The sequence below is a fragment of the Salmo salar genome, chromosome 03 (assembly GCF_965601325.2).
Source record: "Salmo salar chromosome 03, fSalSal1, whole genome shotgun sequence".
Classification (NCBI taxonomy): Eukaryota; Metazoa; Chordata; class Actinopteri; order Salmoniformes; family Salmonidae; genus Salmo; species Salmo salar.
In genome coordinates, this window is record NC_138293.1 from 73,830,055 (window position 1) to 73,960,395 (window position 130,341).

The 130,341-nt window shown below is 42.0% G+C and overlaps 5 protein-coding genes and 1 long non-coding RNA gene across 8 annotated transcripts; 4 read left to right on the forward strand and 2 right to left on the reverse strand.

The window, feature by feature from the left end:
• The first annotated feature begins 2,522 nt into the window (after positions 1-2,522).
• Positions 2,523-5,664, forward strand: LOC106601497 (uncharacterized). Its single transcript, XR_001328020.3, has 3 exons — positions 2,523-2,530; positions 2,628-2,787; positions 4,479-5,664. It is a non-coding gene; the product is annotated as an uncharacterized LOC106601497 (long non-coding RNA).
• Positions 5,665-10,984: 5,320 nt separating this feature from the next.
• LOC106601496 (ras-associating and dilute domain-containing protein) lies at positions 10,985-45,545 on the reverse strand. 2 transcript variants are annotated; one of them, XM_045715254.2, is made up of 15 exons: positions 44,762-45,545; positions 44,056-44,394; positions 43,556-43,791; positions 42,167-42,501; positions 37,108-37,803; positions 36,825-36,862; positions 35,835-36,132; positions 30,763-30,982; positions 30,230-30,402; positions 26,042-26,186; positions 24,467-24,630; positions 23,915-24,302; positions 18,450-18,601; positions 11,942-12,081; positions 10,985-11,767 (listed from the first exon to the last, which is right to left on the reverse strand). In XM_045715254.2, the coding sequence occupies exons 1-15, from the start codon at positions 44,887-44,889 to the stop codon at positions 11,668-11,670; spliced, it is 3,552 nt and encodes a 1,183-aa protein (XP_045571210.2). In that variant the 5' UTR covers positions 44,890-45,545; the 3' UTR covers positions 10,985-11,667. The 2 variants fall into 2 exon arrangements, with proteins under 2 accessions (XP_045571210.2, XP_014049197.3); XM_014193722.3 differs by having other exon boundaries at positions 18,450-18,604.
• A 4,143-nt stretch (positions 45,546-49,688) lies between these two features.
• On the forward strand, positions 49,689-63,974 carry grap2 (GRB2-related adaptor protein 2). Its single transcript, NM_001140435.1, is given in 9 exon segments — positions 49,689-49,909; positions 55,751-55,825; positions 57,668-57,803; positions 58,039-58,130; positions 58,255-58,374; positions 61,426-61,615; positions 62,000-62,095; positions 62,341-62,457; positions 62,787-63,974. Coding segments are annotated over 7 exon segments (870 nt in total). The 5' UTR covers positions 49,689-49,909; positions 55,751-55,825; positions 57,668-57,725; the 3' UTR covers positions 62,964-63,974.
• A 2,297-nt stretch (positions 63,975-66,271) lies between these two features.
• LOC106601507 (protein FAM83G) lies at positions 66,272-75,324 on the forward strand. Its single transcript, XM_014193739.3, has 5 exons — positions 66,272-67,137; positions 70,461-70,628; positions 71,658-71,779; positions 71,899-73,055; positions 73,174-75,324. The coding sequence occupies exons 1-5, from the start codon at positions 66,667-66,669 to the stop codon at positions 73,218-73,220; spliced, it is 1,965 nt and encodes a 654-aa protein (XP_014049214.3). The 5' UTR covers positions 66,272-66,666; the 3' UTR covers positions 73,221-75,324.
• Positions 75,325-78,624: 3,300 nt separating this feature from the next.
• Positions 78,625-96,255, reverse strand: LOC106601465 (cytohesin-3). Of its 2 annotated transcripts, XM_045715257.2 has the most exons (14): positions 96,037-96,255; positions 95,537-95,603; positions 85,573-85,655; positions 85,228-85,292; positions 84,574-84,640; positions 83,086-83,204; positions 82,874-82,954; positions 82,639-82,751; positions 82,280-82,428; positions 82,051-82,162; positions 81,794-81,870; positions 81,595-81,666; positions 81,137-81,285; positions 78,625-79,372 (listed from the first exon to the last, which is right to left on the reverse strand). In XM_045715257.2, the coding sequence occupies exons 1-14, from the start codon at positions 96,040-96,042 to the stop codon at positions 79,285-79,287; spliced, it is 1,248 nt and encodes a 415-aa protein (XP_045571213.2). In that variant the 5' UTR covers positions 96,043-96,255; the 3' UTR covers positions 78,625-79,284. The 2 variants fall into 2 exon arrangements, with proteins under 2 accessions (XP_045571213.2, XP_045571215.2); XM_045715259.2 differs by lacking the exon at positions 85,573-85,655 and having other exon boundaries at positions 96,037-96,212.
• A 2,009-nt stretch (positions 96,256-98,264) lies between these two features.
• On the forward strand, positions 98,265-120,774 carry LOC106601467 (ras-related C3 botulinum toxin substrate 2). Its single transcript, XM_014193687.3, has 6 exons — positions 98,265-98,701; positions 109,125-109,196; positions 109,924-110,041; positions 110,760-110,822; positions 117,481-117,640; positions 117,990-120,774. The coding sequence occupies exons 1-6, from the start codon at positions 98,667-98,669 to the stop codon at positions 118,118-118,120; spliced, it is 579 nt and encodes a 192-aa protein (XP_014049162.1). The 5' UTR covers positions 98,265-98,666; the 3' UTR covers positions 118,121-120,774.
• Positions 120,775-130,341: the final 9,567 nt, after the last annotated feature.

A 130,341-nucleotide genomic window follows, 5' to 3' on the forward strand; every position in this document is an offset into this window, starting at 1 on the left:
GAGTATCACAGTTTAGGATTATTATAATGTAACTAGGTGTTGGTATCAGAAGTGCAGTTGATGAAAATGCTGGCATCTAGTGGTAAAGAGATGAATAAACGATATGAACAAGATTGAATGTTCATTATTATTTGACTATTGTTAATAACACTGGCTTCAAATAAAATATGTTTCACTAACGTTCATAACAAGTCAACAAATTATAGCACAAGTATACTATAGGCAGCCATGAAAAATGTATGAACTATATACTCGTGAATCTACTATCAGCTACTATCACTTACACAGACTCCGACTCCTTTTTGGCTTTGTGCAGATAACCTTTTAATGGTCATGCTTGTCACCTCCCTTGTGTCAACATGGTGCCTAGCAAGATTTCCAGCAAACAAAAAGTAGGATAAGGCAAGAAGAAATTATGCCGAAAAAACATGAGGCCTCCAAACGTAAAAATAAGTAAGTAGCTTGTGACTTTTGTTATAAGAACAACTTCGAAAACACCTGTTATATATCTCTGGCAACGGCACAACCGCCAGCCTAAAATAATTAATGTAGCCGCATTGAAATTATGGTGGAATATTCGAAGTTCATCACTCAATGCTAAACCAATGTCAACAATGCTAAACCAATGGACACGTTTAATTTCACATGACAACATTGTAACAACACACCTTAACAGTAAAATCACAGTAGGCCTACTTTACTTCCAACAGGGGGCGTTGTAACACAATATGTTGCTATACACTGAGTATTCAAAACAGAACAGCTGATCTTTCAATGACATAGACTGACCAGGTGAAAGCTATGCTCCCTTATTGATGTGAGTTGTTAAATTCACTTCAATCAGTGTAGATGAAGGGGAGGAGACAGGTTAAAGAATAATGTTTAAGCCTTGACACAATTGAGACATGGATTGTGTATGTGTGCCATTCAGAGGGTGAATGGGCAAGACAAAAGATTTAAATGTCTTTGAACGGGTATGGTAGTAGGTGCCAGGTGCATCGGTTTTGGTTAAGAACTGCAACGTTGCTGTTTTTTTTTGCACTTAACAGTTTCCTGTGTGTATCAAGAATGGTCCACCACCCAAAGGACATCCAGCCAACTTGACACAATTGTGTGAAGTATTGGAGTCAAGATGGGCCAGCATCCCTGTGGAATGCTTTCGACACCTTGTAGAGCCCATGCCCCGACAAATTGAGGCTGTTCTGAGGGAGAAAGGGGTATTCGAGGGGCCGCTCTTATAATGGAAATGCATGTCCTCAACAATGGTAGGCAGGCGAGATCAGGTGGGAACATTCTAGCCAATGAGAGGGCAGATACGCGTTTGAAGAATTTTCCTATGATCGTGTGCTTGAGTTTCTATAGATTTTTTCCATCTTAAATTGAAACCAGATACACTTGAGGGTATACTGGTATATCAGTCTGGGTAGTAAAAGAAGATGTGTTATGTAGTTCACTACTGATGCTGTGTGTTTGTGCCCTGACATTTTTCCTTCATACCAGAATGACTGAGACAGGGCTTTTTCATGGTGGCCTAAGTGGTTTCATTTGTAGATTATCTTGTGTTGATGTTTCTCTTTTATCAGTAATCAGATCAGGTCATGTTTTTCTTCCTCTAAACCAGATTAAGTAAATGTAGGGGGGGTAGTCATCAATCCAGAGAGAAACTCCAGGGAGGGGTAATCCTTTGGCTGTGAAAATGAACACAAAGAATTTGTTTTCTCAGAGGACAGGTGTTTGTGAAAGGGGAAACATGTAAACAATTGGATACTTCTTTTTATCATTACATAATATTAGACAGTATGCATTATATATTATAGATTGTCATACATTTGGGTAAAAAGTTTCATAGGTAATAGGTTATGAGGCATTGTTTTTATGGAGGACTGGTAAAAATGTTAGGGCCTGACCATTCAGTATCTGTATAACAGGCAATCTTTTAGTCTATGAACATCTGTATTGCTGTTGGCATCTGCTGGTGCTTTACTCTTGATCTGTTTTCTGACTGGACACTGCATTGCAGGGCTGACTCATATAGTTCAAAGTTATTAGTCTTCTACCTGCTGTTGCTCACCACCCCCACCCCATGCACCCATCATACCCCCCTCACAGCCACAGTCTGTGGGGCTCATAGGTGCCCTCTGCCCCCCGGCCTGGTCTGGATATCTGCTGGGAGGGTTAGGTCTACAGTGAGCTGCACCCCAGACCCAGAGCTGACGTGTCCCCCTGAGGGGCTCTACACCGGGCCCCCAGTCTCCAGATGGAATTTCCTGTGTCTGGGGGGGGGGGGCTGCCTTCTCCAACCCCAGCAGAGCTCTCTCTCTCAGGGAAGGGACTGAAAGGAAACCTGGGAGAGCAGTAACCAGCACACTCTGGCGCTTGGTGTTTAACTAGTCACCACTATGTTGTTTCCTGCCCTCATTGTTATAGATAGGGAGGAAGGATGAGACATCGCAAACCCTGGTTTGCCCTTTGTCAGTCTTCATTTCCCATTCTATTTTGGTCAATGTCGAGTCTGTATCTAAATGAAAAGGTTTGTTGAATCACGACTCAAACAATGTTCTATTAAAAGGAAATGGAAAAAGAAACAAATTTTGGAACCACCGTAACTCATTTCTCTTTGTCTTCAGAGCCCAGAGTGAGACACTGAAGACCAGCACTGAGGCCACCTCAGATCCAAACACAGAGCCCAGTACTGCCTTATACCCTGGAACACCTATCAACCAGGACATAGTGAAGGAGAAGAAAAAGAAGAGGGCTATTATACTGACCAAAGATGAGAAGAACATGGTATGGTGCAACACATAATACTCAAATATACAGTACGGGTCAAAAGTTTTAGAACACCTACTCATTCAAGGGTTTTTCTTTATTTGTACTATTTTCTACATTGTAGAATAACAGTGAAGACATCAAAACTATGAAATAACACTAATGGAATCATGTAGTAACCAAAAAAGTGTTAAACAAATCAAAATATATTTTATATTTGAGATTCTTCAAATAGCCACCATTTGCCTTGATGACAGCTTTGCACACTCTTGGCATTCTCTCAACCAGCTTCATGAGGTAAAAGGGAAAGGGGGATACCAAGTCAGTTAGTCACCTGGAATGCATTTCAATTAACAGGTGTGCCTTCTTAAAAGTTAACTTATGCAATTTATTTCCTTCTTAATGTGTTTGAGCCAATCAGTTGTGTTGTGACAAGGTAGGGGTGGTATACAGAAGATTGTCCTATTTGGTAAAAGACCAAATCCATATTATGGCAAGAACAGCTCAAATAAGCAAAGAGAAACAACAGTCCATCATTACTTTAAGACATGAAGGTCAGTCAATACGGAACATTTCAAGAACTTTGAAAGTTTCTTCATGTGCAGTGGCAAAAACCATCAAGCGCTATGATGAAACTAGCTCTCATAAGGACCGCCACAGGAATGGAAGACCCAGAGTTACATCTGCTGCAGAGAATAAGTCCATTAGTTACCATCCTCAGAAATTACAGCCTAAATAAATGCTTCACAGAGTTCAAGTAACAGACACATCTCAACATCAAAGAGACTTGCTTGGGCCAAGAAACACGAGCAATGGACATTATACCGGTGGAAATCTGTCCTTTGGTCTGGAGTCCAAATTTGAGATTTTTGGTTCCAGCCGCCGTGTCTTTGTGAGATGCGGTGTGGGTAAACGGATTATCTCCGCATGTGTATTTCCCACCCTAAAGCATGGAGGAGAAGGTGTTATGGCGTGGGGGTGCTTTGCTGGTGACATTGTCAGTGATTTATTTAGAATTCAAGGCGCACTTAACATGTATGGCTACCACAGCATTCTGCAGCGATATGCCATCCCATCTGGTTTGGGCTTAGTTGGACTATCATTTGTTTTTCAACAGGACAATGACCCAACACACCTCCAGGCTGTGTAAGGGCTATTTGACCAAGATGGAGAGTGATGGAGTGCTGCATCAGATGACCTGGCCTCTACATTCCCCCGACCTCAACCAAATTGAGATGGTTTGGGATGAGTCGGACCGCAGAGTAAAGGAAAAGCAGCATATGTGCTCAGCATATTTGGGAACTTCTTCAAGACTGTTGGAAAAGCATCTCAGGTGAAGCTGGTTGAGAGAATGCCAAGAGTGTGCAAAGCTGTCATCAAGGCAAAGGGTGGCTACTTTGAAGAGTATCAAATATAAAATATATTTTGATTTGTTTAACACTTTTTTGGTTACTACATGATTCCATTAGTGTTATTTCATAGTTTTGATGTCTTCACTGTTATTCAACAATGTAGAAAATAGTAAAAATAAAGAAAAACCTTGAATGAGTAGGTGTTCTAAAACTTTTGACCGGTAGTGTACATCAGGATCCTTATGCGTAGTGCGTAGTAGCAATGTGAGGACTCTCAAATGCACCTTGTGAGAACCTAGCCTGAAAGTGTTATGCAACATAGCACTGTGATAATGGTTTTGTGTTTCATCCCGTAAGGCTGCCTTAGAGAATACCTGCCAGGCCTTTAGGTCCGACCAGACGGAGTATGAGCGGTTTCTGGATCACATGATTCTCTGGCTCCAGGAGCACCAGGAACAGGCAGTGGAGCTGTTCAGCCTGTGTGACACAGACAGCACTGGTACCATCGGCCCCGAGGACTTTGAGCTGAGTAATCCATCCCTCTTCTGCTCTGTTACACCCTCATTCCCAGCCAAATGACCCAATATCAGCTGGAAAATCTATCTCAAAGCTTTCATCTGGGGCTCATGGCTGCAATTAAAGTATGTCAAAGGATTACCTCATAATGAGTCCAAATACTCTTTTCAATGCTAGTAGTTCACTCTAGCATGTTTCAGTGAGTTCCATTTGGAAATGTTGCGATGAGTCTTTCCACTGTAGACCCCTTGAAAAGTAAGGTCAAATGTAACTGGCTGTTCTCAGCTCCTTTAAATGTAACATAAAGAAAACCACCGTGGCAAGCGATTACAAACCGTTTTATGAGACTCCTGAGTCAGTCCTATCTGAATGCCACTGACTGTGTGGGCTTTTATTGAAGATATATAAGTGCTTATGGTCAGTGTTCTGATTCAGACTGCTTAGAATGCAAGCACTTGTTCATTTCCTGGAGAGCTTGTAAGTGGCCCTCTCACCCCCCACAGATAACAGCTCGCCCTGAGAAACAAAAACAGAACAATGTTCCTTTTGTCCTTCAGGCCCCAGACATTGAGTATACTGTAAGTTTCTTCAGAAGAAAACATTAATCCTTCAGAAAGTTGGAGCCAAGGAGAACCAAGGAGCACAGTCAGCCTTAAATCCAACATTCAGGCCTCTTTTATTTATTTATTTACATTTTATTTAACCTTTATTTAACTCTTGGCTAATGCCTCTGTGGATAGAGCCATTCAATGGCTGATTCACTGGAGAGATAGCATCATCATTGATATAAGAATCACTATCTAGGGGATTAGCACTTTATAATGGACATCTAATAGCCACAATTTCTGTAGATTGTCTCTGGTATAAAAAGCAATAAGTTCAAATTGGAAATCCCTTACATCCTTAGGTATGACAGATTTGGGGATTCCATGTCTGCAATTTCAGCTGGATCTGCTGTCTCAGCTACTGAGGAGAGGCAACGATGGGGAGATTGATTACAGGGACATGAGCAACCAACTACAGCGAGTAAGGTAAAGCAAAATCAGCATTCAATTCAAATCAAATCAAATCAAATTGTATTTGTCACATGCGCCGAATACTACAGGTGTAGTCATTACAGTGAAATGCTAACTTACAAGCCCTAACCAACAATGCAGTTAAATAAAAGTAACAAATAATTAAAGAGCAGCAGTAAAATAACAATAGCGAGGCTATATACAGGAGTGCCGGTACAGAGTGAATGTGTGGGGGCACCGGTTAGTCAGGGTAATTGAGGTAATATGTACATGTAGGTAGAGTTATTAAAGTGACTATACATAGATACGTAATAACAGAGAATAGCAGCAGTGTAAAAGGGGGGAGGGCAATGCAAATAGTCTCGGTAGCCATTTGATTAGATGTTCAGGAGTCTTATGGCTTGGAGGTAGAAGCTGTTTAGAAGCCTCTTGGCCCTAGACTTGGCAGTCCAGCACCGCTAGCCATGCGGTAGCAGAGAGAACAGTCTATGACTAGGGTGGCTGGAGTCTTTGACAATTTTTAGGGCCTTCCTCTGACACCGCCTGGTATAGAGGTCCTGGATGGCAGGAAGCTTGGCTCCAGTGATGTACTGGGCCGTACACACTACCCTCTGTAATGCCTTGCGGTCAGAGTCCGAGCAGTTGCCATACCAGGCAGTGATGCAACCCGTCAGGGATGCTCTCGATGGTGCATCTGTAAAACCTTTTGAGGGTCTGAGGACCCATGCCAAATCTTTTCAGTCTCCTGAGGGGGAATAGGTTTTGTCGTGCCCTCTTCACGACTGTCTTGGTGTGCTTGGACCATGTTAGTTTGTTGGTGATGTGGACACCAAGGAACTTGAAGCTCTCAACCTGCTCCACTACAGCCCCGTTGATGAGAATGGGGGCGTGCTCGGTCCTCCTTTTCCTGTAGTCCACAATCATCTCCTTTGTTTTGATCACGTTGAGGGAGAGGTTGTTGTCCTTGCACCACACGGCCAGGTCTCTGACCTCCTCCCTATAGGCTGTCTCGTCGTTGTCGGTGAGCAGGCCTACCACTGTTGTGTCATCCGCAAACTTAATGATGGTGTTGGAGTCATGCCTGGCCGTGCAGTCATGAGTGAACAGGGAGTACAGGAGGGGACTGAGCACGCACCCCTGAGGGGTCCCCATGTTGAGGATCAGAGTGGCGGATGTGTTGTTACCTACCCTTACCACCTGTCAGGAAGTCCAGGATCCAGTTGCAGAGGGAGGTGTTTAGTCCCAGGGTCCTTAGCTTAGTGATGAGCTTTGAGGGCATTATGGTGTTGAACTCTGAGCTGTAGTCAATGAATAGCATTCTCACGTAGGTGTTCCTTTTGTCCAGGTGGGAAAGGGCAGTGTGGAGTGCCATAGAGATTGCATCATCTGTGGATCTGTTAGGGCGGTATGCAAATTGGAGTGGGTCTAAAGTTTCTGGGATAATGGTGTTGATGTGAGCCATGATCAGCCTTTCAAAGCACTTCATGGCTACAGACGTGAGTGCTACGGGTCGGTAGTCATTTAGGAAGGTTACCTTAGTGTTCTTTGGCACAGGGACTATGGTGGTCTGCTTAAAACATGTTGGTATTACAGACTCAGACAGGGAGAGGTTGAAAATATCAGTGAAGACACTTGCCAGTTGGTCAGCGCATGCTCGGAGTAAACGTCCTGGTAATACGTCTGGCCTTGTGAATGTTGACCTGCTTAAAGGTCTTACTCACATCGGCTGCGGAGAGCGTGATCACACAGTCATCCGGTACAGCTGATGCTCTCATGCGTGTTTCAGTGTTACTTGCCTTGAAGCGAGCATAGAAGTAATTTAGCTCGACTGGTAGGCTTGTGTTACTGGGCAGCTCTCAGAGTCCCGCTCTTTGAAAGTGGCAGCTCTACCCTTTAGCTCAGTGCGGATGTTGCCTGTAATCCATGGCTTCTGGTTGGGGCATGTATGTACAGTCACTGTGGGGACAACATCATCAATGCACTTATTGATGAAGCCGGTGACTGATGTGGTGCACTCCTCAATGTCATCGGAAGAATCCCAGAACATATTCCAGTCTGTGCTAGCAAACAAGTCCTGTAGCTTAGCATCTGCTTCATCTGACCACTTTTTTATTGACCGAGTCACTGGTGCTTCCTGCTTAAATTTTGGCTTGTAAGCAGGAATCAGGAGGATAGAATTATGGTCAGATTTGCCAAATGGAGGGCGAGGGAGAGCTTTGTACACATCTCTGTGTGTGGAGTACAGGTGGTCTATAGTTTTTTTCCTCTGGTTGCACATTTAACATGCTGGTGGAAATTTGGTAAAACGGATTTAAGTTTCCCTGCATTAAAGTCCCCGGCCACTAGGAGCGCCGCCTCTGGATGAGCATTTTCCTGTTTGCTTATGGCAGTATACAGCTCATTGCGTGTGGTCTTAGTGCCAGTATCAGTCTGTGGTGGTATGTAGACAGCTATGAAAAATACAGATGAAAACTCTCTCGGTAGATAGTTTGGTCTACAGCTTATCATGAGATACTCTACCTTAGGCAAGCAAAACCTTGAGACTTCCTTAGATATCGTGCACCAGCTGTTGTTTACAAATATACATAGACCGGCACCCCTTGTCTTACCAGAGGCTGCTGTTCTATTCTGCCGATAAAGTGTAAAACCTGCCAGCTGTATGATGTTCATGTCGTCGTTCAGGTACGACTCGGTGAAACATAAGATATTACAGTTTTTAATGTCCCGTTGGTAGTTTAACCTTGCTCGTAGGTCATCGATTTTATTTTCCAATGATTGCATGTTTGCCAATAGAACGGATGACAGTGGGGTTTTACTCACTCACCTACGAATTCTCTGAAGGGAGCCCGACCTCCGCCCACTTTTTCTCTGTCTTCTCTTCACATGAATGACGGGGATTTGGGCCTGTTCCCAGGAAAGCAGTATATCCTTCACGTCGGACGCTTTGGACTCGTTTAAGGAAAAAGCTTCTACCAGTTTGTGGTGAGTAATCGCTGTTCTGATGTCCGGAAGTTATTTTTGGTCATAAGAGACGGTAGCAGCAACATTATGTACAAAATAAGTAAAAAAATATGTTACAAACAACGCAAAAAAACAAACAAAATAACAGTTGGTTAGGAGCACGTAAAACGTCAGCCATCCTCTCCGTCTCCATTCTACACGCATACCATTCTCAAACATTCTAGTGTGGATGTTTGAGCATGTTTCTATTGGTTTCTATTGATGTTTTATCATTCTGTTTGAAAGAGTGGAGGGTAAGGATGAGAGAGAAGAGAATGCTGGTCCCTGCTGTTTGGAGATCACTAGAGAGAAGCTACAGCCCAGTCCCAACTGTCAGCTGGGATTGTGGAGCCCACCACCTCCTGAGACAAACAGGTAAGACATTCACATACAGTACATACTGCACAAACAAGCACTCAGACATACAGTATCTATACACACAGAAATACTCATGCTACAGTACATCACCCAGACAGGTCCACTTAAAATTAACTCCCATTGAAAATACATGTCAGCCTTTTATGTTTATGCTGAGGTTCGAAGTCGCCTGTGTAAAATGAGGCAAAGCTAAAAGCCAACAATTTGTACTCAAGACGAATTGTTTCACAAATTCTTGTGGTTCAATAGGAACAAACAAGCAGCACTGACAAACAGTAAATATGTAGGATCTGCCCACAAATTGCTGCTATACCAAAACAGCCAGTCTGTGAGGTTAACCATGACAACCAACCTTCTCAGGACAAAGCTATTTCTGACCTTGTAACTCTGTGATCAGCTCTAAATCACTTTGGGACACATCTCATTAAGACCTTGTATTGCACAGTAAGGAGTATAAAATAGCATAGCTGATCATAAGAGACAGTATATTTATCATCCACCTATTCTATTTCCAAACATGTTCCAGGTTCATTCTTCTGAGTATCAGACTTATACCATTTGACTACGGAGGAGCCCATCCAGGGAGCTTTTAGGTGGTTCTTCCTAGGAGCACCAGGGTGTCCAGCCTGTTCAGGGTGATCGAGGAGCGGGTTGGGATCCAGACCACCAGCCTGCAGGTGTTCAGAACCAGAGTTCCCTCCTAGGAGTCCTTCCTACCGCCAGACAGCTCTCTTGGGGAGTGTGGCTTCACTGGAGGCCCTGAGGACTCACCCAGACAGGCCACACTGTTCTATGACTACAGGCTGGAGTTCACTGACTGCCCCATCCTCAACTGTGACCACTACTTTGGTTCTAAGCGACCTCAGATTGGGGAGGACTACTTTGCATCAAGGCCTGTCTTGGTGACCTGTATAACTTATAGTATCAGCTGTGTAACTTACTATATCAGCACTTTTTTGATGTACAGATCTATCTTTGTGTGACTAGCACCATGAAGCAATTACAGTTGATAATTGGCTGTGTTTAGCTAATTATTAAATCTGATAATTAAAAGTGCATTAATGTCAGCGTTATACAAGACTTGGGCAGGACACTCCTTACAATCAGCAGCTTCTGACATAGTTTTGTGTAAAGTGTGTAAAGTGTGAGATTGCCTTTTTAATACCAAAACAACCATTTTCCTATGGGCCTCAGGGCACAGTGGAGATCCCTGGGGTGTGTCAAATTGAGTGGTGTAGTGGAAAGTGCTGCTCTAGTGGAAACCAAAGGGGACTATAAATGGCGGCTCTTGTGGTGGCCCACTAAAGCGTGCCTGCCCTGAGTGAGACACACCCTTTGTTCCCTGCTACCCCCCCCCCCCCCAACAGCTGGAGTCCTTATTCACCCCAAAGTGTGCCGTTGCTTTATTTGGCCTTGTTACGTCCCACGCCGTAGAGTGTTCAACCATCTGGGGATGCAGGTTGTACCGTCTGTGAGGCAACAACCTCTATGGGTAGAAGGCAATGTAGGGATTGGGGAATAACTCAGGAATTTTGGAGCTCTCATTTTGCTTTAAAATCGAAATAACATTTATTTAATATGTTAAAAAATACTGAACAATATAAGTATAAAAAAATGGAATACTCTTATTTGTCGTCAATAAAATTGAAGACTTAACACTGTTAAGAGAGATAATTGACTTAAAACTGTCATAAAGAGTAATTTGTTTATAAACATTTCATAAACAGTCATAAGTTATAGTGTCACTGTCACCACATGGGAAAAGTCAGAGATGTTAAGCAGTGAGGTTTTGATACCTGCATGAATCTATATTAGATTATCACTGAGATCCACTGAAATGCCTTATAGATAACCATAGAGTCATTGACAACCTTTCGTTATACTGTAGTGCTTCAGAAAGTATTTCACTAATAGCACGTCAGTAAATATCCAAAGTATACAGCCACTACGACATAAGAATGAGTCATTGTTTTACTCAAAAAATACATTATAATTTACAGTTCTATAAAAATTGTATATTTGCATAAGTTCTTATGGGTTTTGGCATTTGTAAAGCTGAGCAATCTTCAGACAGAATGCTGTGCACTAGCCATTTTCAGTCAGTAGATAGTGGCCTTGAAGACACTGAAATAGCTCCACCCTGCTCGCAACAACTGCCTTAACCGCTGTTCTTTTCTACTCTCCCAAACCCAGTGCTTTCTGGGTACGAAGGACAGCTCACCATGCAGATTTATTCACATGCTGACAAGAAAAGGGGGCAACAGAAAACACTTCTGCAAAGCTGTCTGGACCATTATATTGATACACATGTAGTGTTTGCTTTTGAATTCATTCAAAAGGGGTGCTTCAGAGAAGATTTGAGCAATAGTGGATTCAGTCTAGTGCTTTCATCCTCCTCTGTGTCCTCCTGTTCATTCTATGTACAGTAAAGCTTAATTTAAAATGCTCAGTGAGGAGTGATTATTCACCAAAACAAAATAAACAGTCAAGTGTCTTTTATCCTTTGGTTGAGGAACACGTCTTGTAAAGTACTGACAGACAACTAAGCTCCTTAGTTGGATAAAGAGAGAAGATTAAGCTCCCTTCTGAGGGTCAAAGGTCACTTGGGGAAGCCTCCAATGAAACCTTCCTTCCACTCAGCACGTGATCACTGAGCTCTTCCCCGTTGATTTGGACTCGTTTTTGGCCACCAGCAATCTGAGGGCATCTCCAGATGAACGAATGAGCTCTCTACCACTGTGACGGAGAGAACGAGAGAGAACATCAGAGGGTGTTAAACAGAGGGAGGGAACGACACTACTCTATGTTGTGTTTTATAACTCTTATTACCTTAATAATATCCAGTACTGTATTACAACTTCTTAATCAACACAGGGTAGTAAAGACCAGTCTCCATGTTACACTACTTACATGTGGTATTCCATGCCCACCAGACTGATGCCGTTCACAGCCAGGATACGATCTCCCATCCTCAGCTTCTGGCACTGGGCGGCTGGAGACTCTGGTACCACTGACTTGATATAGATCCCAGTCATCTTCAGAGGTGTTTTCTACACAGGACACAAGAGGATGCAGGAAGCGTTGAGGTTGGGTCTGAGGACATGCCGTACCTGCACTATAGAATCATTACAGTAACATCTCCGCTGTTTCATCTCTATCCTACAGGGGGCACCACATGTTATAGAATCCTCCACAGCAGTACACCTGCATGCATATACATGAGTAGAGGCTTTCACAGACCAGACACGTTTCTGTTATGAATTAAATGATGAAAACAGCACTTTAGTAGAATTTGAAGCCAAAGGCAGACATTGGAATGAGGGTAATAATAACCATTACAGCTGCCTATTGTGCAATAGAGGAGTCTACCAGTTCTTATACATTTGCTTAGTGTTCTCAATGTAGTTGTCACGACTTCCGCCGAAGTCGGCTCCTCTCCTTGTTCGGGCGGCGTTCGGCGGTCGACGTCACCGGCTGTCTAGCCATCGCCGCTCCATGTTTCATTTATCCATTTGTTTTGTCTTGTTCCCTGCACACCTGGTTTTCATTCCCCAATCACACTACATGTATTTATTCCTCTGTTCCCCCTCATGTCTTTGTGTGAGATTGTTTCGTGTTACGTGTCATGTTTGCCACGCTATTTCTGGTGTGCGTTTATTCCGTGTTTTATTATCACGAGGTATGTTTATTTGTTTGTACTTTATTATTGTGACTGTTTGCGTGTTTTTGCACTTTGGCATATTGGATGAAGGTTTTGACGCAGTGGCGTCCGTCTGTTGGTTTCTCCTGCCTAAATAAAGTGTGTGCCTGTTCACAACTCTCTGCTCTCCTGCACCTGACTCCACTGTCAGTGGTTCATGGCTGACTTCAAAAGGAGGTCAACACATTTACCACATGTTGTACACCTGTTAGTAAACCCAAGCTTAAGCCCACACCCACATACCACACACACACACACACACACACACACACACACACACACACCACACACACACACACACACACACACACACACACACACACACACACACACACACACACACAAACTAGAGCTACCCTTAAGAAAAATATAGTTTACTTAACTAGAGTTACTCTGAAAAAGTAGTTTACTACATTCAAACTACTTTGTGAAAAATTATCATATGTAAATCTGAAATGTCATAGACAACAAATTGCAAGAATGTTAACAGAATGTGTAATTGAGTTCATTGAACACAAAAATCGATGTTCCAAGTGAGAATTAGGCAGGTCTGATGCTGAAAAAGAAAGGAAATGATTGCCTACTTCACCCATATTTTATTTTAGCCCCCCAAAAAGTATATATGGAGGTAGTTTAGTGCCTAAAATAAGGGGTTAAATACATGTCAAAAAATAGATAAATCGTTCCTGATCTTTCTTATATCTCTCAGATATAGGACAGACACTTCTGAACAAATGTCCTTTTTATTTTTGGGGGGACTATCTGTTGTTCCATGTAGTGAATCTGTTATTCAATGTGTTTCTATGGGCTAATAGCAGCAATGCCAAATTCAAGGTTTCGTTTTAAAAAAAAAGTATAATTTTTCAGGACACTTTAAGGGGTCTTCAAATTCAAAATAAAATAGCTATATGATCCTTGGTATTGCCATCTTAAAACAATTCCATATGTTAGCTTAGTAGAACCCCCACTCCCCAGGCTTAGACAGGGCTATGACTCTACAGGATTAAATTACTAGTTGAACTACATGTAGTTCACTATTCCCCAACACCGCACGCACGCACACACGCACGCACGCACGCACACACACACACACACACAAAGTCCCACATAGGCTCAACAACTCTTCTTGCTATCTGTAGCTGAGATCTATGTCACAATTCAACTCATCATTCATTTAAAGCTAGATTTCCCTGACTTTGATGCATGATGATGTAACACAGTTAATCATGGGAAATATGTAACCTTTAACTAATTAACCTGTGACTATGAGGTTTGAACAGCCATGCAAGGCCTTATATTAGGATGTCATAAATCACATGAGCCACACGCCCCTCGCATCGACAAGGCTGTCACTTTGTACAACCAGGCACTGTCACGACTTCCACCGAAGGTGGCTCCTCTCCCTGTTCGGGCAGTGCTCGGCGGTCATCGTCGCCGGCCTACTAGCTGCCACCGATCCATTTTTCCTTTTCGTTTGTGTCTGTCTGTTTTGTCACACCTGTGTTTCATTTAGTTGATTTCGGTGGGTTTATTACCTCCGCTGCCTGCTAGTCTGTGTGCGGGATTGTTTGTATGTGTTACTTTGTTAGGGGTGTGTGTCTGCACCACAGGGTTTTCTTTTCACTCGGTAGTTGTACCGTTTAGATATATGTTTAGGAGTAGAGGTTTCTCCTCCGTGTGTTGCGTTACTTTCCCTGTGTGTGGCGACTTCGTTTGAGCGTGTTTCCCCCCATGTTGTTGTTGAGTTGGGACTCCTTTTATAAATGATTGTGCCACTGGGACTTCATTGCTCTCCTGCTCCTGATTCCTGCACCTCCCTCCTACTAGGAGGTACGTAACAGAATCCCGCACCCTTCATAATGGAGTCAGCAGGAGCTGACGCGCTCTCCACTTCCATGGAGGAACGCGTGCAACACCACACCACCGTTCTCCACTGTCTCGGGACCGCCATGGATCAAGTGATGGTGACGATGGAGAGATGGGAGAGGGGTGACCTGCCTACCCCTGCACCAGCCACACTCCAACCTGCACCACCACCTTCTCCAGCACCATCCAGCCCCAGCGGTATTCGGCTCGCGCTCCTGAGGGAGTACGATGGGACGGCTGCCGGGTGCAAGGGTTTCCTGCTCCAGCTAGAGCTTTACCTGGTAACCGTTCACCCGGCTCCTTCGGGAGGTGAGAGCGTGAACGCCCTCGTCTCCTGCCTGTCAGGCAAAGCTCTGGAGTTGGCCAACGCAGTCTGGGATAGACCAGACTCGGCAAGGGACCACTACCCAGAGTTCACCTGCCACTTCCGGGCCGTGTTCGACCATCCCCCTGAGGGGCGAGCGGCGGGTGAGTGTGTCTGTTCCATCTACGGCAGGAGACGAGGAGCGCACAAGACTTCGCTCTGGAGTTCAGGACCTTGGCCGCCGGCGCAGGGTGGAACGACAGGGCCCTGATTGACCACTATAGGTGCAGCTTACGTGAGGACGTCCACAGGGAGCTAGCATGCAGAGATGCTACCCTCACCCTGGACCAGCTAGTGGACATGTCCATAAGGTTGGACAATTTGTTGGCTACGCGCGGGCGTCCGGATCGGGTCCTGTTGGTTCCACCCCCCAGCGCCTCCGCTCCAACCCCCATGGAGTTAGGGGGTGCTGCAGCGAGGGCGATCGGAGGAGGAGCCTCCTCCTGCACTGGATGTGGTCAGAGATGGCACACTGCCGACCGGTGCTGGAGGAGCTCGTCTGGGAGTCGAGACGAGCACTGTTCGGACACCCCAGGTGAGTAAGCACCAGGCTCACCCAGAGCCCCCTGTTGGTCACATGTATGTGTTAATTTCTTTCCCTGAGTTTTCCCCCCATTCCCATCATAAGGCGCTAGTAGATTCAGGCTCAGCGGGGAATTTCATGGACCGCGGTTTCGCGCATAGGTTAGGGATTCCCCTGGTTCAGATGGACAAACCCTTCCATGTGCACTCCCTAGATAGTCGACCATTAGGGTCAGGGGTGGTCAGGGAGGCCACAGCTCTACTGGACATGGTTACACAGGGGGGTCATGAGGAGAGAATTAGTCTCTTCCTCATTGATTCTCCTGCGTATCCGGTGGTGCTGGGGATTCCCTGGTTGGCCTTTCACAACCCCACTATTTCGTGGCAACAGAGGGCTCTAAAGGGGTGGTCAGAGGAGTGCTCAGGTAGGTGTGTGGGAGTTTCCATCAGTGTAACGACGGTGGAGAGTCCAGACCAAGTCTCCACCGTGCGCATTCCCCCCGAATATGCCGATTTGGCTATCGCCTTCTGTAAAAAGAGGGTGACCCAATTACCACCTCATCGATGAGGGGATTGTGCGATAAACCTCCAGGTAAATGCCACACATCCCAGGAGTCCCCTGTCACAGGAGGAGACGTTGGCTATGGAAACATATGTCTCTGAATCTCTGAGGCAAGGGTAAATTCGTCCCTCCACGTCACCCGCCTCCTCGAGTTTCTTTTTTGTGAAGAAGGAGGGAGGTCTGAGTCTGTGCATTGACTATAGAGGTCTAAATTCTATTACGGTGGGATACAGTTACCCGCTACCTCTCATCGCTACGGCGACTGAGTCATTTCACGGAGCACGCTTCTTCACAAAACTGGATCTCAGGAGCACGTATAACTTGGTGCGTATCCGGGAGGGAGATGAGTGGAAGACAGCGTTTAGTACCACATCTGGCCATTATGAGTACCTCGTCATGCAGTATGGATTGAAGAATGCTCCAGCCGTCTTCCAATCCTTTGTAGCTGAGATTCTCAGGGACCTGCACGGGCAGGGTGTGGTGGCTTATATCGATGACATTCTGATATATTCCGCCACACGCGCTGCGCATGTGTCTCTGGTGCGCAGCGTACTTGGGCGACTGTTGGAGCATGACCTATACGTCAAGGCTGAGAAATGCGTGTTCTTCCAACAGTCCGTCTCCTTCCTGGGGTATCGCATTTCCACATCAGGGTTGGTGATAGAGTGTGACCGCATTGCAGCAGTGCGTAATTGGCCGACTCCCATCACGGTAAAAGAGGTGCAGCGGTTTTTAGGGTTTGCCAATTACTACCGGAGATTTATCCGGGGTTTTGGGCAGGTGGCTGCTCCCATTACCTCACTGCTGAAGGAGGTGCGTCTGCGGTGGTCAGCTGAGGCGGACAGAGCATTTTGTCGCTTGAGGACTCTGTCCTCAGGGTCCCCTGTTCACGTCCCGGGTTTGGAGGGCGTTCATGGAGCGTCTGGGGGTCTCGGTCAGCCTGACCTCTGGTTTTCACCCCGAGAGTAATGGACAGGTGGAAAGAGTAAACCAGGATGTAGGTAGGTTTCTGCGGTTGTATTGCCAGGACCGGCCAGGGGAGTGGGCGAGGTACGTTCCATGGGCGGAGATGGCCCAGAACACGCTCCGCCACTCCTCAACGAACCTTTCGCCCTTTCAGTGCATGTTGGGGTATCAGCCGGTCCTGGTACCATGGCATCCGAGCCAGACCGAGGCTCCTGTGGTGGAGGATTGGGTGAAGCGCTCGAGGGAGACCTGGGAGGCCGTCCACAGGCACCTGAAACTGGCCGAAGTGTGGCAGAAAGCGAGCGCTGACCGCCACCGCAGTGAGGCCCCGGTGTTCGCACCAGGGGATTGGGTCTGGCTCTCGACCCGAAACCTGCCCCTCCGCCTGCCCTACCAGAAGCTGGGTCCACGGTTTGTGGGGCCATTTAAAGTCCTGAGGAGAATAAACGAGGTGTGTTATAGGTTACAGCTCCCCCTTATTACCGTATTAACCCCCCGTTTCATGTGTCTCTCCTCAGGTCAGTGGTAGCTGGTCCGCTTCAAGAAGCTGAGGTGCGGAAGGTCCCTCCGCCCCCCCTGGACATCGAGGGGGCCCCGGCATATGCAGTGCGATCCATACTGGATTCCAGGCGTCGGGTGAGGGGCCTGCAGTACCTCGTGGATTGGGAGGGGTACGGTCCGGAGGAGAGATGCTGGGTACCGGAGGAGGACATCTTGGACCCATCTCTGCTGAGTGAGTTTCACTGCCTCCATCCGGATCGCCCTGCGCCTCGTCCTCCGGGTCGTCCTCGAGGCCTGTCACGACTTCCACCGAAGGTGGCTCCTCTCCCTGCTCGGGCGGTGCTCGGCAGTCGTCGTTGCCGGCCTACTAGCTGCCACCGATCCATTTTTCCTTTTCGTTTGTGTCTGTCTGTTTTGTCACACCTGTGTTTCATTTAGTTGATTTCGGTGGGTTTATTACCTATGCTGCCTGCTAGTCTTTGTGCGGGATTGTTTGTATGTGTTACTTTGTTAGGGGTGCGTGTCTGCACCACAGGGTTTTCTTTTCACTCGGTAGTTGTACCGTTTAGATATATGTTTAGGAGTAGAGGTTTCTCCTCCGTGTGTTGCGTTACTTTCCCTGTGTGTGGCGACTTCGTTTGAGCGTGTTTCCCCCCATGTTGTTGTTGAGTTGGGACTCCTTTTATAAATGATTGTGCCACTGGGACTTCATTGCTCTCCTGCTCCTGATTCCTGCACCTCCCTCCTACTAGGAGGTACGTAACAGGCACAGACAGAATGTTAGAGCTTTTTCAAGTTTCATTGATTTCCCCATGCAGAGAGATGAAAAATAAGAAAGGGAGGTAGAGAAACAAAAAGCCAGATGAGACTTGGGTGAAGGAGATAAACAAAGGAGGAGGTGGAGGAATAAAGACAACAAGACAAGGATTTCACCCACCATTCCATCCACCAGAGCCAGGCCTAGACCATGAGGTCCTCTGTCTAGCTCCACAGTAAACACTTCATCCCTCTCTTTCTCCTCCTCTTCCTCCACATTATCTTCCTCCACATTCCCATTCCTTCTCTCAGAATAGTCCCTTGGGCAGCTGCCTGCTGAGGAGACACACAAGAAAAACCCACATTAGACACAGTATCCAATCCCACCTTAACTCTGTTTAAAGATCTACTTTTCCTGTTATTGTGGTCCTTTTAATGAAATTATAAAGAAATCATATCCCTGTGACAATTTGAGACAGGGTTTACTTCAGGAGAAAACATGAAAGTAGTGTCGGGTTCCCCTTTGAAACCCCTCTACAGTACCTTCTAGGGGTCTCTGTCTGTCTGTCTGTCTGTCTGTCTGTCTGTCTGTCTGTCTGTCTGTCTGTCTGTCTGTCTGTCTGTCTGTCTGTCTGTCTGTCTGTCTGTCTGTCTGTCTGTCTGTCTGTCTGTCTGTCTGTCTGTCTGTCTGTCTGTCTGTCTGTCTGTCTAGTCATATGAAAGAGAAGTTCACAATACTGGGCTTGTTTTGAAGTCCAGAGGCATTAGTGTTATAAGGATTATTATTTCTACCAATAGGAATATATATGGATCAAAGACTGGAGGTTCCACTGAGCTGCTCCAGAGGGACACGCAGTTGGTTTGGCCTCCTCAACATACATATAACTACCACTGATATTGAACACAGATGTTGCGTTTGGACTCCATATAAAAATCATGTCAAGTCTGAGTGCTATAAAACTGTGGGGAGTCCACTAAATGCGTTGTAATGAGAACCATACAGAACCCCACTGAGAACAAGCTCTACATGTAAAGCTTTGGGGCCTTGGGAAAGCTCTTCCTCAGGTTGGTCCAGTGCTCTCTGTCTGTGGTGTATTTATCCTGTCACAACAACCTAGCCACCAGCAACAGTATCACCAGCATGCCCTACACTCTCACCCCTCCCCTGGTGTCCCCCTGCTCTCCCACTGCTCTTCCCTGCTCTCCCCCTGCTCTCCTCTGGTCTCCCACTGCTCTCCCCCCGGTCTACCCTGCTCTCCCCTAGCTCTCCCCCTGGTCTACCCTGCTCTCCCTAGTCTCCCCCTGGTCTACCCTGCTCTCCCCTAGTCTCCCCCTGGTCTACCCTGCTCTCCCCTAGTCTCCCCCTGGTCTACCCTGCTCTCCCCTAGTCTCCCCCTGGTCTACCCTGCTCTCCCCTAGTCTCCCCCTGGTCTACCCTGCTCTCCCCTAGTCTCCCCCTGGTCTCCCCCTGCTCTCCCCTGGTCTCCCCCATGCAGGACCTGCTCTGGACAATGCCTGTCCCGATTAAGATTCCACGCACCAACCCAACTGTAAATTCCCATGACGGGTCAGCCACTGATCTTTTCTCTCCTGACATCACCACCTCTCTGTAATTCTTGGTACAGATGAAAGGATTAGCAATGCTACCAAAATAGCGGTAAATTACCGTTAGCACCCAAAACCACCGAGGTTGAGCAGAGAGCAGGAGCACTCTATGGGACTGGGAGGCCACAGTAATACATGGTGGGAAGCTATGGCCAATGTCATAACCAGGGAAATGACATGATTAGAGAATATTTATGTGAAAGTGGGTAATGTTCAATAGTACATCATTTTCATAACAATATCTTAGGTTTATGACAAACTATTAAACCATAGAGCCCATATAAAGACAAGGGCCATTGATCGTAATGAGTTCTGATTATGATCAACAAAATGGAAGCTTTAGTAAAGCCCTATTTACACACAACCACACAGAGGATCAGGGAGCTTTAAGCATGCGGTAAGCACTTACACACAGTGAAATGTTACACAGAGCGTTTGTCTCTGATTAAGAGATGAGGGAACTAGCTGGTGTTAATCAACAGGAAAGGCCATGGACTGCTATTAGATTCTACTGGACTAACTGGCTTTTATTATCTAACCTGTTGTTTGGATATGACCTGGGACTGTGGTATCTGAAATCAGAAACATTCAGGATTCTCACAATGTTTTAGATAAAGTGGCATCAAACTTATAGTCTGTTCAACCTCTCTTTCGTATCGTCCGAGATCCCTAAAGATTGGAAAGCTGCCGCGGTCATCCCCCTCTTCAAAGGGGGTGACACCCTAGACCCAAACTGTTACAGAACTATTTCCATCCTGCCCTGCCTATCCAAAGTCTTCGAAAGCCAAGTTAATAAACAGATCACTGACCATTTCGAATCCCAACGTACCATCTCCGCTGTGCAATCCGGTTTCCGAGCCGGTCACGGGTGCACCTCAGCCACGCTCAAGGTATTAAACAATATCATAACCGCCATCGATAAAAGACAGTACTGTGCAGCCGTCTTCATCGACCTGGCCAAGTGTTTCGACTCTGTCAATCACCGTATTCTTATCGGCAGACTCAATAGCCTTGGTTTTTCTAACAACTGCCTCGCCTGGTTCACCAACTACTTTGCAGACAGAGTTCACTGTGTCAAATTGGAGGGCCTGTTGTCCGGACCTCTGGCAGTCTCTATGGGGGTACCACAGGGTTTAATTCTCAGGCCGACTATTTTCTCTGTATATATCAATGATGTCGCTCTTGCTGCGGGCGATTCCCTGATCCATCTCTACGCAGACGACACCATTCTGTATACTTCTGGCCCTTCCTTGGACACTGTGCTAACTAACCTCCAAACGAGCTTCAATGCCATACAACACTCCTTCCGTGGCCTCCAACTGCTCTTAAACACTAGTAAAACTAAATGCATGCTTTTCAACCGTTCGCTGCCCGCACCCGCCCACCAGACTAGCATCACCACCCTGGACGGTTCCGACCTAGAATATGTGGACCACTACAAATACCTAGGTGTCTGGCTAGACTGTAAACTCTCCTTCCAGACTCATATTAAACATCTCCAATCCAAAATCAAATCTAGAATCGGCTTTCTATTTCGCAGCAAAGCCTCCTTCACTCATGCCGCCAAACTTACCCTAGTAAAACTGAATATCCTACCGATCCTCGACTTCGGCGATGTCATCTACAAAATAGCTTCCAATACTCTACTCAGCAAACTGGATGCAGTCTATCACAGTGCCATCCGTTTTTTGTTACCAAATCACCTTATAACACCCACCACTGCGACCTGTATGTTCTAGTCGGCTGGCCCTCGCTACATATTTGTCGCCAGACCCACTGGCTCCAGGTCATCTATAAGACTATGCTTGGTAAAGCTCCACCTTATCTCAGTTCACTGGTCACGATAACAACACTCACCCGTAGCACACGTTCCAGCAGGTATATCTCACTGATCATCCCCAAAGCCAACACCTCATTTGGCCGCCTTTCATTCCAGTTCTCTGCTGCCAGTGACTGGAACGAATTGCAAAAATCGCTGAAGTTGGAGACTTTTATTTCCCTCACCAACTTTAAACATCAGCTATCTGAGCAGCTAACCGATCGCTGCAGCTGTACATAGCCCATCTGTACATTGCCCACCCTATCTACCTACCTCATCCCCTTACTGTTTTTATTTTATTTACTTTTCTGCTATTTTTTGCACACCAGTATCTCTACAAGCACATCTTCATATGCTCATTTATCACTCCAGTGTTAATCTGCTAAATTGTAATTATTTGCTCCTATGGCCTATTTATTGCCTACCTCCTCATGCCTTTTGCACACACTGCATATAGACTTTCTTTTTTCTACTGTATCATTGACTTGTTTATTGTGTTATTGGCTTGTTTGTTTACTCCAGGTGTAACTCTGTGTTGTTGTCTGTGTCACACTGCTTTGCTTTATCTTGGCCAGGTCGCAGTTGTAAATGAGAACTTGTTCTCAACTTGCCAACCTGGTTAAATAAAGGTGAAATAAAATAAATAAAAAATAAATAGACTCACTCTCTTTTGCTAGGTGTTTGACTCAACGATTGTATCCCTTGAGAAAAGTCAATGTACTGTATAGGACAGGCGTACTAGACTACTATTTGAGAATGTCCGGCGGTCACACACATTTCCTAGGTGGCAAAGGTCCGGAGAGGTATTGTCATTAATCGGCATAGTAACAAACCCCCACCTCCCAACCCATGTGACCTCAAACTGTTTAAATTGTACACAGCCATATTGCTGGCTGAGAGAAAATGTTGTCAGTTTAAACGTAATTTCCTGAAATTCTATGCATTTTGACGTTTTAAGCTAATTTCTTGATATTCTACACATTGTTGACATTTCTGTGTGTTCATATGATACCCGAGTAACTGAACAAAATCAATGCGGGCCGCTGGTGTTGAGGCCCCTGGGCACGTAATCTGGCCATGATAACTACAAGATTTAGATAGCTGGTTAGTCTAATTTACCCATCTAGCTAACATGGGCTAGTAGTAATTCACTGAACATTTCTGACAGGTTATAAATAGCTCTCTAAGGAATGTCAGTGAATGACATAACAAGAGGAACTTGATCCGGACCGCGGTCCGCCTGTTGAGTATGGCTGGTATAGGACTTATATAAAAGTGTTAGAATCTTACACATTGTTTGAGACATCGCTAGAGAAAGCTGACCTGCTTTAGGGAGATAGACGTCATTGTTATCCCTGGAAGTTAACCCTGCAAGTTTCCCTTCCAGTTATGGAATAAGATGTTTAGTCCTTTCCTCCCCTTTCTCAGCTCACCTCCTCCACCACAGAATAAATCAGAACCAGAGAGCAGTCCACTCACTTTCCCCTCCCATCCACTCCTACAGATGACCTCATGAGCAGAGCTTCAGAAAACAATAGGCCTGAGGAGGAAATGGCCTTTCCTCTACACATGGAATTCACCCTACAGGGAGAACACGACCTTTACACAGCCAGAACAGCTCTTTATTCCTACAATGACCTGTAGTTTCTGTCCAAAGTCAATAGAGTTGAAGAGATGAAGAGAGGATGAGGGCTTTCCTCCTCCTCCTCCCGTCATATCAAGCACCTTGTGTCAACCTGAAGCCACTGGGGACAAATATGCACCAGGGTCTCCCGGGTCAAGCAGACAAATTCTTCCTTTAATGGAGCCTGTCAATCATTGGTGGGTTGATATTACGGGGGAGGCACTAGCGACCTACCTCCAGGGGTTAGGTACATGAGCCACAGTGTGAGCCGACGTGGCTGTATTTGCTGTGACAGGAGTTTTACATCACAGTAAAACCCGCAGAGGGAGGGAAAGGCCATGAAGGGATCCTCTGTTATTCTTTGTCTTCGTAGTTCATCCAAGGTGATTGAGACAGGATCAGTTTCTTTTAGGATTACTATGTACAGTATGTGTCCCCCACTATTACAGCATCATCAATCCTCTGTTATGATTGGTCAATAACACACTTCAGCTGACACATGGCTTTTTATGCTTCTTTTCTATCTTTCAGAGTTGTTTGTATTGCAACTGGATGCTCTGTAGGTAGCCCGACTGTATGCCATAGCCCTCTGTGTTACCTTTCCTGTGCTGCCGTGCTGCTCCCTCCTGCAGGTCTGCCTCCAGCTCAGACTGAGACAGCTCCATGCCCTGGGGGGTGTTGGGGGGCGTCAGCAGGCAGGAGGGGTCCAGAGCCAGGCTCTTGTGGCATCCCAGGTCAGCCTGGCCACTCCTAGGTAGGGCGTTCTGCAGCTCCAGACTCTTCAGCTTGTGGGTCAGCTCTGCCTCTGCCAGGCAGCAGCTTATGTCACCATGAGACCACCGGGCCTGAGGGGGCGCCGCAGGGCTCAAAGAGTCCACCTCTGCCCTGAGCGAGGGGCAGGGAACTGGGTCAGGGACCACCACTGTGACAGAGGGCGAGGAGCACGAGGTCGCAGACTTGGCGTCTGTAGCTGTCCCGCTGAGTGCCTGAAGGGAGGGAGAAAGTCAATAAAACAGAGATGGAAAAACATCAAAGTTAAAATGTCTCATTTACTGAGCACCACCAGTCCAGGGCTGCCACTGGCCTCTCATTAGATTGTATATTTGTAGAATATGGGTACACAGAGTCAGAAGGTCAGATAGGTGGTTACCTGCTGTGTTGTTTGACTGGGGGGGAGACTACGGATGAAGTCCTGCAGACGGCCGAGCTGCTCAAACAGAGCGGGCTCCGTGATTGGTTTACCCAACTCCAGGTGGAAGGTGTTGCTAGGCAGGATAAGGGGAGGGTGGTTGTCGAAACTCTCCAGGATGTCAGCTAGAGGAGGAGGGAAATACAGGACATCATTAAAGACAGAAGACGTGACTCAGAAAAGATTACAACAGAAGCTCTAGAAGAGCTTTCTCACGGTGTACACTACATTATTTATACTTGTTATTTCCTTTTACTTCATTGACTTAATTACATTTGATTTGTAGGTTAATCCTTTAGATTCTCCAGTTAAAGAAAGACAGTCATGGCCTCTAGGACAAGATAAAGTTCCCCCCAGGTGGTGCCAGCGGAAGTTGGGCCATTCACACAGAACAGGTGAGGTGACAGGGGACAGAGAGGGGAGACAGGTACCAAGTCCTATTTTGAGAGGGGTGGATTTGAAAGTTAACTCTGTGGTGAGACTGATTGTGCTGGACAGGGTTCTCCTCTCTAACCTCCCCCCTGTACCCATGCTCCAATTTAGAGTTAGACTGGGACAGGCAGACAGGATTACTCTGGGGAACACACTCAGCCACTCTCAGACACAACAGGGAATAAGCCTCTAGTTACTAATACCCTGACTACACCGCTCGCGTCGCGTTGCAAAATAAATATAGAAATCTATGTTATTCAATTATTGCACCCACACTGCTCGCACACGTCAACGAGCGTCTGCGTTGCCAAGGGCTAAAATAGAAGTCCTTTCTATTTCTGACGCAGATCGTGCTGAAGTCCTGCCTCTCCCATCTCCTCATTGGTTTGTAGAAGCAGGTACCCACGTGCCATCTCCTCATTGGTTATACCCACGTCGATGATTGAAAGACGAACTGTGTTGCTCGTCGTCGTGGTAATACTATGAAAGTTTAGATGCCAATCACCATATAAGATCAAAGATGAAAAAGCCTGGAAGGAGGAGAGATGACTAGAAACGATTCGGTTGACCATTTTATGTGTGGATTAATTGTCGGAGTAGAGGACCTTGTGCATTTCTGGTAAAATAACAACTCAATGTTTATATCCCAGGACAAATTAGCTAGCAACAGCAAGCTAGCTAAATAGGACAAATTAGCTAGCAAGTGCAAGCTAACTAGCTAAATTGCCATAAATATTTAATGCTTTTCGACCTGTCCCCAAATTAATGTAATTGGTTCAGAGTTTGTTTTGATATTTTAACCTGCTGTAACCTGTCGTGATCGTGTTTGGTGTAGGGGGACAAAATAAATGTATGCACGATGGTGCACGAGGTTTGGGTTCCGTGTAACCCTATCAGGGCATGGGCGACAGTCTGATCTGATCGAATCTTGGCAGAGTGAGTGTGTGGACACAAGAGTACAGACTACATAGGCTATGTGAATTTGATTTGTTTGTGTCCAAGAAACACGTGTGTTTGTTTCAAAATATGGTTTATACATGTGAACGTGTCTGTGTGTCTGTTTGTCTTCCCGCCGTGACTCTGCTGTATCTGTGTTCCACTCACTGGTCCTGAGGGCAGCCTCTGCCTCGTCTGGCGAGGGGTTCCAGTCTGCAGGACAGGCCCTGCCTGGGTTATACTCCCTCAGCATGTGGTGCAGTTGGGCTGGGTTCAGAGGCATGAACTCAGTCCTCAGAGAGCTCCATGATGCCTGAAACACACACACACACACACGCACACATATGTACACTCACACGTTACAAGAATATCAATGTACAGGCACAAGGACCATGATACAAGGAATATGATTGCATATTTCACAAAAGAGTAAACATAGCATAATTTAAATGAAAGAGCTGGCAGAGCTGTTTGATGTCATTGTTGTTAGGGAAACTAAAAATGACAGGGTAGCACTTCCTCAGTGTGGTTATTTCCACACAAAGCTATTCGTGTACAAAATATTTCAAACCACAAATCTGTCCAAGTACTGTAATTGTAAATTTGTGTCATTCCAATGACAGATTATGTGGTGATGAATTCATTAGGAAAATAAATCTAGGACTGTAAGTAATACTTGTCATGCCAACCTCTGTCAGTGTCTGTAGTAATAATAAAATCAACACACACACACACACACACACACACACACACACACACACACACACACACACACACACACACACACACACACACACACACACACACACACACACACCACACACACACACACACACACACACACACACACACACACACACAGAATGGAGAAATGTTCAAATGCTTGATTGTGGAAGTCAATGTTCCTGAATGTCACATTTTCCATCTATATGACTAAACATTGATGAGTCATAAACGTCAAGCGTCAGATGTCATCAGAAGATGTGCTAATTACAGCGTCTAGATTCCTGTATGTGTTATATGACTATGAACAAGCAGGTGTTTGTTATCCTCAGTTGACCTCTCTCTGGTTAGTGGGAATAAACACACAAGAGACTTAACCTTCAACTATTTCCTCATTCACTCAGACACACCTTGGAGAGCTGAGGTGTTTTAATGACTCAGTAACTAACCAGAAAGACATAGGTGAATCATTTCAAGATGACATCATTGGCATAGAGGTGTTATTGGTATGCTGACAGGCATAGTGTAGAATATATCAGACCATATTTACCCCAGCCTTGTATCCCTTCATTCCTCCAATGAGCACACCCTCTTTGTCGCATGACAGCACAGAGGCTGGCCAGAAGGAGGAGTTATGGGAATGTTTATAAGCAATAGTGACCTATTTTTTACATTATTTTAAGTCTATATTTTCTATATCTACCATTTGACTTGGTGTATCCCAGTCATAAGTGGCATAACATTATGGCATCAATGACATAATCTTCCTAACTTTGTATCATCAGTAATTACTGGAGACTGAGAGAGCTCAGCCATAACAAAACCATGCCACATCACTGGTAATGTACTATGTCCCTCACTCCCTCAAGCCCAGAACTCCAGATGGAAAACTGAGAATATGACAAGGGTGTGCGCTCCGTTTTACCAACCACAACATCTGACCTCGTGCCATGGGAGTGATTCATAAACAAAACCACCAGCCTCCTAGCAACAGTCCCCAGGAATAGAGGAGAGAGGCAGCCTTTGACTGAGGGGAGACTGGTTCTACTACTGGGGAGCTGTTTTGGGGCTGTTACCATGGTTGCCTTCTGGTTAGATATTGAGAACAGGTGTTGTCTCATACTGTATTAGCCCCTTATGGCTGTGGATTGAAGAGTGAAATGCTACACTGTCAGTCTGGTTGCACTGAGTCTCAGCAAGCTCCTTTCTCCAATCCTGGTGAATGAGTTCCATCAAAATAAAATCAGATCAAGAAACTATAAACTGGATCTAAATTAAATATGAGGGCAGCTGCAGGAGAAAATACAACTTTCTGACTGAATTTGATGCTTTAGGGCTGTGCAAACTGTGGTTTTAAGATAAAACCCACAACTATCCACAACAACAACAGTGCTGTAATTGGGATGAGTAGGAGGTGATTCTCTCATGTACTAACCCGGGAGAACATTACAAGAACATGACGTGTCCACAGCCTTCCTGCAGCCCCTGTACATTCATAGGATGAGACATACAGTAGTGTGGGCATGTCACGGCAGAGGTCACTCTAAAGCCAGACTTGTGTCACACACAGACTGGCAACAGGTTTTCCCTATCTCCCTTATCTTTTCAGGTGTCATAAACATGACCAGAAGCAGGATATGTGTGTGTGTGTGTTTAACATTTGTTTCTCCCCTTATTTGTTTTATTTTTTTATTTAAACTTTATTTAACTAGGCAAGTCAGTTAAGAACAAATTCTTATTTACATTGACGGCCTACGGATGACGCTGGGCCAATTGTGCGCCGCCCTATGGGACTCCCAATCACGGCCGCATGTGATACAGCCTGGAATCGAACCAGGGACTGTAGTGATGCCTCTTGCACTGAGATGCAGTGCCTTGGACCGCTGCGCCACACGGGAGCCCCTTAGCTGGGTGGTTCTATGTGGTGGTCTCTGTTTTTATGTCTCTAACTAGCTCACAGTGTTAACTAACTGAACCACCACCAGATTTGTCAAGGCTCAACTTCCCCCCAGTAAACAGGATCCTCCTTTCAGTGGATTACAGAGAGAATGGCATGCTTAAGGAAGGATTAACTACTCTGTGGCACGCAGTTTAAAGCCACAGCATCAACAACATGGGATTTAAACATACATACAGTGAACCTGGCCATTACCCCACTGTCCAAGGATGTCTCAGGGGGAGCTGGAATATGCAAAAAAACACATTTCCAATTCACACGTGTATAATACACACTTGTACATGTGTGAAACAGGATAAATATAAGCACCCACCTAATTATGAATTATTATTATGTCTATTTGTTTAAGTTCTTGGTGCAAGGACTGCCTATCTTGGCAAAATGTGTATTTTCTTCATCAATAGATGAGAAGTCATTGCATAATATGAGATGTAGAGTACAATTTGGTGGAAAAAATTAAATTGTTTCCAAGCATTCTTTTCCCACAGCTCTGCCAAGCTTTTTTAATGATGTCATGTGGTGGCACGTGTGAGTTCCACTCAGCTGACATCCGTCAGTGAAAATAAGCTTTCAGCTCTCTAACATTGTCAATCTGTTCCATACCTTGTAAAACACCTGTGGTCTACAATGGATACATTCAGAATTGCTATGGTGGACGAAAATGTTGTCATTAACACCCCATTGCTTCATTGCTTTACAATTACATCTGGATGTTGTCATCACACCGATAGTGTTAAGACCATACTTAGTCTAACTGTTCTCATAACATCAGAAGTGTGTATCGTACTACCGTACTTGAAGCCTGCAGTATTTTTCCAGATCTGATAACTGGCCAGGGCAGGGGAATGTTTAGTAAGGTGCTATAGAGGTATAAAACCAACAGTCTATGTACACACACCTTTTCCCACAACAAACAACATCTCTCACCCCACAATGGCCCATTCAAACTATACTCGCAATGTTATTATCTTATAACTACTTCAACAGTATCACCTCCATCAAAGACAACATGCATTTCTAAGAGTAAAACCTAGTTAGCAACGAAATGTAGGGAAACAGAGTTTCAGTGATGATTCATGAATGTTTTCAATGTTTCCTAAATACTTCCCAAAGGTTTCCCACTCGAGGCATGTTCGGTATGCCAATAATCTCCCGTGGGCAGATTCTGCATGTAGACCCGAGAATCTGCCGGGACTGAATGGGATCCCTGTGATAACGAACTGCAGTAGTCTCAGTCCTTGGGTTTTCGTCACTGGTTATATGGACGTATCAGGATTGAACGAAGGCGGGGCTTAAACTGCTTGGCTACAAGTGATTCACGCGTGGCCCACACAGATTGGAAGGGGGGAGGGGGCTTTGGATAAGAGTTTCTTTTTGCGAGGGTAGGGACTTTGCAAACTGCCGGAACTCACAATTCCTAACACGTAAAGACCCAGAAGTAAATCACGCAGTTGACCAAATTAATAATGATTTTTCTTTTGGCGTTAACAGAGATTAGTGTACCAATAATGAACTGAGACACTTGGTGATGTACAGTCTAATACACTGTAAAATACCATTTTGATACACTATATATTCAGACTGCTTTGGACATCTTGGCTACAGTGTTATTTAGTGCTCTGACTCAGCAGACCAAACCAAAACAGGAAGTGAAAATAAAGGAAGTGCCCTCTGACCTGTAGTAGGTTCTCCTTGGGCGTTGCCAGCAGATTGACAGCAGCAGAGAGCTTCTGGAAGAACTCCACAGCCAGGTCCCCTAGGCCCATCCCCTGTATCCAGTCCATCAGCAGGTCCAGGTTGGCCCTGATCTGGACCCCTCTAGACCACTGGTAGAACCCACCTCCAGAGCCTGCAGAACAAAACACCACTCAGACATGCTCATGTAATTTCGATCATAGCTATTGAGTATAATGAAACTTCTATAAGATGCAACATGCTAGCAGATACCCATAGACTTCCAGTTATTGCACTAATGCTAGTTAGCATTGGCTCACGAAACTACCTCTAACGTCCTTCATAGTGGACACAGAAACATAAAAATGCTATCCACAAGTTCATCTTACTCTGGGGAAAGTCCAAATCCCGAAGTATCCCATTAACACATACAGTATGTATTTTATGAGGATACTTGTGATAGGACTTTGAGGATATTAAGCTTTGATCCTACAAAACCCCATGAGTCAGAAACAGAGCATGTTGGAGGTCTCACCTCTCTCCATGAGTGCGTTGAAGAGGGATGCGTTGGTGAAGAAGAAGAGGTAGGCGCAGAGCTGCGAGCTGATGTCAGAGTGCACCTGGAAGTCATTGAGCAGAGACAGCGCCTCCTTCAGGACATCCAGGATGCCGCTCACGCCCTCGGACACACGCAGCTGCCCGCTCTCCGAGAACGGGTTCCCATCCAGCAGGCCTGGCAGTGCCGAGTACATACTCTGAGGACAGAGAGAGGCATGCTAGAGGTGTTAGTCACAGCTACAAGACTTTACCTCACTGTACCATAGTCTAGCACCTCTCTGAGGAGAGAGAGGGAGATAAGAAACCTTACAGTCACAGCTACTGTACCCAGTACCACTAATACAGAAAGTATACTGCACTCACTCATTATATATTGCTCTTTAAAAGGCACGTTTTGTCAGCAATTCTCACTTTATCAGCCATACTCTTTATAAAATAAACCTTCATCAACATGCAAAAATTTGTTGACAGATTCAGTAAAACTGCAGTGGAATCAGTGACTTAGTCAACAGGGCTATGCCCACTGACCCAGAGCTCCCTGAGCCAATCAGAAAACAGTCAGAGCCCAAGGAGGAGGGGTTACAGAAAGCCAAACAGACACTTCCCCTCCAAAGGGGAATAGCCAGGGGCCTGATAGCCAGGGGCCTTAGACTGTCCAGTCTTGACACTCACCATTGTTAACAGTGTACCATACACAGTCCTGGGAATCGCATTGATAACACTGGTGCCACTGGCCATTCCTGACAGAAACACAAATGTTTCCCAGTGACTCAACCCCCCTCTGCCCCCTCCAGCCTCTGATAATTCCCATAATAAATAAATGCCAAGTATCATAAACTAGCTGATAATAGCCCATGCTGTTGACTACTAAGGAATGGTAAGACCAGTGAGTAATAGGCATGAGAATGAACTCCTACAACTTCTCCTGGAGTGTTTTGTCTCATGGTTGGTTGAGTAGTGTAACTTGTTGGAAAAAACAAAAATGTTATATTTCACCTACTTTTAGCATTCTGTCATAAACAGTACATGTTCTAAAAAAAACATATTTTCCAACTCAAGAGGTTAAATAAAAAATTGACTATAGTAAGTGCCTATTAAGTGCCAAATAAGGTAACACTTCAGACTTCATCTGAAATCATCCATAAATCCCCTTGTGACAGGAGGAATCAAAGCTTGTTCAATGAAACAGGGAGGGGCAATTGAACGCAAGCTTCACAAAAAATATATATATATTTAAAACATATCTAGCCTGTCTATGCTCGACCCGCTCAGCTTTCCACCACAAAACACCAGAAAATTGCCAAAAAGACTACAACCAGCTCACCTGCTTTTACACTATGATTTGACTGTTAGTTTCTTTTTATTTGCACTTTGAAAAAGGAATAGTTTCACCATCTTTAAATGAGAGTTCAGTTCATGTAACAGGGTTGACCTTAAAAGGATACTGGCAATGAGGCCCTTTATCTACTCCCCTAGAGTCAGATGAACTTGTGCATACCATTTTTATGTCTCTGTGTCCAAAACGAAGGAAATTTGTGGTAGTTTCGTGAGCCAATGCCAACTAGCGTTAGCGTAATGACTGGAAGGCTGAGGGGTTTCTACTTGCTTAAAATGAATCACTAATCACATGAAGGCCAAAAAGATCATTAAAAAAATTATCATCAAGGACATCAACAACCCGAGCCACTGCCTGTTCACTCCGCTATCATCCAAAAAGCGAGGTCAGTACAGGTGCATCAAAGCTGGGACCGAGAAACTGAAAAACAGCTTCTATCTCAAGGACATCAGACTGTTAAATAGCCATCACTAGCACATTAGAAGCTGCTGCCTACATACATAGACTTGAAATCATTGGCCACTTTAATAAATGGAACACTAGTCACTTTAATAATGTTTACATATCTTGCATTACTAATCTCATATGTACAGTATATACTGTATTCTCTACTATTCTACTGTATCTTTAGTCTATGCTGCTCTGGCATTGCTCGTCCATATATTTATATATTCTTAATTCCATTCCTTTACTTAGATTTGTGTGTATTGTTGCATATGTTGTGAAATTGTTAGATATTATTTGTTAGATATTGCTGCACTGTCGGAACTAGAAGCACAAGCATTTCGCTACACCCGCAATAACATCTGCTAAAGATGTGTATGTGACCAATAAAATTTGATTTGATGATCTTCAGGAAATATAACTAAGCGTTTCCAATGATGGTGAAAACTTTGATAAATGTTGATGTTAAGTGGGTTAAGATCTTCCTAAAAGTCACAGAGGATGTACAGAGGGACATGTCAAAATGCAGAATTCTTTATTCATATTAAAAATCAGATTTATTGAATTTTCCATGTGTTCTATACTAAAGGGAATATTTGTGTACAATTTCCACTTTAAATAGCAAAGGGACGCAAAAGGCACTCACTTCGTGGAACGACCCACATACTGGTCAAGGTAGAGGAAGGCTTTAGCAGAGCAGGAAAACCTGTTTCCCAACAACAGTTCAGTACCCAACAGTTAGTGGTTGTCTGATAGAATGCAACCTGTTTGAAAAGTTGTGCTGGAGTTACAACCCTGATGTATTGCTCATTTTGTGCATGGGCGGGTGGTCGGGGAGGGATTTGAAAATTCAATGGACTGAGTAAAGGAGCACCCATAGGACTCATCTTTTTATCTGTGCCATTATAGTGTCGGTGACAGCATGGGCAGCTCAGTTGAAGCTATCTCCATTTTAAAGTAGCACATTGTCTTCTTCTTCATTGGCTGATTCCTTCCTACCCAGTTGACTACTTTAAAATTGTGGAAGCCCTCAATGGCAATATCCATGTTAAAATGGGTTAAATCCATGAGGAGTCATCTATCTTTCTGGATGGGAGCACCCATACCCCCCTTTTCCTGCATGGACAGACAGACAGACAGACAGACAGACAGACAGACAGACAGACAGACAGACAGACAGACAGACAGACAGACAGACAGACAGACAGACAGACAGACAGACAGACAGACAGACAGACAGACAGACAGACAGACAGACAGACAGACAGACAGACAGACAGACAGACAGACAGACAGACAGACACAAGGCTCTGGGTGAGTAGAAAGGGGAGAGGGTAAACGAGGTGACACTGAAACATGTACAGCTCCACTACTCTTTTTGCTATGACCATTGACCAATATAGGGCCCTGGCAGACCACAATCTGGTAAAGGTTTAACATAAACAAAACCCTTGTTCTATGTTTCAACAAAATAAACTTTAAACAGGCACATTCTTGCTTCCACCAAAAGTGAGAAGGACCCAAACAAGAGGAAGCCAAGTTCTGACCATTGAGCACTCAATAAGTAACAAATACTTTGAGTCACAGTGCAGAGATCCTGGCCTCCTCCTCCTCCCTTCTCCCCCTCTTCCCTCCTCCTCCCTCCTCCTCCCTCCTCTGACACAGCTCTCTGCCATTGTTTTAGTCCATGACATCACCCCTCAGCCAGCCAGGTCAGCAGGCACGTATCATGACTAAGACAGACCCTTCAGAGGCTCTGAAAGATCATAAAGACCTGCCTGTTAAATCCCAATGACCATACATACATTCCTTCAACCACAGGTCACTAGATAGATTAGAGACCAGTTCTGCAGAGCTACAGGTGCTGGTTAGTTATTAAGCTGAGATTGGTCGAATGACGGGAACTGGGGATCGTATTCTCCAGTACAGCATTAAAAGTCCAACTGTTTTAGAATATAAACAAAGTTAAAACCTTATTTTGAAGCTAGTGGTAGCATGTCTGAGAAAACATACATGGCTGTGGGTGTGAGCTCGAGTAGTTTGTTGACAGAAAAATAGGGTCATACTGGCACAAAAAAGTGTCACAATTCATCTAAGGTATAGACTTGGCCTGTGTCTCTCACTTGACCCCAGAATGTGCAGTGAGTACCCCGCCCATCCCTCCTTGTGGTGTGTCAATGTGAAGACAGCCCCTCTGTTCCTGAGCAGGAAACAGACTTTTGGTAAAGGCCACTACTCTGCCCTGCTTCTCCACCGGACTACAGCTGCTTCCCTGACTACTGCACATCCAACCACCACCAAAACAAAGCCTGCTTTCCCCTGAGCTCCAGCGGTGACTGTCTAACTAGAGCCTGTAACTATTGGGGGGAAAAATGCCCTTCCCCTCACCATGTAAAAATGTAAATGTACCTGTCAACAGGGAAAGTTGACAGGCATGTGTAAGCTTTCTTTTATCAATGGTTTCTGTCATGAAACGGAAATCTAGGGACAGGAAGAGGTGGTCTCGGAGCATACAAAACAACAGCAGCACATACAATCCTGTTCCCTGTTCCCACCCATGTCGGTGCTCCCTCCCATCCTGGAACAGTAATCGCCAGGCACCTTCGCCGTGGTAACTGGTTACTGTGGCAGTGATGGTGCTCTGTTAATGCCATAGAGTTAGTTATAGGGCCGAAACATAGGAAACTCCAGTAAACCCTGGCTGGGAGTGTCGTCCTGGGGCTCACTGTTGAACAGGTTTGACCTTTTGTTGGTCTCTATAAACATTTCAAAAGACTTTGGAAATACCCTCGAAGTGGATTTACAGAATATTAAAAAGATGATAAGCAGTCCTTTATTCCACTGGAAAAGACGACACTATCTCACACGCCTATCCTTACTGAGAGAGCCAGAGAGCGTGTGCACGTTTCCCCTGGCTTATTATGGCTTATTGTCTGGCATGCTACCTGCAAACGGAGAATGGTGTTCATAAGGTCTCAAGTCCTGCTTCCTGTAGTCCACAGGCAAAAGATGGCTTTCTATTTGGTCTGTGCAAGGTTTTCTGGAGCAAATAGTCAAGGTTATTATTTATGTACATGTGCGGTGTGTGTGCTAATTGTGTGCGTGAGGCACGTGTCTATGTTTGTGTGCGTGTTGCATGCATGGCATCTATTGGTGAGTGTATGAGTGGAGGCTGGTGAGGGGAGGACGGCTCATAATAATGTCTGGAACGGAGCAAATGGAATGGCATCTACATTGTATGATTATAGTATGTGTGACTATGCACTGACCTTGGTGAGGTAATAGACAGACTGCTGGAAGGTGAACATGATGACCTCCTCCAGGACCGTCATGGCCTCCTCACTGGCAGTCCTAGTGGACCACATCTCTGACTCCGGCTCTGAGCCCTCCTCCTCCTCCTCCTCCTCCTGCCTCCAGGGCAGCAGCTGGGGAACGTCATGCTGGATGAAGTGCAGCAGCTGAATGGAGTTGGCCATCCATAGCACCAGCGGCCGCAGGCCTGGGATCAGCTCCTCTATGCTCAGCAGCTGCACATCCTCTGGCTCCTGCTGGACATCACTGAAGCTCCTGCAAGTGGAGACATATAGACAGGTCTGAGTTCAGTCCAACAGCCAACAAATACCCTGTACTGGGTGAATGGCACTAAAAGTGGCTTGCGCGTGACTCATATTTTACAGCATGTCTCTATCCCTTGGAATGAATGCTAATTTCAACCATTACATTTGATTTCCATGTGCAATTGAGTGAAATACAAAATGAAACATTCTTTCTTAAAAATCCTTCCTCCTTTCTCAGCAGGCAGCCAAAGCACAGCTTTGGAATACAGTGCCCTGCAATAATGTTCCATAACATTAAATCATCATGAGATATCATTTTGACTTCATACATTTCAATGGGTGGCATATAGAGAAGTATGAACATCAAGAGACCATGACTCCTCAGCTTCTTATTCTGTGAAGATAAGTCACTGGGACATGTGACAATGAGAGAATGCCATATCTGTGTACTACACATCCCTCCCAGAAATTCAAGTAGCATTGTTGTTGGAATGTAGTGGAAGGCAGTAGCATCATATTCTAAGACTCCTGGCTCTACATACAGTCTGTATATGACTCATAGCAAACACTAAAGGTGAAAGGGGTGTTAGTGTCAGAGGCAGCAGGTTGCCACTGTTCTTCACCCTGTTGTCATCTTTGCTGTTCATTGTTAGCATCTCTGGGGAAGGCTGAGTGATTGAGGTTGGAGAGGCTGCTACTCACCTTTCTGGTTGGATCACAGCAAGCTCCTTTGTCTTCTCCTGCAAGAGGACAGAGATAAAGACAACATTAATTTCAAACCAGCAGCAAGCCTATCTAAATGATATTCCATCCTGATGACACCATTGATTACATTTCTTTCTTTACAGTACCCTTGAGACACACAGTATGTTTAATTCAGAACGATTCAAGGTTTATTTGTGGAGTGATGATATAAAAGGTAAATCGTTTGACTGGAGAGAGTCCATTGTTTTTGTGCATAGTGGAGGTGCATAGTTTTACTCACCCACATGGTGAGCTGGATCTGACTGGCTATGCGGAGCAGCAACCTTCGGAAGTGTGTCAGCTGGAACGTGGTGGCTGAGTGTTGGATGGACAGGCTCAGCAGGAAGGCAGGGGTCAGTTTGGCCTCATTCCCATTGGGGTCCACCATGACCAGGATCTCCTGCAGGATCCTGTCCTCCTGCTCCAACTCATAGCTCAGAGATACCTCTCCACCCTCTGGGTCCTTCCACCGAGGAGGAGCTGGCTTCCTAGGCAATTTCATGGGGAGGGCGGAGCCACATGATTGACAGGAGTATGACACTCCCACTCCCCCGTCATGGGCGGGGCAGAGTTGTTTCATCCAGAGAGGGGTCTGTGGGGCCCCTGGGGCGGCGGTAGGGTCTTTAAACATGAACAGGTAGTGTCGGCCCAGACCCACGAGGTCCCCAGGGGTCAGCTCCACCTGCTCCTTCAGGAGGAAACCATTCCGGGTGACCGGGGCGCCGTGGAGGGGCTTCAGCAGGGTCAGAGTCTGCTTGGTGTCCCCCGGGAAAGAGTTGGTAGAGTCCAGGCGCCTGACACAACAGTGCCGGGGAAGAATGTCCGGGGCAAAGAGGAGGATGTCCACCTTGAGCCTCTCCTCGTCCTCTCCGTTACAGTGCTCCCTGCAGCAGCCGAAGATGGTGGTGGTGCCGCTCATCAGGTAGATGACAAAGTCCTGCAGCGTAGAGGAGGGGCAATGGAAGGTCAACCAGCAGAATCCATGAGAATGTACTGAATGTACTGGTTTCAGTTTGCAATATGCTATGATCATTAGTAACTACTATGTATTAACTACACTGTAATTACACTGCTCCTGCCTAGTACCTAACTACAAAGTAAACGCATGCACTTTGACACCACAATACAAAGTGCAAATTTAAGACCTAGGACTTGAATTGAGAAGTTGTGTAATCGTTTGGAGATTGATCAAGCAGGCGCATTAGAGGCGTGTGTTATGTGAGGACAGAACAGATCCAGGATAAGCATGTACTGGCAGTGTGATGGAGGGACAGGAATGGAAGGGCTTAGGTGTGAATCCATAAGTCCATGTTAAATCAAATCAAAGTACACAGATTTGCAGATTTATATATTTTTTAATGTGTTTATTAGTCACATGTGTAGGGTTGCAGATGTTATCGCAGGGTACAACAGTGCAGGATAAAAAAGAGAAGTGAATTAGACAATAATAATAATAATAATATTTTATACACATTTACAACTGTAGCAATGATAAATGGTGGGGGGTGGGGGCAGGGTAAGTGTCCGTTTGGGGTGGGGGGTAGACTGTCCATAGAGGGAGCAGCAAGGGTGATTGAGAAGTGGATGAAACAATCACTTAAAAAAAAACTATACACACATAATCTCCCCCAGAAAAGAAAGAATGAGCAATATCATATAAAAATACACTGAGTACAAAACATTATGCTGTTTCCATGACATAGACTGACCAGGTGAATCCAGGTGAAAGTTATTATCCCTTTTAAATCCACTTCAATCAGTGTAGATGAAGGGGAGGAGACAGGTTAAAGAAGGATTTTTAAGCCATGAGACAATTGAGACATGGATTGTGTATGTGTGCCATTCAGAGGGTGAATGGGCAAGACAAAAGATTTAAGTGCCTTGAACGGGATATGCTAGTAGGTGCCAGGCGCACCGGTTTGTGGCAAGAACTGCAGCACTGCTAGGTCTTTCACGCTCAAAGGTTTCCTGTGTGTATCAAGAATGGTCCACCAACCAAAGAACATCCAGCCAACTTAACACAACTGTGGGAAGCATTGGAGTCAATATGTGCCAGCATCCCTGTGGAACGCTTTCGACACCGTGTGGGGTGCCAACAAATTAGGCTGTTCTGAGGGCAAAATATTAGGAAGGGTTCTTAATGTTTTGTACACTCAGTGTATGTGGGAACTCCTTCAAGACTTTTGGAAAAGCATTCCAGGTGAAGCTGGTTGAGAGAATGCCAGGGTGCAAAGCTGTCATCAAGGCAAAGGGTGGCTACTTTGAAGAATCTGTTTAACACTTTTTTGGTTACTACATGATTCCATGTGTTATTTCATAGTTTTGATGTCTTCAATATTATACATACAATGTAGAAACTACTAAAGATAAAGAAAAACCCTTGAATGAGTAGGTGTGTCCAAACGTTTGACTGGTACTGTATATATATACCATTTCAGGTCCTCAGTGATGTGCACGCTGAGGAAGCTGAAGCTTTTGATCTTCTCCACTGCAGCCCCGTCTATGTGGATGGCGGCGGGCTCTCTCTGCTGTCTCCTGTAGACCACAATCAGCTCCTTCCTTTTGTTGACGCTGAGGGAGAGGTTATTTTCCTGGTACCACTCCACCAGGGCTCTCACCTCCTCCCTGTAGCGCTGTCTCGTCATTGTTGGTAATCAGGTCTACTACTGTTGTGCTGTTGTGCTGTTGTGTCATCAGAAAACTTGATGATTGAGTTGGAGAAGTGCGTGGCCACGCAGTCATGGGTGAACAGGGAGTACAGGAGGGGGCTGAGCACCCCTGTGGGGACCTTCTGTTGAGGATCAGTGTGGGGGAGGTCATGACCTTCTAACACCACCCGTCGCTCGGTCATCCGTCCCAAAGCCAATTTATGCTTGATCTGAAAATGTAGTCTGAGGCTCCATATGGAGGGTGTGTCGCAATTGTGGAGCCTCCGGAGGCATGCAGAGGCCAAATGAAGCTCCGTACCGCGTCGCACCTCTCAAATTTTGTAACAATGCGGAGGGCTCCTTATAGCTCCGCATTGACATGATTCGTTGACGGTAGGTGGGGGCGGTACGTCATGTATAAACACAAACTCACTTCCTTGACAACTTCCTTCACTATAACACTGCTCTGCTCCGCTAAGCACAAGTATGAAAGCCCTGACGTCTGCGGAGGCTGCATCGCAGTAAATGCTGTACGGCCACTTCAAACATCGGATTGACCATGCAGAGCCTTTCAGGCAGGTCATGATACTGTATCATCCCAGCTAGCATGGAAGCCAATCAGCCACTGAGCAGTGCGTGCGAGCACATACACTTAACTAACTAAATGGTTAGAGTCCCTGGCTCCATATGATAGTCTGCTCTGAACTGGACTATTCTAAGCAATATTCAAAATAACCTTTATTTATTTTCCTGCACATGATATCTGGCAGAATAGATCAAACTGTCTAGGAAGGGAGTTAATAGCTGTGAGTCAATGTGAATTGTGACTACACTGACCTGCACTTGAACAACAACACTTACAAGGAAATCAAATCCAATACAGCTCTCATGGTTCACAGGTGATTAAGTTCAGGAAAATCTGGCCTGGAAGCACAAAGACACTTTCGAAAATAACTAGTCAAGCCTGAAAAAAACGATTTCATTTACGGAGCTGGAACATTTCTATTCCATAGGACTGATATATGAGTGACTTATTGTTGTCGAGTGGCCAGACCAGGGGCGGGCTCAGTCCTTCCCCCAGTATCTGGCACACCCCACCCAGTGTCCTGCACACTCAGCGGTCTCCACAATGAGGAACAAACAACAGAGAGCAGCAGCATTTCCTGTTTCTAGGAATGGGACTGGTTCTCTGGCTCTCTGGCCCTCTGGTTCTCTGGCCCTCTGGCCCTCTGTCCCTCTGGCTCTCTGGCTCTCTGGCTCTCTGGCCCTCTGGCTCTCTGGCCCTCTGTCCCTCTGGCTCTCTGGCTCTCTGGCCCTCTGGCTCTCTGGCCCTCTGGCTCTCAGGCTCTCTGGCCATCTAGCTCTCTGGCCCTCTGGCTCTCTGGCACTCTGGCCCTCTAGCTCTCTGGCCCTCTGGCTCTCTGGCTTTCTGGCCCTCTGGCTTTCTGGCCCTCTGGCTTTCTGGCCCTCTGGCTCTCTGGCTCTCTGCTCAGGCCACAGCCTGCCACTCTCACTCTGGTTTTGCATTGAAATATCCAGAATGTTTTGTAAAGGAATAAAAGTGCAGAAAAAAATCTGTCACCCACAGAAATCTCTTTTTGAGAAGAATATGATTATTGTTTGTTGAATGTGCAGCTTTTGTGCCTAAATGTGCATGTGTGTTCTGGCATGAACGAGCCTGTGTGCAAATGTGTAGGCTAGGCATGTGTATGTGACCATCCACTGAGTTTGTTTAGACATTACAGTGTTCCTTCTGCTCTATTCTCTAATACTATGTTCCTTTAATCAGGCCTATCTCCACCTCCACTGCAGAGGCAGCAGGGCTGAGCTGAACTGTGATTGTGAACACAGTGTTCCTTATCTATTCAACGAGCCCTGACGACAGAAAACACATCCCAGTGTGGGAACTCTACTGCTGGGCCAGGGCCAGCTCCATTTTCCCGCCTCACCAGTACATGACCCAGGCTGGCCCACTCAGTGTGTGGACACGAGGATCACCTGTCCACAACATGCCGGTCTACTCCGACTCTGCTTGAGCTCATGGCTCTGAGCCCAATATTCTGAGCCCATTGTAAACCAGCAGCAAGACTCAGTCTCTCGCTGTCCCTGTTATAGCATCCTCACTGCAGCTAAAGCCCTCTGCTCTCTGCTCCTCTCTCTCTGTGTCTCTCTGTTTCTGGGGATTTTAACCCCAGGTCTTAACCTAAGAGGTTCAGTGGGAACCTCTATAGTGTAGTGGAGTATACTTGTTTACGCCTCAGTGTCACTGATAAGCCTTTCGTCACAGTGTTTCTGCCACCCTGCCAAGAGACACTTGAGAACCTTGAAAGGTCTTCAATGGAGCAGCCACCCGGCTCAACCAATTACAGCTGCTGCTATCTGGCTGCCCAGGCCCTCTGTGAAGGATTTCAGCATGACATCTCTTTGTCGCAGCCGGACACATTCTCCAATCATACAAACCTATTCTGAGCCTAACTATTCAAGAACAGACTGACTCTTATCTAACAAATTGACTTCAGCTGTGTAAACTGAAGACAAGCCTTTCATTAAAGTTACTCATCATTTAAGTTAATCAATAATCCGATAGACAAACAAATGGATCTGGGTTTAATGTATAGCAGTGGCAACAGCTTCACTTTCCAGTTTTCCTACCTGTCGGTAGCTGTATCCCTGCAGCAGCAGGAAGTAGGGGAAGTCAAAGGGCGGGTGGATGGAGTACTGGGTGGTGTTGTCGTCACTGCTCTCCGTCTCCTCCTTCTCCATGCCCAGACGCAGGGCCTCCTTGTCGGCCTCGGCCTCCGGGTCCTCCCTGATGAGCTGGGCCTTCTGCTGGGCCCGCACGGCCTCCTTCTCCATTGCAGACAGGTCCATCTCACTGAGACTCCTCCACATCCCCAGGCCCTCCACATCCTCACCACTGCCGTCCATGAACAGAGAGGTGACCCGCGAACGGCCCTTCTGGAGCTTACGAGCCTGGGAGTTGATACCTGGGGCAGAGAGGAGCACGGGAGAGAGGGAGGATGAGACTAGATGCAGAGAAGTGATTGTTAATCATGTATTCATAGTTTATTACAAAATCATTGATTGTGTCCTGATATAGTCAATGTAACATAAACTTCATAATCTATGCATAAACTGAAACTTCACAGTATGCTAAACACTCAATAAACTATTGGTGGAGATCTTCCATCACACACCACCATATCATAATATTTTACTGAGTTGGCTCTCAGTCAAACCAAACATAGAAGGGAAGGAGAGAGGAAATCTGGAGGGGTAGTGAGAGGTGTTGTCCTCTATCTGATATCAACAGGCGTTCCTGGCTGTTGGGCTGACGTACCGCAACATAAACACTATTCAGCTCATTTGGAGCCATTAAGCACCATGGAATGTCCAGAGAGCTCAGCTTCACACCCAGCTAACAGCTCCTGCTCCCAGGCCTTATCAGCTGTGGAAGTGGGCGTTCTTCCACATTGTTCTGCCACACTGTGTCAGAGGGGCTGGTCAGGCCTGCAGGGTGGGCAACTTCCCCCAGCTTCCCCCAATCAGAGTGGAGCAAAGAGAGTGGAGGGTGATGTGGGGTTGTGGGGTTTGATGAAAACTGAGAATCATAACAAACGCACGCCAAAGTCAACAAGACCACACAGTGACCAATGTGCAGGAAGCAAGCTCTGATGGAAAGAATAACATGTGGAGCGGTGGACACATTCAGGTCCCAGTGGAAAAAGCTTATCCAGCCACAGCCAATCCCGTGCCCTGGGGGCTTCAGAGGGACCTGTTGGGACCCTGTCGTCAATCCCAGATAAGAGAGAGGGGACACTCTGACCTTGTCTACCCCTCACTGCAGCTTTTGTTTTTCTCTGACCTCTCACTTGCCTGCCATCTCCCCTGCTCTGTCTCATGATAAGCTGGATTCTATTACCCTACAGTTAGTGACAGAGATAGGAGATCCAATGCCACCCCAACAGAGACAGAATGGTTACCTGGGCTTTAGGTTGTTGTTAGTGGGGTCACTGAGCTGCACCTGTGTGGTTGACGTACCTGCTGTGACGGTGTCGGTCTCTTTAGCACTCTGTTCCTCTACGCTCACTCTCTTCTGGATCTCAAAGCGTCTGGAGAAGCCTTCTTTGGGTTTCCATAGCGACTGCAGCATGAGGGGCTTCTCGTGGTCACCCACGACCCGAAAGCACTCTGTCTTCCATTGGTGGTCTGCTCCGGTCTGGCCAATCACGTCGCACAGCACATATCGACTGGGATCCTCTTTCTCCAGACAGTATCTAAGCAACGATAAAAGAGATTCAGTCAGAATACCATGATAAGATCTAACTCCTCCTGAAATAAAATGGCTTTGAGACCATTTGGGTAAAATATCCCTATCACCAGCTTTAAGTGATTTGCAATGGTTCACACTATATTAGGATGAGCAGTATTGCAGTCCATGCCATTCAGCCTTGAGGAATGTTCCCTTTCTGCTTGCCTGTTAGCATTGAAGCTAATGCTAACAAATCACATTATGCCAGTGGGCATCCCTAACCCCTCACCTCTCCAGGGCCTCTTTGACAAGTTCCTTGGCGCTGGAGCGAGTCGTGGCCAGCACACTCTTGTAGTTGGTTCCCTGGCAGATGTCGCTGCCAAAGATCTTTAGGATACCTGGGGCAGACATCTGACTGGACAGCTCAGCAGGGTCATCTGCAGCCTGCAGGTCCCCTGCCATGCTCCTGCCACCTGGGGCATGCCCCTGCTCACTGTCGCCCCGCAGGAGGGGGCTCCGGTTGAACACCGTTGACAGTCTGTTGTTGTGGCGGCGGATTTTGTTCTTGGCCGGCTGCCTCACGCCTGTACTCTCTGCTGAATGGGTGGTGCCATCCGAGGTGTTGGACCTGAGAGAGGGAGAAATGGATGGATAGATGGAGAGAGAGACAGAGAGAGTGAGAGAGAGAGAGATAAATAAGAGACAGAGACATAGATAGTGACAGAGTGAAACAGAGAGAGCAAGGCAAAGATGTAAATGAAAGTGAGAGTTCAAGAGAGGACACCAAATGAATGGGTAATTAATAAGAGGACAGTATTTCGAGCACCTCTCTACAAATAAATTACATTTCTATTGAAGGCCATACGTCCATTTGAAAATACAAAATCCCAGGCAGATGCATGTAACAAAACTGAAATCCAATTCTGCAAAATAAGGGTGCCCCATTTTAAATACCCCACAAAATAGACACACTGGATATAAATAATATGACTTACTGCAGGGATCCATTGCTTGGCTTCCTCCCCAGCTTTGCTAGGCTCTTCTTCGGTGAGCGGATCAATAGGCCCACTGGAAAGTTGAGGGCTTGCTTGGATACATGACTACTTCGTTCCTCCGAAATCATCACGACTTTGTTCAGATGTAGGCTATATTATATGTCAAAGCGCTCCCTAGAAAGCACGGTAAGGCACTATTCTCAAAAACTATTCTCAAAATAAACTATTTGTGACAAATATACTCAGTCCATCGTGGTATTTGACACTGGAATCCACACTTTCTCATGGTGATGAAGCCAACTAAGAATGTGTCAGTTCAGATAGTTTGTAAACTAACTCTGACAAGTTTTCGTAAAGAAGCACGACGTGGAGAAAATGTATTCTCGTCCAGTGGCATTAGACATCAGGCAACTTCCAAAATACACTCGCTTTCAAATTACAGTTATATTCCGAATTTCCAACTCAACAATATTAGGAAACACAAAATACGACTGTAATCCGTTCGATACAATTGTTGCTGAATTGTTTCCATGAACAGAAGTTAGTTGGTCAGAATCAGATACAATGTATCCACGTTCGGGACAGCCATACGAGCGCTAGATTTAAAAATATTTTATCTTATAAAAATAAATAAATACATCCAATGTGAATTAAATGATCCATTTCAGATACTTAACTGGACTATTTGTTATTCGAAGCACCTTGCGAATCTTGACCTGTCTGCTCCATGCCATCTCTCCTTATCCCGTTAGGCGCATTCAACAGTTCAGTACCCAACAGTTAGTGGTTGTCTGGTAGAATGCAACCTGTTTGAAAAGTTGTGCTGGAGTTACTACAATGACGTCATTGCTCATTTCGCGCATGGGAGAGTTATGGGGAGAGATTTGAAAATGCGATGGACTTAGTAAAGGAGCACGAATAGAGCTAGATATAGGACACATCTTTGTATCTGTGCCATTATAACGTATGGGACAGCTTAGGCAGCTCAATTGAGATTCAATCTCCATTTTAAAGTACTACATTTTCTTCTTCTTCATTGGCTGATTCCTCCCAACTCATAGGAATTCCTACCCAGTTGACTACTTTAAAATGGTGGAAGCCCTCAATGGCAATGTCCATGTTAAAGTGGGTATATCCATGAGGAGTCATCTATCTTTCTGGATGGGCGCACCCATATGGAAAGTATCAAACGCATCAAACATATGTAAACCACATGTTTGACCTGTTCCATATATTCCCTTCCAGCCAGTACAATGAGCCCGTCCTCCTATAGCTCATCCCACCAGCCTCCTCTGCTGTACATGTACGCATCAACTCAGATGATCTTCTCTGCATTCTTGCTCTATGCTAAGGGCCCCATCTAGTGGCTAAAATATTTTCATGCCCAGAAAGTGTGTGACACTGGTGTCGCACACACACAATCACACATGCATGCATGCGTGCACACACACACACACACACACACACACACACACACACACACACACACACACACACACACACACCACACACACACACACACACACACACACACACACACACAACACCACTGGTTGGTCACAAACGGATGTGAGTGAGTGTGGAACCTGCAGCTGTAGATGAGGAGGTTTGGCTGGTTTGCTGACATAGTTAGGCTGGGGATTCAGGGCAAACAATGTTGGGTCTATTGCAAAATCCCAATTTAAGCTTCCTCCTTGTATGAACCTTCCAACCTTCCACGCTCACATACTGTACGTAGGTGGATATATCCTTTAGGGATCACTACCTAAGAAAAGCGTTATTGAATATTTGACTGATTCTGATTAATCCGACTCTAATTCATTGGATAGGGAGCTCACCTCCCCCTAACCACCACCTCTTCTTTATAACTGATATGCAGCAACTTCTTTCCTAATGAATCAGTCAAATATTCAATTACACTTTTCTTAGGTAGTGATCCATAAAGGATAATCACTCATATAAAGTATTCAGTGATGGAAAAAGTACCCAATTTTCATACTTGAGTAAAAGTAAAGATACAAAAAAAACACCTAAGTTGTACATTAAAGTATTTTTACTTAAGTACTTCACAGCACTGAAAGTATGTGAGCGTGATGATGGAAGGTTCTTACAAAGAGGCAGCTTTAATAGGAATTTTGCAATAGACTCAACACTGTTTGGCCTGAATCGCGTGCTTAAAAGCTTTAAAATAGTAAAAGCAAGCTAAGCATTCATTTAAAGTTATGCTCGTATTTTAAATTATTTTTTGTTCCCTTTTTTTGTTCCCTTTTCATAAAATGAATTTGGCATTTCTGTAGAATGCTGTAGATTTTGTTCAAACAAGAAAATGTATTTTCAGTACAACCATAAACATTTTTTTAAGAAAATATTACATTTCCCATATAATGGCTATATTGCGCATCATAGAAGCTTTGGACGAACCTGCAGGGACCATAGTGTAATTATGTTGTTACTGCAGTGATAAAAAAACGTATTATAAACTGGGTGGTTCGAGCCCTGAATGCTGATTGGCTGACAACCACGGGTATGGCAAAACATTTATTTTTACTGCTCTAATTACGTTGGTAACCAGTTTACAATAGCAATAAGGCACCTCTGGGATTTGTGGTATATGGCGAATATACCATAGCTGAGGGGCTGTATCCAGGCACTCTGCATTGCGTCGTGGTTAAGAACAGCCCTCAGCCGTGGTATATTGGCCATATACAACACCCCCTCGGGCCTTATTGCTTAAATATAAACCAAAAGCTCTGTAAATAAATGGGAGAGTATTCCCTTCTCCATAAATCTACTGAAAGCCTACATGTTTTGTTCAGCTGGATGTTTTGATCAAATCCATTAATTGGAAGGACATTGATATACACTAAATCCTTGATTATGTTGTTTATTTTGATTAACTATTTGTGTTGGTGAGTATTGTTTCACATTTGATTATATTTATAACATTAGCAAAAGTGAATAGAAATATAATATGACCGATTACAATAGGACTTTTATACCCTGCCTGCCTAGCAATAAATGATGCTGACACACCTCTTTCTCTCGATCACTTCATTATGTTGTGTTGACATTGTAATAGGTGCTGTCGTAAGCACTGTAACATTGCAAACTGTAAATTGTAAACTACAGCTACATGGCAGGCTGTAGATTTTCACACTTCCAGTGCAATACACCATAGTCACTATAAAAAGAGGTTGCGCAGTTTATCATAACCTTACAGTACAAGCTAGATGTTAGAAAGAGAAAGATCATCTATACTACTTAGTCCAAAACTTTTGTCCTGTTGCTACTCTGGTTCTGAGGGTTGATTCGTGCTAAACTGAGGGCCTGCAGGTGCAGCTATAGACTGAACCCTGGGGGTTTACACATTACTTCCCCATGTCAACTGAATTTCATGTTTACTCTGCTGTCCATTCACATTCCTTCCTCTGCTGGTCACAGCTCAACAATGTTATGTGGAATTTCATTGCCAACTATGCTGACTTAATCTGATGCTCTTTATTACAATTTTACTACAACTGGTGTGAAAAAATAAAAGAGGAGTTTGAATAGTCATTTCTACTCTGTGAAAAATAACTTGTCATTTACATCTAGAACATCAAGTGGATCAAGCTTTAGAGTCAGCAAGAAATAATATTGAACTAGAAAAAAGAGAGTGAAACCACACTGTAATCTCTATGGGTTTGACTTCCTGTCACAGACTGGAGCTTCAGTTAGCAACATGTGAAGACTTGCACAAGAGGCTGCTAAAGGGAGGACGGAAAGCATGTGTTTTATACCATTCCATTTATTCCGTTCCAGCCATTATTAAGAGCCCATCTTCCCCAATTAAGGTACAACTGCCACCTGTGGCAGAGCTACAGTATCTATCCATCAGCCTCTTTGCATGGAGTAAACTCCCTGCTCGCTCTCTATAATGATGGTCAGCAGCATGTGTTATGAATGTATAGCCAAGAAAAAACACACCAAACATGCATTTTTCTAAAGAGAAATATGAGGACTGTAGATAACTTTATGTAACCAAATTCCAAAGCAATCAGTTTCCATTAACTGTATAACGCAGGCTGAATTATATAACTTATATTGGTTTGAAAGCCTACATTGATATGTTTTGATATGTGTTGATATAGACAATAATTAGTCTATACGATCTGTCATAGAAAGATCGTAGGTTACTGAAATAGAGCTCGATAACTTCAGTTTAGTTTGTTTGAGGTGTGTCAGTGTTTTATCGTGGAAATCCCATTTCCAATGAGATCTTCATGCATGCCATCCGAAAGAATGTGAAACATTTGGACATGTTCAAGATGACGCCAAGGAGCATTCATTTTCCTATCTGAAAGACACATGGAAGATCACAGGAATACAGTCTATACTGTGTGTGTGTGTTTGCTTGTGTGTTTGCGTGTGTTTATCATAATGTTTCACCTCATGCAATAAGCCTTTATTACATATTGTCACATTATTCATTTAAATGTATTTTTATTTTATTTAACCTTTATTTAACTAGGAAAGTCAGTTAAGAACAATTTCTTATTTACAATGACGGCCTACCCCGGCCAAACCCGGATGACGCTGGGCTAATTGTGCGCCGCCCTATGGGACTTCCCAATCACGGCCGGATGTGATACAGCCTGGATTCGAACCAGGGACTGTAGTGACGCCTCTTGCACTGAAATGCAGTGCCTCAGAATGTTTGTGGTAAAGTCCAAAAGTTCCTTTTGAAAAAGGGCGGTATCTAACCAAGTGCATAAGCCTTTATTATTTATTGTCACATTCTGAAAATGATCTGTTCTATTCATCTGCAGTTTTGAGGTAAAGTCCAAAAGTTCCTTTTGAAAAGAGGCGGTCTCTAACTAAGTGCAAGTAACTGGTTCATCTCCGCCGTGGGACATTCAGCTATTGTGCGTGTTGGGGAGGGAACTCGAAAGTCTCCGCGTTGTTATACTTCAATGAAAGGACGCGGAAGTAAACAGTCTTTAACGGATTTGTTTTATTTAACCTTTATGATTTTACGAATATGACGTTTTCCTTTTGATGCGAACTTGCGAAATTTTGACTGAAATTATGATCTAGTTGGCAAAGCCCTGGCTGGCTGCGTAAATTTCCCGACCTCTTGTGACGCGTGGCTCTTCACATGAAGTAAAGGTACATATCATATTGCAATATACAGTTTACCTATTTGCAGAAAGCTTGATTATTCTTACATACGTGATGCAACCATCAATGTAAATGTAATATACCCACTGTTATATGGGTAGCCAAATCATGTCACCAAAATGACCAAACCTCTTATAATGTCATGCTGGCTTGAAGACACTGCTTGCAGAGCAATCCATTCAACTTCAGCGACTGGTTTATAGTCATCGAAGTCTCTCTCTCTAATCTTAGGAACAGCTGTTACAGTCATACCCACTTCACTTTTTCTGTAATGTAATTCATTATAATAATTAGTCAGCTTCCTCTCATCTGAATTGTGAATCATTGCTGTTTAGTGGTTAGAGAACTGTCTCTCTCTCAAGAGTGGTATCCCTATAATTTGTTGGAAATCTTTTAGATTCTGAATCTATGGCAACTAACCGGACAATTGAAAGAAGTTCCACATAGAGTACTTTAACTACCTGTTTGATACAAGCAGTAACTGTTCCCAGTAACCAACAGTTGTCCACAGACATTGGTGAAAAGGATATGCAATATAGTTCTGGAGCACATAAGTAGGCTATGAGAAAACGTGTTACCATATTATGCAATGCAATTATAAATGTATAACAACAAGGATATTATATTTGACCTAACAGTTGAAACATTTTCATTATTGCTAAATTATTTGAAAACAAACTTGAAAACAAACCATGCCATGGTGATGTGAAAGGTATTTTGAAATAGCTTTTTGTTTGAACGTTTTTTCCTTATTGGTTTGTGTGCTCAGTGCTCTACAAGGTCAAATGGCTTCTCCTCTGGGATGTGGTAATTTATGAGTAGTAGGAGATAAGTTCAACAATAGTTGTATTTATGTGATGAGGAAGTATGTTCATAATGTGTTTTGTTTTGATATGAAACTCGGTTAAAATAGAAAGCCACTGAAGAGGACAGGTTCACTATTGAACAAGCTTTATAAGTTAACGTTTTTTTGGGGTTGTTTATTTGCTAAAACAAGGTCCTCGATTCAATCATAGTAGGCTAGCCATGTCAGTCTAATTGGCATAGTGTGAACTACTATGGTGTGTCAAATAGATTACAAACAGTACAGTATCACTGGATCTTTCAATGCTTTACATGGCGGTAAATTGTTGTTAACTAAAATATATAGAACTTGTTGAATTTGGATTTCCCATAATTGAGAATGGATGGATATGTATAAATGTATATACAGTATTGTCTAGTGCTGTTCTCCTCAGTGCTGGGTAGTTGGATGTCCTAGTTACTCTCAAAAACACATTCTGCACATTCCTCACTAATCTCTGATTTGTGAAGTGTAGAGAAATGTTTAGTGCTTTCACATAGTTAGGCTTTGCATAATGTAAATCCTTAATTATAAAACGTACCATTTCTAACATGTCCAACAAAGAAAATGATGCACGCTACTCTGTAATAGATCTTACCACTTCTACAATGTCCGTTATTTAATAAAGATATCTGTTTAAGACATCATAATCCTATTTCCTTGACTAATGGTGGAATGTTTGGCCCCACAAGACTATATAACAACCTACTGGGCTGTTGAGGAGGCACAAAAGTGCTAAGAAAAAAAACAGTTGGGAGCATAAAAAATACAGCTAAAATTCATGTGGGCAGTGAGAGTCGAAACCACTGCAAATATCCCCTTCACCCAGGTCACTGTACCAGGGGAGCTCTAGGTGACATGTTACTAGAGTAGATCCCCTTCACCCAGGTCACTGTACCAGGGGAGCTCTAGGTGACATGTTACTAGAGTAGATCCCCTTCACCCAGGTCACTGTACCAGGGGAGCTCTAGGTGACATGTTACTAGAGTAGATCCCCTTCACCCAGGTCACTGTACCAGGGGAGCTCTAGGTGACATGTTACTAGAGTAGATCCCCTCTGCTCTGCACTGTCTCTTCCCAGGGGACTCGGCTACTGTTTTGTTACTGTTTTACATGTTTGAGACTTCCATCCTCTAGAGCAGTGGTTCCCAAACTTCTTATAGTCCCGTACCCCTTCAAACATTCAACCTCCAGCTGCGTACCCCCTCTAGCACCAGGGTCAGCGCACTCTACAATGTTGTTTTTTGCCATCATTGTAAGCCTGCCACACACACACTATACAATACATTTATTAAACATAAGAATGAGTGTGAGTTTTTGTCACAACCCGACCGAAGTGACAAAGAGCTCTTATAGGACAAGGGCAAAATAATAATAGAATAATAATCAATAATTTTGCTCTTTATTTAACCATCTTAAATATAAAACCTTATTTGTTAATCGAAAATTGTGAATAACTCACCACAGGTTAATGAGAAGGGTGTGCTTAAAATGATGCACATAACTCTGCAATGGTGGGCTGTATTGGAGAGAGTCTCAGTCTTAAATCATTTTCCACACACAGTCTGTGCCTGTATTTAGTTTTCATGCTAGTGAGGGCTGAGAATCCACTCTCACATAGGTATGTGGTTGCAAAGGGCATCAGTGTCTTAACAGCGCGATTTGCCAAGGCAAGAAACTCTGAGCACAGCCCAATCCAGAAATCTGGCAGTGACTTCTGATTGAATTACATTTTCACAGAACCGCTTGTTGCAATTTCGATGAGGCTCTCTTGTTCAGATATTGGTAAGTGGACTGGAGGCAGGGCATGAAAGGGATAACGAATCCAGTTGTTTGTGTAATCCAGTACTTGCGTAATTGCGCACCCAACTCACTCAGGTGCTTCGCTATATCACATTTGACATTGTCCGTAAGCTTGAGTTCATTTGCACACAAAAAATCATACAATGATGTAAAGACCTGTGTTGTCCTTGTTAATGCAGACAGAGAAGAGCTCCAACTTCTTAATCATAGCCTCAATTTTGTCCTGCACATTGAATATAGTTGCAGAGAGTCCCTGTAATCCTAGATTCAGATCATTCAGGTGAGAAAAAACATCACCCAGATAGGCCAGCCGTGTGAGAAACTCGTCATCATGCAAGCGGTCAGACAAGTGAAAATTATGGTCAGTAAAGAAAACTTTAAGCTCGTCTCTCAATTTAAAAAACGTGTCAATACTTTGCCCCTTGATTACCAGCGCACTTCTGTATGTTGTAAAAGCATTACATGGTCGCTGCCCATATCATTGCATAGTGCAGAAAATACACAAGAGTTCAGGGGCCTTGCTTTAACAAAGTTAACCATTTTCACTGTAGTGTCCAAAACATCTTTCAAGCTGTCAGGCATTCCCTTGGCAGCAAGAGCCTCTCGGTGGATGCTGCAGTGGACCCAAGTGGCATCTGGAGCAACTGCTTACCACTCCACTATGTCTCCCTGTCATGGTTTTGCGCCATAAGTACAGATACCAACATGAGCAGCAGCTACGTTTGGCTACATACGGACCGTTAGTGGAATTCCAATGAGAGAGTAACAGTTAATGTGATTGGATGTTAATTATTTGACTAGGCTACCTGTATTTGACATTGTGTTGTTATTTCGCTGAACACTAGATGGTTTCATTTTATTTTTGGCAGTGAAACGAGGCTACTCAGGCGAGAAAGAAACTTCACCCAAATGTATAGCCCCGTTGGAAAATATAAATAGACTGTTTGAAAATGTGAAGAAAAACAAATATTTGTTTTAATTTTTTAAAATGTGAATCACATTTTTATTTGGCATACCCCCGACGGCATTGCGCGTACAAATACCTGCTCTAGAGCACTCAACTCTTACCCTGTGAGGTACGTAGCCTGCTGGTTTTCTGTTCTACCTGATAATTAATTGCACACACCTGGTGTCCCAGGTCTAAATCAGTCCATAATTAGAGGGGAACAATGAACAAATGCAGTGGAACTGGCTTTGAGGTCCAGAGTTGAGTTTGAGGGCTCTAGAGTGACAACAACGAGGTTCTGTCTGTCTGTGTGTGTGTTCACGGCTGTGTAATAGCAGAATTGTCCTGACAGCAGAATGATTAAGTAGTTTGTGGGATGTATTTGACCAGTGTTTTTTACATAGATTTTATCAGTGGTTTATTATGCTCATTGGGGTGGGGTAAGGGGTTTAGTGGTGTAGTGTCTTATCTTACTATATCTCTCTCGTCAGTGCAGTGTCTTACCTTACTATATCTCTCTCGTCAGTGTAGTGTATTACCTTACTATATCTCTCTCGTCAGTGCAGTGTCTTACCTTACTATATCTCTCTCGTCAGTGTAGTGTCTTACCTTACTATATCTCTCTCGTCAGTGTAGTGTCTTACCTTACCATATCTCTCTCGTCAGTGTAGTGTCTTACCTTACCATATCTCTCTCGTCAGTGTAGTGTCTTACCTTACTATATCTCTCTCGTCAGTGTAGTGTCTTACCTTACTATATCTCTCTCGTCAGTGCAGTTGACAGTATTTTGAGATTTGTTGGATGTATGCAGTTTATGTACACGCTTTTTCAGCAAGCTGCTGGGATATGTTTTATCTAAAATCAAAAGTCAGAGTTATATTGATAATGTTTATGAGGGCTAATCTGCAATGGAATCAGGAGGTTCACTTCATTAGTTCCATTCATTAGTAAAACATTAGAGCCATTCGGAGAGGTAAGTGATTTAAAACTAAAGTGCCTGTTTGGCTGCATGCATGTTTTACTGTGTTTACGGTACATGGTTTTATGGAGCGGAGGAGTTAGATAACACAGATTGAGTGCACTTCTGTGTACACACATGGTTCAACTGAAGTGGGAATCATTTAGATTAAACAATTTGTTAAATTTATGTCAATGGAATGTGTGGTGATATCCCTTGACCTTCTCCTTACTCATCCAAACCTCCAAGAAGAAAGACTCTTGTTATCATATGTGGGCTACTGAGTGGCACAGCGGTCCGAGGCACTGCATCTCAGTGCAAGAGGTGTCACTATAGTACCTGGTTCGAATCCAGGCTGTATCACATCTGGCAGTGATTGGGAGTCCCATTGGGCGGTGCACAATTGGCCCAGCGTCGTCCGGATTTGGCCGGAGTAGGCCGTCATTGTAAATAATAATTTGTTCTTAACTGACTTGCCTAGTTAAATAAAGGTTACATTTAAATAAAACAATTCTATTAAACTGATATGTGAGCTATTACTGTCAATAAGTTAATATGTTGTGTTGATTTTAGAGAGAGAGACAGAGGAGAGTTTCCTCCTCTGGATTAATGAATAGTTCCTGTCTGGTAAAGAGAAAGAGAGAGAGAGAGATACATCTGGGTCTGACAGAAACACACATAGTTAAAACAACTTTCTACATGTAATTGAATTTAATCCTCAGTTGTCCTCATGTTGTTTATGCGGCCTTCCATCCGGCTTAGTAGAGCTCTGTGAATGATTCTCATTATCATCTATCGACCCTAACTCATATCCGCTCTGAATAAGACAGAGAGGGGGAACAGAAGGGGTCTTTTACTGCAGAGTAGGAGTTTTAATCAGGGTACAGGATTGGAGCCGTGGTGAGCAATAGAAGCTGATACTACAGCGCTGTTATTGGCTCCCTCCGGTGTCTGATGGCTGAATAGGTAGAGAGGTAGGGCTGGGATAGATTTATGAAATTGTATGTAATCATGTGTATCTATGGTTCTGGGGATGGATAATGTATGTGATTTTGGAGCATGCACTGCAGACCCCCCTTCAACCACACACACGTGGGAGAGCAGCAAATTGAACATCAAAGATAATTACCATCATGAGATTTCAATCTCTAAAAATTATGCCGTTTTTTTTTTACTTAATTGAAAGGGGAAATGGACAGCTCCTGATGTTGTTTGTCCTCCTCTGACTCGCTCTTCTGTCTGTTCCTCCATGCTCATGTCTGTTTATGTATCCCGTAGGTAAACATTAACACATGGTGAATGCTACGAACTACCAAAACCATACTTGTTCTCTCATCAGCTTCGTGACAGAAGGTAAGTGTCTGGCTCAGACAACTTTTCTCTGTTTTGCTTCCATTTTAAAATTATTTTCCAAAATTATTTTACAGTTTCCTCATTTCTTTATTTCTCATTTTCCATATCTAAACTTCATAGCTAGGAGTGGGATATATTTATCTAAAGTTAGACTTAGGCTTGTGTTCAGAAGGATACAACCGAACCAAAGGGTTTTAAAACTAAATCTGTGTTCTTATTGCACAACTCCTCTTATGTCATCTCCTCCATTTCAAATGGTTTTTTCTCGCGTTTTATCCCACTGAATGTATTTCCTCCATGCAATGGCTGTTACAGCCTCAGGTGCAATATTCACAGATTACAGAATGTACAGCATAGTCTAGTCTAGGCTGGTAACTATTGTATTTTGCAAACCATCACTGCACCACCTCAGCAGAATTACCCCACCAGAGTTAAGTTACTGGCAATGTCGACCTAAAATACAAGTATACAGTAAGCTGTTTAAACAGTGTTTTTTTGTAGGCCTATGTTCCTTATAGGAGTTTATAGAAGCTAAGGACTTAAAGGTCTAATGCAGCCATTTTCATCTCAATATCAAATCATTTCTGATTAACAATGAAGTACCATACTGGGATTTTTTTTAAAGTAAAATGGTCAAAAAGAAACAAAATAGCATCTTAGCTAGAAGTAAGCTAGGACTCTCTGGGAGTAGTCTGAGTGAGGAGGAGAAAACTGAAAACTATAGCTGTTATTGGCAAAGAGGTAGAGGGCTGCGGGTCTGACAGAGATCATTGAGGCGCGGTTATAATTGTTCATGCTGCAGGTGGAAGCTGGCGATCAGACAGACAATTTTGGGGATGAGAATATTTTTTTGAAAATGCTACAGACAGCTATATCGGTCTTTAATACAGGACGAGTAAAACATTATTTTTTGCATTTTTTTAAATAATAATTATTTTTAGGGGGTGCTGCAGCACTCTCAGCACCCATACTTCCTGTGGCTATGATCAGGTGTGTGTAGTCTCAATTAAAATAGTAAGCTATAGCCTATGCATGGGAGGAGAAGCAGGGGGCAGTTATCTTTCCAAGGACATTAACTTCCTAAATATGATTAGGCTATAGTTTACATTGCCTAGAAATACATATTGATCACCTTTTATTTTTTATCTCTGTCTGAAAATTGTCCCACTCCTAAAAGGTAAGCTATAAAACGTTTCTCAAGAGGAAGTGAAAGTGTCTGCTCTCTCTCCAACTGCTCTCTTCAAACTATGTCTAGCCTATTGGCTGATATAGCCCAGTAACACCGATAGCCTAATATAATGGGCCACGTGAGAATCTCTGGTAATTTAACTTATTTCTTAGGTTATTTTTTGCTCATTTTGATATTGCCTATATAGGGCACACAATTGCTAGGACCATGGCTGGCAAGTGAGCTGCGTCACATACTCCTGAAGTAACATTGCGGTACTGCGGTTGGGTTCGGGACACGTTCTTGCAGTAGCGGGTGGGAGTCGGACAGAGAGCCAGCGGGAGGGGGCGGGTGCGGTATCAAAAGCTGCGGGTGCGGATGGAATGAAGAAATTAGTCCCGCACAGAGTTTGGAACTCTCTTTCATATTGGTCTATTAACTAATTTACTGCCAAAACTCCATCCCACCAAAACAGGTTATTTCAGGCGGTCTTTTTAAACAGCCTGTACACAAAAATGGCATTATCAGCATTTTCACAATTTCACTGTATTATTCCAACCTCAGTGTCGAAATATATCTAAAACACAGGAAATAACATTTTTGACTGCACTGTATAGTTTGCTTACTTTGAACCTACCAACCCACAACTCTCCCTGACTCATCTCATTCCATAGACCGACTGCAGTCCTTCTGCCTCCCTATTCCAACTCTTTGACCCTTCCACCTCTCGCCATGGAAGCCAGAGGAAAGTACGAGTTTAATGCTACGGCTGAGGATGAGCTGAGCTTCCGAAAGGGAGACATCCTGAAAGTGAGTATGACCTGAGAGAGAATGGGAGGAGACACATTACAATTCAGAATAGTGAGCCATAGTAAGACTAAAGAATGGCAGTAGTACAACTGAGTGTGGGACTTGGCTTTAAAGACACATTCCACTAATCTAATTCCTAAATTCTACACACAAAGTTCTACTGTTGTATTCTGCTGGAATATTAAACCTAAACAGTGAGCTCTGTTGCTTTTGTTTATCTCTGTTCCCTAATCAGATTCTAGGTAGTCAAGATGAGTGGTTTAAGGCAGAGCTGCATGGACAGGAAGGCTTTGTGCCCCAAAACTACATTGAGAGACAAACCCCAAGGTGAAATAAAGTTACTCATTCTCATCCGTAAAATGTATTTCAACACACACATACAACATGAGTTTGTATGCTTACAGTAAGTACAGTATGGCCACATCTGCATACTGTATCTCTCTCTGTCCAGCTGGTTCAAGGAAACGGCAAGCCGCAGCTCTGCTGAGGAGCTCCTGATGTCTAGGGAGGTGGGGGGATTCCTGATCCGTGGCAGTCAGAGCTCCCCTGGAGAATTCTCCATCTCTGTCAGGTGGGTTGGTGTAGGCTCAGGCCAGGATATTACAGGGAGCTCACTGATTACAAAACAGTACCTAGGGGGGGTAGAGTTTGCACCGCATGAACTCTGTAAAATGTAGTAACATGTTAACCTGCAAAACTCATCTGTGAACATTTTCAAAATCTCCCTCCATTTCTCATGAAATGTCTATGAGCCAGGGGAAGAGTTCCGTTTCTGTAGGCTATACTTGATATTACTGGTGCAGCTTTTCCTTGCAATATCTAACATAAGCCAGCAGGGGACAATGAAAGTACTGCACCAGAGAAACAGTTGATTTTGGATTTATGGAATAGGACAGGACACAACTCAATTGTTTGAATCATAACTCATCACATCCTATCATTGTTTATTTAACCTTTATTTAACCTTTATTTAACCAGGATAAGCCCATTGAGACCCAGAGTCTCTTTTTCAAGGGAGACCTGGCCAAGAAGGCAGCAACATTCAATACATTATATAATTAAAACATACAACAATACAACAACATGATCCAGCCTAAAGAAGTCTCCCATCAATATTTTAAATTCATTCAGTGGCACTAACATATCTAGATGAAGCATGGATTGTAGACTATTCCATGCGTCTAGTGCACAAAAAGAGAAGGCAGTCTTGCCTGATACTGTGAATGTCCTGGGGACTTTAAGTAGCAACCACCTAGCGGACTGGGTATGGTAACTGCTGGTGGTGAAGGAGACCAGACTACAGAGGTAAAGAGAGAGTTTACCCAAAAGGACTTTGTAGATGAACACATACAAATTTATCTTTCTGCACATATAAAGTGAGGCCCAACCTACCAATGGTGGGTGAGTGACTTGGCATTTGTAATAAAGCGCAAGGATGCATGATAAACAGAGTCCAGTCTCTGTAAGACAGAGGAGGTTGCATGATAAACAGAGTCCAGTCTCTAAGACGGAGGAGGCTGCATGATAAACAGAGTCCAGTCTCTGTAAGACGGAGGAGGCTGCATGATAAACAGAGTCCAGTCTCTGTAAGACGGAGGAGGCTGCATGATAAACAGAGTCCAGTCTCTGGTAGACAGAGGAGGCTGCATGATAAACAGAGTCCAGTCTCTGTAAGACGGAGGAGGTTGCATGATAAACAGAGTCCAGTCTCTGTAAGACGGAGGAGGTTGCATGCATGTACAACAAGTCACCATAATCAATGACAGAGAGAAAAGTGGCTTGAACAAGATTCTTTCTAGCCATAAGTGGGAAGCAAGCCTTATTACGAAAATAAAAACCCAATTTCAATTTAAGCTTTGTCACAAGATTATCCTCATGAACTTTAAAGGACAACTTGTCATCCAACCAAATACCTAGGTATTTGTAGGATGACACTTTTTCAATGGATAAGCCACCAGATGTGACAATGCTAACGTTCTCTGGCAGAGTTCTAGCTCTGGTAAAGGTGATGAATTTAGTTTTTTGTACATTCAAGACCAGTTTAAGACCATAAAGGGAGGCCTGCAGTGTCTGAAAAGTAGTCTGGAGCTCTTCAACAGCCTGAACCAGAGAAGGAGCACATGAATATATGACTGTAACATCTACATATAGATGTAACTTTGCTGGTTGCATGCCATTTCCAAATTCATTAATAAAAATTGAGAACAACACAGGAGCTAACATGGAACCCTGGGGCACACCTCTATTAATCTCAAGAAAGCTAGACTTGTGATTGTCAGTATATACACATTGTGTTCTGTCAGAAAGATAGTTCCTAAACCAATTTACTGCCCATTCACTGAGACCAATGTTTCTGAGTCTAGCTAGTAACAATTCATGGTCAACTGAATCAAAGGCCTTTGCTAAATCCACAAACAGAGCAGCACAATGTTGCTTTTTATCAAATCCATTAATGATGTCGTTTGCCACTGCCATAGCTGCAGTTGCGGTGCTGTGCCCCAATCTAAAGCCAGACTGAACACCGCTCAGTATGTTCTTTTCAATTAAGACGTTTTTTAACTGTGAGTTCACTAGGGATTCATAGACATTGGCCAGGATAGGGAGTTTAGAGATAGGACTATAGTTTTTAGCATCTGAGGGATCTCCACCCTTTAGCAGCGGGAGGACATAAGCTGATTTCCAAATGCTGGGTATGGAATTGGTCAAGAGACTCATGTTGAAAATGTGATCCACAGGTTTAGTAATAATACCAGCTGCTATCTTTAAGAGGTAGGGGTCCAAGTTGTCTGGACCTGCAGACTTTTTAGTGTCTATAGCCTTTAGTGCTTTATAGACCTCAGTATAAGAAACAGGCTCAAAGATCAAATGGTTCACATGAGGGCCTATATCATAGTTGACTTAACAGAGCTTACATTAGAGGCCTGGGCCCCACCATTATCAAAAACTGAACTAGCAGATATGAAGTGCTTGTTAAAAACCCCTACAATATGGGCTTTATCCTTCACTTCATTAGAATCCATCATTAAATGGTCAGGAAGGCTAGAGGCTATATTAGAACCTGACACTGATTTAAATAGCTTCCAGAACTTGGTATGTTTGTTTAGGTTCTCTGTGACTGCATTTAAATAGTCATCTGATTTGGACTTCCTGATCAATCCTGTGTATTTGTTTCTTAGCGCTCTGAAGGAGGCCCAGTCAACAAGAGCACTTGTATGTCTAGCTTGAGCCCAAGAGATATTTCTCTTTGTAATTCATTCTGTCAAGTTATCTGAAAACCAGGGATTGTCCCTTCCACTGATTCTAAATTTCTTCACAGGGGCATGCTTATCACAAATCGACACAAATTTCATATAAAAATAGTCCCAGGCAGTGTCAACCAGGGTTGGGGTCAATTCCATTTCAATTCCAATTAATTCAGACACTAAACCAAATTCAAATTCCAAATCTTCCTCATTGAAAAGCATTGAAAATAATTGGAATTGGAATGTCAGTGTACTTCCTGAATAGACTGGAATTGAATTGGAATTGACCCTAAACCTGCATTGTACTGTATGTGACTAAGAGGCCAGATGTTGTGTTGTGACATGCTTCACTGATATATAAAACCATACTTTCCCCTCAGACATGAGTTTGACGTGCAGCATTTCAAAGTGATGAAGGACAGCAAAGGCCACTACTTCCTGTGGTCAGAGAAGTTCACTTCCCTCAACAAGCTGGTGGACTTCTACAAGAACACCTCCATCTCCAAGCAACGGGACATCTACCTTAGAGACGGTAGCCGGGATGACCAGAGCCCATCCACACCCCAACCGGTATTTCAGCCGTATATTATCTCAGTTCAATCAACTCTTTAGTGAAGCCTTCCTTCCCTTTCTTGACTTCCCACTCGTGTCCCTGTATCTCAAGCACAGATACAGGAACTGAAATCAGTGAGCTATTGCACCAGAATGGTCAATTAACCAATGGTATTGGTCTATTAACCAATATACCGCATGGTGATGTCATCATGGAAAATCAAACCTGCTGATTATAAGGTCCTGTGTAGATTGTACTTTCAACCAGCAACTATCAGGAAATAACACTGATCAAATGTTTTGTTAGTTTCATCGTCTGTTGTACAATATGATATAAAAACTACATTTTGACTGCACTGGGCCTTTATTAACCCTTTCCTGTCCACATCCTTCTGTTGTCAGTTGAAGAGGGGGAGTCTACCTGAGGAGAGGAGCTATGGGGCCCCTACTGCAGCCACGTCACACCGCAGGGCCTCAGATCTTCCTCACAGTCAGCAGGTAAACACCACTCACCCCACAGTACTCACCCCAAAGTACAAACCTACACTACCTGCAATGCAGTCTTTTGAATCATGTCGGTTTTTCAGAAGCTGCTATGTACCATGGTCATGTAAAACCATGTCATTGCTTTTATTTGATTTCATTGGGTTTGTAATGTTTTACTGTGATTCTGAGACATACTGTATGTTGGTTTAAAGGTTAGAGTCTGACCTGAGTTCAACCTCTCTCCTCTCTTCCTCCAGAGTAAGAGACCTGGGATGGAGGAGAGGGCTCACACCATAGGCACCCCTGGTAGAAACACCCCCCTAACCTCTCTCCAAGCCCCCCAAAGGACATCTGAAACCATGCCTCATCAACAGGTACAGTAAGCCTACTATAGTCAGTAAATGGGGGCTCATCCTTGATGTCCGTTGAAATTACTGGTTCCTATGGCCAACTATTATCTAACACAGGTCTGTGTGTGTGTGTGTGTGTGTGTGTGTGTGTGTGTGTGTGTGTGTGTGTGTGTGTGTGTGTGTGTGTGTGTGTGTGTGTGTGTGTGTGTGTGTGTGTGTGTGTGTGTGTGTGTGTGTGTGTGTGTCTGTGTGTGTGTGTGTGTGTGTCTGTGTCGTGTGTGTGTGTGTGTGTGTGTGTGTGTGTGTGTGTGTGTGTGTGTGTGTGTGTGTGTGTGTGTGTGTGTGTGTACCAGAGGGCAGTCATACAGGTGAAAGCAGTGTACAACTTCACAGCGGAGGAAGGGGACGAGCTAGGCTTCCGTGCAGGTGATGTCATTGACATTTTGGATCACTCTGATCCATCGTGGTGGAAAGGAAGATTGCGGGGTAAAAGTGGTCTGTTCCCTGCCAACTATACCACACCATTATGAGGAAAGCTTAGAGAGAGAGAAGTCGCTCTTTGGACATCTCCAATCATATGGACTGTGATGATAAGAGTCGGCCAACACACAGAAACTTCAGCAGCCCAAACAGTAGGACTAAAAAGAAATTGGTTCACATATGATTTCTGCTAACATATGCTCACACATTTATTTTTATTTTAAAGCTGGTGCTCAGCATGATACAATTGACATACCTAAATGACATTGATTTATAAGCAGAGGTGGACTTACCATTAGGCAGAAGAGGCAATTGCCTCTGGCCTCACATCATCAAGGTGCCTTGTGAGCTGGGCATAATAATACAATACTAGTAATCTTATTTTTTCTCCAATAATGTCTCTGCATGAGACGCCACAACTGGTTTATAATAATGGACTATTCCACCTTGACAGAGTTCCCATGCATTGCTTCACACGATATGATTGCAAATTTGACTTTCATTGTAATTAAGCTGTATCAATGAGGTACTTTCACAGTGGGGCAGAGAAATGTGCAATTAACGCAACCAGTGAAAATAAAAAGAAAGAAAGAAGATTTAACAGAAAAATGTTGTAAGTTAATGCATTTCTTTAGTCAAAAGACAAGTGCTGCTTGTTATACTGACATTGTCATCGAGGCAGAAGACATGTATGTGTAGACAATGTATCTGATGCAATCAAACAGAGTATGGCATGTCATACGCTTTTTGGCCAGGCAGATTCAGATACATTGGAACCATATAGAAAGACAGAGGGGCGTTGTTTGGCTCACTAGGATAATTGCATAATCTCCAGTGAGATAGTTTGTCACTTGCAAATTGAAGGAAAGTTGTTTGGATGCTACTTTATGAAGTGATTGTTTGACAATCAGATGAAAACATCATGACTTGTTGTGTCCATTTTAATCCCAGCCCCCGTCCCCACAGGAGGCCTTTTGCCTTTTGGCAGGCCGTCATTGTAAATAAGAATTTGTTCTTAACTGACTTGCCTAGTTAAATAAAGATTACAGGTTAAACAAAAATGGCACATTAAAAGATAATTTATTTTTACAGTTAAATGATGTCTTTACTATAAAACCCATAACAAAATGTTGTGCACCCAAATCACTAAGTCCGTCCCTGTTTATAAGGGAACTTCCACAACCCAACTACAGTGTCATATCCATTGGAGGTTGAAAACTGGGAGCTATGCTGCCACACATTTACTGTATGGTACTACACTTTTTGTATTGTTACCTTTTTGTATTATTTGTAGTGCTTGCTGTTAATTGTGAGGTCTCCATAGCAAATTATATCTTGTTAGTGAACTACCAAATTTACAATGTCAGTTTGGGTATGCTTGTCATCTGTCTAAATTAAAACAATGATATATATAAACCCTGGCTTGCTGATGCTATGTATTGGCCAATGAGATGCTTTGAAGCCACCGGTCGGCCATATTGTCACTCCTCAAAAGCAGTCTTCCATAGGAATTCATGGAATTCTTCAGTATTCAATTTAAATGTTTTTAGGACAAAATTACATGTATTTAAATATTTTTTGTTGTAGTTGGGACAGTATTTTCAAAAAATTACTCTTATGATCTGACACTGAGAACTATATTCCTGACCTGCAGTGTTGGGTAATAGTGAACTACATGTAATTCAACTAGTAATTTAACTACATTTTGCAGTAGCTCAGTGGTAGTTGAACTAAATTCAATCTAGGTAGTGTTTTCAGAAGTTTTTTTTTTTTTTGCAATGTAACGTTGTAGTAACTACTGGAAATACACACTACTTTTTATTTAAAATAAAGTAAAATATGTGTGATGTAGGCAATCGTTTCCATTCTTTTTCAGCATCAGACTTGCCTAATCCAATTACTACAGAGTTACATTGCAAAAAAAGGAATTAACTACTGAAAACACTACCTAGATTTGAATTTAGTCTTGCAATTTGTAGTCTATGACATTTCAGATTTACATATGATAATTTTTCACAAACAAGTTTGGATGTAGTAAATTACTTTTCAAAGTAACTTTAGTTAAGTAAACTATATTTTCCTTAAGGGAAGCATTAGTGTAGTACTTCTTCCAGAGTGAAGTAATTGGTGGCTTGCCTCAGTACCAGTCAAAAGTTTGGACACACCTACTCATTCAAGGGTTTTTCTTTATTTTGTACTATTTTCTACATTGTAGAATTGTAGAAACTAGCCTCAGTACCAGTCAAAAGTTTGGACACACCTACTCATTCAAGGGTTTTTCTTTATTTTGTACTATTTTCTACATTGTAGAATTGTAGAAACTAGCCTCAGTACCAGTCAAAAGTTTGGACACACCTACTCATTCAAGGGTTTTTCTTTATTTTGTACTATTTTCTACATTGTAGAATACTAGTGAAGACATCAAAACTATGAAATAACACATATGGAATCAAAAAAAGTATTTTAGATTCTTCAAAGTAGCCACCCTTTGCCTAGATGACAGCTTTGCACACTCTTGGCATTCTCTCAAACAGCTTCACCTGGAATGCTTTTCCAACAGACTTGAAGGAGTTTCCACATATGCTAAGCACTTGTTGGCTGCTTTTCCTTCACTCTGAAATGTTAAAAGTTCTTGACATTCATGTCAAAGTAATGATGGACTGTCATTTCTCTTTGCTTATTTGAGCTGTTCATGCCATAATATGGACTTGGTCTTTTACCAAATAAGGCTATCTTCTGTATACCACCTCTACCTTGTCACAACACAACTGATTGGCTCAAACAAATTGAGAAGGAAAGATATTCCACAAATTAACTTTTAACAAGGCACACCTGCTAAGTGAAATGCATTCCAGGTGACTACCTCATGAATCTGGTTGAGAGAATGCCAAGTGTGCTACCTTGAAGAATCTCAAATATAAAATATATTTTTATTTGTTTAAATATTTTTTGGTTACTACATGATTCCCTTTGTGTTATTTCATGATTTTGATGTCTTCACTATTATTCTACAATGTAGAAAATAGTCAAATAAATAAAAACCCTGCAATGAGTAGGTGTGTCCAAACTTTTGACTGGTACTGAAACATTTTCAGAGTAGCTTCCCCAACACTGCTGACCTGTGACCAAATATTTGTTTTATTGTATGTATGTCACAGAACCAGAGGATCCAATAAAAGTATTCGAAGCACAGGGTCTGATAAATACATTTGGAATTTAACTGTTTTGGTTTTTGCTTTGAGTCATTTCATTTTAGTTGGCTAGACATTACAACATCATGTAGGTTAATTTATCTGTATTGAGTTCTATGTTAAACCTACAAGCCTATACACTACAGTATCAATGTGCTTTACGTGACAAAACCCAAATCTTGGTTGGCCTTTATGGAAATTCAAAATAATAACATTCTCCATGCAAGAATTACCTCAACCACACACAAAAATGGCGCCGTACTGTATGCTTGCCGTCTTTGCTATTTTGCGATTATTTTTCCTTGTTTTATAGTAAGCCTACTACTTATATTGATTACTGCATTGTTGGGAAAGAGTTTGCAAGAAAGACATTTAACTGTTCTTGTGCACGTGACAATAAAACTTGCCATTTGAGCTAGATTATAACAGTTTAGAACTCCTCCCCCTACCTCTTGAACGTCACCTGTGTACGCGCCCAACACCTACAGGTAAAGGTGTATGCTACAGAGAACTGCGGGGGAAGGAAGAATTAACGGTTGGAAAAATTCAGGATACCGCTGCTATGGCCGAGTCTCAGCTTCTGTGCATGGACGAAGATCATGTCAACGAAAAGATACCCGAATCCAAAGCAGAATTCTACTACTGCGAGGAGCAGCGAGCCGCGCTCGAGCAACTACTGAAGAACGGCGATGGCGCGTTCACGATGCGACTGAAAGAGGACAACGTCAGAGACTTTCTATCCGCCCGCGAGATTAAATGGATAACAAAAACTTTTGATGAATATGATTCAGATAGTGAGTCCGAGAAGGGCGAATACGAAAAGGCTCAGGAGTCCAATGCAGACTCGGGGGTCCACTCCACATACTGGCCTCAGATGTCGGACACGGATGTCCCGCCGCTTGACATCGGCTGGCCAGGCAGCACTAGTTTCTATAAAGGTGTCACTCGAGTATCCGTTCACACGCACCCACCCCAAAACAAGGGGCCCCATATAAAAGAGGTTGTCAGGAGACTCATTCAAGAATCTAACAAGGTAATTCCAGTTCTAATATACATTTATAACGGCATATTACACGTGAATAACGTAGTTTACATAATTTATTCTCTGCCTTAAATTATTGAGTGAAGCCCTCACATTGTTCCCCCCCATTCTTTGTAGCTCAGAACAGTTTACAAATTACTTTGAATCCTGAGTCAGCATGACCCTGAATCATGCATTTGTGTTCTTCATCTTGACAAACGTTATAAAATGGGTTATGTTAATTTAATGTAAACTTCTCAACACTACATAGAATAGTTAGTGCCAGTTCTAGTGGCCTAATTATCAGGTCTGAATTTGTCAGTGTTGTTACTACAGTCGCTACATAGGCCTTGTGACAACAAACTCCTTTTTTGACATGAGGTTTTATTACCTGCTTGACTACTTCTCAGGTAGCCTAGTGGTTAGAGCATTGGACCAGTAACCGAAAGGTTGCTAGTTTGAATCCCGAGCTCACAATGTAAAAATCTGTCGTTCTGCCCCTGAACAAGGCAGTTAACCCACTGGCTGTCATTGGAAATAAGAATTTGTTCTTAACTGACTTGCCTAGTTAAATAAAGGTAAAAAACGAGAAAGGGGAAGGTGTCTAATTGTTCTTCATTGACCTACAGTTCCCTCAGAAAGTATTCACACCCCTTGACTTTGGCAGTCATGTGAATTCAACAAGAGATGCGTGTCCTTCAGGCTTAGGACAGCCAGGTCCTTGCTCAACTGAAAAGTCTTACTTGAGGAGTCGTACTGTAAAATGAACCAAGGCGATTAGCAACAATGTAAAACATCTACTTCTATTTTGATTCTATTATGAAATGAAACGATTACGTAATTGACCATTGTTGATTATTGACTATTGATTTATGTTATGTTGTTATTATCATAGATATAGAACACATATGGTAATCTCAATCATCATTTTTTCCCCTTCATCACGTCATTACGTTCTACAATGAATGATCAACAGTTAGCAGAAGGTTTGATATGAATGTTCATAGTAGATCTCTAACTGGATGGAACATATGCTGTAGATAGGCATGTTGTAACAAGCGAAGCCACATGTGAAGGAGCTGGAAAGGCCAAACATTTCACAGTTCTAAATGTCAGACAGTTTCACATCAGAACCGGTAACAAGTCATTCAAAAGCATTTCCCCAGCCTCACATCAGGGTTTAAAAGCACATCCACGCGAGGCTTTCTCCTCCCACATCCACTGTAATTCAACTCACTCAGTCAAGAGTCCCTCCCCCTCTAAATGGCTGGGTAACCTGTCAGTCATGCTGCCTGGGACTAAATGTCAGGAGGAAGAACATGCATAACTCTGGGGTTAAGCTTGGCACAGGAGGACACGGCTATAGGGAAAGGAGATAAGCATGCAAACTTGAGCTTAAACACTGTGGGTGTAAGTAGCCCAAATCCAGATAAGAGACTGGAGTGTTTGACCAGGTTACAGTTAACTTCTCTGGAACAGTGGAATAATACTTACTCACTTTACATTAACATTTTATCTCCAATTCATGCAATCTCAATATTAAATATTTTTTTATCCTCGTACATGCAAAGTTGATTCTTGTCCATATCCGGTTTCTGGCTCTTCATTAGTCCACTGTTGACACAGTCCCAAAATGTTTTGCTTGTCAGCAGTCAAGTTTTCAAGATATTGAACTTTCAAGAAGCAAAGTGTTATTTTCCACATCATCACGATGATGCAAAATATTGTGGGAGTGTTTCAACAGTGGACTAATGAATAAATACCAAAGATGGTATTTCACTGAGAACAATGCAAGTGAGGGGTCGTTGTTCACTCCTTGAGACAGGTTGATGATCTACTGACAGGAAAGACAAACCCGTGACCAGCTGTTCTGTTTGCATATGACTAGGTATGTCAATGAACTAAACAAACTGAAATCATGACAGGCCGTCATTGTAAATACGAATTTGTTCTAAATTGACCTGCCTGTTAAAATAAAGATAAAAAAATAGAAAATAAAGGACGAGCCAGGAAGTGCCTCTAGCCTTACTATAACAAGGCCTTCACTGTCCAATACTTTATCATCACCACTCCTTTACCACTGTCAGCATAAGGCAGAGAGCATTACACTGCCCTATCCTAGTGTGGTACGGACTAGGTCATAGTAATGCACCAGTGCTCACATTTCTTCACATGCAAAGTCTGTGCTCCTGAAAGACAACCAGTTCTGTTTTTACCTAATCGAATGCCATTCAAGGATTATGGGATCTACATTTCAATAACTGTGTGTGTGTGGTTGTGTGTCTGTGTGTGTGTGTGGTTGTGTGTCTGTGTGTGTGTGGTTGTGTGTCTGTCTGTGTGTGGTTGTGTGTGTGTGGTTGTGTGTCTGTGTGTGTGTGTGTGTGTGTGTGTGTGTGTGTGTGTGTGTGTGTGTGTGTGTGTGTGTGTGTGTGTGTGTGGTTGTGTGTGTGTGTGTGTGTGTGTGTGTGTGTGTGTATATATGATCGTGTGTGTGTGTGTGTGTGTGTGTGTGTGTGTGTGTGTGTGTGTGTGTGTGTGTGTGTGTGTGTGTGTGTGTGTGTGTGTGTATATGATCGTGTGTGTGTGTGTGTGTGTGTGTGTGTGTGTGTGTATATGATCGTGTGTGTGTGTGTGTGTGTGTGTATGATCGTGTGTGTGTGTGTGTGTGTGTGTGTGTATATGATCGTGTGTGTGTGTGTGTGTGTGTGTGTATATGATCGTGTGTGTGTGTGTGTGTGTGTGTGTGTGTGTGTATATGATCGTGTGTACACACGCGTGTGTGAGGTGTCGGGGTTATTTATTGAATATACACTTTTTCCTTTCCTCTGTCCTCTAGCTTGATCTTTGTAAATATCAACTAGTCTGGTATTATTCATCAGATTTATCAGTCACCTCAAGCCTCTCACATATTTTGACATACTTCTGTTTGGATTGAACTGGAAAATTTGTCATAAGAAAATAAATCTTGACATTTCGGTTCAACTCTTTTTTCCAGTTAATTAGGGAGATTCTAATCTTACTCGAGCAATTGAACCACAAATCTCCTGCTTTGAGTCCTTCAAATCCACCCCCTGTATATAGCCTCGTTATTGTTGTCATTTTCTTGTGTTACTTTTAGATTACTATAAAAAAAAATCTCACTTTAGTTTATTTAGTAAATATTTTCTTAACTCTATTTCTTGAACTGAATTGTTGGTTAAGGGTTTGCAAGTAAGCATTTCACGGTAAGGACTACACCTGTTGTATTCGGCACATGTTACAAATACAATTTGATTTGATTCAGAGATGTCATCCCTCTCTCTTCTTCCTCTAACGTTCCTATGTGTGATCCTCAGGTAGTAGCCGTGGTCATGGACCACCTTACAGACCTGCAGATCCTCCAGGACCTATTGGACGCAGCACAGAGACGAGGGGTGGCTGTGTACATCATACTGGAGGCTCGTGGTATGCCCCACTTCCTGGATATGTGCACTCGTTTACAGATCACTGCTCTGCATCTACGGGTAAGACAGGGATGCTTGGCAGGCAGTAGGCAACAAACAAACAGGAACAAGTAATAGTTAGCTATGGTATTGCCATGTCATTACCAGGTAAATAGCAGAGTGTCATGTAAACGGAAAGTGCAGCCACAACTTCTTGGCAGTAAAAAGCAGAATATTCCTCTGCCCTATTCTTTTATCATCATCCATATTGGCACACTGTCTATACTGGTGTAGGATCTTAATTTGAGCCAGTTTGCTACAGCAGGAAAATAATCCTGCAGCAACAGGAGATGGGAATTATTATGTGGATTATAATTCATGGGCATTTTTGTAGGGGTTGATACATTTTTCATAAGGGAAAATCAAATCTGACATTTCAAAGTGGAAATTACAAACTTCAGAAGCCTCTTTAAACGTCAAATACACCACAAGTTAAAAATGCCCTGCAATGCAGGAAAGTACTACTGCAACATTGTGATCAAATGAAGGTCCTACATCTGTAGATGTTGATCTATGTAGACAAAAGCTTGTGCATTAGATCTAGCCTATTTATATGGAATGCTGGATAACCTAGTGTGTGTGTGTGGTGTCAGTTGATAAGCCTCTGAAAGGCCCTTCCAGTGTTGAGACTCTGTCATTGTTGTTTCATAGAAACTGCTGTTCATTGAGCCGAAAGCAATCCAGTCCTGTGGAACTTGATCCTTGACCAAACAAGTGTTAACAGCATAGGGTAGCATCCTTCTGACGTGTCTGTTTCTGTGTTTATGTCTCGGACAGTCTTTTTCACTCTCTCCAACTCACTCCCATTCCCTGCTCAGTAAATAGACCTGCCTCGACTGTATACTCAAGGGGTTTAACTCAACCCTTGCATCACCAGTTTCGGATTTGCTTACCTTGAAAGTTTACTTTGGTCGTGGGTGGTAACAGCACAATTTCCCTTAGTGTTTGATATGATACTGTTCAGTACCTGGAAGTCTGATAGTCACTGACTCACGGTTTATACTGTAATAAGGGCACCTGTCTAACTCAGTATCTGTGTGACTCTTTCAGAACCTGCGTGTGCGAACGGTGAAAGGTTCTGGGCTGGCCCTGTCATTTGGCAGGCTGCCCGGCTCTCTGTGCTCCAAATACATGCTGGTGGACGGAGAAAAGGTTATGTTTGGCTCTTACAGGTCAGTCATTTTCTCAGTCATACACTTCCACTCACATTCATTCAGCCAGAACAAACATGATTTGATCTACTCTTTGAGCTTTGAGTCTGTGTCTCACTCTCTTGTTCTGTCACCTCCAGCTTCACATGGAGCTCCTCTAGGATGGACAGGAACACCATCACAGTAATGTCTGGGCAGGTGGTGGACTTCTTCGACAATGACTTCAGGGAAATGTATGCTGTATCTGAGAATGTGGACCTTTACAAGGAGTTCCACATTACCAAGCCTCCCATGCCTGCGCCGGTACGGAAGGTGGTGGTCCCCAAGCCCCTGTTGATGTCCACCTCCCGTTTCCAGGTGTCTCTAGGGGACTCTCGGGGGCAGGCTGACCAGAGGGTGCCTGCACATAAATACCACAACCCTAAGTATTCTCTGGTGGTGGGGAACAGTCTCGGGCTCACTGGGTCCTTACAGGACCTCTCCACACTCAGGGACTCACTGGGCGGTGGACTCGAACGGAACGGACTGTCGACGCTACTCCATGCCAAAGGGGGCAGTAGTGTGGAACTGGACAAGGTCACTGCGAAGTCCCCCAGTTCTCCTGTGGAGGATGAGGAGGATGGGAAGGGAGGTTCGCCGAAGCGCCAGGCCTTAGGTGGAAAGAAACAACGCAGTTCTTTCAGGCTCTTCCTGAAAGGCAGAGGATCCAATCACAACAGTGAGACTATAGAGGAGGATGGGGCCACTCCTTCAAACCCTTCCTCCACCCGCCCAAACCCCTCCCCTAGCCACCCAACCCCCACCCCTAGCCACCCAACTCCCTCCCCTAGCCGCCCAACCCCCTCCCTTGCCCACCGAACCCCCTCCCCTACACGCCCAAACCCCTCCCCTACCCACCCAACCCCCTCCCTTACCCACCGAACCCCCTCCCCTCGCAACCCAAACCCCTCCCCTACCCACTCAACACCCTCCCCTACCCGCCCAAACCCCTCCCCTACCCACCCAACCCCCTCCCTTGCCCACCGAACCCCCTCCCTTCGCAACCCAAACCCCTCCCCTACCCACTCAACACCCTCCCCTACCCGCCCAAACCCCTCCCCTACCCACTCAACACCCTCCCCAACCCGCACAAACCCCTCCTCGACCCGCAAAGTCTCAGAGACGAATAGCACTGCCACTGAGAACTCATTTGAGATTGAAGAGAAACCGTCCCTGTTGAAATTTAAGAACAAAAAGCCTTCAAAACTGCCTCAAAGAAGTATGTCTCTAATGACCCTCAACAAAGGAGAGGATGACGGTATGTTGTTATATTCTACCATTTGTGGTTTTCATTTGTCTTTGAATATTAACTGCAATAGTCCCTCACATGGAGTTGTTGTTTGAAGGCTCATCCATTTTTTCTCCTTTCCCTCTAGGAAAGGGACACAAGAAGCCTTCCAAAAAGAACTGCATTCAGTCCTGAGATGAAGAGAGGAAGGACAGGATCAGCTGGGAGAGACAGAGCCAGAGGACATTTGAAGTAATTGCCAGTATCAGATGCAGTATTAGATGGAGTATATTAATGACATGCCATGGCAGGACTATAGTGATTACATGTCATGGCAGGAGTATAGTGATTACATGTCATGGCAGGAGTATAGTGATTACATGTCATGGCAGGAGTATAGTGATTTCATGTCATGGCAGGAGTATAGTCATGGCATGGCAGGAGTATAGTGATTTCATGTCATGGCAGGAGTATAGTGATTACATGTCATGGCAGGAGTATAGTGATTACATGTCATGACAGGAGTATAGTGATTACATGTCATGGCAGGAGTATAGTAATGACATGTTATGGCAGGAGTATAGTAATCACATGTCATGGCAGGGGTATAGTAATTGCATGTCATGGCAGGAGTATAGTAATGACATGCCATGGCAGGAGTATATGAATTGCATGTCATGGCAGGAGTATAGTAATGACATGCCATGGCAGGAGTATATGAATTGCATGTCATGGCAGGAGTATAGTAATGACATGTCATGGCAGGAGTATAGTAATGACATGTCATGGCAGGAGTATAGTAATTACATGCCATGGCAGGAGTATAATGATTACATGTCATGGCAGGGGTATAGTAATGACATGCCATGGCAGGACTATAGTGATTAGATGTCATGGCAGGAGTATAGTGATTGCATATCATGGAAGGAGTATAGTAATGACATGTCATGGCAGGAGTGTAGTAATGACATCCCATGGCAGGAGTATAGTAATGACATGTCATGGCAGGAGTATGGTGATTAGATGTCATGACAGGAGTATAGTAATTGCATATCTTGACAGGAGTATAGTAATTGCATATCATGACAGGAGTATAGTAATGGCATGGCATGGCAGGAGTATAGTGATTACCTGTCATGGCAGGAGTATAGTAATGACATGTCATGGCAGGAGTATAGTAATTGCATATCATGGCAGGAGTATAGTAATGACATGTCATGGCAGGAGTATAGTAATGACATGTCATGGCAGGAGTATAGTAATTGCATATCATGGCAGGAGTATAGTAATGACATGTCATGGCAGGAGTATAGTAATGACATGTCATGGCAGGAGTATAGTGATTACATATCATGACAGTAGTATAGTAATTACATGTGCTGCTCATTCTATGTACTACTATAATGTTCCTTAGTGAGACTTGGTGTAAGACTGTGTGGACCGCCGCTGCCTTATCAGTTAGAGTAGTGAGAGTCTTCAATGTCAGACCCACTATTCCTTTAATATGAGCCTAATGTTGTTGTTTAGCAGGAGTGATTTGATGCCACATACCAGTGAGTGTCTCCTGAGTCCTGCCCGTCTCAGATGGCATTCACCACCTGTGTCAGGGAAATGCCAATACAGACTTGATCGGTCAGTCATTCGATGCTTGAAAACTGATCTTATGTTACTGCTCACATGTCATAAGAAATCAACATGTTGTATTGCTCTTCCCTGTATCACTGCCATTGAAACGGCAGCTTTTAAACCTAAATAAATGGATGTCGTTAAAAACACATCTATCCCAGGTATAGATGTATTCTGAATGTGTCTATCCTTCAGGTTACTATGGAGAAGGAAAAGTGATCAGCTCTCTTCTCTCACACAAGGTATCACCTTACCAAGGGCACTTTGTTCAATTGTTAGTGGACTGGCCCTTATCTCCACTGGAGTGTGTAGTGTCTGAATAATGTTTTAACAGATCAGACACCGATCACGCACTTCTGCTGTTAACATGCAACAATACATTGTCTCTAAACCTATGTGACATTATAACCATGTCACTGGTCCATGGCTATATTTGTCATCTTAATAAAAAACGAAGCAATAGGGACTAAGACATATTTTGCTTATTTTTTATGCATAGCAATTACAAAGAGCAAAGCACATTTTCTCATTGAAATTATAGTGTGATGTCTTGTATATAAAAATGCCAAAGATGTATGAGACCACACGTACTTCATGTAATTGACTGACTTCCTATCTCTGATGTGTGACTGTTGTTTTATATGAAATCATAATATTAAAAACAACTTTTGTATTTTGTTTTGCAATCATTTACAGAGGACATGTAGATAGTTTTGCGAAATCAAGTTCTCTTCTCCACAGTCATGTGATTTTTTGTTTTTTGTCATGATCATATTTTTCTTGCTCAACCTTTAGATAACATTTCCTACCACTATCTTATCTGTAGATTTGTCGAAGAATTGGATGAATATGCATGAGCTCCGCTTAATCATAACCCTGCTTGTTATAGATATGGTTTGGGTGGTATTCAAATGTTTAGCCTGTGTACAAATGAGGCCTTAAATTATTTTTGCAATATGTTTTCTACTATTTGTCATGTGAAGCCAATTTTCATTTTCAACACCAGTGCAATTGAAAGCTGTTTTTTATTTATTTTTTTCCTCTGGGTGCATCAGTGTTTTTATTCCCACCCTTGTTTGAAGAAAAATGTATGCGAGAATTCACTTTTACAAAAAGCATACAGACATTTCTTTGGTTCACTCTTGCCTGTAAAGCTGTAGGGAAAGGTTTCATAAGATTGAAGCCTATGCTTACTGTACCTTCACTCAAACGGTGTACTGTATATTGTGTGTGGACATACAGTACTGTATATTTAACTGTGAGTGAGAGAGGACTTACAACATATACATACTGTGTATATTACAGTAGCCCTCTTCATGGATATTGCAAACACGTGGGGAGTGTTTGTGTATCACTCCCTGCATCAACTCTCTCCTCCCTATATGTTTTGTCTCTCATATCTGCATAAGGGCTATAGTAACCTCAGAGCAGAACCACAGCCCTATGACAGACACACATGCACACAGGAACTGATGTGCACAGGAAGGATGCTTGTTTTTTTCATACCACAGGTGCAGGCCTCATTTCACAGTAGAAATACAGCACTTAAAGGAAAACCCCACCCAAAAACATTTATTTTGGTATTTGGTTCATTAGTCCATTGCTGATATAGTCCCAAAATGTCCCAAAAAGTTTTCAAGATGTATAACTTTCAAAATAGAGAAATACAGCCGTATGATGCATCTTTCATCACATGACGCTAAAAAAACGCAGCACCGCAATACACAGTACCTCAGGATGACCACATGACATGATTCAATGTTTCTTCATTAGGAGCTGTGCATTTGGGTTGCTAAAATATATTTTCCCATATCATGGGAGACATAAAGCATATTGATGGGTGGTTATTAAACCCTGACACCTAATAAGTGTTGAAAACTGAAAACCAACAACAGATTATAATCTGGCACCATCTACTGGACATTTTAGAAATTCAAATAGTGTTTTCTTCGATAATATCTTTGTGTTTTTCCTTATTTGTGTTGAACAATATCAGATTGATTACATTTGTATCACTAAATAATAAAACATTTTAAAACTGTACTTAATTAGATTTTACACTGAACAAAAATATAAATGAAACATGCAACAATTTCAAAGATTTTACTGAGTCACAGTTCATAAAAGTAAATCAGTCAATTGAAATAAATTCATTACGCCCTAATCTATGGATTTCACATGATTGGGAATGCAGATACACATATGTCGGTCACAGATACCTTTAAAAAAAGGTAAGGGTGTGTATCAGAAAACCATAAAATCTGGTGTGACCACCATTTGCCTCATGCAGCGTGACAAAACTCCTTCGCATAGAGTTTTTAAAGCTGTTGATTGTGGCCTGTGGAATGTTGTCCCACTCCTCTGCTGTGCGAAATTGCTGGATATTAATGGGAACTGGATCACGCTGTTGGACACGTCGAACCAGAGCGTCCCAAACTCATGCTCAGTGGGTGACATGTCTGGTTAGTATGCAGGTCATGGAAGAACAGGGACATTTTCAGCTTCCAGGAGTTGTGTACAGATCCTTGCAACATGTGGCCGTGCATTATCCTGCTGAAACATGAGGTGATGGCGGCGGATGAATGGCACGACAATGGGCCTCAGGATCTCATCATGGTATCTTTGTGCATTCAAATTGACATTGATAAAAATGCAATCGTGTTCGTTGTCTGTAGCTTATGCCTGACCATACCATAAACCCACTGCCACCATGGGGCACTGTGCCCACACGACACCATACACACTGTCTGCCATCTGCCAGTACAGTTGAAACCGGGATTCATCCATGAAGAGCACACTTCTCCAGTGTGCCAGTGGCCATTGAAGGTGAGCATTTACCACTGAAGTCGGTTAAGATGCCAAACTGCAGATGAGCTTCCCTAAGATGGTTTCTGACAGTTTGTGCAGAAATTATTTGGTTGTGCAAACCCATAGTTTCATCAGCTGTCCAGGTGGCTGGTCTCAGAAGATCCCGCAGGTGAAGAAGCCGGATGTGGAGGTCCTGGTCTGGCGTGGTTACACGTGGTCTGTGGTTGTGAGGCCAGTTGTACGTACTGCCAAAATCTCTAAAACGACATTGGAGGCGGCTTATGGTAGAGAAACTAGCATTAAATTATCTGGCAACAGCTCTGGTGGACATTCCTGCAGTCAGCAGGCCAATTGCATGCTCCCTCAAACTTGAGAAACATCTGTGGCATTGTGTTGTGTAACAAATATTCTCCCCAGCACAAGGTTCACCTGTGTAATGGTCATGCTGTTTAATCAGCTTCTTGATATGCCCCACCTGTCAGGTGGATGGATTATCTTGGCAAAGAAGAAACGCCCACTAACAGGGATGTAAACAAATTTGTAAAAATAAAAATGTAGAACATTTGTAACTTTTCTGGGATCTTTTATTTCAGCTCATGAAACATGGGACCAACACTTTATATGTTGCGTTTATATTTTTGTTCAGTATATATCTAAGATATTTATGATAATAATAATGAAAGATGGTGCTGTATTACATTTGTAAAGCGCATTTCATTATACAGAATAAATATAAAATGGACGGGGAAACTGACGCAAAGAACACAGCTGACGCTACAAGGGACAATGAAACCAATGAGCACCGCTAACAACATAAAGCCTTCCTGAAGAGAAAGGTCTTCAGTCCCGCTTTTTAGGCCCGTTTGATGTAATTATAATCTGCTACTATCTGTCATCTGTTCTGAAAGAACTACACACATATTTAGAATAAAATATATATGTATTATTTATTATTTATTCAACATTATTAAGGCATGTATACAGACATGTGTATTATCACTGTCTGTGCTTTAAAGGCAATGTGCAAAATAACTTTCTATTATAATACAGTATTTACAAAATACGTATGTTATGAGTTGAAAAATAAATCCATACATATTTAAAAAAAGATTTATACAATGCCTCTAAGATAATGAAAGAACGTCACAACACTGAATCAGTGTTGAAGATTTGTGTACACGTAACAGGAATTCTATAGGCTTGGGAGAGGAAAAGGCTAGTAGTACAGAGGCTTTTTAGGAACTGAAATCACTGAGTCTGGTGCAAGGTGAAAAGGTGGTGCATTTCCGTAATGCTTACCTGATATTTCCTTTGTTCTATGCTTATGGTACAGAATCAACTATAACTATATACAACTACATTTGAGTAACTTTGCATTATACATTACATGTTCAAATCTGTCCTTATAGAATGATGCATTATTCCTACAGTGCTACACACTTATTTTGGTTTGCAACTCTCTCCCACATACTTTTAAATTCTTATTTCTAAGAAATATTGACAGAAATCACTTTCTATTAGTAATTGAACAGACTGAGTGACTCTAACTTCAACCATAAAATTAGACCTACAGTATGAGGTATGGGGAGTTTCTGGTTTGACAGCTTTAAACCACACACAGGTCACAATTATCTTCTTTCATTCTGAGTTACAGTATTGCACTAATGCTGTACTGTACAGCATTGTAACATTAAGCGCCATGTCTATTTACTTGGACCAGTCCATCATTTCCAAGCATTTAAAAACACTGGCTGTTACGGAGCGGGACCTCTACAGATCATTACCGGGCTCAATTCCCATGATGCTTTATATCATGTCTGATGTCTCAGTCCTGTGAAGCATTGTTGTTGTTGATGACTTTCCTCTTGCGCAATGACACCAGGTCGTAGAAGGGATCCTTGGTGATACTTGCTCTGAGGGAAAGACAGAGAGATAAATAAGCCAAGTGTCCAAATGATCATCATCATCACGTTCCCTTTATCCTATTGATTGCCAGTTGTCATTTGGGAAGTCATTTGTGAAGTGTATGATGTGTAGTACAGGTACAGTGAGGGAAAAAAGTATTTGATCCCCTGATGATTTTGTACGTTTGCCCACTGACAAAGAAATGATCAGTCTATAATTTTAATGGTAGGTTAATTTGAACAGTGAGAGACAGAATAACAACAACAAACATCCTGAAAAACGCATGCCAAAAATGTTATAAAATGATTTGCATTTTAATGAGGGAAATAAGTATTTGACCCCCTCTGCAAAACATGACTTAGTACTTGGTGGCAAAACCCTTGTTGGCAATCACAGAGGTCAGACGTTTCTTGTAGTTGGCCACCAGGTTTGCACACATCTCAGGAGGGATTTTGTCCCACTCCTCTTTGCTGATCTTCTCCAAGTCATTAATGTTTCGAGGCTGACGTTTGGCAACTCGAACCTTCAGCTCCCTCCACAGATTTTCTATGGGATTAAGGTCTGGAGACTGGCTAGGCCACTCCAGGACCTTAATGTGCTTCTTCTTGAGCCACTCCTTTGTTGCCTTGGCTGTGTGTTTTGGGTCATTGTCATGCTGGAATGAATACCCATCCACGACCCATTTTCAATGCCCTGACTGAGGGAAGGAGGTTCTCACCCAAGATTTGACGGTACATGGCCCCTTCCATCGTCCCTTTGATGCGGTGAAGTTGTCCTGTCCCCTTAGCAGAAAAACACCCCAAAAGCATAATGTTTCCACCTCCATGTTTGACGGTGGGGATGGTGTTCTTGGGGTCATAGGCAGCATTCCCCCTCCTCCAAACACGGCGAGTTGAGTTGATGCCAAAGAGCTCAATTTTGGTCTCATCCGACCACAACACTTTCACCCAGTTATCCTCTGAATCATTCAGATGTTTATTGGCAAACTTCAGACGGGCATGTATATGTGCTTTCTTGAGCAGGGGGACCTTGCGGGCGCTGCAGAATTTCAGTCCTTCACGGCGTAGTGTGTTACCAATTGTTTTCTTGGTGACTATGGTCCCAGCTGCCTTGAGATCATTGACAAGATCCTGCCGTGTAGTTCTGGGCTGATTCCTCACCGTTCTCATGATCATTGCAACTCCACGAGGTGAGATCTTGCATGGAGCCCCAGGCCGAGGGAGATTGACAGTTCTTTTGTGTTTCTTCCATTTGAGAATAATCGCACCAACTGTTGTCACCTTCTCACCAAGCTGCTTGGCGATGGTCTTGTAGCCCATTCCAGCCTTGTGTAGGTCTACAATCTTGTCCTTGACATCCTTGGAGAGCTCTTTGGTCTTGGCCATGGTGGAGAGTTTGAAATCTGATTGATTGATTGCTTCTGTGGACAGGTGTCTTTTATTCAGGTAACAAACTGAGATTAGGAGCACTCCCTTTAAGAGTGTGCTCCTAATCTCAGCTCATTACCTATATAAAAGACACCTGGGAGCCAGAAATCTTTCTGATTGAGAGGGGGTCAAATACTTATTTCCCTCATTAAAATGCAAATCAATTTATAACATTTTTGACATGCGTTTTTATGGATTTTGTTGTTGTTATTCTGTCTCTCACTGTTCAAATAAACCTACCATTAAAATTATAGACTGATCATTTCTTTGTCAGTGGGCAAACGTACAAAATCAAAAACTTTTTTCCCTCACTGTATGTGTTAAGCCTGGGTTGAGGTGTCAGACCTGATGGAGCCTATCCAGTCATCTCTCTCATCTGCTGTGGCTGCACTCATCCTGTAGGACTGGTGTTTCCCCTCCACCACCCTGCCTCCGTTCTCTGTCTTGCACGCCTTGATCTTCTGCCCTCTGGGGTTGTAGATCTCTAGACAATACTGCTCACAAAGAAGCACACACACGCATACAAATGCTCACAAAACACATACCCAAGCCAAATTACTGGTAATAACTTTTTTCAAAAAAGGAAATGATCCCATAGTATATTGGTCTAATTACTCCTAATCTTCCAGTTAAACCCTTCCTTTCTCATACAGAGGCTATGAGTCATACAGTTCCGTGACAGCTAAGAGAGTAGCTTCTGTAAATATGACTTCTGCACAGCCTATGAGACAGAAACACCATAGAACAGGTGGCACTGCCATAAATCTTAGAAATAAATATGCAGTCAGAGGAATACACTGTACCTGTTTGATAGAGTCTTCTATCTCTCTTACACAGAGGTTCTCAAGGGGAATGATCCCTATGGGGTCTTTATCCTGAGGGAGGAGGGGAGAGAGATGCTTTGGTGAAGGACTATCATTTAGCAGTAACTACTACCATCTTTTATCCTAAATTCCATTACTGGCAAACCCTATGACATAGTTGTGGGTATAGCATACTCACTGTGGTATACTCAAAGTAGTACAGACAGCTGTCTGTCAAAATAAACCACCGCCTCTTCCATGTTTTCACCCTTCCTCCTGCAGAGATGAAAAGTTAACATTTCATTACACAAATAAAACGTTTAATCATAAAATTCTACATCCAACACGCTCCATAAAGGAAATCAGATCATTCTGTGGTAAGCTTATTTTTAAGGCTTGGTAATGGCACAATTATAAGACAATTCTCTCAGCTAGTTATATTGCTACTCATCTCACCCATTTTGAGCAGCCAACCCTCTCTGTCCGGGTTGAAGAAGGTGTGTGTGAGGTCGTTCCCATCATCCTCTGGAATTTTGAACGGCTCGTTCCGAATGCTCTCATAGAGTTTCTGGATTTAATGAGGTAGTAGATGAGAGTTAACTACAGCTACAGACAACAACAACCAAATAGGGGTCACATTCTGAGAGTGGAGTTAACTCCTGACCTCTCACCCCTGAGGCCTCACCATGAGCAGGTCGTTGGGCAGGTCACCCCCGTTGTTGATGCCTCTGTTCATACTGAAGAAGCGCTCCAGAGTGGGCTTGTCCTTCACGTTGGGGTTATGGAGACTGGTGTTCAGCATGATGACGGCAAAGGACAGGATGTAGCAGGTGTCTGTTTGAAACACCCACACATTTCATTACTGTTGGGTCAATGATATGTATTTTCATCCTTAATCAGCATCACGTTTGTGAAATGATTTGAATATGCCTCAAAATGTACTCCTCAACCCCCTCCCCATCTGTCTTGCTGATCTGTCAGTGTAGGGAGTCAGCAGCATGGTAGAGGAGGCTGGTTCCTGTGCACTACAGTACTGTACAGTACCTGTTGACTGGAAGACCCCTGCATTACAGTCACAGTAGCGTGTAGCGAATGCCTCCATCATCCTATCAATCTTCTGGGCTTCTCCAGGGAGACGGAAACTCCACAGGAACTGCCTACAGGGATGAGCCAGGGAACAGACAGGGATCAGACAGGATTTACTGTGGAAATTAATATAATAATGAGAATATATTAATTTATGAGTGTAAAAGATGCACCAGTGTAGTGCAGCACTAACCTCAGTGCCTGCACCAGATTCAGGTCGGAGAACTCGTGTAGTTCTACAAAGGCTTTCAGAGTCTGAAGGTGCATTTCCTCCCTGCATGAACACAAACAAGAGTCAAATCAGTGATATGGAGATTATTGAGATAATGAGTGGTTATGACAGTCATCATTATCCCCATCAACAAAGCCATCATTCTCATGGTCATGTTCAGAAGCATTGTGTACCTCTCTCCTAAAAAGTTCCCAATGGCTGTCTTGTTCAGTCCTTCCTCTTTGTATAGGAACTCAGCCACTGCCTCTGCTGTCCACTCCAACAGGTCATTGTCAACCAGGTACTGAATACCCTGGGGGAAGAGGCCATGACAAGTCAATGAACATGTATGAACTTGGAAGATATGAATGCATTAACACATACTTGTATGTGGAATAAAAAATTGCAGAAATCATAATGAGGTCCAAAGCACTGTGATGTGCAGTAGTGGTCATGCACATATTAAATATTCTGTATGCATTGTCTGCCATTTTGAGAGAGCCACTGGAAGCAATATATCTTCATATATCTAAACAATGCAGAGCTTCCAGCTAAAGAAACCAATGATCTGCTTGACTGGATCTCTAGCCTCTGCACACACCCAAACACAGGCTTTTCTCCAGGGTGGTCATACAGGCCAGGCTTTTCTCCAGGGTGGCCATACAGGCCAGGCTTTTCTCCACGGGTGGTCATACAGGCCAGGCTTTTCTCCAGGAGGGTCATACAGGCTAGGCTTTTCTCCAGGGTGGTCATACAGGCTAGGCTTTTCTCCAGGGTGGTCATACAGGCCAGGCTTTTCTCCAGGGTGGTCATACAGGCCAGGCTTTTCTCCACGGGTGGTCATACAGGCCAGGCTTTTCTCCAGGGTGGTCATACAGGCCAGGCTTTTCTCCCGGGTGGTCATACAGGCCAGGCTTGTCTCCAGGGTGGTCATACAGGCCAGGCTTGTCTCCCGGGTGGTCATACAGGCCAGGCTTGTCTCCCGGGTGGTCATACAGGCCAGGCTTTTCTCCAGGGTGGTCATACAGGCCAGGCTTGTCTCCAGGGTGGTCATACAGGCCAGGCTTTTCTCCAGGGTGGTCATACAGGCCAGGCTTTTCTCCAGGGTGGTCATACAGGCCAGGCTTGTCTCCAGGGTGGTCATACAGGCCAGGCTTGTCTCCAGGGTGGTCATACAGGCCAGGCTTGTCTCCAGGGTGGTCATACAGGCCAGGGGGACTATATATTATGGATTTGACCTCTCTTCAGAGGAGAGGAAAGGAGGGGTATTTGTGGTTTGAGCAGGAGCGTGTGCCTCCGCTCCTCTTCACGGAACAGGATGTGGTTCTCTCTCATTTTCTCTCCCTCTCTCTCTGCCTCCGCACAGTTGCACTTCTGCACATAATTCACGTCACTCGCTCAGCATTCATTCGTTTGTGTCAGATTATTTGTTCTGTCATCTTGCAGTTAACTATTTAAGCTTCTAGCTGTGGCAAGCCTCCGTCAGTAGAGATGTGATAACTATACAGATCTTTACTACTTCAATTCTATAATTGAAGCACTTCACATTTCGGTACATATCTGATCTGTATGTATTTGTGTTTAGTGTATTCCATATTGAGTAATGTTATGACTTTGTCTTACCAGAGAACCTCACCAGGAAAAACTAAGGGCTCTAATTACAGTGTGTGACATGAGCTCACCTTTTTAGGGTCCATGTTGAATTTCTTTTTCCCAGATAAGAACCTCTTGTTTCTCACAACATTTTTGCTGAACAGAAACAAAAACAAAACAGAATAAATATTGACAAAGGTTAATTACACCACTTTTACCCATGAGCGTTATACTAGCTACAGTGTATGTCCGCTGTATAAGAGATGACACACAGTGAGAGTGAGACAATTAAAGGAAGCTGGGGTTGTCCTGCCTGGAACATGTCTCAGTGTTTCATGCTTCTGACATATAAGAGTTTTACCACATTCCTGTAGTTGCTAGTGAAGAAACAGGAAACACACATATACAGAGGGGCCTTGCAGATGGGGGGCAGAATCTGTTCTTGTTCTAGAAGACAACGACCCCCAGAGCCAACTTATGAGGACGAAGAGGTGACCACATTGGTGGGGGGGGCTCCATACCTTTCTTAGTCTGAATTAGGGAGGGATAGGACATCAGAGATGTGAGAGGAGTCTCTTTGTCAAGATGGATGTCAGGGAGTATTGTTGATCTGGTGTTTGGGCAGTGATAGATTCAAAAGAAGCTACCACACACTGCAAAGTGTTACTGTAGCTAACAGAGGAAGAGGCCTACTGGTCAATGGTAACCTATCCGAATCAGCCATTGTGCTAGCTCTAACTTACTTCTCCTCGTCCGCCTCAATGTTGTGGATTTCCGTCATGACGCTGTCAATCTCCAACCTCAGCTTCTACACAAGGGGAAATGATGTCAAAGGGATGAGATGATAATATGTGGTATTTTAGCCATAGCTGACTCAAGCCCGTGGCACATACAGAGTTACAGAGTCAGTCTACTCATAAAACTGGATGTTTCTGAGATGTTCTAACTTTTGAAGGAGGCTTTTGTGAATGTAATAACTGCTGTAGGTAATGTCACAATACAGTTAGTTTTATTCTGCCAAAATGCAGTTTCATAAAGCATTTTGACTGTACAAAAAGAGCCCTGGTTGAGAGCATGATTTACTATACCTGAATGTCATCTAATAGGTCACTCTTATGAAACTTCCTGGTGTCTATCTCCTGCCTCTCCATTGAGCTAAGCATTGTGGAAGCTGTACAATTGATTATACACACAAACACAAACATACAGATGAAACCATCATTGCCATCCAATGCATAAATGAAGCAGTCGGACAAAACCCCTGAGACCTAATTGAGACATCTTCCTGTATACACTGAAAATATCAAAGGTGTCAGAAATGTGCCTTGACAACCACCCTCACACCAACCCTAGCATACAGTAACTCAACATACTGCACTTCTCAGCACTAGCTAAATATAACTGCTGAACTTCAGCTTTTTATAGAATGAGCCCCAGTAATGTCCATTAGTAAGTGATCTGCTCTAGTCTTGTCCTCATAACAGCTTCTCACGGTTTTTAGATGAGGGTTATTCATTACTCCCTTTTCAGGTTATAACTAGACAACACAACATTAGAACTAGACAACACAACATTATAACTAGACAACACAACATTAGAACTAGACAACACAACATTATAACTAGACAACACAACATTAGAACTAGACAACACAACATTATAACTAGACAACACAACATTAGAACTAGACAACACAACATTATAACTAGACAACACAACATTATAACTAGACAACACAACATTAGAACTAGACAACACAACATTATAACTAGACAACACAACATTATAACTAGACAACACAACATTATAACTAGACAACACAACATTATAACTAGACAACACAACATTAGAACTAGACAACACAACATTATAACTAGACAAGACAACTTTATAACTAGACAACACAACATTATAACTAGACAACACAACATTAGAACTAGACAACACAACATTATAACTAGACAACACAACATTATAACTAGATAACACAACATTATAACTAGATAACACAACATTATAACTAGACAACACAACATTATAACTAGACAACACAACATTAACTAGACAATACAACATTATAACTAGACAACACAACATTATAACTAGACAACACAACATTAACTAGACAATACAACATTATAACTAGACAACAGAACATTATAACTAGACAACACAACATTATAACTAGACAATACAACATTATAACTATACAACACAACATTATAACTACACAACACAACATTAACTAGACAACACAACATTATAACTAGACAACACAACATTAACTAGACAATACAACATTATAACTAGATAACACAACATTACAACTAGACAACACAACATTATAACTAGACAACACAACATTAACTAGACAATACAACATTATAACTAGACAACACAACATTAACTAGACAATACAACATTATAACTAGATAACACAACATTATAACTAGATAACACAACATTATAACTAGACAACACAACATTATAACTAGACAACACAACATTAACTAGACAATACAACATTATAACTAGACAACAGAACATTATAATTACACAATACAACATTATAACTAGACAATACAACATTATAACTAGATAACACAACATTATAACTAGATAACACAACATTATAACTAGATAACACAACATTATAACTAGACAACACAACATTATAACTAGACAACACAACATTATAACTAGACAACACAACATTAACTAGACAATACAACATTATAACTAGACAACACAACATTAACTAGACAATACAACATTATAACTAGACAACAGAACATTATAACTAGACAACACAACATTATAATTAGACAATACAACATTATACCTAGACAAGACAACTTTATAACTAGACAACACAACATTATAACTAGACAACACAACATTAACTAGACAACACAACATTATAACTAGACAACACAACATTATAACTAGACAACACAACATTATAACTAGACAACACAACATTATAACTAGACAATACAACATTATAACTATACAACACAACATTATAACTACACAACACAACATTAACTAGACAACAGAACATTATAACTAGACAATACAACATTATAACTAGACAACACAACATTATAACTAGACAATACAACATTATAACTAGACAAAACAACATTATAACTAGACAACACAACATTATAACTAGACAATACAACATTATAACTAGACAACAGAACATTATAACTAGACAACAGAACATTATAACTAGACAATACAACATTATAACTAGACAAGACAACTTTATAACTAGACAACACAACATTATAACTAGACAACACAACATTATAACTAGACAACACAACATTATAACTAGACAACACAACATTATAACTAGACAACACAACATTATAACTAGACAATACAACATTATAACTAGACAACACAACATTAACTAGACAATACAACATTATAACTAGAAAATACAACATTATAACTAGACAACACAACATTATAACTAGACAATACAACATTATAACTATACAACACAACATTATAACTACACAACACAACATTAACTAGACAATACAACATTATAACTAGACAACACAACATTAACTAGACAATACAACATTATAACTAAACAACACAACATTATAACTAGACAACACAACATTATAACTAGATAACACAACATTATAACTAGACAATACAACATTATAACTAGACAATACATCATTATAACTAGACAATACAACATTATAACTAGACAACAGAACATTATAACTAGATAACACAACATTATAACTAGACAATACATCATTATAACTAGACAACACAACATTATAACTAGATAACACAACATTATAACTAGACAACAGAACATTATAACTAGACAATACACATTATAACTAGACAACACAACATTATAACTAGACAATACAACATTATAACTATACAACACAACATTATAACTACACAACACAACATTAACTAGACAATACAACATTATAACTCGACAATACAACATTATAACTAGACAACACGACATTATAACTAGATAACACAACATTATAACTAGATAACACAACATTATATCTAGATAACACAACATTATAACTAGATATAGACAACACAACATTATAACTAGACAACACAACATTATAACTAGACAATACAACATTATAACTAGACAATACAACATTATAACTAGATAACACAACATTATAACTAGACAACACAACATTATAACTAGACAACACAACATTAACTAGACAATACAACATTATAACTCGACAATACAACATTATAACTAGACAACACGACATTATAACTAGATAACACAACATTATAACTAGATAACACAACATTATAACTAGATAACACAACATTATAACTAGATATAGACAACACAACATTAACTAGACAACACAACATTATAACTAGACAACACAACATTAACTAGACAATACAACATTATAACTAGATAACACAACATTATAACTAGACAACACAACATTATAACTAGACAACACAACATTAACTAGACAATACAACATTATAACTAGACAACACAACATTAACTAGACAATACAACATTATAACTAGATAACACAACATTATAACTAGATAACACAACATTATAACTAGATAACACAACATTATAACTAGACAACACAACATTATAACTAGACAACACAACATTAACTAGACAATACAACATTATAACTAGACAACAGAACATTATAATTAGACAATACAACATTATAACTAGACAATACAACATTATAACTAGATAACACAACATTATAACTAGATAACACAACATTATAACTAGATAACACAACATTATAACTAGACAACACAACATTATAACTAGACAACACAACATTATAACTAGACAACACAACATTAACTAGACAATACAACATTATAACTAGACAACACAACATTAACTAGACAATACAACATTATAACTAGACAACAGAACATTATAACCAGACAACACAACATTATAATTAGACAATACAACATTATACCTAGACAAGACAACTTTATAACTAGACAACACAACATTATAACTAGACAACACAACATTAACTAGACAACACAACATTATAACTAGACAACACAACATTATAACTAGACAACACAACATTATAACTAGACAACACAACATTATAACTAGACAATACAACATTATAACTATACAACACAACATTATAACTACACAACACAACATTAACTAGACAACAGAACATTATAACTAGACAACACAACATTATAACTAGACAACACAACATTATAACTAGACAATACAACATTATAACTAGACAACACAACATTAACTAGACAATACAACATTATAACTAGAAAATACAACATTATAACTAGACAACACAACATTATAACTAGACAATACAACATTATAACTATACAACACAACATTATAACTACACAACACAACATTAACTAGACAATACAACATTATAACTAGACAACACAACATTAACTAGACAATACAACATTATAACTAAACAACACAACATTATAACTAGACAACACAACATTATAACTAGATAACACAACATTATAACTAGACAATACAACATTATAACTAGACAATACATCATTATAACTAGACAATACAACATTATAACTAGACAACAGAACATTATAACTAGATAACACAACATTATAACTAGACAATACATCATTATAACTAGACAACACAACATTATAACTAGACAATACAACATTATACCTAGACAAGACAACTTTATAACTAGACAACACAACATTATAACTAGACAACACAACATTAACTAGACAACACAACATTATAACTAGACAACACAACATTATAACTAGACAACACAACATTATAACTAGACAACACAACATTATAACTAGACAATACAACATTATAACTATACAACACAACATTATAACTACACAACACAACATTAACTAGACAACAGAACATTATAACTAGACAACACAACATTATAACTAGACAACACAACATTATAACTAGACAATACAACATTATAACTAGACAACACAACATTAACTAGACAATACAACATTATAACTAGAAAATACAACATTATAACTAGACAACACAACATTATAACTATACAACACAACATTATAACTACACAACACAACATTAACTAGACAATACAACATTATAACTAAACAACACAACATTATAACTAGACAACACAACATTATAACTAGATAACACAACATTATAACTAGACAATACAACATTATAACTAGACAATACATCATTATAACTAGACAATACAACATTATAACTAGACAACAGAACATTATAACTAGATAACACAACATTATAACTAGACAATACATCATTATAACTAGACAACACAACATTATAACTAGATAACACAACATTATAACTAGACAACAGAACATTATAACTAGACAATACACATTATAACTAGACAACACAACATTATAACTAGACAATACAACATTATAACTATACAACACAACATTATAACTACACAACACAACATTAACTAGACAATACAACATTATAACTCGACAATACAACATTATAACTAGACAACACGACATTATAACTAGATAACACAACATTATAACTAGATAACACAACATTATAACTAGATAACACAACATTATAACTAGATATAGACAACACAACATTATAACTAGACAACACAACATTATAACTAGACAATACAACATTATAACTAGACAATACAACATTATAACTAGATAACACAACATTATAACTAGACAACACAACATTATAACTAGACAACACAACATTAACTAGACAATACAACATTATAACTCGACAATACAACATTATAACTAGACAACACGACATTATAACTAGATAACACAACATTATAACTAGATAACACAACATTATAACTAGATAACACAACATTATAACTAGATATAGACAACACAACATTAACTAGACAACACAACATTATAACTAGACAACACAACATTAACTAGACAATACAACATTATAACTAGATAACACAACATTATAACTAGACAACACAACATTATAACTAGACAACACAACATTAACTAGACAATACAACATTATAACTAGACAACACAACATTAACTAGACAATACAACATTATAACTAGATAACACAACATTATAACTAGATAACACAACATTATAACTAGATAACACAACATTATAACTAGACAACACAACATTATAACTAGACAACACAACATTAACTAGACAATACAACATTATAACTAGACAACAGAACATTATAATTAGACAATACAACATTATAACTAGACAATACAACATTATAACTAGATAACACAACATTATAACTAGATAACACAACATTATAACTAGATAATACAACATTATAACTAGACAACACAACATTATAACTAGACAACACAACATTATAACTAGACAACACAACATTAACTAGACAATACAACATTATAACTAGACAACACAACATTAACTAGACAATACAACATTATAACTAGACAACAGAACATTATAACCAGACAACACAACATTATAATTAGACAATACAACATTATACCTAGACAAGACAACTTTATAACTAGACAACACAACATTATAACTAGACAACACAACATTAACTAGACAACACAACATTATAACTAGACAACACAACATTATAACTAGACAACACAACATTATAACTAGACAACACAACATTATAACTAGACAATACAACATTATAACTATACAACACAACATTATAACTACACAACACAACATTAACTAGACAACAGAACATTATAACTAGACAATACAACATTATAACTAGACAACACAACATTATAACTAGACAATACAACATTATAACTAGACAAAACATTATTATAACTAGACAACACAACATTATAACTAGACAATACAACATTATAACTAGACAACAGAACATTATAACTAGACAACAGAACATTATAACTAGACAATACAACATTATAACTAGACAAGACAACTTTATAACTAGACAACACAACATTATAACTAGACAACACAACATTATAACTAGACAACACAACATTATAACTAGACAACACAACATTATAACTAGACAACACAACATTATAACTAGACAACACAACATTATAACTAGACAATACAACATTATAACTAGACAACACAACATTAACTAGACAATACAACATTATAACTAGAAAATACAACATTATAACTAGACAACACAACATTATAACTAGACAATACAACATTATAACTATACAACACAACATTATAACTACACAACACAACATTAACTAGACAATACAACATTATAACTAGACAACACAACATTAACTAGACAATACAACATTATAACTAAACAACACAACATTATAACTAGACAACACAACATTATAACTAGATAACACAACATTATAACTAGACAATACAACATTATAACTAGACAATACATCATTATAACTAGACAATACAACATTATAACTAGACAACAGAACATTATAACTAGATAACACAACATTATAACTAGACAATACATCATTATAACTAGACAACACAACATTATAACTAGATAACACAACATTATAACTAGACAACAGAACATTATAACTAGACAATACACATTATAACTAGACAACACAACATTATAACTAGACAATACAACATTATAACTATACAACACAACATTATAACTACACAACACAACATTAACTAGACAATACAACATTATAACTCGACAATACAACATTATAACTAGACAACACGACATTATAACTAGATAACACAACATTATAACTAGATAACACAACATTATAACTAGATAACACAACATTATAACTAGATATAGACAACACAACATTATAACTAGACAACACAACATTATAACTAGACAATACAACATTATAACTAGACAATACATCATTATAACTACACAACACAACATTAACTAGACAATACAACATTATAACTAGACAATACAACATTATAACTAGACAACACAAAATTATAACTACACAATAAAACAATATAACTACACAATACAACATTATAACTAGACAACACAACATTATAACTAGACAACACAACATTATAACTAGACAATACAACATTATAACTAGACAAGACAACTTTATAACTAGACAACACAACATTATAACTAGACAACACAACATTATAACTAGACAACACAACATTATAACTAGACAACACAACATTATAACTAGACAACACAACATTATAACTAGACAATACAACATTATAACTATACAACACAACATTATAACTACACAACACAACATTAACTAGACAATACAACATTATAACTAGACATTACAACATTATAACTAGACAACACAACATTATAACTAGACAATACAACATTATAACTAGACAAAACAACATTATAACTAGACAATACAACATTATAACTAGACAACACAACATTAACTAGACAATACAACATTATAACTAGACAACACAACATTATAACTAGACAACACAACATTATAACTAGACAATACAACATTATAACTAGACAACACAACATTATAACTACACAACACAACATTAACTAGACAATACAACATTATAACTAGACAACACAACATTAACTAGACAATACAACATTATAACTAGGCAACACAACATTATAACTAGACAACACAACATTATAACTAGATAACACAACATTATAACTAGACAATACAACATTATAACTAGACAATACATCATTATAACTAGACAATACAACATTATAACTAGACAACAGAACATTATAACTAGACAACACAACATTATAACTAGACAATACATCATTATAACTAGACAACACAACATTATAACTAGATAACACAACATTATAACTAGACAACAGAACATTATAACTAGACAATACACATTATAACTAGACAACACAACATTATAACTAGACAATACAACATTATAACTATACAACACAACATTATAACTACACAACACAACATTAACTAGACAATACAACATTTTAACTAGACAATACAACATTATAACTAGACAATACAACATTAGAATTACACAATACAACATTATAACTAGACAATACAACATTAACTAGACAGTACAACATTAACTAGATAATACAACATTAACTAGATAATACAACATTAACTAGATAATACAACATTAACTAAACAATACAACATTAACTAGACAATACAACATTAACTAGACAATACAACATTAACTAGACAATACAACATTAACTAGACAATACAACATTAACTAGACAGTACAACATTAACTAGATAATACAACATTAACTAGACAATACAACATTAACTAGACAATACAACATTAACTAGACAATACAACATTAACTAGACAGTACAACATTAACTAGATAATACAACATTAACTAGACAATACAACATTAACTAGACAGTACAACATTAACTAGATAATACAACTTTAACTAGACAATACAATATTAACTAGACAATACAACATTAACTAGACAATACAACATTAACTAGATAATACAACATCACCAAACTCCATCTATCTTGGCAATTAGATTGTTGAACACTATACTGTGAGCAACAGCTCTGAACGTTACTTGATAGTCAGTAATGAGGTATATAATGGCTATATGACAACAATATGTCTCTATAAAGTCAGGTGATGCTATAATAAAGTGAATAACATTCATCACTGTGGTAAAAGTGATCCAAACAAACCATTTGAATCCGTTGAACACTGCTGACTTTATACCACAGTATATATAGGTCAAGGTAAAGAGACTGAAAGCACAATAGTCACTGTAGACGGTACTGAATATCTATTGTGAAGACAGGTACTACATCAGTACACTTTCTTATTAGTGTATTTCATTTTCATTTCTCAAGTAAGATATTCACAGCAACAGCTCTAACCCCCATTGTCTACTGACACTTCAACACTTCATTATCTTACATAAAGACACTCATGTATTGATCATGGTGTTAATCCCCAGATACTATAGCCTAATTAGGGATGTTGTTAAATTGCAAAATGGACTGTAAAACATAAAAACCTTACATTTTCCCCAGAGGAAGCTGTCTTTTCTTTGGCTGCCCATGTTGAAGGTGTTGGAGAGAGACTGTGGCTGTACAGGAAACATGTGTCAGTGTTGAAGTAATGTAGCCTACTGCAAGAAGGGCATAAGCTACAGTGTCAATAGCATCCTCAAAACATAATGAACTGACCACCTAAAGTCAGTGCTGTTACTGAAAAAAAATTACATATACTGTACAAGTAAAGATGTGTGTGTGTGTGTGTGTGTGTGTGTGTGTGTGTGTGTGTGTGTGTGTGTGTGTGTGTGTGTGTGTGTGTGTGTGTGTGTGTGTGTGTGTGTGTGTATTGACTGGTGATACCAATTCAAGATAGATCTAATGCACAATATCCATAATTATTCAGCAGTCAGTGTAAATATGTAACCAACATAAGTGACCTTAAGTAATTTGAAAATCCCTTGTGCTGAACTCAAACAACCACAGATTGAAACTCTGGGGAGACTAATAGATCAACCAATTGCTTACCTTCATAAATAGATGTATGAGGTCATGAGAGCGTAATTACGTTCTGACAACACTCATGTAGACATGTACAGTAGATGGGAAGAGTGCTTCAGGCAGGGGTGGAAGCCACTTGTGACGACTCAAGTCAAGTACCATGCCCAGACTTGCGGAACTCAAACTGTGAGTGCGTTTGTAAATTCACTCTGGAGTGCCACTCTGAGCGTTCGGGGGGCGTTCAAGTTCAAAGCGCACACTGGACGCTCTGGCCAAGGAGTTGGGTTGATCCGAGCGTTCTGACCTCACAATGGTAGTCAATCACCCAAACTAATAGGCTAAAGTTGGCTAGCTTGCTAGCTACTTCCAGACATGAACGAGAGAACACCTCACTCTGACCCTTTTACTCACCCTAGCAGAGCTGGTTAGGCTGTTTTCATGTTTTCTAGAGCGTTCGTGACTGTAACTGTGCTGATGGCAACAATTTAATAACGTTTTTTTTTGCCGACGTTTACAGACACCGGTCATATTCAACGGGTGTTGCATGTTCGTAAATTCATCAGTTACTCTGCACTACTGCACACTCAGACGAGAGTGATCTGAAATCGGAATAGATAGCAAGAGCACATTTTACGAACGCAGCACTAGGCATCAAAAGTGTTTTTTATAAATCCACTACTTTTTGAAATTATATAATTCACTGACTACTTCTTAGCTGGGCATAAAAGCAGCCTTTTCAGATTCTTCATGTTCATTTGCAGATTTCTGCAACAATAAAACATAGAACTTCTGTGAGTAAAGGCTAGTTGTCAGCCCAGTTTATATAACTGGTGTGAGTATAGGCTACTTGTTAAACGCTGCTCCCAGTTTCTTGATAGAGGGCACCATCTAGTGACAATAAAACAGAAGTGCATAACACTGTCATAGCCTAGGTGAAAAAAAAGTGTGTTCGCGCTGGGACAATAAAGTCATAGCCTAGATATGCTTAAATGTCAGTGTTAATCATAATGTCAGCTTCTGAAAGCTTCACTGAGCATTTTGTTAATCAAATTTGAAGGATATTACAGTTTTTTCCAACTGCTTACACACGTTTTCAAAACTGTCTCCTTTTTTCAAAACTCTACACACAATTCACTAAACTGCACACACAAAATGCAAAATGCCTCACATCTCCTTCAAAATGTAACACTGCATTCAAAATGCCATAAACACATGTCAGAATGAATCATTTGCATCAAATGGCAAACACTGCTTTCATAATAGTACATTTTTGGATATACCATGTAAACACTGTTGTTCTAAATCTAAAGCTCTTTGGTCTTTCATAGGCTTATATCTACATTTCAATACAATGTTCTACAGTGAAAGTAATCTGCTGAGAGGGGTAACAAGTACACTGTAAACGCCAATGCAATGTAGAAACAGAAAATATTTATTAGGCCAAACATTACTGTTGTATACAGTAGCATACAACAAAACCATAAACATATGTAAACCAAAAGTATATTCTTTAGAATACAGTAAATAACACAATTGTGTGTGTGGGGTGGGGGGGGGGGGGGGGCAGTCCAGGAATTGGTAGGGGAGGGGCAGTCACCAGTGCTAAGCTACACTTCATCTCTTCTCCGGGCTGGGTCTGGCCACAATACTTTGTCCACATCACAAGATACGTTTTCTCTTGCCAAACATCGAGGGAAGTATCTCCTAGCATGGCGTATCCAACCTTGGACAGAGGCAACCTCTATGTCCCCACATGCGTCCTCCATTGCCTGGAGAAGCGGCATGCGGGAATAGGGTTAGCGATCATACACTTTCCAGCGCCAGGCTGAGAAGAATTCCTCTATGGGATTTAGAAAAGGTGAATATGGGGGAAGGTACAAAACTACAAATTGTGGATGGGTGGCAAACCAGTTTTGGACCAGAACAGCCCGGTGAAAACTAACATTGTCCCATAAAACCACAAATCTAGCACGCTCCTGATCTGGATCAGGGACAAGCATTGTGTAAATTGCATCCAGAAAAGTGAGCATATGGCTGGTGTTGTACGGACCCAGTGTGGCATTGTGATGGAGGACCCCGTTTTGAGTGATGGCAGCACACGTAGTTATATTACCCCCACGCTGTCCAGGGACATTGGTAATTGCCCTCTGTCCTATTGTGTGTGTGACCTGGTGAATAAGTGTAGCATTTTGATTGGTTGTGTTTGGAAAAGGAAAGCAAGTCACTTCCTGTTAGATTTTTGTGTTTTAGGTAGAGAATTGTGTAGTGTTTTGAAAAAAGTGTTTTATGCAATTGACAACTGAGTCAAAGGCTGAGAAATAGCTTATGGTTTTGGATATTTGGTGTGTAGTTTTGCACTTTGAGTGAGAGGTTTCAAAAATCTTGTGACATGAAAAGATTTTGTGTGTAAGCAGTTGGAAAAAAACTGTAATATCACAGTTTCACATAGGCCAACTTCCTGCTATGAGAGATGTTCTTCAGTGGACCCAATGATAAACTTCGCCGCATTCATCTGCGCTGCGCATGAGGAAACGCGAGAGTCGAGGCGGTGGGCAAGATAAGATAGGCAAACGTATTTCCTGTACTGTACCTGATTTTACATTGTTGTCTTGCCTACTAAGTGTAAACTCACAAGTTGTTAAATCAGCCCCTGGAAAATGCAAGCCATCAAGTGTGTGGTGGTTGGAGATGGGTAAGTTCTTTAAGTTATGTATGCGCGCAGTTCAACACCTGGTAGGCTACTTGGATTTGGGTGTGTTAAAAAGTGGACCTTTAGAAAAGCTCTATTTAGCCTTCTTTCAATTGTCTATTAATTGGGAGATACATTTTTCTCTGTTTATTGTACTACACATTCTTGTGTCAAGAGACAACTTCTGTTTTTTATGAATGAATTGAATGAATTCGTTTCATATTGCATTTGGGAGCTGCAGTAATTGGAATGTATGTACTTTTTTATTTCAATTTGGTTGTCATAGTCTTAATGATGAGGTTATTGTATGCAGTTTGCACAGTTCATACCTTCCTCATAGCTGTTGTCTGTCAGCTTGATAGACTTGAGGGGGGCAAAATTGTAAAAGGTGCCACAGAACAATCTAACCTTGTTCTAATCTGTATTAGCTAGATAAAGAAATAATACTTTTAAGTAACAGTCCTTTTGTGTACAGTATTAACCTTGATGTCCAGAAGCTCAATAGGTCTTTATCACATAGTCAATACAACAACATAATGACACCCTCAAGGCAGGAACTTCCCAGTAGAACAAACCTCTAACTGTAAAACAGGCCACACAATGAACACTTTAAATTACTCATTTGCATGTGCAGTTTTAACATCAGGTTGAGGAATGTATGATGACTTGATAATGACATTGTTCAACAGCCCTTAAATCAATAAGGAAGAGACAGTGTAGCAATACACACCGAATTCAGAGACAGGAAGGAAGTGCCTACACTTAGAAAAAAAGGTGCTATCTAGAACCTAAAACGGTTATATAGCTGTCCCTGTAGGAGAACCCTTTGAATAACCCTTTTGGTTACTGATAGAACCCTTTTGGGTTCCATGTAAAAACCCTTTCCACAGAGGGTTCTACGTGGAACCCAAAAGGGTTCTCCTATGGGGACAGCCGAAGAACCCTTTTGGAGTGTATGCAAGATTGGTGACAAGTTGAATAAGACAAAATGGATGCTGAGATGCTAGCTGGAGATTGGGATCCGTGGGTGTAATGTCTGTAGGAGAGAGGAGATGGAGAGTAGTTGGTGATAATGAGGGCCTCAATTAAAGAGAACATTTACAAAGACACAGACAGCAGTCAGTGAGGTCAATGCAGTCTTTTCCTGTTCCTGTTCGTTAAACCTCTTCTCTTGTTGTAAAAGAGAAGTTCTGTTATGCTGCTTTTATCCTCCAGTTTTAGTTTTTAAGTTCCTCTTTAGTCTGTGGTGCACTCTGTCTGCACAGTCTCATGGTTAATAAAGGAACAAGAGCACAGCTGCCACCTATAACACAGTCACCTTTAACACCCACAACACCATTCTCATACACGGTCGATGCAAAGACCAAATACACATTTTTGCTTGTTCTTTGTATTTCGACAAAGTGCAGTTATACAGCAAATGGCCTGTATTCAACAGGAAACGTCAACAGGAAGCTTTAGAAAAGTAAGTGAAGTGGATTTACACCCAGTAGCAGAATGGAATTTCATCATGGGTGCCTGATCTGTACTACACAGAAATGCATAATTATGGATATGAATGTCATTCTCTTCATGGAGATGTATCCTAAATAGGTACACAAGTAGAAATATGCATATTTGGGTATTATTCTACACAATGGCTATTTTTTTTAATGAGCTCCGCCACCAAACAAAACAGCATTTTGTTGGTCTGGACCGGACCAATTCTGAACCAATTATAGAATTCTATGTTTCACAAGTTTGGACATTACAGTACAGCACAGTAGTTGTGATGGGGAGGAAATCAATACAGTTACATATCGGGATATTCTTTTTGGGTGTACTCGTTTTGACAATATCGCAATATTATTTTTGGGCTAGTTGGCTGTACCTGCAACAAAACTCCAGTGTTTAAAAAAAAATAGGGAGCCAATTTGTTTTCAGCACTTTTATTTCCATGAATGATAAAAAACTTGCTTTCTCATGGCTCTCTCATGTCCTTCTGCAGCAGACATATGGTGAGCAATATGTTTTGACCATGAAATCGCAATAAAATCACAGTATTGAATTGCAATACATATAGAATTGTGAGAATCGTGAAAATTGCAATACATAATGTATCGGCACCTAAGTATCGTGATAATATTGTATCGCGAGGTCCCTGGCAATTCCCAGCTCTACACAGTAGAGCTCAGTAGAGTAGAGTACAGTACAGTACAGTACAGTACAGTACAGTGTAGTAGAGTAGATTACAGTGTAGTATAGTATAGTACAGTACAGTACATTATAGTGTACTCAACTCTAGTGTGTTCTACTGTGTACTTTACTGAACTCTACTCCACTCTATTCTACTACACTGTACTGTACTGAACTATACGCAACTATTCTTTACTGTACTGACCTATACTCACCTATTCTTTACTGTACTGTACTGTACTGACCTATACTCACCTATTCTTTACTGTACTGTACTGTACTGACCTATACTCACCTATTCTTTACTGTACTGTACTGACCTATACTCGACTATTCTTTACTGTACTGTACTGTACTGACCTATACTCAACTATTCTTTACTGTACTGTACTGACCTATACTCGACTATTCTTTACTGTACTGTACTGTACTGACCTATACTCAACTATTCTTTACTGTACTGTACTGTACTGACCTATACTCACCTATTCTTTACTGTACTGTACTGTACTGACCTATACTCACCTATTCTTTACTGTACTGTACTGTACTGACCTATACTCACCTATTCTTTACTGTACTGTACTGTACTGACCTATACTCACCTATTCTTTACTGTACTGTACTGACCTATACTCGACTATTCTTTACTGTACTGTACTGACCTATACTCAACTATTCTTTACTGTACTGTACTGACCTATACTCGACTATTCTTTACTGTACTGTACTGTACTGACCTATACTCAACTATTCTTTACTGTACTGTACTGTACTGTACTGACCTATACTCACCTATTCTTTACTGTACTGTACTGTACTGACCTATACTCACCTATTCTTTACTGTACTGTACTGTACTGACCTATACTCACCTATTCTTTACTGTACTGTACTGACCTATACTCACCTATTCTTTACTGTACTGTACTGACCTATACTCAACTATTCTTTACTGTACTGTACTGTACTGACCTATACTCACCTATTCTTTACTGTACTGTACTGACCTATACTCAACTATTCTTTACTGTACTGTACTGTACTGACCTATACTCACCTATTCTTTACTGTACTGTACTGACCTATACTCACCTATTCTTTACTGTACTGTACTGTACTGACCTATACTCACCTATTCTTTACTGTACTGTACTGACCTATACTCAACTATTCTTTACTGTACTGTACTGTACTGACCTATACTCACCTATTCTTTACTGTACTGTACTGACCTATACTCAACTATTCTTTACTGTACTGTACTGACCTATACTCAACTATTCTTTACTGTACTGTACTGTACTGACCTATACTCAACTATTCTTTACTGTACTGTACTGTACTGACCTATACTCACCTATTCTTTACTGTACTGTACTGACCTATACTCGACTATTCTTTACTGTACTGTACTGTACTGACCTATACTCAACTATTCTTTACTGTACTGTACTGTACTGACCTATACTCAACTATTCTTTACTGTACTGTACTGTACTGACCTATACTCAACTATTCTTTACTGTATTGTACTGAATTATACTCAACTATTCTTTACTGTACTGTACTAAACTATACTGAACTATTCTTTACCTCACTGTACTGTACTGTACTGTCCAAACTTTTGAACCAGTCATGGATGTCTATGTTTGGGCCAAATGAAGGCCGGTCCAGACGTCTGTGGATGTTAAAATTAAGGCCAGGTCGGACTAACAAAATTAAGCAACTTTTCAACGTCCATCGACGTCCAGTGTCAGTCAGTGCCCTGTGGGTGAGGATGCTGGTTACAGTAAATGGAAAGAGAGGGGGCTCATGGGTAGGTGTCAGTAAGAGCTGGTAGAGGTGACATTAACTGGAGAGAAAGAGAAGAGAAATAGAGAGGGAGTGGTTGTCCAGACTTTTCACAGAGAGAGAGAGAGAGAATGACAGGAAAAGATAAATACTTTACAAAGGTACACTTCATGAGAGGTTCTATGCCCCTATCGTCCTGACTGTCACTCAGTGTCACCGCCCTGCCTCCTGCCAACTCTGACACCCCGGTCCCCCTATGTGGAGAACCCCTGTAGATCAGGAGACTTGAATAGCTTTGAAACTGTGACGGCTTACTTGTTTGAATGCAGTCATACAGTATGTATACGTGGGGAACATAGATATGTTTATTCCTGTTGGATACATCAAGGCAGAGGTGACAGAAACAAAATAGGACACAAATAGGACAACAACTTCATTCTGGAGTGTGGCATTTAGGTGTAAGTGTGATTTTGACATCTATATCCTCCTCGGTTGTTTTTTGTTTTAGGACTTCTGACTGAGTGAGAAGTGAGAGCATTAAAAATGAACTCTGCCCAGCCGGTGGTAATTAGGCTGGTCTTTGAAGTCAGATGCTGTATATGTTGGATTCCCACCATGAAGTATCATTGAAAAGCATTCATGTGCTGTAACTTTTAACTACTCTAGCATGATTGCCACTTTTTAGTCTTTTGTTCCGTTGTAGAACTATGAGTTGAAAAGTAATTGCCCTGTTAAAAGGAGTACCTTTCAGATGCACCATAGAATATAGCATTTCATATGGTTCCGTCAGGTGCATGTAGTAAGTTATCACAATGCCATCATTGGATTTAGGGGTTCCATCCGCCCTTGTCCATCTGTGTGTGGGGGTAAGAAGAGAGAGGGAGCCTCATGCAGGAGGAGCAGGTGGAGAGTAGGAAGCACGAGGCCCCTACACTTAGACCACAGTCAACAGCATGTGTGTGTGAGTCAGAGGGTAGCAGAGATAGAGACTGCTCAATGACACACTAACTCACCACTGAGAGAGGGAAACAAACACTATCACACTACCCTGTATCTCACTCTCATTTCACCTCTCTCTCTCTCTCTCTCTCTCTCTCTCTCTCTCTCTCTCTCTCTCACACACACTCATATCACCTCTCTCTCTCTCTCTCTCTCTCTCTCTCTCTCTCTCTCTCTCTCATATCACCCTCTCTCTCTCTCTCTCTCGCTCTCATATCACCTCTCTCTCTCTCTCTCTCTCTCTCTCTCTCTCTCTCTCTCTCTCTCTCTCTCATATCACCTCTCTCTCTCTCTCTCTCTCATTTCACCTCTCTCTCTCTCTCTCTCTCTCTCTCATATCACTTCTCTCTCTCTCTCTCTCTCTCTCATATCACCTCTCTCTCTCTCTCATATCACCTCTCTCTCTCTCTCTCTCTCTCTCTCTCATATCACCTCTCTCTCTCTCATATCACCTCTCTCTCTCTCTCTCTCTCATATCATCTCTCTCTCTCTCATATCACCTCTCTCTCTCATATCATCTCTCTCTTTCTCTCTCTCTCTCTCTCTCTCTCTCTCTCTCTCTCTCTCTCTCATATCACCTCTTTCTCTCTCTCTCTCTCTCTCTCTCTCTCATATCACCTCTCTCTCTCTCTCTCTCTCTCTCTCATATCACCTCTCTCTCATGTCACCTCTCTTTCTCTCGACTTCAGTTAGTGTGGACAGAACTGCTTCTTGCCACCTAATATAATATACAGTAAGTTATTACTAATCATGTCTTCCACAAGGGTATAAACTATGAATGTTTCTCCAGTTCTTTTCAATGGCATCTATCAGGTTTCTTCTACCCAACCTTGAATGCTAACCTAATGATGTTCAAGGTGGAGCCAATCTGTAGAAGAAGCTGATGGTAGCCTGCCTACGTATAGCCCGGGGTGTCACTTTCTAACCTTGCCCTAAAAATGTAACTCTGGGAGCACTCCTCAGACTAGCATTCCTTCCCCCCTGTCTGTACATGCAGGTGCGTGCTTCTTATTGGAATTTTACTGCCAAAACCTTGACTGTGGTTTTAGCTGCTGCCTGTCAGAGGTATTTTAGAACACTGACAAGAAGCTAGAGAAACATGATTACTGCTTCTCATAATGTAGGCAAGTTTGAAAGAAGCCAGGCCCCATCATGCTGTTCATTCAGCACATTGTACATATAGTTAGAATGTCTGTGGCCATTCATCATACTGTAGCAAGCAATAAGGACAGTATATTGGCATCTTCTTTACACAGGGAAAATCCCCAAAATGAGTTGGCGTGCTGTTGTTGTACCATTTTATCATGAGTGGGAGTGGACCATGATAGACACCAAGCTGAATTTAATGATGGTATTCTGGCTCAAGTATGGTGGAAGCTTTCCAAACAAGAAAAATGTAAAGAATTTACATAATCTGCAATTTTAGGTTTCTTACCATATTAAGGCAGCTAACCCTTACAAGAAAAGAAACCATTTTTCACCCCTTCCATCTACATCTGGTCTCCCATCCATGGACTCACCAGGACCGACCCTGCTTAGCAAACCAACAGTGGGATGCAGGGTGCTATCCTGCTGGAATGAATGTGCCAAAACTTGCAACTGGAAAAAGCAGTGGCGTAAAGTACTTAAGTAAAAATACTTTAAAGTACTACTTAAGTAGTGTTTTTGGGTATCTGTACTTTACTATTTATATTTTTGACAACTTTTACTTTTACTTCACTACATTCCTAAAGAAGATTATGTACTTTTTACTCCATACATTTTCCCTGACACCCAAAAGTACTTGTTACATTCTGAATGCTAGGCAGGACAGAAAACGGTTCAATTCGCACACTTATCAAGAGACCATCCCTGGTCATCCCTACTGCCTCTGATCTGGCGGACTCACTAAACACAAATGCTTTGTTTTTAAATGTCTTAGTGTTGGAGTGTGTCCCTGGCTATCCATAAAATTAAAAAAAATGGTGCCATCTGGTTTGCTTAATAGAAGTACTTCTTAAAATTATTCGTACTTTTACTTTTCATACTTAAGTATATTTTAGCAACTACATTTACTTTTGATACTTAAGTATATTTAAAACCAAATACTTTTAGACTTTTACTCAAGTAGTATTTTACTGGGTGACTTTCACTTGAGTAATTTTATATTCAGGTATCTTTACTTTTACTCAAGTACTTTTTCCACCACTGGAAAAAGGCAGCGAAAGCAAAGGCCAGGGTAACATAACCAAAAATAGGTAGAATTGTTTCATTGTTTTATTTAATTGCATCCATTTACAATTCATTTGCCCTCGCTTTGACATTTTTTTCCCTTGCAATATTTTGTTTCGCTATCAATACTTTTGGATTTATGTTTTGCTTTCAATATCATTATTTTTGTTTGCAATACTATGTAAGGGCTGTCTGAAGAGAGAGTGGACCAAAACGCAGCGGAGTTAGTGTTCATCATTTAATTGAACAACGTGAACACTATACAAAAACAAGAAAAGAGAAAACCGACAGCCAACAGTCCTGTCAGGTGCAAACACTAACAGAAACAATTACCCACAAAACCCAAAGGAAAAACATGCTCCTTATGTGTGACTCCCAATCAGCAACAACGAGCTTCAGCTGTGCCTGATTGGGAGCCACACACGGCCCAAAACAAAGAAATACAAAAACATAGAAAAAGGAACATAGAATGTAACACCCTGGCCTAACCAAAATAAAGAACAAAAAACCCCTCTCTATGGCCAGGGCATTACATACTAAGAAGTTTGTTATTGACTTCAGAAGTTTTGCTTGATATTACAGTTTCCAACTGCTTACACACGTTTTCAAAACTGTCTCCTTTTTTCAAAACTCTACACACAATTCCCTAAACTGCACACACAAAATGCAAAATGCCTCACATCTCCTTCAAAATGTAACACTGCATTCAAAATGCCATAAACACATGTCAGAATGAATCATTTGCATCAAATGGCAAACACTGCTTTCATAATAGTACATTTTTGGATATACCATGTAAACACTGTTGTTCTAAATCTAAAGCTCTTTGGTCTTTCATAGGCTTATATCTACATTTCAATACAATGTTCTACAGTGAAAGTAATCTGTTGAGAGGGGTAACAAGTACACTGTAAACACCAATGCAATGTAGAAACAGAAAATATTTATTAGGCCAAACATTACTGTTGTATACAGTAGCATACAACAAAACCATAAACATATGTAAACCAAAAGTATATTCTTTAGAATACAGTAAAGAACACAATTGTGTGTGTGGGGTCCCGGGGGGGCAGTCCAGGAATTGGTAGGGGAGGGGCAGTCACCAGTGCTAAGCTACGCTTCATCTCTTCTCCAGGCTGGGTCTGGCCACAATACTTCGTCCACATCACAAGATACGTTTTCTCTTGCCAAACATCGAGGGAAGTATCTCCTAGCATGGCGTATCCAACCTTGGACAGAGGCAATCTCTATGTCCCCACATGCGTCCTCCATTGCCTGGAGAAGCGGCATGCGGGAATAGGGTTGGCGATCATGTCACGGGTATCGTCGGTGAAGGAGGACCAAAATGCAGCAGGACTGTGTTTGTTCATTTTGAACATTTATTAAATCAAAACGAACACAAAAACAACAAACAAGAGAACGAACGATCCACTGACAGTCTGGCAAGGCACAAGGCGAAACACAGAACAATTTCCCACAAACACACAGACAAACACACCCAACTAATATAGGACTTCCAATCAAAGGCAACACCACACAGCTGCCTTCAATTGGAAGTCCACCCCAATTAACTCCACATAGAAACACACTTACTAGACTACACATAGAAATACATAAACATAGACCATAAACCAAAAACCCGGAAATACTAAATCAAACACCCTTTTACCAAAACACCACCCCGGACCACATAAAACAAATACCCTCTGCCACGTCCTGACCAAACTACAATAACAATTAACCCTTATACTGGCCAGGACGTGACAGATCATACACTTTCCAGCGCCAGGCTGAGAAGAATTCCTCTATGGGATTTAGAAAAGGTGAATATGGGGGAAGGTACAAAACTACAAATTGTGGATGGGTGGCAAACCAATTTTGGACCAGAACAGCCCGGTGAAAACTAACATTGTCCCATAAAAAAACACAAATCTAGCACGCTCCTGATCTGGATTCGGGACAAGCATTGTGTAAATTGCATCCAGAAAAGTGAGCATATGGCCGGTGTTGTACGGACCCAGTGTGGCATTGTGATGGAGGACCCCGTTTTGAGTGATGGCAGCACACATAATTATATTACCCCCACGCTGTCCAGGGACATTGGTAATTGCCCTCTGTCCTATTGTGTGTGTGACCTGGTGAATAAGTGTAGCATTTTGATTGGTTGTGTTTGGAAAAGGAAAGCAAGTCACTTCCTGTTAGATTTTTGTGTTTTAGTTAGAGAATTGTGTAGTGTTTTGAAAAAAGTGTTTTATGCAATTGACAACTGAGTCAAAGGCTGAGAAATAGCTTATCGTTTTGGATATTTGGTGTGTAGTTTTGCACTTTGAGTGAGAGGTTTCAAAAATCGTGTGACATGAAAAGATTTTGTGTGTAAGCAGTTGGAAAAAACTGTAATGGGACAAAAGTAACTCACTCACTAGAGAATGGCACCATGTAGTAACACTATTAATATAACCTACGGAGTTTAAAGCGGCAATCCTTAATTGAAACATTAACAGGTGTCCTCCCCACCACAGTTTCGGTAAAACGCTAAGGGATGGGGCTGGAGAAACGCAACCACTTTCAAATCCATAGACTACACTATGGATGCAAGGACTGACCATCCATGATATCAAAATGATAGTTTTAACCATATTTTTAGGCTATACAGTGTTTGTTTACATTAACTTTGTTAACAAACATTGGAGTAAAAAAAAATATTTTTACTTTAATGTGCATTTTTTTCACATATGAAACTGTACATTACATTTTGTTTTTCAAATGTGAACTTGCATTCCACATGTGAAAGTGACATTTTCACATGTGGAGTTTTTTTTACATATGAAACTCCAAATGTAATTTTCTCATGTGAATGTTTTTCACATGTGAAAATGCAATTCTAACTTAATGGAAAATGAATATGATTTCACTTGTGAAATTTTACCTCAATATGAAAACAGCTACAATATTTCACATGTGAAACTGCGAATTTGGCATGTGCTTTTTTTGTAAGAGAAGGGAGTTACTCTGACAGCTGGCAGCTACCCTGTAATGACTATAGGTTCTCTCAGTGTGTGCTAGAGTAAAGTTGTGTGTGCGGGGGGGTGTGTGTGTGTGTGTGTGTGTGTGTGTGTGTGTGTGTGTGTGTGTGTGTGTGTGTGTGTGTGTGTGCTCATGCGCACGAGAGTGTGTCAATGTGCTATTGCAGCAAGAAAATGTGTGTGTATGTGTTGGCACACAACTGATTGCCCAATGTCTGTTTCAGTGCTGTGGGAAAGACATGCCTGCTCATCAGCTACACAACCAACGCCTTCCCTGGAGAGTACATCCCCACAGTGTAAGTACTGGACCACAGACAGACACAGTGGACATGTGTGTGGGCTGAACGGACAAACATCATACATAATGCAACCAATAACCAGAAATAGGAAATAATGTTATATGCACAATAATTCTAGGGATTGGTATGCTAGATATTGACTTTACTTTCACAAACACCTATTGTATGCAGTTTTTATACACTCAGTGGCCAGTAAATCAGGTACACTATCTAGTACCGGGTCGGACCCCACTTTACCTTCAGAACAGACTGAATTCTTTGGGGCATGGCGTTCAATTGTTGCTCAATTGATATCAAGGGACCTAACGTGTGCCAGGAACACATTCCCCACACCATTACACCACTGCCACCACCCTGTACTGTTAACACCAGGCAGGATGGGTCCATAGATTCATGCTGCTTACGCAGTCTGCTGCAATAGCCCATCCGTGACAAGGACCGACGAGTTGTGCGCTCCGAGATGCCGTTCTGCACACCACTGTTGTACTGCGCCGTTATTTGCCTGTTAGCTTGCACACTTCTTGCCATTTTCCTTTGACCTCTCATCAACGAGTTGTCTTGATGCCTGTCTGCCTGCTTTATATAGCAAGCCACGGCCATGTCTGTATGAGCGATCCATTTTCGTGAACAGGGTGGTGTACCTAATAAACTGTATACTGTATATTCTGTGTAAGGTTTTTCACTGTGATATGTTCTAGATGTAATGGACTCATTTGTCTTGCAGGTTTGATAACTACTCAGCCAATGTGATGGTGGACAGTAAGCCAGTGAACCTGGGACTGTGGGATACAGCAGGACAGGAGGACTATGACAGACTCAGACCTCTGTCCTATCCTCAGACGGTAACACACACACACATACAGAATCTCTATTACAAATGATATACAGTGGGGTCGGGAATTATTGACACCCTTGATAAAGATGAGCAGAAATGACTGAATACTGTCCAGTTAATAATGGATGCTGCCATGATTACGAATAATCCTGAATGAATCGTGAATGATGATGAATGAGAAAGTTACAGAGGTTCAAAAATCATAACCCAAAAACATGCAAACCTCCCCTGTTATTGGTAATGGTGAGAGGTTAGCATGTCTTGGGGGACTGATCTTTGACCCTCTGTAACTTGCTCATTCATCATTATTCCTGATTCATTCAGGATGTAAACTGTTGACTACTTTATTTATAAGAATCTTTTTTGAGAAAAACATAATATTACTTGTTAAACTAAATCTCTTTGAGCAATTGTATTAGCATTAAATGATATAATTTCCACATTGTTTGGAGCACACAATATAGTTCAGTATTTGCATACTACATTTTATACAGTCATTATTGCTCATCTTTATCAAGGGTGTCAATCATTTCAGACCCAACGTCTTCTACTACTCTGATACACCTTTCTACCCTTCAGTACAACCACATGTATTAGTCCCTACACCTTCACTGACCAATGACCATATACACTATATGAATCACTAGATCTAATCTGTTTACAACATCAACATCTCCCTACACCTTTAATACTACCATTGATCAGACACTATGTTTGTCCCCTAGGATGTGTTCCTCATCTGTTTCTCTCTGGTGAGCCCAGCATCGTTTGAGAACGTCAGAGCCAAGGTGAGTGGATGCTGTGTGATCTTCATGGCTGTTGTGCTAGAATGTATAGGTACAAATAGTATGCAGTTGTCACGTCCGTCGTTAGAAGAAGGGGACCAAAGCGCAGCGTGGGTTGGGTTCATCATATTTTTATAAACGTGAATAAACAAAACACAACGAACGAACGAACAGTATTGCAGGCTACTCACAACTATGCAAAATCAACTTCCCACAAGAGACAGGTGGAAAAAGGGCTACCTAAGTATGGCTCCCAATCAGCGACAACGAAGTGCAGCTGTCCCTGATTGAGAGCCATACCAGGCCAAAACACAGAAATACAAAACAAGGATAGGGAACTTAGAATGAACATAAATATAAAATATAGAACATACATCAAAACCCCAAAACACACAAAACAAACACCCCCTGCCACGCCCTGACCAGACTACTATAACAAATAACCCCTTTTACTGGTCAGGACGTGACAGCAGTTCACACATATTCTATTTGATCCGCCTCCGGTGTTTTCCTCTGTACCTAATGCAGTGATAGCAGATGACATTGTTCTCATAATGTAGGTGTTGATTGGCGTTGATTGACACAGTGCCATTATAAAGGCTGCCGCATCCCCCAGAGCTGCAGTATATAGCATTCATTATAGATGAATATACGGAGAGATTAACATGTCAATACTGTTGATCACTCGTAAAGCACAGGGGTATTTAGATGTGCTTTCCTTTCTGTGAATATAGATGGGTCATCATCTGTCAGTAATACAGAGGGGGTTGATGGAAAACAGAGCAGGATAACAGTAGTATGCCAGTTAATCTATACAATGCCTGTCAAGATTAAGATAATGAAGTAAGTCTAAACACATAGAGAAATCTATCAATTTAAAAAGGATAGGCTACTCTGGTTTACCTGCTTTCAACAGAAAATCGAAATGTACCGTATAATAAAACAAACATATAGCAGATTCTGGCATTTATAGTACAGTAATAGGATATAGTCCAATAGACAATGAATATTTTTCTATTTTAACTATGTCTGAGTAATGCTATTATCAATAGTTGTTTTGTGTTCTGCTGCTTTCAGCTCTACCTATTGTTGCAGAGGCCATGGTTTAGTCGCTTCAGTCAGACAGTCATAAATAAAATATTTAAAATCCAAGGACTAGAACAGCACATCTATTCAAGTAGCACGTTGCATCTCACTGGATTCCAATGAACCTCACTCCATTTGGATAGGATATAGAAATCTGTTCATCAATATAAATCATATTCAATCATATTCATTCAGGTCAGAGAGAAGTAATCATCTCTTCTTTAACTGCGTCAAACATGGATGTCCCATGTGAACTTAACTCCCATAATGCACGATGAGACCTCTACCTACTCCCCCAGGTAACTGTCAGGGTCTGTGTCTTTTCACTGCACAGTTCACATGCCACCTTGGCAGCTCTCAGCTACTGCTGAACGAAGCTGCCCTTGAGCCCTCTATCGCTCTACTGCCGTTCTGATGAAAAGGAGAAGATAGTAAGTGTCCCATCCTGTCTCTCCATCTCCATCTCTCCAGAAGTCATGGGTTTTGAACTGACACACTACTATAGAAGTTGAATTCACATCAAAGAGCTATAATATCACCAAAAAAGCCTGCCAAACGTTACCCTTTTCAAACACTTTTATTGTTGCTTGTTCTCATACTATTGCCTCAGCCATAGGCTTTGTCAAGAAGTTCTGGAAAACGGTTAAAGACCTGGAGAATAAACCCTCCTCCTCACAGCTGCCCATGTCCCTTAATGTTGATGATGTGGTTGTTACTGACAAGAAGCACATGGCTGAGCTCTTTAATCACCACTTCATTAAGTCAGGATTCCTATTTGACTCAGACATACCTCCTTGCCCGTCCAACATTTCCTCATCTCCCACCCCTTCTAATGCGACTATCTCTGATGCTTCTCCCTATTTTTCCCCTGCCCCACTACAGTTTCTCCCTGCAGGCGGTCACTGAGTCCGAGGTGCTAAAGGAGCTCCTGAAACTTGACAGAGTCAGATGGTTTAGACCGTTTCTTCTTTAAGGTTGCTGCCCCTATCATCGCCAAGCCTCTCTCCAACCTTTTTAACCTGTCTCTCCTTTCTGGGGAGGTTCCCATTGCTTGGAAGGCAGTCATGGTTCATCCTTTATTTAAAGGGGAAGATCAAGCTGATCCTAACCGTTATAGGCCTATTTCTATTTTGCCCTGTTTATCAAAAGTGTTGGAAAAACTTGTCAATAATCAACTGACTGGCTTTCTTGATGTCTCTCAGGTATGCAATCTGGTTTCCACTCAGGTTAGGGATGTGTCATTGCAACCTTAAAAGTCCTCAATGATTTCACCGTTGCCCTTGATTCTAAGCAATATTGTGCTGCTATTTTTATTGATGTGGCCAAAGCTTTTGATACGGTAGACCATTCCATTCTTGTAGGCCAGCTAAGGAGTATTGGGTATTGGTGTCTCTGAGGGGTTTTTGGGCTGGTTTGCTAACTACCTCTCTCAAAGAGTGCAGTGTTTAAAGTCAGAAAATTTGCTATCTCAGCCACTGCCTGTCACCAAGAGAGTTCCTCAAGGCTTGATCCTAGGCCCCACGCTCTTCTCAATTTACATCAAAAACATAGCTCAGGCAGTAGGAAGCTCTGTCATCCATTTATATGCAGACGATACAGTCTTATACTCAACTGGCCCCTCCCCGGATGTTGTGTTAAATGCTCTACAACAAAGCTTTCTTAGTGTCCAACAAGCTTTCTCTACCCTTAACCTTCTTCTGAACACCTCCAAAACAAAGGCCATATGGTTTGGTAAGAAGAATGCCCCTCCCACAGGTGTTATTACTACCTCTGAGGGTTTAGAGCTTGAGGTAGTCACCTCATACAAGTACTTGGGAGTATGGCTAGACGGTGCACTGTCCTTCTCTCAGCACATATCAAAGCTGCAGGCTAAAGTTAAATCTAGACTTGATTTCCTCTATTGTAATCGCTCCTCTTTCACCCCAGCTGCCAAACTAACCCTGATTCAGATGACCATCCTACCCATGCTAGATTACAGAGACATAATTTATAGATCAGCAGGTAAGGGTGTTCTCGAGCGGCTAGATGTTCTTTACCATTCGGCCATCAGATTTGCCACCAATACTCCTTATAGAACACATCACTGCACTCTGTACTCCTCTGTAAACTGGTCATCTCTGTATACCCGTCACAAGACCCATTGGTTGATGCTTATTTATAAAACCCTCTTAGTCCTCACTCCCCCCTATCTGAGATATCTACTGCAGCACTCATCCTCCACATACAGCACCCGTTCTGCCATTCACATTCTGTTAAAGGTCCCCAAAGCACACACATCCCTGGGTCGCTCCTATTTTTAGTTTGCTGCAACTAGCGACTGGAACGAGCTGCAATAAACACTCAAACTGGACAGTTTTATCTCAATCTCTTCATTCAAAGACTCAATCATGGACACTCTTACTGACAGTTGTGGCTGCTTTGTGTGATGTATTGTTGTCTCTACCTTCTTGCCCTTTGTGCTGTTGTCTGTGCCCAATAATGTTTGTGCCATGTTTTGTGCTGCTACCATGTTGTGTTGCTACCATGTTGTTGTTATGTTGTGCTGCTACCATGCTGTGTTGTCATGTGTTGCTGCCTTGCTATGTTGTTGTCTTAAGTCTCTCTTTATGTAGTGTTGTGTTGTCTCTCTTGTTGTGATGTGTTTTTTCCTATATTTATATTGGATTTATTTTTTATTTTTAATCCCAGGCCCCCGTCCCCACAGGAGGCCTTTTGCCTTTTGGTAGGCCGTCATTGTAAATAAGAATTTGTTCTTAACTGACTTGCTTAGTTAAATAAAGGTTAAATAAAATAAATACAATTTAAAAAATGACAGCAAAGGGTCTGACTCCTCTGACTTTAATGTCAACCGTTTGAATTGAGCTGATTCGTTTGGGAACTGTCAGTGTTGGAGAGGACAGCATTATATCAAGAGCAGTGGAGGTCAAAAGACAATGACATTTGATAAATCTGCTTTACTTGATATGACATTGTCAAAACAACCCTAATATGGTCCAGAGTGGTCTGAAGGCAGGTCTGGTAGGTCGCTGGAAAGTATTAATGTGTAATTTATTCTACTACATAGATTTCAAGTGCTCAAACTAAGATGGAGGGGAAAGAAAAGTGTTCTTGATATTGGCAATTATTGAAAAGACCAGTGTTAATCCATTCCAATTTGTGCCATTTCGAATCGCACCGCTTTCCCAAATGACTTTACTCAGCCCTTTAATTTATGATTAGCTTCAAACAATAGCAATCTCGCTTCTCCAGCCCTTATGCAAATGTTTGCCACTTTTCACATTTCAAGAACAAAATTCTTTAGTTGTTTTTTCCTCCTCTCTCCATCTTTCTCAGTTTGTTTTTTCATGGCATGTTCCCAATGAGTCTCCATGGTAACATTGCCCATGTATGCAAATGGAGCTTTAGTAGATTACCAGGCTTTCAGGTGACATTAGGATCTATTTAACATGGAAGGTAGGCTACAGACTGTGTGGGGGAAGAGTCACAGCCAGAGTCACAGCCATGTAGCATGTTGCTCACACTAACCCACCCATGTCACTCTGCTATTTGCCTGTCAAAAGGAGATTTAATTGACCCGTGTTATCTCTGATTATTGCCACGGTACACCTCCTACTGCTATCACCATTTTGGATCAGCGGGAGATCAAGAATCAATTAGTCATCACTGGGTAAATGGTTGGAGCTTGAATTTCTCTCCAAGCTTCTCAAGTCAAGTGTTGTGGTTTATGTCTTCCATTATCATAACACTGTATTGGCCAACTCATATCTTAACCTAGCAGAACTTAATTCCCTCACTCAGTTTCAGAGAGATACTAGTAAACTAAAGGTGCCATTTTCGAAAAACACAGAATTGCTACACCACTAAATGAATGTGTTTCCATTTAATCCAGTCAGCCTCGATGGCAGTTAGGGATGATTTACCTCATGGCACCATCACCTTTCTTAGTACGAAGCTGGGAAGTTTTATTTGTTAAAGTGACATCTCTTACCTGTCCTGGTATATAGAGAAGCATCCTTTCATCTTTCTTCCACAGAGTCTGTAGGGTCAGGGCAGAGGTAACACCTTAGTTTCTGAATAGTGAAAGCCTTTTATTGTAAAGCTGCTCTTCTCCAATGAGTCCTCCTAAGCAGCTAAGACTCTATGAAATCTACCCCAGTCCTTTGTGTGGCATTCAAGGTTTGATGGCAGGAAGGCCAAAGAGTGCAGAGGAGTGGGCGCTTTGTCCCCATAGACGATGACTAAATAATGGCTACCCTGCAATGAAAGAGAGACAGACACAAGAGGCAGAAAAACCTTGGTGCAATGGTACCGAGAATTCTTGATGCATTTTTCACAGAATGTAGTGTGTGTGTGTGTGTGTGTGTGTGTGTGTGTGTGTGTGTGTGTGTGTGTGTGTGTGTGTGTGTGTGTGTGTGTGTGTGTGTGTGTGTGTGTGTGTGTGTGTGTGTGTGTGTGTGTGTGTGTTTTTCTCGGTAGACTGAAATACCTGAAATGTGTGTGTGTGTGCATACAGTATGTGCGTGCTTCACTGTCACTGTTCTCATTACTATACATTCATGCTCTATAAAAAGGAAACATTTTCAACCTTGACATTCCCTCCACTCTGCTGTAACAGCTAATGATGGCTTGCAGGATGGGTCCTATATTGTATTAGAGACACCAATAATTACTGACGTATAAACATACGTAGAGCTGTTAACCAGGTGTTAAGCAGAGAAGCTGATGAAAGGCCTCCAAATGAACAGAGGCACACTAAAATAAGCGAAGGTGACTCACTAACGTCATTCATAAGCATTCATTATTCATTTCCTATTCTGCAAAAGCATACACTGCTCTCTTGTTTCTATCAGTCACTCAATGCGGAAGAAGGAACTTCCTTTTTCATTGAGTGACTGATAGAAACAAGAGAGCAGCCATTTTATTTGAATAGTGTGTAATAATAATGACGGTAATGATAGTAGTAATAATAATAATAGTACTAGACAGAGTATCCTAGATTTGATGTGTGAGGAGCTATACCAGGAATCAACCTCTGCATTAACTGGCTACTCCATAATACAGTAGTAGAACCAGAGGGGAAGAGACGAAGCGAGAGGCTTGACTCTGCCCCAAAATCTGTCCACAAAATCTGTCCACAAGTAGGGATTTTTATAATGAGTGTCGAATTTCGTCAACTAAAAAATGTAATTCTAATTTGCTACGGGAGGCTTATTTGATCAAATAGACGTTTTGTAATGTTTAGGTTGTTACGAATGTTCTGATATAAGTGGACACACGTGGCATTCCTGCAAATAATAATTTTATTTTGGAGTTATGCCTGTTGTTCACGTGTGTATGTGCCCTCTCGTTGGTTAGAATGTTCCCGCTTGACCCCGCCTCCTCCTTTCTGCAGTCCACTTTGCGGACATTTATTCTCATTATTAAAGCGGTCAGTCCAGTATCTTGTCGGTATATAGATCATCTTTGGTAGAATTAACGATGCGCTGTATCACAGAAAAGGAAGTGAAAAGTAATTCAGTATCTTTTGCTGCGGCCATGTTCACCTACTCTGTGTGTGTGTGCTTGCTCCCACTAGTGGTACCCTGAGGTACGACACCACTGTCCCTCCACACCCATCATCCTCGTGGGCACCAAGCTGGATCTGAGGGACGAGAAGGAAACCATTGAGAAGCTGAAGGAGAAGAAGCTAGCACCCATCACCTACCCACAAGGCTTAGCACTAGCCAAAGAGATAGGTATGTAGGTCTCTGGGATCCTGAATTTGTGATCGTGCATCAAAGATCTACCATGATTGTTAAACAGTGGTCACATATACAGTGGTCACTCTGGGTTTGTGATTGGATATGACTGAATCAGCGATTGATTGATTATCTGTCATTTTAATGATTGTTGTTCACAGAGCTGTACAGTATCATGGAACACTTTGTATTCTGCTCTTAGTCCTTATACTGCATAGTTGTTGAGATTTCATGTCCCCCAAGCTTCACATTCTTGGAATCATCGCCCGCCAGCCGTGCATTATGCCAGATAAACAGTCTATCCTCTCCATGTCCCTCATACATCTATTGTGTGTTTTCTGGGTAGACTCGGTGAAGTACCTGGAATGCTCTGCCCTGACCCAGCGGGGGCTGAAGACGGTCTTTGACGAGGCCATCCGAGCGGTGCTGTGCCCCCAGCCCACCAAGGTGAAGAAACGACCCTGTCTACTCATCTGATCTCAGACCTGTGGATACACCAAGAGGGAAGGGCTCAGGAATCACACAACAGCAAATGTTCATTTTAGTTCAATACAAAGTTTGGCAGTTTTACAAAGTGGTCTCATGTTCAGATGAGTCAACATATGTAGTGTTGAGTCTTGCCATCTGTAGTGTATATCCAGCTATAATTACAGTATATAGTGTATGCCTCAATCCCAAATGGATGGAAGATAGTTGGACCGTCGGATTGTACCATTACAGATGGTGCCGACCTTTCTCACTGATTGGGGATTGAGGCATATAGCTGGATCTACGATTCTTCTCAATGTTAGACCACTGTTCAGGTCTGAAAACAACCATCAGACTTTCTGGAGCATCAATATAAATGTCCTTAATATTTTCAAGACAAATCCTGGATATGTACACATGGATAAGTGTTTTAGATTCATATATTGGTATTTGGTTTTGGTTTCTGACTCATTTTATCATACACCTCAATATGGTTTGTTTATGCAGTGACTGGTCCTTACTGTACAAGAAAGACACTGAAAAATACATAGATCAAACATTATTACAGTGTGTATAGTCAGAAATGTATTGCACCATCCTAATGTAAGAAACTTTCTCAAATGATCATGTTGTTTACTCTATAAAATGTATTTTTCATATTTTGACATGATACAGCATTCTACTATATTTCTAAGGTACCGTATTACTTTTCTCTCTATTACAATTTAATTTAACACAAAAAAAAACATATGAGTGTGTGTGTGTTTGTGTGTCCCCTTGCCCTTAGAACAGTCTCAATTCGTTGGGGCATGGACTCTACAAGGTGTCGGAAGCGTTCCACAGGAATGCTGGCCCATGTTGACTCCAATGCTTCCCACAGTTTTGTCAAGTTGGCTGGATATCCTTTGGGTGGTGGACCATTCTTGATACACATGAGAAATTGTTGAGCGTGAAAAACCCAGCAGCGTTGCAGTTCTTGACACAAACCGGTGTGCCTGGCACCTGCTACCATACCCCGTTCAAAGGCGCTTACATTTTTTGTCTTGCCCATTCACCCTCTGAATGGCAAACGTACAATCCATGACTCAATTGTCTCAAAGCTTAAAAATCCTTATTTAACCTGTCCCCTCCCCTTCATCTACACTGATTGAAGTGGATTTAACAAGTGATATTAATAAGGGATCATAGCTTTCACCTGGATTCACATGGTCAGTCTATGTCAAAAATGTTTTGTATACTCAGTAATAAGTACAGCATGCCAGCTTTTATTTGAGGGTATTTCCATACATACATTACCTGTTTTGCCGTTTGTAAATGAAAGCACTTTATGTTTCTCGTCCCCCCATTTGAAGAAATCATAAGTATTTGGACTTAAGTCAAAAATTTTGCATTTGGTACCATTTTCCCTGCACACAATGACTACATCAAGCTTGTGACTTTTCAAATGTGTTGGGTGCTGGCCTCCCGAGTGTCACTGCACTCAAAGGCACTGCATCACAGTGCTTGAGGCATTACTACAGACCCGGGTTTGATCCCGGGCTGTGTGGCAGCCGGCTGCGACCGGGAGACCCATGAGGCGGCGCACAATGGCCCAGCGTCGTCCGGGTTAGGGCAGGGTTTGGCTGGCCGGGATGTCCTTGTCCCATTGTGCTCTAGCAACTTCTGTGGCGGGCCAGGCGCATGCATGCTGACACGTCGTCAGTTGTATGGTGTTTCCTCCGATACATTACTACGGCTGGCTTCCAGCTTAAGCAAGCAGTGTGTCAAAAGCAGTGCAGCTTGGCAGGGTTGTGTTTCAGAGGACGCATGGCTCCGTACGTGAGTTGCGGTGATGGGACAAGACTGTAACTAACAATTGGATATCATGAATTTGGGGAGAAAAAGGGGTAAAAAGTAAAAAAATGTAATAAATTGTTGGGTGCTTTTATGGTAAGTTTTGGTTGTGTTTCTGATTATGTTTTGGAACTGAATGGTGAATAATGTCTTGTGCCAATATGTTTCATGTGGATGCTACCATGATTATTGCTAATCATGAATTAATCGTGAATAATGATATGTGGCACAAAGATCATACCTCCCCCCCACAAAAAAATGCTTATTTAGTTGAATGGCATTATTTATGATTCATTCAGGATTTGTCTTAATCATGGAATTTTCTGGATTAATTTAGAAGTGTTCAGAAACATCTAATCAAGGAATACTGTATGGGACCAAATCAAGGAAATGGGACCTAATACTAAACTTTTGACTATTTGAATACACTATAAGTGAATTTGTCCAAATACTACTGACTTATTCTCGGGGGGGGGGACTAGATACATATAGTGTTTTAATTTCTAAACGGTAGAACAGATAGGCCTATGTATGAGAACACCCTCAAATAAAAGGTGACATGCTGTTATTTCGCCTCATATGAAACATTTAATCTCAAATCCAAAATTATGGTGTATAGAGCCAAATAAAAATGTTTAACTGTCCAAATACATATGGAGGGGAGTGTGTATACCAGTATACAAGTTCTACTGGGGCCTATTTTTACAACAGCTACCTAGACATCATCTCCCCTCCAGGGCTACAGCATCGTACTGTGATGTGTCAGAAACTGACATGTACTACCACAGAAGTCCACTCTGTCTTAAAATAAACTTGTATTTTCTCTAGTAGCCTCGTGTATTGATTCCAACCACAGGCATCACACTCTCATGTTGCCTGTAGGGGAATAGAGTAGTTGCAGAGAGGCAGGATGAAGAGGTTTATTCCTCTGACTCATGACAGGCATGTCTGCTGAACCCTTTCACCCATCCTTCTGGCAACTAGATTCTGCGCAAACAGGCATCTCACAATCAAAAGTTTGATACAAAATAGGAAATGGCTTTGGCAATTCATCATTTTCACACATACAGTTAAGGGTTTATTCAAACACCCATGTTATGTACGGGTGCTTTGGCTGTTCTCTCCTCCTCAGGTACAGCACAGTAGGTTACAATACAGTGTGTGACTGGATGCTGCTGGAACAGTTGTTTCAGTAATCAAACATGAGCTCTGTGTGGAATCCTAATGATAAACGCTGTCATTGAATCACTACTTGAAAGCCTGCTGTGACTGTGTTGCTTTTAGCCAAAGATGTAGACCAGGGCTCTCCAAACCTGTTGGAGTGTGTGTGTGTTTGTCTACATCAGGGATCCCCAACCCTGGAGAGCTACCGTCCTGTAGGTTTTCACTCCAACCCTGTTCCCTGAGCGCTACCGTCCTGTAGGTTTTCACTCCAACCCTGTTCCCGGAGCACTACCGTCCTGTAGGTTTTCACTCCAACCCTGTTCCCGGAGCACTACCGTCCTGTAGGTTTTCACTCCAACCCTGTTCCCGGAGCGCTACCGTCCTGTAGGTTTTCACTCCAACCCTGTTCCCAGAGCACTACCGTCCTGTAGGTTTTCACTCCAACCCTGTTCCCGGAGCGCTACCGTCCTGTAGGTTTTCACTCCAACCCTGTTCCCAGAGCGCTACCGTCCTGTAGGTTTTCACTCCAACCCTGTTCCTGGAGAGCTACCGTCCTGTAGGTTTTCACTCCAACCCTGTTCCTGGAGAGCTACCGTCCTGTAGGTTTTCACTCCAACCCTGTTCCCGGAGCGCTACCGTCCTGTAGGTTTTCACTCCAACCCTAATCTAGCGCACCTGATTCTAATAATTAGCTGGTTGATAAACTTAATCAGGTTAGTTACAACTGGGGTTGAAGCGAAAACCTACAGGACGGTAGCTCTCCAGGGTTGGGGATCCCTGATGTAGACAAACACACACACTCCATAGAGCTAAGTTTCATTAAAGCTTAGAGAAAAATTAAGTAAATCATTAAGACTAGCTTTTTGGCTGAGACTTTGGTGTGCCTGCGCTCAACAACAGATGATTGAGAACGGGGATCCTGGAGCAGGCTCCTTATCCACTGTAGAACCACTGGTCCACAACCGCTCCAGGCACTGTCTGATAAGCTGATTTGGATGGTGATTAAGTTTCAAATCAAATGTTGTTATTGTAACTGTGAACACACAGCTCAGCTCAGCCTCTGGGTCCTTGTGAGACCAGCTCTGATCTGCCACATGTGTGTCTCTGTGTGACTGCCTGGTAAAGAAACTTCAATCAGACACCCTCCCATGGACATCAAAGGGTGTTAAGCCAAAGTACAAACGCTGCTGTCACTAAGTTCACAGCTCCAGCTCTCAGCCACATCAGGACGTGTTTGATTGAGCCCTGGAGTTAGACGAAGATACATTGAAGCAGATGTTATTGTGGGTGTAGCGAAATACTTGTGTTCGTAGCTCCAACAGTGCAGTAGTATCAACAATTCACAACAATACACACAAATCTAAAAGTAAAAATATATAAATATTAGGATGAGCAATGTCGGAGTGGCATTGACTAAAATACAGTAGAAGAGAATACAGTATATACATATGAGATGAGTAAAGCAGTATGTAAACATTATTAAAGTGACTAGTATTTCATTATTAAAGTGGCCAGTGATTCCATGTCTATGTAAAGTCTACAGGGCAGCAGCCTCTAAGGTGCAGGGTTGAGTAACCGGTTGGTAGCCGGCTAGTGATGGCTATTTAACAGTCTGATGGCCTTGAGATAGAAGCTGTTTTTCAGTCTCTCGGTCCCAGCTTTGATGCACCTGTACTGACCTCGCATTCTGGATGGTAGCGGGGTGAACAGGACGTGGCTTGGGTGGTCGGTGTCCTTGATGATCTTTTTGGCCTTCCTGTGACATTGAGTGCAGTAGGTGTCCTGGAGGGCAGGAAGTGTGCCCCCGGTGATGCGTTGGGCAGACCGCACCACCCTCTGGAGAGCCCTGCGGTTGCGGGTAGTGCAGTTGCCGTACCAGGCGGTGATACAGCCCAACAGGATGCTTTCAATTGTGCATCTGTATAAGTTTGTGAGGGTCTTAGGTGACAAGCAAAATTTCTTCAGCCTCCTGAGGTTGAAGAGGCGCTGTTGCGCCTTCTTCACCAAACTGTCTGTGTGGGTGGACCATTTCAGATTGTCAATGAGGTGCACGCCGAGGAACTTGGAAGATTTTCACCTTCTCCTGTAATGAAGAGACATTACAGGTTATAGTGGCGTTAGATGAAGATACATTACAGGTTATAGTGGAATTAGATGAAGATACATTACAGGTTATAGTGGAGTTAGATGAAGATACATTACAGGTTATAGTGGAGTTAGATGAAGAGACATTACAGGTTATAGTGGAGTTAGATGAAGATACATTACAGGTTATAGTGGAGTTAGATGAAGATACATTACAGGTTATAGTGGAGTTAGGTGAAGAGACATTACAGGTTATAGTGGAGTTAGGTGAAGAGACATTACAGGTTATAGTGGAGTTAGGTGAAGAGACATTACAGGTTATAGTGGAGTTAGATGAAGAGACATTACAGGTTATAGTGGAGTTAGATGAAGATACATTACAGGTTATAGTGGAGTTAGGTGAAGAGACATTACAGGTTATAGTGGAGTTAGGTGAAGAGACATTACAGGTTATAGTGGAGTTGGATGAAGAGACATTACAGGTTATAGTGCAGTTAGATGAAGAGACATTACAGGTTATAGTGGAGTTAGATGAAGAGACATTACAGGTTATAGTGAAGTTAGGTGAAGAGACATTACAGGTTATAGTGAAGTTAGATGAAGATACATTACAGGTTATAGTGGAGTTAGGTGAAGAGACATTACAGGTTATAGTGGAGTTAGGTGAAGAGACATTACAGGTTATAGTGGAGTTAGGTGAAGAGACATTACAGGTTATAGTGAAGTTAGGTGAAGAGACATTACAGGTTATAGTGCAGTTAGATGAAGATACATTACAGGTTATAGTGGAGTTAGATGAAGAGACATTACAGGTTATAGTGGAGTTAGATGAAGAGACATTACAGGTTATAGTGGAGTTAGATGAAGAGACATTACAGGTTATAGTGGAGTTAGATGAAGAGACATTACAGGTTATAGTGGAGTTAGGTGAAGAGACATTACAGGTTATAGTGGAGTTAGATGAAGAGACATTACAGTGGAGTTAGGTGAAGAGACATTACAGGTTATAGTGGAGTTAGGTGAAGAGACATTACAGGTTATAGTGGAGTTAGATGAAGAGACATTACAGTGAAGTTAGGTGAAGAGACATTACAGGTTATAGTGGAGTTAGGTGAAGAGACATTACAGGTTATAGTGGAGTTAGGTGAAGAGACATTACAGGTTATAGTGCAGTTAGATGAAGATACATTACAGGTTATAGTGGAGTTAGATGAAGAGACATTACAGGTTATAGTGGAGTTAGATGAAGAGACATTACAGGTTATAGTGGAGTTAGGTGAAGAGACATTACAGGTTATAGTGGAGTTAGATGAAGAGACATTACAGTGGAGTTAGGTGAAGAGACATTACAGGTTATAGTGGAGGGAAATCAGGCCACAGACAGTACATTCCTGTTGACTTGGGCCTAGAGACTATAGCTAGAGCCTAGAGTTATTCCTGGTTAAGACACATGGTAAGGAAAAGCTCAGTCCTAACAAGATACCAGACATATAAACATGTGGCTTTCAGAGAGTAAGAAGGGCAGTATGTGCAAAGTCAGGGCGGTCCCATGGCACCATGCTCAACGATGCTGCCAGTGAGGAGGATCAAGGAGGCAGTTGCCACCGTCGCCTCGTATCACAGAGCATCACTGAGCTGAAGACAGAAAGGCAATCAGCTGGAGTCAAAGCTGATTCTGCACACAGACACTCTGTGGGCGCAATTGATGCACAATGCCCCAAACAGCTTCTTAGATTAAAGGGGAGGGGTCAGCTGAGGTTAGCTCCCAGGTTCAGGACTCCGCCACTGGCTGCAAATGAGAAAGCCTGGCCCCATCCGAGGCGAAGCATTTAAAGAATTTCAATGAGTAGATCTCATTGCGATGCAGAGGGAAAATAGAGCATGTTGATGCTGTATTAGGTGGTATGTGCTGCCCACAGTACTGTGGCCAGAGGAGTTTTGGATCAGATCCAAAACTGTCTGATATGCTGTATCTTTCCTCCTGAACAGAATTCAGATTAGCCTATCAGAGGACTCATAATGTTGAAGACTGCATGTTATGTAAAACACCTTGGTGAAACAGAACATAATATTCACCCATACAAAATGGTTGAATGTACTGTAGCTTCATTGACTGTAATTTCGTTGTTGTGTTTCCAATTGTCTGAGGGGACAATGTTTGAAGGTAATCTCACACATTCAACATAATAGCGTACTGATTTCCCACATGACAGCTTTTGAATCATTGAATCATTGACAGACACTCTTCCACAAAAACTGTACATGATGCCTCCTGGCCTGGTCTCGCAACATGGGGGTCTCAATGCTACCTGTCCCTGTCTCCCTGCAGTTTCCTCTGGCACATATCCTGTACTGAATACTGAAACAACATGCTCTATTCGAAATACAATAGGCAGAATCAAAGGTAGTAACAAAAATAGTGTTAGTCCATATCTCTTAACAGCATAGACACTATGTTTCATACTGAATAATTAATATAATATATTATCTCATCATTACACTCTTGGTATAATACACAATCAAATCATTATTTCAATCTCTATTTGAGATATGGTTTGAGATTCACTCTTCAAATGTGGCACTCTCTCGGCACGACAGTACGCAAATCTTCTTCTTTCATCCTTGTTCCATTGAAGCCTCCAAACTCTAGTGTGTGGAATTTCTCTCTTTCCTAACAGGCTGAGGGGGAGAGAATGAGGATATTCATTAATTAATTTTCCCTCCTTCTTTTCCTGATCCAGGATGACCTTGTACAACCTTTCCTCGGAGACGTCATTATTACATAACCACAACAGAAACCTAGTATGTAGGCAACTCTTCACTCCAATACGGCTCAATCTCTGACTAAAATATGTGTGTGTGGTATTAACATAGGGGCATGGGTCTAAGCAGATTATGTGTGTTTCCAGCATTAGTTAAACCAGAAGAGGCTTACTAAATGACGAGCTCCATACTTCCAGCCCTCAATCTCCCTTTCTGTCCCTCTGTTGCTGGGCTCTGGTACTGACCCTGGGGCCAGCTGGTGCAAGGCCACATGATCCTGTCTGGCACTCCACTGAAGATGCTGCTATGTCAAATTGGAAATAGTAATTGCTTGAATAGCAGAAGTAGTTGAGAGAATGAGAGGAGGCTAGTCTCTCTCATTAAGAGGAGTGTGGTCACCTGCATCTCACTCTCATTTGAAGGATGAAAGAGAGCACTGCCAAGCATTCAGAACAACCCACCACCAAACATGAATACACACATAGATACAAACTGTCTGTAGTCTTTTCTTTATAGATTTAGATGAGTCTTGGATAAAAGACTAAGCAAGGCTGTTTGAGGATGAGATAACGAGAGGTACATTTCATTTCAATGATGAGAGCGTGGCATTGCCTTCAGGCTAACTTGAAGCTAGACTCACTGGTCACCATTGGACAGTTTAGATACATTTTGAGGGAGATATGTGATAGTTGTGCTTGTTTTGATTAATCTTGTTATACTGTATGTATTGTATTGTGTTGATGTTATTTTGCTTTATGTTGTATTGAATTGTGTGTTCATGTTCACAGGGCTCCCTTGAGAATGAGTGTCACGCCCTGACCTTAGAGAGCCGTTTTATTTCTCTATTTGGTTAGGTCAGGGTGTGGGGTGGGCATTCTATGTCATCTATTTCTTTGTTTTGGCCGAGTATGGTTCCTAATCAGAGGCAGCTGTCTATCGTTGTCTCTAATTGCGAATCATACTTAGGCTGCCTTTTCCCACCTGTGTTTGTGGGTAGTGTCACGTCCTGACCAGAGTCCTATATAGTAGGGTGTGTTTGTCTGTGTTTTGTGGGTAGTTGTTTTTGCACTGCGTTTAGTATAGCCTGCAAGACTGTTGTACTGTCGTGTTTCTTGTTTTTTCCCGTGTATGCTTTATTCTAAAGTAATTAAAAGATGAGCATCCACATTCCCGCTGCGTATTGGTCCTCCCTTCAACAAAACAACATTTTCTGTGACAGAACTACCCACCACAAAAGGACCAAGCAGCGGAGGAGGAGGGAGCAGCGCCAGGAGGAGCATCGGGTTGATGAATGGACTTGGCCGAATGAGCGAAGATTCTGGGAGGACAAACTAAGGGAGCTAAGGGAACCCGAGAGGCACCCCCAAGAAATGTTTTGGGGGGGGGCACACGGGTAGGTTGGCTAGGCCAAGGAAGAGCCATAAGCCAGCTACCCGTGATTACATGGAGGAGCGTATGAGGTGGAAGGCGCCATGTTTCGCTGAGGTGCGCACTATCTTGCCTATACGCACGCACAGCCCAGTCCACCCTGTACCAGCGCCCCGCATGTGCCAGGGCGAGGTGAGCATCAAGCCTGAAGGGGTGATGCCAACCCTGTGCTCAAGACCGCCAGTGCGCCTCTACGGTCCGGTGTTTCCCGCTATACGCACCAGCATGGAGGTGCGTGTCTCCAGGTTGGCACGTCCAGTACCAGCCCCACGCATCAGGCGTCTAGTGCGTCAGCCCAGCCTCGCCAGTCAGGAGCTGCCAGAGCTGCCTGCCAGTCAAGAGTCGCCAGAGCTGCCCGCCAGTCAAGAGTCGCCAGAGCCGCCCGCCAGTCAGGAGTCGCCAGAGCCGCCTGCCAGTCAGGAGCCTGCCCAGATCAGCCAGAGTGGCCCGACTGCCCGGATCAGCCAGAGTGGCCCGACTGCCCGGATCAGCCAGAGTGGCCCGACTGCCCGGATCAGCCAGAGTGGCCCGACTGCCCGGATCAGCCAGAGTGGCCCGACTGCCCGGATCAGCCAGAGTGGCCCGACTGTCCTCCGGCCCAGCCCGAGTGGGCCGCCTGTCCTCCGGCCCAGCCCGAGTGGGCCGCCTGTCGTCCGGCCCAGCCCGAGTGGCCCGCCTGTCCTCCAGCCCAGCCAGAGTGGTCCATCTGCCCGGCGCAGCCATCCATGCCACGTCTGCACCTTTGAGGGGGGGTACTGTCACGTCCTGACCAGTATAGAGGATATTTGGTTATTGTAGTTTGGTCAGGACGTGGCAGAGGGGAGTTGATGTATGTGTATGGGGTTTGTCACTGGTCTATGTCTGTGGTTCTATGTATAGTTAATTGGGGTTGGACTCCCAATTGAAGGCAGGTGTGTTGAGTTGCCTTTGATTGGGAGTCCTATATAGTATGGTGTGTTTGTCTTTGTGTTTTGTGGGTAGTTGTTTTTGCACTGCGTTTAGTATAGCCTGCAAGACTGTTGTACTGTCTTGTTTTTTCCCGTGTATGCTTTATTCTAAAGTAATTAAAAGATGAGCATCCACATTCCCGCTGCGTATTGGTCCTCCCTTCAACAAAACGACATTTTCTGTGACAGGTAGTTGTTTTCTGTTTTGTATTCTGTACCTGACAGAACTGTGCGGTTTTCGTTTATTGTTATTTTTGTTCGAGTGTTTCATTGAATAATAAAAATCATGAACACTTACCACGCTGCGCTTTGGTCCACTCCTTCAACTTTCGACGACAACCGTTACAATGAGACCCTCGTCTCAATGGTGACCCACCCCTAAAAGTTCAATAAAACAAATTATAAAAACAAATGAGGTGAGAGCACTGAACTAGAAATCTTCTTGGAAATAGTACCATACACATACAGTATGTTTCATGTTTTTTAGTAGCACAGCAAATACTAAATCTCTCATCAAAGAAAAGTATGTGAATTGATTGCCCCCCATGTATCTTCAGAGTTCGTTCTGTTAGGTGACCTAAACTGGGATATGCTTAACACCCCGGCAGTCCTACAATCTAAGATCAATCTCACACAAATGGTCAAAGAACCCACCAGGTACAGCCCTAAATCCGTAAACATGGGCACCCTCATAGATATTATCTTGACCAACTTGCCCTCCAAACACATCTCCGCTGTTTTCAATCGGGATCTCAGCGATCACTGCCTCATTGCCTGCATCTGCTATGGGTCTGCGGTCAAACGACCACCCCTCATCACTGTCAAATGCTCCCTAAAACACTTCTGCGGGCAGGCCTTTCTAATCGACCTGGCCCGGGTATCCTGGAAGGATATTGAACTCATCCCATCAGTAGAGGATGCCTGGTCGTTCTTTAAAAGTAATTTCCTCACCACCTTAAATAAGCATGCCCCTTTCAAAAAATGTAGAACTAGGAACAGATATAGCCCTTGGTTCACTCCAGACCTGACTGCCCTTGACCAGCACAAAAACATCCTGTGGCGGACTGCATTAGCATTGAATAGTTCCCGCGATATGCAACTGTTCAGGGAAGTCAGGAACCAATATACACAGGCAGTTAGGAAAGCAAAGGCTAGCTTTTTCAAACAGAAATTTGCATCCTGTAGCACAAACTCCAAAAAGTTCTGGGACACTGTAAAGTCCATGGAGAATAAGAGCACCTCCTCCCAGCTGCCCACTGCACTAAGGATAGGAAACACTGTCACCACCGATAAATCCACAAAAATCGAGAATTTCAATAAGCATTTCTCTACAGCTGGCCATGCTTTCTTCCTGGCTACCCCAACCCCGGCCAACAGCTCCACATCCCCCACAGCTACCTGCCCAAGCCTCCCCAGCTTCTCCTTCACCCAAATCCAGATAGCAGATGTTCTGAAAGAGCTGCAAAACCTGGACCCGTACAAATCAGCTGGGCTAGACAATCTGGACCCTCTCTTTCTAAAATGATCTGCCGCCATTGTTGCAAACCCCTATTACCAGTCTGTTCAACCTCTACTTCATATAGTCCGAGATCCCTAAAGATTGGAAAGCTGCCGCGGTCATCCCCCTCTTCAAAGGGGATGACACTCTAGACCCTTTCTAAAGTCTTCCAAAACCAAGTTTTATAAACAGATCACTGACCATTTCGAATCCCACCGTACCTTCTCCGCTGTGCAATCCGGTTTCCGAGCTGGTCACGGTTGCACCTCAGCCACGCTCAAGGTATTAAACAATATCATAACCTCCATCGATAAAAGACAGTACTGTGCAGCCGTCTTCATCGACCTGGCCAAGGCTGTCGACTCTGTCAATCATCGTATTCTTATCGGCAGACTCAACAGCCTTGGTTTCTCAAATGACTGCCTCGCCTGGTTAACCAACTACTTCTCAGATAGAGTTCAGTGTGTCAAATCGGAGGGCCTGTTGTCCGGACCTCTGGCAGTCTCTATGGA

Excerpts from the sequence above, each read along its gene's own strand:
- LOC106601496 (XM_014193722.3), bottom strand. The coding sequence starts at position 44,889 with ATGATTTCGGAGGAACGAAGTAGTCATGTATCCAAGCAAGCCCTCAAC. Across the intron at positions 44,395-44,761 it reads CCAAGCAATGGATCCCTGCA|GTCCAACACCTCGGATGGCA; the intron begins GTAAGTCATATT and ends TCCCTCTCTCAG. Across the intron at positions 30,403-30,762 it reads CAACGCACTCATGGAGAGAG|GCTCTGGAGGTGGGTTCTAC; the intron begins GTGAGACCTCCA and ends TTTGTTCTGCAG.
- LOC106601507 (XM_014193739.3), top strand. The coding sequence starts at position 66,667 with ATGGCCGAGTCTCAGCTTCTGTGCATGGACGAAGATCATGTCAACGAA. Across the intron at positions 71,780-71,898 it reads GTTATGTTTGGCTCTTACAG|CTTCACATGGAGCTCCTCTA; the intron begins GTCAGTCATTTT and ends TGTCACCTCCAG. Across the intron at positions 73,056-73,173 it reads CAACAAAGGAGAGGATGACG|GAAAGGGACACAAGAAGCCT; the intron begins GTATGTTGTTAT and ends CTTTCCCTCTAG.
- LOC106601465 (XM_045715257.2), bottom strand. Across the intron at positions 84,641-85,227 it reads ATTGAGGCGGACGAGGAGAA|CAAAAATGTTGTGAGAAACA; the intron begins GTAAGTTAGAGC and ends GTTTCTGTTCAG. Across the intron at positions 82,163-82,279 it reads TGCCCAACGACCTGCTCATG|AAACTCTATGAGAGCATTCG; the intron begins GTGAGGCCTCAG and ends CATTAAATCCAG.
- LOC106601467 (XM_014193687.3), top strand. The coding sequence starts at position 98,667 with ATGCAAGCCATCAAGTGTGTGGTGGTTGGAGATGG. Across the intron at positions 110,042-110,759 it reads CTCTGTCCTATCCTCAGACG|GATGTGTTCCTCATCTGTTT; the intron begins GTAACACACACA and ends TTTGTCCCCTAG. Across the intron at positions 117,641-117,989 it reads AGCACTAGCCAAAGAGATAG|ACTCGGTGAAGTACCTGGAA; the intron begins GTATGTAGGTCT and ends TTTTCTGGGTAG.